The following is a 144,179-nucleotide window of genomic DNA, read 5'->3' as shown; positions in this document are numbered from 1 at the left end:
TATTAATAGAAGGTATAGCTTGTCTGAGCAAAATAGGGTCCTTTTCCCTGACTAGGAGTGAGGGGACCTATGTTTTATTCCTGGTTTTTGCCACAAACTTCCTGCATGATGCTCTTTGAGCCATGTAACCTTTGTGTGGTATAATGGTATACAGTATACAGTGTTGTGTTATACAATGTATACAGTGTATGTGTGTATACAATGGTATACAGTGTTGTGAGGCTTCCTTCATTAATGATGGAGAGTGCCACAAATGCCTTTAAATTCAGTAAATAAACCTCAAGCCATTGGTTCTGACTGTAGAACACATCTGGAATTAGCATGTGCATACCGTATTCATATGTGCACATCTGGAATATGTGCACACCACATTCATCTTCTGGCCCTGAGGTGATATGTGTAAATGACATGTTAGAGTAGCATTTATCTGCAGTAGTAAAAACAAGTGAGTGATAATTGTTCAGAGTTATATTTTGTACTTCATATCAGCGCAGCCTTGATTGAGTACATGGTATAAATGGAATATAAAAGCTGTGTGCAACCTACTCTGGTTTCCCTATCTGTATGTGAGGAAAAATATCACCACAAATGAATATAAAACTAAAGGAACATTTATTGTTAGCAAACATATCGCCAGGAAGGCATTTAGGCCTATATCCTCCAAGTTATTTAGGCCCCTACCTCCCATTTGAAATCAAGGGGAGCTAGATGCGTAAATACATTTGAGGATCTTGGCCTTAGTCAGAACATTTCCTGGATTTAGTTTTTTTCAGATAAGTATATATATAATAATATAGCACTTTGCCCTTATACTTGTGTCTTTCATCCAATGATCACAGGCGTTTTCTTAGCCTCCAGTGCTAAAGGTAGATAAAGATAGTAAATAAGATCAAGGCATCCTTCATCTGCCCTTGTGCATGATTTCAAAGAGATTTCTCTCCGACATGATTTTGAGGTCTCAGGTCCTCCTCCAACATTTTATTTGATTTATAGAAAAAGCACAAATAACAAGGGCATGTCCTGAGTGTTATCAACTCATGAAACCTCACTCTCCATCTGATTGATGTCTCTGCCTCCTAGCCCACTGATGGTTGATATGCAGGGTGGTGGTCAAAACCATGTCATGCTTGGGAATGAGTCAGCTCTGAGGCACTCAGCTACTGTTCTGCATTCACCCCATCCCACAGCAGCAAGGAGTTCAGCTGCTGTCATCTTAGATCTCTGCCAGAGGTCCCTGCATTTTTAACTCAGATCCTCTGCTGCCCCGTATTTACCAACCCACAGCTTGAGTTATACCCACAGTGTGTCTCTCACTACTGAACTCTTTTGGCTGGACTGGGGGCCAAGTAAATCTACCTGGAAGGGAGTAAGATCCTTGATGAGTACCTCAGTCCAGCATATGAGAAATTTGGTCTGATCCCCTCACCTTCTCTGCCCTGTGCCCCTTATCCAGAAGATGCTGTTTGAGGTTATTCTGGTTACTGAGGTAACTCTAAACTTGTCTAAAATCTCCCCAATTTCTATCACTTACCTTCAATCATGCAGATGTCACTCGCATCTATGAATGACAATTTAGCATATGCTAGTAGACCCCTGTTGGCATTGCCATGCATACCTGAGTGGGTGGGAAATCAGCTATAGAAATTTGGGGAAATTCCAGACTCTGTGAATGCTGAGGCCCTGCTTCAGCTCTGGCCAAGCACATAAATCCCTTTTATCAGCCCTGACTTGAGGAGTGCTAGACTGGCTAAGGTAGAGCCTAGTACCATGCCAACAAGCAGAGGGAGTGGCAGAGGGAACACTATCAGTCAGGGGTATAGCAGATTTTAAATTGATTTAAAGACCGGGATTAGAATACACGTTTCAGATGATGCCATTCTGAGTGAACACTGACTTTTTAATGTTGGATTGCCTGTCCCTGTAATACTGGGAATGGGGGAAGGAAGACACAACATTTTCCCTCCTGACAGACATGATTTACACATGAAAGAGTGGAGTCAAAGAAGGATATGTCCTGTGTGTAGTCCCCTTCCCCTAGACACGTCTCTAGGTGGAGTTCTTTTTTACCTTAAATCAGCAGCTTTAAGGTTTCCTTTGGGTCCTTCACAATGCAGTGGGTTGGTATTAATATCACCATTTTACTGATGGGGAAACCGAGGCAAAAGGAGATTAAGGACACCATTTTCAAAAGAGCTCAGCATCTGGAATTGAGGTCAGATTTTCAAAAGAGATTGGTACTTCAGGTGCTGAAGAAGGGAAGCTGAAGACGTTTGAAAATCTGGCCCAAGTGTGGGTACTAAACAATTGCAAATCTGGCCCTCAGTGCTCTTGAAAACCTGGTGGCAAATGCGTTGCCCAATGTCACACAGAAAGTTTGTGTCAGAGCTGGGCCTATAATCCAGGTCTTTTGGCTTCCAGTTCTGTGTGTTATCCACAAAATGAGCCTTTTTCTCTAGCCGAGAGAAGACTGCCATATTCAACAGTAACTGACAGGAGGCATTTGGACAGAGCAGAGCTACCCAAATTACAATTGGGCTAGGATACTGGGTTAAGACACTTATTCTTACAAAATATGCCCTGGGATAGTCAATGATTATAGGGGATCAGGGCTAAAGCTGATCAGAATATTTTTGATGAAATGAAATGTAATAGAAGCCAAAATATATTTGTTTTGTTTATTTATTGACACACATTCTGTGACTCTCTGTAACCTGGTGGTTGAGGCGTGACCTGGGATAGAACAACCCTGCTTTGAATCAGGCAAAGCAGGGACTTGCACATGGGTCTATGACAACCCATTGCAGTGCTCCAGCCACCAGGCTATACACATGCACCTACTTCTTCCAGGATTCAAACACAATTACATTTTCACAAAAACATTTGAGAACATTCCAAGGTTGAACAAAAACCAATGTTGCAATCTTGAAAGTTGCTGCAAAACTGGAATTGTTGGCCTCTGGTCAGCGCTAGCCACGACCTCGATTTTATACATCACCTTCAAAGCAGCGCCAAGCAGAGTGACTGCTAACACTGTGCTATAGTGTTGGTCCGTACTGATTTAGGGCCAAATTCTTCCCACTCTTCACCAAACCAGGTTGGTGGACAGCCCTGGTGCATGGGGAACACATAAGGAGTTGCCTCACTCTGCACATCCTGTACAGTCAGAATTACGGTTAGAGCAGGTCAAAAATTGGGAACATTTTTTGGTGAAAAATTTGTTCCTTGTTTTTGCTGAAAAATGTTGATATCTGAAATATTTTGATCAGCTCTGATTGCACTCCCCATGCTTGGGGGATCCACAGTGACTGCTCCCTCTAGGCACACATGACTATAAATTAGGGAGTGGGGTGGCAGGGCACAGCCCTGCCCCTCCACAAGATCCTGCTGAGGGAGGGTCAGGGCACTGGCCAAATGAATGGTGTATTCTGCACATGAGCAAGCTCATGCAGCAAATCTGCCTTCCTGAAGCACAAATCCTTCCTGGAGCTGCCCTTTCGTTGGTTCTTGGTCCCCAATGTCAGGCTGTGTCTAATGGCACAATTGAACCCTAATATTGTTAAGGCAAGGTCCCATTTTTAGTACAGAATCATTTGGCACCTTTATTTGGTCAGCTTGCAGTCTTCTAAATCTTAGACTGACGGTTTTGTGAGGAGACCAAGCAACACCATTGAACGTAACTGAAAAGTGGAAATGTGCTTTCTTTCTTTCTTTCTTTCTGGAACTGACTATTACAGGGGCTAATTGCATGATTTAACATTCGAAAACTTCACATTCCTCCTATGACTTGGAGAGTAAAAGGGCCTATTATCATTTTCAGGCCAGATGTTTTAGTTTATTGAGCCCGTTTGATCCCTGCACCTGTCTAAGACCAGCAGTTGCTGGATTAGTGTAAAGGGCTGAATTAAAAAATCTGGACAACTGTTACTGAACCAGCGCATGGTGTGAAAATGAGCAGGCTTTTGGTATAAAGGGTTTACTGTTTGTGACATAAGGCAGTACACATCATTTATAGTGCAAAATGAGCATGCAGCATTACCTCTGTAAGGCCATGTGCTGGAATATACATTACCAAGTGACAATTACAGGCACTTCCAATGAGTGGAGGAAAAGGTGGGGGGCATAAGGGAAGGTAGGGACACATTACACCATCCATCTGTGGGACAGCCGTACAGCTACAAGGAATTATATATTATTTCTGGTGGATTATGATGATTATAAAAGGAAGAATTTGGTCCCCATCTCCACAGAGAATTTTGCTGTGTATAGTCAAGGAAGCAATGGCTTTTCACGTACCAATTTCCTGAACAGTGGCTCTTCCCCCTGTCCTGCTGATTATGGAATATATGAAGTATTTTGTCCCTACAGTGCAATACAGTTGTTAAGCCCTTTTTCTCAACCGCAGGCCTGATTCTTAGCAGGGGAGAACTAGCCTAACCAGTGAATGAACTTTCTCTTTCTTCCTTCCTATTTTTCTTTTCACTCTTCCAGCTATGATGTATTGTGTCACATGACTCACTGAATTCCAATAAATTTAATTTCTTGGTCAATATATTCCATCTTTACCGCTTTAAAAACAAAAGAAACAAATTACACAGGGACATTGATTAGCTGCTCCTTGTAATTAGACGTTTATGGGGTAAATTTTCCAAGGTCTGTGACCTAAGCCCTTCTTTGAGGCTATAATCTGTACCTTTAAAATTTGCACGTGCAAAAATTAGTAGCAGCAATAAGTATGTGAGCCTTTAACTTCCTGACTTGTGTCCACTAATAGGTCCAGGCAAAAGTAGTGAGATTTGTACTTGCAGTTCAATTGCAGATGCAGGCACAAATCTTTGTGGTTGCTGTCATTATTTACTGAAGTATATAGCACAACTTAGAGGCCCCAACTGAAGTCAGAGCCCCATTGTGCTTGGGCAGTGAAATGCTGTGAAAGACAGCTTCTGCCCTGAAGAGCTAATTAGCTAATAGACAAGACAGACAAATGATTGGAGAAATTCTATTATCTCCATTTTACAGATGGGGGAACTGAGGGACAGAAAGATTAAGTGACTTGCCCAAGGTCATACCGGAAGTCTATGGAAAAGCCAGGAATTGAAGCCAGATCTCCTGAGGTCCAGTCCACGGACTTAACCACAAAGTCATTTGCACCTTCAAAAAACAAACAAACAAAAAACCTTTTTACAGTAAAATTTTCTAAAGGTTTCTGAGTTCTGTACAAATCCTGCATTTGTGCATGCAAACAGAAATGAGCATGTACCTATCCGATTGTGCAAGCAAATCCTGTGTGGGTCGATGCAAATTCAAGCTTGACACCCATACATATCAGAGGTCCTTTAAATGCCAAAATGGAAGTTTAGGCCAGGTAGCAGCTGGCTCCTCCATGGGTTTGTGTAGGAGGGGGAGGATACAAGGAGTCAGTGCAGGGACAGGCTGCAGGCAGAGTCTCTGTACTCTCCTTCAGGCATGCATAGGATTGCTACTTGCCACCACCTCTGTGGGTGATACTCCAAAGGACCACTGGAGCCACTGCACAGGTAAAGTCTTGAGGAGATTATCTGGATCTGGAATACCCTTTGCATATTTCTAAATTTTGCAAATCATTAAGTACATAAACACAATACGAGAACAAGGATAATGCATCCCGAAATGTACTATGTGAATTTAGTTTGTCAACTGCCATTTAATTTCACCATTTTATATAGTGAATATAGTATAGCTTATAAAAATAACAAAGTCTTAGTAACATTAGATTCCCCTCCTCCCCCAAAAATCTGCTGTTAAATCTTAGCTGGGAGGTGAGGAGACTGGCAATTTTCCATGCAAATTACATAGGGTGCAAAATATGAGTTAGTGAGGTTTTTTGTGTGTGCACATGCACGCATGCACAGACAAATTAGAGCTACTCAGAAAATGGAAAAAGAAATGTGAAAACGTCTGTGAAAACTGTTTTGGTTTTGAAGCATTTTCTATTTTTTTTTCTATTTTCCTGCCAGATTATTTGTATGTACAATGTGTATGTATGTAGACATGTCTTTAAATATATTTACTCATACATGTGTAGAGAATTTTTCATTCTCATTGTCTCCGTTCTCTCCTTCCATGGCTATGGAAAATATCTTTTTCCTTAGCAATGACACTTTTATACCATGTTATTTTTTCATTTTAAAATTAAACCTTTTTAAAATGCTCACACAAAACTTCATTTCATTGATCATGCAAGCCAAGACAGAAGAACCAACTATAGTAAACTGTATTAAAAGGAATCCTTATGCACTAAATTAATGCTTGATGTAACTACATTAAAGCCAGTGAGTCGTAATTACTGATAAAAAGGACATAAATAGAAGTGCAAGCACTCAATTATGGAAATACTTATAAGTACAAGTATGTGGTGGAAATATTATTTATGTATTTAAAAGTGCAAGTATAAGCGCATATACTTTCAGCTCCCTTATTCTGTGCCATTGTTTGGTCAATGTATGGACAATTACCTAAATAACGTAAGCACATACTGAAAGGGAAAGAAAAAGAGGAACAAGTACATTTTATTCTTATACACAAATAAGCATGGACTAACAATTAAAACGCTTATAAATGTAAATGTATAAATTTCATTTCCATTGTATATTTATATGTGTATGCATGCATATATACAAATTACTATATTATGGAATCAAGGAAGTGTAGGACTGGAATGGACCTTAAGAGGTCATCTAATTCAGTGCTCTGCACTCAAGGCAGGACAAAATATTATCTAGACCATCCCTGACAGGTGTTTGTCTAACCTGCTCTTAAAAATCTCCAATGATGGAGATTCCACAACCTTCCCAGGCAATTTATTTCAGGGCTTAACTACCCTGAGAGTTAGGAAGTTTTTCCTAATGTCCAGCCTAAACCTCCCTTGCTGCAATTTAAGCTCATTGCTTCTTGTCTTATCCGACGAGGTTAATGAGAACAATTTTTCTCCTTCCTCCTTGTAACAACCTTTTATGTACTTGAAAACTATTGTTTCCTCTCAGTCTTCTCTTCTCCAGACTAAACAAACCCGATTTTTTTTAATCTTTCCCCATAGGTCATGTTTTTTAGACATTTAATAATTTTTGTTGCTTTCTCCAATTTGTCCATATCTTTCTTAAAATGTGGCATACAGAACTGGACACAAAACTCTAGTTGAGGCCTAATCAGCATGGAGTAGAGCGGAAAAATTACTTCTCATGTCTTGCTTACAACACTCCTGCTAATACATCCCAGAATGATGTTTGCTTTTTTTGCAACAGTATTACAATGTTCACTTATATTTAGCTTGTGATCTGCTATGACCCCCAGATCCCTTTCTGCAGTACTACTTCCTAGGCAGGGAAGATTCCAGATTCTGGAAAAGGGCAAATACTTCCTAGAATACTCAAGTAGCTGACATTTTGTGTGTGCGCAACTGCTCGTTCCTTCCTAAGTGTAGTACTTTGCATTTGTCCTTAATGAATTTCATCCTATTTACTTCAGACCATTTCTCCAGTTTGTCCAGATCATTTTAAATTTTAATCCCATCTCCCAAAGCACTTGCAACCCCTCCCATCTTGGTATCATCCACAAACTTTATAAGTGTATTCTCTGCCACTACCTAAATCCTTGATAAAGATATTGAACAGAATCGGACCCATCCCTGCAGGACCCCATTTAATATGCCCTTCCAGCTTGACGGTGAACCACAAATGACTACTCTCTGGGAATGGTTTTCTAACCAGTTACGCACCCACCTGATAGGTTGTATTTTCCTAGTTTGTTTATGAGAAGGTCTTGCGAGATGGTATCAAAAGCCTTACTAAAGTGAAGATATGCCACATCTACCGCTTCCTCCTATCTGCAAGTCTTGTTACTCTGTCAAAGAAAGGTATTAGGCTGGTTTGACATGATTTGTTCTTGACAAATCCTTGCTGACTGTTACTTATCAATTTATTATCTTCTAGGTGTTTGCAAATTGATTGTTTAATTATTTGCTGGATTATTTTTCCAGGTACTGAAGTTACACTGACTGGTCTGTAGTTCCCCGGGTGGTCCTTATTCCCCTTTTTTATAGCTGGACACTATATTTTCCCTTTTCCAGTCTCTGCAATCTCACCCGTCTTCCATGACTGTTCAAAGATAATTGCTAATGGCTCAGATACCTCCTCTGACAGATACTTGAGTATTCTAGGGTGTATTTCATAAGGCCTGGTGACTTGAAAACATCTAACTTGCTAAGGCTATGTCTACACTAGAACTTTTGTCAGTAAAACCTTTGATAGCCAGGGGTGTGAAAATCCACACCCCTGACCTACATAATTTTCACAGGCAGAAGCACCGATGTGAACAGCGCTATGTTGGTAGAGATGCTTTCCCACCGACATAGCTACTACCACTCGTTGGGATGATTTAATTATGTTGACGAGAGAGTTCTTTCCTGTCAAAATAGAGCGGCTACACAGGAGACCTTACAGGGCACAGCTGCTGTAAGGTCTCTATTGTAGACATATCCTAGTAATTTTTAACTTGTTTTTTCCCTATTTTAGCCTCTGATCCTATCTAATTTTCACTGGCATTCATTAAGTTAGATGCCAAATTGCTACTGAGCTTTTTGGTGAAAACTGAAACAAAAAAAGGCTTTTGGCACTTCTGCCATTTCCACATTTTCTGTTATTGTTTCCCCCACCCCCACCCACTGAGTAACGGGCCTACCCTGTCCTTGGTCTTCCCCTTTCTTCTAAGGTATTTGTAGAATGTTTTCTGGCTACCCTTTATGTCTCTAGCTAGTTTAATCCCGTTTTGTGCCTTGGCCTTTCTAATTTTGTCCCTACGCACTTGTGTTATTTGTTTATATTCATTCTTTGTAATTTGACCTACTTTCCACTTTTTGCAGGACTCTTTTTTGAGTTTCAGGTCATTGAAGATCTCCTGGTTAAGCTAGGGTGGTCTCTTGCCATTCTTCCTATCTTTCCTAAGCAGTGGCATAGTTTGCTCTTGTGCCCTTAATAATGTCTCTTTGAAAAACTGTCAATTCTCTTCAGCTGTTTTTCCCCTTATACTTTCTTCCCATGGGATCTTACCTACCAACTCCCTGAGCTTGCTAAAGTCTACCTTCTTTATATCCACTATCTTTAGTCTGCTGTTTTTCCATCCTACTATTCCTTAGAATCATGATCACTTTCACTCAAGCTGCCTTCTACTTTCAAATTCTCAACCAATTCCACCCTATTTGTCAAAATCAAATCTAGAACAGCCTCTCCCATGGTAGCTTTCTCCACCTTATGAAATAAAAAATTGTCTCCAATATATTCCAAGAACTTGTTGGATAATTTGAGCTCTGCTGTGTTATTTTCCCAACAGATGTCTGGGTGGTTGAAGTCTCCCATCACCAACTCCTGTGATTTGGATGATTTTGTTAGTTGTTTATAAAAAGCATCATCCACTTCTTCCCGGTTAAGTGGTCTGTAGTAGACCCCTACCATGACACCACCCTTGTTTTTTAACCCTGTTATCCTTACCTACAGACTTTCAACAAGTCTGTCTTCTATTTCCAGCTCAACGTCAGTCCAAGTCTATATATTTTTGATATAAGGCAACACCTCCTCCTTTTTCCTTGCCCGTCCTTCCATAGATGTGTTAATTAACTAAAGTCTAGTTCTTCCTGCTAATTCCCCATACTTCTCACAATACTGATTTGATTTCCCCCTGTATTCTCTCTTGTATCTCAACTTATCCCTGCTATAACTTGCCATGCTCCTCGCAGATTCTGACCCTTCTCCCAGATCTCCATGTTTTAAACTTCCCCCTGGGCTTTTGTCTCCTGATCCCATCAAACCTAGCTTAAAGCCCTCCTCATTAGGTTAGCCAGCCTTTATTTATGTTCTTCCCCTTTCTTGATAGGTGGAACCCATCTCAGCTTAGCAGTCCTTCTTCCCAGAACAACATCCCATGGTCAAGGAAGCCAAAGCCCTCCTGGTGATACCATCCTTGCAGCCAGGTATTCACCTCCAGGATACATCTGTCTCTGCCTGGGCCCCTACCCTTGACCAAAAGAATTGAAAAGACCACCACCTACACCCCCAGCTCCTTCACCCTTACTCCCAGAGCCCTATAGTCACTTCTGATCTGCTCAGTGTCATACCTCGCAGTCTCATTAGTGCCCAAATGGATGAGTAGCATGGGGTAGTAGTAAGAGGGGTGGATGATCCTTGAGAATCCCTGTGTAATGTCTCGGATATGGGCCTCTGGCAGGAAGCTACCTCCTGGGATGCCATGTCAGGGTGACAGATGGGTACCTCCGTCCCCCTCAGAAGAGGGCCACCAACTATCACTACTGTACATTTCCTCCTGGGAGTGGTGGCTGCAATCCTCCCAGCCTTGGGGGTACATGGTTTTTCCTTCTTCGTCTTTGGGGGCAATTTCTCATTGCTTGTTGCCAGGGCAGCATAACAGTTCATCACTATGGTGGGTGGGGTTGGAGAGGGGGTGGAGCACTGCTAGCTGCCAGAATTAACCAGCAGCCAGTATCCTCCCTGTGACAGAGCCATATCATCCTCCCCTGGGGGTGTGACATGACAGCAGTCCTCTCTAGTTGGATAGCTTCCTCTGCCTTGGATGTCTCCATATGAATACTCTCAATGAATGCCTCACGGGCATGGATGCTCCTTAGCGTAGTCACCTTCTCCTGTAGATCTCCCACCTGCTTCCTGAGAGATTCCACCAGCAGGCACCTTTCACACTGGCCAGTCCCCCCAGCCTGGCTTTCTGAGAATGGGAAATGCAGACCACAGTCTCTGCAAATCCACACCAGGATCTGGGTAGAGGCCTCCGTGGTCAGGTTCTCGATCTGGATACAGGCGCAGATGGAGGAGACAGGAGCAGTATTGGCATTGGTGATGTAGCATTTCCTAATTGTAGTGATTCTATTACAACTCCCTCTTACAAACTTCCTCTCTAACTCTTACGTACAGACTAGATATCATTCCACAAAATGAGCATTTTCTTCAATAACAGCATAATCTTGAACGTATCCACCTGAAGAGGGGAGTTGACTGTTTCATAAAAAGCATTTTGAAAAAGTACTTGCAGATTAAAACATAGGTACTTATGCTTTAATACCTTTAAAATGTACTTAAATGTAAGGTCTGCATACAGAATATTTAAAGTACTTTTAAATACAAGTAAAGTACTTCGAAATACTTAAGTGTGTACTATAGTACAAATGTACTTCTGTACATGGGAACATTCAGTAAATGGAATTATACGAGGGATGAAACAGGCCCACTGAAATTAATCATTGGTTTGTTCAAACATCTGATTAAAATCTTGTTTGAATTATGCATTGAATAAATCTAGTCTCTTAATTGCCGTGATGGGTTCAGCTCCATGATATCTTTATTTCTTCCCAATAGCAACAGTTGCAGCACAATTGATAATTTATAACATGCAAAGGGAGACTTTCCTGTTTGGTGCCACCAGCAGCATATGCATAGTGTCTGCATTATATGATATATGATGAACACGCCGCTGGTCTTCTACTTCCAAAAGTCCCTTTGATTTCTCAAAATAACTATCAGCAATGGCATCCAGTTCTGGACTCATCTAGGGCATATCACTTCCATGAGAGATGCTTTTGTATTTTGGCACAGCTTGCAAACATGCCATTTAACGATTCACAACTATGAGACCAAGGATAAGTCAATTTAAGTGCTTGGAGTCGACAAAGTAATTTCTAAAGCATCATGTATTTCTATCCTAGCCCCTTAAATTTGATGTGAAAACATTGCAGATATCCTGAAGCTTAAGTAACTGGCACAGGACAGTTTAAAAAAAGACAGAACATATAAACTACCTTTATTGTTGGATCAAACCACTGTGCCCCACCCCAGTTGTACGGTACAAGCTGAATACAGTAAAACTGTTCAAAAAAATCCAGAATAACACATTGGCTATTTGTATTTATTTGTGGCATGTTTCTCAGTGGTGCTGAGCATCTAAGGTGCATTAGCTGAACACCATGGAGAAACAGACTAGTGACATACATTGCCTTACTTCATGGTTACGTCACTGGATGAATGTGCACTTGTGAAAATTGGGATGCAGCACCTCACTGCCATCCCCAGACCGCTCCATCACATGCCCTTGCTCACAAAGGCCTCGTAGTCACTACCAATTTGTATCATGGTAGAATGCACCGATGAAGCATCTACTGTTAGATGACTATGATGCTGTGACATTACCCAGGGTACAATCTGGACCAATGAACAGCTATATCCCCTCAGTTATCCAACCTGGGGTGCCCTTTCCACTGCTTTTCTCTGAGAGCTACCACTCCTGGTCTGCCCACTCACAGCCTCCAGTATTAAGTTACTGCCAATTGTACTGTACAAGTGCTATGGCCAGCCACTCATGAATTACACTGCAGAGCAACACCAGCAAATTTTCAGTTCCAGACCTTCCCCCAGAAATAGGTGTCTTACGCTGCCCAGCTCTCTCCTGGTCAATACAAGCTCATATAAAGCCTGCCATTTTATTAATAGAAAATGATATGCACAAATCTTGTTTATCTCATGTGGAGTTTCCCAAGTACTTCAATCCAAACACACTGGTTTAAATAAAACAGTAAAATAAGTTTATTATCAGCAGAAAGGTACATTTTAAGTGACTACAAGTAATAAGGCATAAAATTCAGAATTGGTTACAAGAAAATAAAAGTAAAATGCAACTAATAGCTAACTGAACAAGCTAAGTAAATTCAAAGCAAAGGTCTCTCTCACCGTAGTCTTACTGGCTCAATCTCTCTCAGTCAGGATCCCGCCCCAGTCCAAGGCTTCTTCCTTTGTTCTTCAGGTGTTGTTGCTGTGGATAGAGCTGCAGGGAGAGAGGAGTTGGGATATCTCCTTCTTTCTTATACTTCCTTCTCTTTTTTGTAAGTCATCTCAAGGTAAGGTTCAGGAGACACAAGATCTGTGTGGATGGGAACCCCAGCAGGTCTCTTTGTCAAAATGTAGATTTTTTTTCACCCACACCCTCTTTTCTGTCTGTCATGGGGTAGGTACACCCTATCATGGGGTGTTGGGTCATGTAGGGTTAGATGTAAGGGCAGAGGCAATTCTGCAGCCAGTCAGGTCCTATGCTGATGACCCTTACTGTAACATAGGGTAGTATTACTTAGTGACCAGAGTCAGTGAGCAACCCTTCCCACCAGGGCAGCATGGCCCAATGGCCAGAGTCAGTGAAGTAGCACTCCTCTGTGAGATTGCAAGACCAGTTGGCTCACTGGGGGAGTTGGCCACCACTCAGGAAGGTGTGGCACCCCGGGTAAGGGGACTCAGGTCCTCCCTGCTCCTCTGAGCCCCCAGCGCTCTGGCGGTGGTAGGGGTGCTCACCAGAGAGTCATCCTGGATCCTGCTGAAACATGTTGACCAATCCCCTGGTTCACTCACCGGCAAAGGGTTTGAGTCCCCAGGCTGCTTCTTACCCTTTCCCCCTCATTGAAACTCCCTGGGTCTCTGGGGTCCTCAAATGGATGGGCTGCCACCGGTGCCATCCTTTTTCTGGGCTTTTCGGGCAGCCTGGAATATCCAGTCAGAAACTCTGTGAGCTGTAGTCCCGTAGTTGGGGTTTGTAGCAACTCCCTGCAGGGAGTTTTCAGCCTGCATCCCTCCCTGTCAGCAGCCTCCCCAGACTGAGCTGGGCTGCTACCTTTTATATACTGCCTCAAGGCTGAGCATGCCCAGCAGGGTCAGAGGGGTGGGGCTTCCTCAGCCGGCAAAGCAGAGTTAAACCTTTTGGGGCTGGTGTGGGGTAGGCACACCCCGTCACACTGCCAAAGAATGGTCACTTAACCAGATAATGGCTGATTTGATCTTGTTGACACCTGGCTGAAGCATTGGCTAGCCTTTTGTCTCTAGAGAACCAGTTGGAGCCCAGATCTGCTCTCCAGATTTGAATATGTCTTAATGGCATCATACAGTAGAATCTTATAACTTTATATACACTGTTGCCACACATTTTACCAGGACAATAAAGATCAGCCAATTCTGAGTTTTCAAATGATACCTCACAAGGCATACTTTGTACAAGATTTATCATAGTCCTATAAAAGAGGTGAACACAGGGTACAGATTATCACAGATGCAAGTTACCACTGTAATATGAGGTAGACCATGACTTTGCAATAGACAAGGATGAATAGTGTTCAGCATTGTGTCAGAGATAGTGTTATGCCCTGGTTCCACTTTCAATTTAGAAATGCAACAGAAAATAAAGTTGTACTGAACAAGGTCCAGTCTCTGGCACGACTGTGGTCATGCACTTTATATGAAAATGGTCATCAGGACTCAGATTCAGGAAAGCTCTTAAACACATGATTAAGTTTAAGCCTGTGACTTAAATGCCTTCTTAGAAAGGGATACTTTCCTGCATCGCATTGGGTGCAGTTGAGCATTTGATGAAACGCTAGAGCAGTGGCTCTTTAACGTGTCTCGTGTGGCTCTTTACAGCACATGATATTAAAACACCATGTGATTTAATTATTAGCCAATCAGGATGTTTCATGGTCAAAGACAAAACTGCAAAATCTAGGACCTGGTCCACCTGCGACTCCAATCTCTTTGAACAACAAAACTGTTTCTGGCTTTTGCTATCTGGGTTCTATATTCACCAGCTCCTCCAATTCTCACATGGAGGTTCTCCATTGGATTGGCATCACAGCATCTGCCATGGGCTGTTTACAACGGATATGGAATCAACTTCATCTTACTATGACAACCAAGTTCAGGATTTATTCGAGCTGTATCCTTCCCATACTGTTGTACGGCTGCGAAACATGGACACTACGCCGCTCAGACTGGACAAAGGTGGAGGCTTTCCACACAAAATGTCAACATCGTATATTGGGCATAAAGTTCAATGACTTCATCTGTAATGCAGATGTTTATAGACACTTGTGTCTACAGACTACTGGGGCCATTGTCTGCAGGTGGCACCTTTCGCTGTTTGGACATGTCGCAAGGATGCCACAAGACGTTCCTGCGAACGCTGTTCTCTGAGTGGCTTGTAACACACGCGATAAAATTCCACCAACTGAGGGGTGGAGGCGGCCCAGAGGCAGACCCCCTGTTACATGGGTTCATCAAGTCTGTTCCAATGTTGGACTCTCAGGCTGTCAAGCCTTTGCGGTTGCGCAGGAGCAGACCAAATGGCGAACGATCGCTATGCCCGGCGGTCTGGCTAAACATTGAAGAAGAACAAGGATGCCTTCACTATGTTATTAACCAATTGTAGCATACTTGGTCATTTTGCTGTGATATATATATATAATGTGTGTATGTCTGTATGTATTATATTATATATTGATTTCATATAGAAAAAAGCTTTAGTGCAGTGTTACTCGAACCTCAGTGGCTCAGGAGCCAAATTAGCGATCAACATTACCCAAAAGAGCCACAATAGTGTGAATTCATTGTTTCATTTACTATATATATATATAAAAATAATGAAGTCACACTACAGTGGCTCTTTTGGGTAATGCTGATCGCTAATTTGGCTCCTGAGCCACTAAGATCTGAGTATCACTGCACTAAAGCTTTTTTCTATATGAAATCATTTTATATGAAACATATTAGCACTCAGTCTTATTCCTGAATCCTCTGTCGTGATTCAATTACACTGTGCCTTTGAAGCTATGGTGGCGTCACTAGGAGACCTCTGTAGACAAAACATGAAATTCACCTGGCTTGTCTTGTTATGCCACCCAGCCCTGCATTAGGCACAGAACCTTAGTGAAAATCCATTGCCTTTGTTACTCTGTGGCTAATCCAGACAGAGGAGGAAGGGGAGTTCAGGAATCGGTATTTCTCTTCTTGGGGATGGATTAAGTTGCCAGTTTTTACAATATATTCTTAAAATTCTTGTGCTCTTTGTAAGAAACCAGAGAATTGTATTGTGTGTGCTGGGGACCAACTAAAACCTGAAAGACTGAGACCCTTTATGTCATTTTACACTTGCAGTTTAAATTCACTCTAATCCTTCCTACATAGAGTTGAGTAAGAAAGAAGTAAACAGGCTGACACTAAAATCCCACTGTTTATAGGATTAATTTAGCGACAAGAAAATGATATAGACCCTTGTGCTGGGGGTGCGAAAACCGACACTGCCCCAGAGTGAGCTCCAGGATATAGCAGAATTCCTCCTAGAGCTCCCCATTGCATTGGGAGGGAAGGGGGGAGGGGGGAGGGGGCATGCCTATAGCTTACACCTCCTTGAGAGAATGTAGCATGCTCCCCTGGGGCACCAGATCCTTTCTGCAAGCTGGTGGGGGGGGTGTAGCAGAAGAGGAGAAGACATGGTTCAACTTCCTCTCAACCCCCTTTGGGCAATGTGCACCCTCGAATTTGGTGTTTTATTGAGGCAAAGAGAGCTTGTATTTAATGCTTACATTGTTTGAACTGAAACTTTATGTAACTTGAAACAACAGCAACCAGAGCTTGGTATTGACTTCAGCCTGCAATCAGTACATTCAAAATGTTCACAAATAAGAAAGTTATCTAAAGTGAAATAAATCTGAGCTGAAATTGAGTTCAATGCTAGAGCATCTGCCTCTTGTACCTACTCACACACAGTTTACTTTCTTTTAAAGTGAATTTAGCATATCAATTGGCAGCACTAGAATGTTGTCTACTCTTGAGAAATTTACCATCGTAAACCATTCTGACCCTCTACTGCACTTGAAAAACATTTTCCGTTCAGGCACAAATGTGTCCCAACTGGTTTACCAGCAGCCTGAGAACCAGTTTACAATGAACAAGTTCTTGGTAATGATACCTTACAAGTATCATTACATATCATTGTATATTCCAGTTACATCATATTCACAGTTATACACTTATTTCCATAAAACATATGTAGTGCAACGTCACAGTCTGTGTTGGGGGGTGGCGTTGAGGCTGAGTGGGCTTGGAAACCAGTCCCCGCCCCCCTTTCATTTCATGGAGAATCCCTGGAAAAGATAAGTGAGCCTCAGCATGGATGGCTCTTCCCTCTCATGCATTCCTGGGGAATCTGCCAAGTTTGGGGATGGATCCTTCAACGTTCTCTGCAGGTTCAAATGCTGCCCTATATGGAATAATGTATGTGTGTCGGGGGATCTCCAGAAGGGGATCCTTATTGAAATATCCCCTCCCTGATTTTGGTTGATCTGGCTCTAAGTGAGGATTTAGTGCAATTATTCAGTCTTAAAGGCTTTAAGAATCTCCCCCACTCCTTGATTTCTGTGTGCAGTACAATGTAGATGACATTGGTGTGAAACGATTCCTCCATATCATCAATAGCTCAATGAAATCACAAGAGAGGAAAACGCTACAGAAAAGCTGCACTTTGATGTGAGGAGATATACCAGAGAAAAAATTCTTACAGCAAGGTAATGGAATCCACAGTGGAATCTAACAAAATCTCTCCATGGGGTGTAACAAGGGCTTACTGGTTACACTGCAGTTGTCTAGAACTTATTAACAGCAGGGCAATAAACTTTCCTAATATATATAAGGAAAAGGGTGTTTACTCCTATTTTATTACAAAATTGACCACAGCAGGTTGGTAATAGTAACTCATAAACATTAACTACGTGTAATTTCCATAAGTCACGTTATATCTTCGTAGCTCCCAGACTGAAGTAACACAGACTACCTGCTGTATTTATCACACACCGCACACCTCGGGAATAATGAAGCCAAATACTTTTTGTAGCCAGAATGTATTTTGAAAATATAAAGGACAACAGTCTCCATCACTTACAAAACAGATGCCATCAACTAAAAAGCATCCTAGAAAGCACTTGGGCATTGGTTTGATAAATGTAATATAACATTTACCCGCTACAAATCATAGGTCAATGTCTTTTCCCTTCTAGTAAACACTGGCTTTGGAGGCATACCAAGGAGCACTGTACACTTGATTTGCTTTGAACAATGCTTCCATTAGCAGAAATATAAATGTTCCTAAGCAGGTTTTCCTCCTGTAGCACATGGTTGCTATGCTTAGTAGTTTTAGGTTTTTCAAAACATAACAATACCCTTTCCAGCTAAGTTACCCAGAATTTAATATGGCATTTTAAACAACTGGAGAATTTGATCTGGTGCCCTTATCACCACTACCAGTGCATAGTCTTTTACCTCCTGCCTGGGGTGGGGGTGAGGGATGAGAACATAATGTTTATGGGGTGCTGACTTCTCCCTGGACAGGGCTGCCACACTCTGACTTACTGGGTTTAAATCAACTTCACCACAGTGGAACTGTTTATGTGTTTTTCTTTCATACAACTTAAAACTGCTCTTCTGAGCCCGTTGCCTCTTATTAAAAGTCATGTCTAAAAGGACATGCATCTGGGTCCATCAGTGCAGCCTTCTTAAAGGCCAGTAGAAGGATCATCCTAGGCTCGGCTGCCAGAACTAGCTGAATTGAGTCAGAGCCCCTGCTCTGGTTGTTGTCCAGACATGGGGAGTCTCCTTGTGGAAAGAAGATTCCTGGGTGGCATCAAGCTGATATAGTGACTCTGCACCACCCTTCCTTGCATCTCAGCATAGGGAAAAGTGGCTGGGGAAAAGAGCCTTTCACACTGACAATTCCTGACTGCTGGAATGGCCCTTTGTAATAACAGCCTTCAGGGTTTTCTAGCTTCTTACAGAGACTATATTGGTCCCTCCCTCACCCGCAATTTGGGGGGAGGGACAAAAAGGTGGCTTATAAACATCTTTGGACTGCTCTCCTTAAACTATGCAAGGTATACCTTGGACAAACACTAAAATCACCTTTGTGATGTTCTCAGAAAGGAGTTGCCTGGACACTTCCCCTGTCCCATTTTGCAATGCCATTGAAATGTATGCAAAGGGAATGTAAAATGCTGCCAAGTCAGAATGTTAGTATGCATGCTGCAAAGGATTATGCATGGTGCAGGGAAATAGGGAATCATATGCCTTGTTTGGGATGTGAATTCATATCTTTCTACTAGCACGGGTGAAGTTTTTTGGACAAACAGTTGGATGAAAAATGCCATTTTGGCTGTCTCTATTCATGAATTGGACATGAATTTCCTGAATAGTTGCAGACAGAAAAGAGAATTTGGACTACATTAATGAAAGAGCCAGAGTGGGAGGAGCCCACCTTGTAACCTTTTTCAGTAGTTAGGGCAGTCACCTGGGATGTGGATGACCCAGGTTTGAATCCCCATTCTACAGCTGGGATTTGGAATCAGGTTTTCTCCCTCCCACACGGGCTCTAACCAGTAGGCTATTATTCTGGGGTAGGGTAAGCTGTAGTTTTTTCTGGGCTATAGAATCATTCTCACTCTTGCTGACTGCCTTAATGACTAGTCTAGTATTTTATACAAAGTGAAACAGCTTCAACAAGACAGGCAACTGAAGAAGGATTACCTTGGAGTATCCTACAGTGTGGTGATTAGGGTATGCACCAGGTGGTGGGGAAAGACCTGGCTTCAAATCTAGAGTGGGGATTTGAACCTAATCTCTTCCTCTCCCAGATGAGTACCTTAATGACTGGGCTAAAAGTTATAAAGTGGGCTCCTCCTCCTCCAGCTGTTTGGTGGATCTAGCCCTTTAAAAATGCCTGGAAATAAAAAAATGCAGGTCAAATGACATTTTCCCTTTGATCTGAAACAGACTTTTTCATTTAGCTGAAATTCTGATAGAATTTTTCAATTTCAAACTGAAATTCATTTTTGATTTCCTTCCCCCTTGCCACTGAACTGCCCAAGAACCAAAAGGTCAGTGATTCACCCAGCTCTACTTAGAATATCAGGGCTGGAAGGGACCTCAGGAGGTCATCTAGTCCAACTTCCTGCTCAAAGCAGGACCAATCTCCAATTTTTGCCCCATATCCTTAAACGGCTCCCTCAAGGATTGAGCTCACAACCCTGGGGTTAGCAGGCTAATGCTCAAACCACTGAACTATCCCTCTTTCCCTCCCATGTTACTTTGTAACATTGAATCAGCTGTCTCCTTTTGATTATAAGACCTTACCTGGTGACCAGACATAAAATTTTATAGAGTTCCATATGGCTTATGTAAAATCAAAATAAGACATGTTTTCTTCTTTTTATTTCCTATTGTTTTGGTAAGATTTGCCACTCCAGTACATGTTTTTGAGTGATTGAACCAGTGGACCATGGAAGGTAAGGTCTCTTTTCTCAATAGCACTTGAATGATGATTCTTAAAGGCAATTATGGCCACTTTCATTCATGTATTTTTAAAGAATCAGTAATTAAGTTCAAATATGAAAGCAAATATTTTTAAAAACCTCTTAAAGCAGATAAATGGCAAATACTTTATTTCAGGGCAAATTCCACATGCTGTGCTGAAGAGTTTGGGTGCACATTTATATCTTTTATGATGTTCATGGAAACCCATCTTCTGTATGATAACGTAAGGTGCATGTTTATGGCAAAGGCATTTACAGCAGAACTTGGAGTGATTCAGAGCCAAGGTAAAGGGGTTTTATGTCAGAAGTGGCTTTATTAGAAGATAGATCTGTACAGTTCTGATTTAATTAATTCTTTCCTTGGAGACAAAATGCTATTCACATTTAGTGTTTTGATACCCACAGCCCCATTTGGAGGTATTCAGCGTTTTGTATGGAAAACCACAGAATAGGATCTACTCAGCTGTTTGTGAATAGAAACTCAATCTCTTGAATATAATAGAGCCATTCGCTGGCTTTGGCCTTGTGTTCTGTTGTTAACATTTAAATATATGTATGTATATATACTTGTGTAGACAACAAATAGTATTATTCTGTCTGTACCCAAAAGGATAGAAATCTAGATTGGGAAAACGTTTCCTAAAGAGATTAAAATGAGACGGTAAAAGAAATGTAGCAAAATGGAGTGTTCTTTTGTGTATGTGTAAAATAATAACACGAGATACAACAACTAGCACAAGGATGCCATTTATCAAAGGTTCTAAGAAATATGCTATATTCCCAGTCTATGCTAGAGAGAAGAACCTCCGCAATCAAACATTTGAAAGGATTTATCTAAATTCAGTTAAGACTTGTAATAAATAATTGCTGCTTTTATGATTTTAAATGGGGTGATTCCTACTTAGCTGCTTTTTTTAGGTCCTGATCCTGCTCCACTCAGGTCAGTGAGAGTTTTACTGTGGATTTCAGTGGAAGCAGGATCATGCAATTTGCCAGCAGGGATTTATCTACACATATTATGGTTAAAAGGCAAATATTTTCTAGCACCTTTTTGGCTTTAATCAGAGTGTTTTTAATTAAAGAAAAATTTTCTTTTAAATAATAAACCCTAGTGTTCCCCTTAAAGAGTAGTACCATGGTAATGGGATTACTCATACGCATCTCAAAACAATTTGAGAAGAGGGTTCAGTGTTTTGAACACAGGGAGAAATTGTGCCCTCCTGTATAAGCGGGGGGAAAACTCCATATTCTTACATCAGGGTTGGAGTTCGCCTTCTTTCCCCCCATCCTCCTCACCCCACAGAAGAAGCTAGAACTTTAATGCCCAGCTCCATTGGTCCCCTGAAAACTCACATGGATCCTAGGGATCTGCTAGAGGCCAGGGCTATTTGTGCCAGTACATTTGCACAAATGATGATTCACCAGCAAGGCATCTTCTGGGGCCTTCTCACCTTTCAAATCATCTTTCTCTGCTAGGGCAGATAGAACCCCAGAGCTGTGCATCCCCTGAACAGGTTCCTCCCATTCCACTCCCCATGCTTAGTGAAATTGTATCACGTACCACTGTGTTCAACTCTGCAGGTTAAATGCCCATAAGCCTAGAAGGGTGGATTATTCTCCACACTGATCAATGAATTCACTGAGAACCCCATGTACACTAGAGGCCAGAATATGGTCCCGTGTGTGTGTTCTGAGTCTTCAACTAGGAGATGAACACAAGTTATTCAGATGGAGAGGCTATTACTTTGGTATTTACTGCTTTTGTATTTACTGACTGGAGCTCATCCTGAAAACACATTATTCACATGAGTAACTTCCCTCATGAATGGTGCCACGGAACTCAATGGGTGGGTCTACTCCTGTCAGCAAAGTTATTCATGTGTATAAATGTTTTCCGGAGGGGGGTCCAGGGATTGTCCTTTATGCAGCGGGGAGGTGCATTAAGGTGGGATCCTTTTGCTCTGGTCCCTGAGCTGCCACAGTGAGTCAGAGATTGAGTATGGTGGCAGTACAGTCAGTGTATAGCTGATGTTTGGCTGCCTCTGGAGTGAGCTGGGCTCCCTTACTTGGGAAGAAAATCAAGAGCTCAGGGCTGGGTGGAAGACAAAAGCCCATCTGAGGGGGAGCAGGGGTGGGGTTCTGGAAGGAAATTCCATTGCAGAGGAAAGCTGGGCTGGGTAGAACAGTCTGTCTGGTGGGATGCGCATGGAACAGAGGCTGGCATGTTGGAGGTCCCAGGCCTATTCAACTGTAAGCTGTTTGCTTAACTCCCATTGAAATCACTAGGAGTTAAGTCACTTCAGTGCTTTTGAAAATCCCACTAAGCACCTCACTGCATCTTTAGGCACCTAAATACCTGTAAAAATCTGGCCCTCAGTGCCTAAATCACTTCTAAAAATGGAATTTTAATTCCTAACTCACTCAAGCACATTTCAAAATTTGACTGCTAGTCTAGAATATTATAGGTTATGAAGTCTAAAGCAAAATTCTCATAAAAGGAATTGCTCTACAAAATGTATGAATGAGATTGCATGTGTTACCTTCTCTCTCTACACTTCTGTAGAGTTATCCTTATTATTTATCTGTATTACCATAGCACCTAGGAGCCCTGGTCATGGACCAGAACCCATTGAGTTAGGTGCTGTACAAACACAAAGCAAAAAGACAGTTCCTGCCCTAAAACATTTACAGTCTAAGGATATTAGGAGTCCTTGTTCGTTAGATTTTCAAAAGCACTGAAGTGTCTTAACTCCTAGGGATTTCAATGGGAGTTAAGCACCTAACCTGCTTAGATGCTTTTTGAAAATCCTGCTTTTAGGCACTTAAGCTTCATTGAGAGTCAATGGCAGTTAGGGTCCTAAATGCCTAAGATTCTTCTGGAAATAGGACTTAGGCTCCTCAGGCACTTTTGAAACATTTACCTTTTCTCTCTCTGTGCTTAGAAAGTTTAACTTTAAAAAACGTGTAAGGGTAAATTATTCAAAGCACTTTGTTTCTTTATTCTAAAGTTTTGAATAATTATATCCCTTCCTCAATCACCATTTTTTCTTCTTTTTTGTACTGTAATATTATAGACCTGGTTAGTTCACTCATTCTTTTCTCACAGTGCAACTTGAGCCATGGTCAGTGTTATGTTACTTCCTTCCTGCATCAAGAAACCTCCATCATGCCCAATTTATGCTCTTTGCTTTCACTACACATTGTGACAGAGTTCTGAGCGGCAGAATGACAGACAAAATGACAGAGAAATCTACCAACAATACTGTCCGAACTAGGGATGAAAACCTTGACTGCAGTTGTTCTAGTTTGAAACCAAACTTACTTGAACTCTGCCCATGTGCAAAGATTTTTTTTTAACACTAATTTTTAGGGTGGAAAACAAACTTCCACCTTAAAGTCGTAGTGTTAAAAATGGTAATCATTTCTTGGGTAAAAAATTCCAAAGCACATAAGTGACTTAGAAGCCTACATTCCATTTTCAAAAGTGATTTAGGAACCTTACTGTCATCAAAAGTCGATGGAATTTAGGCTCCTAAGTTATTTAAACTGTTTTGAAAATTTTATCCTCAACAAAATATGGTCCAATTGACCTGATGATATTGTCCTAAGATTCAGGATGGAGACGGCTGGGGGAAAAAAAAGGCCAAGGTGAGAGTTAGAGAGGAAGATGCGTTAAGATTAACATGCATTGCTACTTGCTGAACGATGTGCTGCATTCCAAATACTTCCAGCACTGGAAAGCATTCATACTATTTTCAGATATGACTTGAGGGTTTTTTATGTCTATTGTAAATGAATTTAGAGGGCTCCTGAAACATTCTGAACCATGTTGGAGATTGCCGTTGTCACTTTGTTACCAATCAGCTATAACAGGGGCAGTGGCAGTACACACAATTGTCTGGCAAGTGTTCTTCAGCATAAAGCCTAGAGGACCACCTGTAGAGATGAGACACCTAGCCTATCATTTCTCGGCCTCTACGTTGAGATTGTCAATAAGTGTACCTAGTAGTGCCAGTTTTGGTAATGTGGATATTTGTCCACTAGAAACGAAGAGCATTTCACAAAGGCTGTAGGAAATTTTTAAACATCTCAAGTAACAGAGCTTCTGCACTTCCTTTAGGAGACCATTCACTGGAATAAAAGACATTTTACCATTCCTGATAGTGAGCCTAAATTTTGCTTTGTTTAGTTTATTCCTAGTTATGTCCCTAGCACAACCCTGCCAGTATTTACACCCTTAAGCTACTTTTAGAGACTTGCTAGCTCTTTGACATATCAAGAGTACTAAACTCAAACAGAAAAAAAAATAGAATTAGGAAAAGAAGTGGAGCCTAGAAGTGATGGCTGGAAAATGAGAAATAACCTAAAATGGATAATCACTGAATAAAATCCTTCCCAGAAACTGAACTCTAACCTTTTCCAAAATGTGTTAGATGTGGTCTTCCCCATCACACCATTTTTATTTCAATTTCTCATCTGCCACCACTAGGTATGATTCCGTGGGTTTGACCCTCTGACTCTTGTCATTTTTCCTTCCTACCGTGTATTTTATTTTGCCACAACCTCTCTTTTTCCCAAAGGTTCCTGACACAGGAAAGCCCTGGCCCAACCACAACAGATATGAATATATCAGTTCACATGTGAAAGATAGCCAGACCTTCTCAGAGCCTGACAACCTATGAAAGGCTTATCAGCAATATTAGGGGAATATTCCCAGAGGGGCTCTGGGAGGAAAGAAAGGATGTAGGGAAAATAAAATAAAAAAGGAATCACTGGATCTAGGCCCAGAAGGATCAGCTGAATATATTCAAAACTGGGAAAGGAGCAGGTTGTTAAGGGACTAGTGGGAGGAAGAGGAGAAGATCTGGTGAAGTTCAGGAAAGGATGCAGCAGGGAGAGGAGAGAGGGTAAAAACCAAAGGATTAAGCTAATTCATATTAACTGACTGGAGATTTTCTGGCTTATCTGAATCAACCCCCACAACCTGTAGAATGTCACCCACCCATCATTATATAAGAACGTAAGAACTGTGGCAAGGCAACTCCTTTGTTTCACCAGACTTAGCACTTCCCCCCTCTGACAATGGCAGGCCTGGGGTAAATCAGCCCCACTCTGGGCAGTGTTTGTGCTCCTTCTGTGCTCCTTTGGCTGTGTTTCCACGGTAAGCCCCAGGGTCAGCCTAAGGAGTGATCCTTCACCAAAGGAAAAAGGAAACAGTTTCATAGATTCATAGATACTAAGGTCAGAAGGGACCATTATGATCCCGAAACAAAAGGGAATGCTTTTCCCTGTCATCCTGTTGTTTGCCTTGGGGTGTCAGTCTTTCCCCTAGAAGGCACTCAGGTTTTGCTGTTCCCCTATGGGGGGAGCACAGCATCTCAGCCTGGAAAAACTTGTTTCCTTGCTGCCACTAGCCTGGCAGTACCTTGTCTCTTGTTCTCCTCTTTTCTGCCTAGAGGAGGAGATTTTAAAGGCCTCAGGCAGCCCTTAATTGGATTCAGGTGTCCCTAATTGACCTGAGGTAACCCCTTCTCAGCTTGTGTGGAAAAGGGCCTTTAACATTCTAGGACTAACATATTGGCCTTCCAAGATCCTCTTGCAGTTGTCTGGCCTGACTTTGTCACAGAACATAAGAACTGCCAAACTGGGTCAAACCAAAGGTCCATCGAGCCCAATATTCTGTCTTCCAACAGTGGCCAATGCCAGGTGCCCCAGAGAGAATGAACAGAACAGGTAATCATCAAGTGATCCAACTCCTGTTGCCCATTCCCAGCTTCTGGCAAACAGAGGCCAGGGACACCATCCCGTCACATCCTGGCTAATAGGCATTGATGGACCTATTCTCCATAAACTTATCTAGTTCTTTTTTGAACCCGGTTACAGTCTTGGCCTTCACAACATCCTCTGGCAAGGAGTTCCAAAGGTTGACTGTGCGTAGTGTGAAAAAATACTTTATTTTGTTTGTTTTAAACCTGCTGCCTATTAATTTCATTGGGTGACCTCTAGTTCTTGTGTTATGAGAAGGAGTAAATAACACTTCCTTATTTACTTTCTCTAAACCAGTCATGATTTTCTAGACCTCTATCATATCCCCCCTTTGTCATCTCTTTTCCAAGCTGAAAAGTCCCAGTCTTATTAATCTCTCCTCATATGGAAGCCGTTCCATATCCCTAATAATTTTTGTTGCCCTTTTCTGAATGTTTTTCAATTCCAACATATCTTTTTTGAGATGGGGCAACCACATCTGCACGGAGTATTCAGATGTGGGCGTACCATGGATTTATAGAGAGGCAATATGATATTTTCTGTCTTATTATCTAATCCTTTCTTAATGATTCCCAACATTCTGTTTGCTCTTTTGACTGCTGCTGCATATTGAGTGGATGAGTATAAGCCGTACAAACTATGAGTATAAGCTTCACCCCATAAAGAGCTTTTCCTCAAACCCAGCTGTCAACACTTGTTATTGTTTTGATGTTTACCACAAGACTTTGCCAAAGAAGATCTGCATTTTAACTTGTTTGCTGCAGCGTTACTACTCCTAAGAAAGCAAACAGACAGGTCAGGCAAATAATCAGCATTTCCTTGAGCTGTGCCTGTAGGTGCCACACAAATTGCACTTCAATTGGTAGGAAGTGTGGAGAGGATGACACCACTTTTTGTGTAGATTGCAGTGCTAGTGGTAGGCTTTAAGCCGGAGTAAGTCTAGCAGGACTTCCTTTTCTGATCAGTAAGTAAGATAAGAGTGAAACTCTACCTAGAGAGTCTCTTCATCTTGGCAGGAAGATTTAATGGATTCTGAATGATCATATGTCTATCCATTGAATTTAGCCTTTCAGGGGGAGGTCAGGGGGAGTGGTGGGACAACTTTAAGAAATACAGCACAGCTTCTAAAACCAGTATGAAGCAAACTAGAGGATATGAATTAATTCATCAGAAGGTCTCTCTTCCTCTCAATGAATGTGCACAGAAAGTAAAAGGAATAGAAAGCAACTCCACTTTTCTGTCTGCTCAGCAAGTATACATGATAAATAATTTGGAAAAGCCCAGCTAATTTAAGGAGAACAATTGGACATGAGTGCAAGTTGGGACTTGTTGATTCTTTCTAACCTTTTTTAGGACAGTAATACCTTGGATGAAGACTTCTAAAAGCCTTATAGTGTTTGGGAGCTCATTTCTTGTCAGAATGTAGAGGGTGGGGCTGTATAATTAGAGTTAGGCCAACGCAGACTAGAGTACTGTGGATACTCTCACATATTGTGGGGTGAGGTGGGGGAGAGTAAGTGTGCCACCAACAGGAGGTTAAGGTAAATGTACACCCGACTATTTACAAAACTAACATTGAAATAAGTTCCTCATTCTCAGGAGAGAGAAAAAGACAGAGGAAGGTGGAAAGAAAAAAAGAGCAAGGATGAGATTCTTCTTGACTTACAAAAGACCAGTTTCCAAGCACTTCACACACTCTTTAAATGCTCATCACTTTTGCTTATGGTGGGTGAGGACCTCAGCACCATTACGTACACTGCCATAGTAGCAGCGCTTCTGCTGGGCCACTTTCTAGTGCCCTCTTACTTTATATCATTTATTTTTATTATTTGTTAAAAGTCTTTTCATTCTTGCACCCTAATCCTACAAGTAAGTAGCCATGTGCTTAACTTATGTGAGTAGTCTCATTGACTTCAATGCATCCTTACTAGTGCAAGTCTATTGTTGTTGTTCTGCAATTAGGTCCAGGTTCAGGAAACAAAGTAAGCTCATCCTTAACTTTAAGCATGTGATTAAGTCCCATTGAGTTCAATAAGACTTAATCATGTGCTTAAAGGTGAGCATGTGCTTAAGTCCTAAATAGGGATGGACATAAACACCTGCTTAAGTGCTTTCCTGAATCGGCCTAAGAAAAGAGAAGCAAAGGGAAAGGGAGAGAAATTGGTAACTAAAATGAACTACCTCTGTTCTTCTATTGGAGAGATCTGCTCAGTCAGTAGAGTACAGCACTTCCACTGGAATGTAATTTACAGGGCTGACATTCCAGATAGTTCAAACTAAACAGAGTGCAACAACTGATACAACTTAAAACAATATTATAGGCTCCTGGGCTTGCACAACAAATCATAGCTCACATTCTAACAAAAGTCAAGTGCTGAGCAAATACTTACTGGAGGTGTTGATCTGTCTCATTCTCTCTCTCTCTCTCTCTCTCTCTCTCTCTCTCTCTCTTTCCTTTCTCATCCCCTCCCACTCTCTCTTTCTATGATTTAAGAAGCTTAAAATCATGATTGCTGTGGTTTTGTCAGTAATTTTTTTTCTATTAGGATCTTTCCTGTCTTATTAACATGGTCTCTAATCTTTCTGTCCTTTACTGAGCACTGCAAGCATGGCCACAGCTGTTATGTATACATTTAATCTATCTAGTTAGATAGATGTGTGGCTGAGAACCTCCAAATGTTTGTGTTCTGCTGAGATGTTATCAGTAAGACATCCTGGCCTTGACCTTTCACATAACTTTGTTGGGCATGAATGGTGGCAATCCCAGACCTTGAGCCACATACATGTCATGCCTGTTACTTCAGCTGCTATAGTGTAGAGGAGTATTTTATCCCCTTTGCTTTCGACATCTGAATCCGGTTATAAGACTTTCCTACAAGGCGTACTATGTATATTTTCCGCTCCCTACATTTGACCATCTACAAATATTAGACACTAGAGAGAGTGCAGCCTGATCACTTTCATCTCTAGAAATGTGACCAAATTAGCCTTTTCCATTTAATACATTTAGTGAATTGCACCTATCCTATCTTCAGTAATTGGGGATACAAAGTAGCAATTTTCCATATTTACTTGTAATTGCATTAGATCGGCTAGTGTATGCATTGGAACAGCTCCTATATATACCATTTATGAATGCTGTTATGCCTGCCTTTTTTGATATGATCTCATTTATTTATATCACATTTTTATAAATCATAGTGAATATCTACATTGTATTCATCTTTTGCTTGCATGTAGCCCCTGTTTCATTCTGGTACTGCAGAGCATTGGCAATGAAATCCTAAGGGATGACACATTTTATGATGAAGGGTTACCTTCTATTTCTTAATCCCTTGTTATGCAGTGCTACATGTATTAGATGGTTTACATATTAGATGTTAATTAAAGGGGAGCAGATGGAATCTGTCAACATCAGAAAGGCTCTGCATTACAGTTTCTGAGCCAGCAGAACGATCTATTAATTTGAATGGAAGACACTGTGCAAAATAAAGTTGTATTAGCACACGGTCAGAACTGCAATTTCGCACGATGCATGGCTGACTAATGCCATGACAATTGTGCTGTTAAGAGTAACAGGGTTCATTGTAGTGTTGCTGCTAGTATCAGACTGTAACTGATTGTAATGTTTTTGATGCCGCGTGTTATGCTGTGCAGAAACCAAACTTTATTTTTTTGTTAGATTTATTGTTAATATTTATATTTATTGAGCTACGGTTGCCAGTAAATTAAAGTTAAACTATTATTTAACTAACAGACAGATATTTCTCTGTTTGTTATCCCATGAATACATTGTAATTTCTGTGTATTTGTTGCATTCCTATACACATCCAAGGCTAGTTTTCCAACATAATAAGGCAATTTGTGGTGTAGAGGGGGCTAAAACGTTTGCTAATTCAGAGGTAGCCTCTGTCGGTAGGCAATGCCTCGGTAGGAAATTTAGACCCTAAATCAGCAAAACACTTACACATGTGCTCAATCTTGAGCATATTGGGTAATCCCATCCCTATTCAGAAAAGTACTTATGCATGTGATTATGTCCCATTGAAGACCACGGAACTGCATCCATTTACACTATGAGCAGCACATTTGGCTCATAAAATGTGATTCACTTCACTGACCTAGTAATCAGAAGGGTTATTTCTTCTCTTTTTTGTTAATGCTTTTAAAGGGCTTTTTGTGTATATCTATTCTACAAGCGCTACAGTAGAACAGCTACAGCGCTGTAGCTATGCCGCTGTAGTATCAACACTTGCTACAGTGATGGGTGGGGGTGAGAGGTTCTCCCATTGCTGTCTTAAATCCACCCCTTGAGATTGCCCCAGGAGTCTGTATTGGGACCAGTGCTATTCAACATATTCATAAAATGATCTGGAAAAAAAGAGGTAAACAATGAAGTGACAAAATTTGCAGATGTTACATAGTTACTCAGTATTGGTAAGTCCAAAGCAGAATGAGAAGAGTTACAAAGGAATCTCACAAAACTTGTTCACTGGGCAACAAAATGGCTGGTGAAATTCAATGTTGATAAATTCAAAGTAATGCACAATGGAAAACATAATCCCAACTACACATACAAAATGATGGGATCTAAATTAGCTGTTACCCGCTCAAGAAAGAGATGTTGAAGTCATTGTGGATAGTTCTCTGAAATCATTTGCTCACTGTGCAGGGGCAGTCAAAAAAGGTAACAGAGTGTTACGAACCACTGGGAAAGGGATAAATAAAAAGATAGAAAATATAATAATGCCACTACATAAATCCATGATATGCCCCCATACTTTGAATACTGCATTCAGTTCTGGTCATCCCAGCTCAAAAAAAGATATATTAGAATTGGAAAAGGTACAGAGAAGGGCAACAAAAATTATTAACAATGAGGAGTCCGGTGGCACCTTAAAGACTAACAGATTTATTTGGGCATAAGCTTTTGTGGGTGAAGAACCCACTTCTTCAGATGCATGGAGTGAAAATTACAGATACAGGCACAAATATACTGGCACATGAAGAGAAGGGAGTTACCCTAGAAGTGAAGAACCAGTGTTGACCAGGCCAATTCAGTCAGGGTGGATGTGATCAAGTTGCAGTGGGGAAGGTTTAGATTGGATATTAGGAAAAACTTTTTCACTAAGAGGGTGGTGAAACACTGGAATGCGTTACCTAGGGAGGTGGTAGAATCTCCTTCCTTAGAGGTTTTTAAGGTCAGGCTTGACAAAGCCCTGGCTGGGATGATTTAACTGGGAATTGGTCCTGCTTTGAGCAGGGGGTTGGACTAGATGACCTTCTGGGGTCCCTTCCAACCCTGATATTCTGTGATTCTATGATTCTATGATCCACTCACAATAATTGATGGGGAGGTGTCAATGCCAAGAGAAGGAAAATTGCTGTTGTAGTGAGCAAGCCACTCCCAGTCCCTATTCAAGCCCAAATTAATGGTGTTAAGTTTGCAAATGAATTTTAGCTCTGCAGTTTCTCTTTGACGTCTGTCTTTGAAGTTTTTTTGTTGAAGGATGGCTACTTTTAAATCTGTTATTGAGTGTCCAGGGAAATTGAAGTGTTCTCCTAATGGCTTTTGTATGTTACCATTCCTGATGTCTGATTTGTGTCCATTTATTCTTTTACGTAGAGACTGCCCAGTTTGGCCAATGTACATGGCAGAGGGGCATTGCTGACACATGATGGCATATATCCCATTAGTAGATGTGCAGGTGAATGATCCCCTGATGGTGTGGTTGATATGGTTGGGTCCTATGATGGTGTTGCTAGAGTAGATATGGGGACAGAGTAGGCAATGGGGTTTGTAACAGGGATTGGTTCCTGGGTTAGTGTTTCTGTGGTGTGATGTGTAGTTACTGGTGAGTATTTGCTTCAGGTTGGGGAGCTGTTTGTAAGCAAGGAGTGGCCTGTCTCCCAAGATCTGTGAGACTGAGGGATTGTTTTCCAGAATAGGTTGTAGATTGTTGATGATGTGCTAGAGAGGTTTTAGCTGCTGGCTGTATGTGATGGCCAGTGGTGTTCTGTTATTTTTCTTGTTGGGCCTGTCCTGTAGTAGGTGACTTCTGGGTACCTGTCTCGCTCTGTTAATCTGTTTCCTCACTTTCCCAGGTGGGTATTGTAGTTTTAAGAATGCTTGATAAAGATCTTGTAGGTGTTTGTCTCTGTCCGAGGGATTGGAGCAAATGCGGTTGTATCTTAGGGCTTGGCTGTAGACAATGGATCGAGTGATGTGTCCTGGATGGAAGCTGGAGGCATGTAGGTAAGTATAGCCATCAGTAGGTTTCCAGTGTAGGGTGGTGTTTATGTGACCATTACTTATTTGCACTGTAGTGTCCAGGAAGTGGATTTCTTGTGTGAACTGGTCCAGGCTGAGGTTGATGGCGGGATGGAAATTGTTGAAATCCAGGTGGAATTCTTCAAGGGCCTACTTCCCGTGGGTCCATATGATGAAGATGTCATCAATGCAGCGCAAGTAGAGGCGGGGCGCTAGGCGACGAGAGCTGAGGAAGCGATGTTCTAAGTCAGCCATAAAAATGTTTGCATACTTTGGGGCCATGTGGGCACCCATAACATGATTAATGGTATGGAACAGCTTTTATATGAGGAGAGATTAATAATACTGGAACTTTTCATCTTGGAAAAGAGACGACTAAAGGGGGATATGATAGAGGTCTATAAAATCATGAATGGTGTGAAGAAAGTGAATAAGGAAGTGTTATTTACCCCCTGCACATAGCACAAGAATCAGGGGTCACCCAATGAAATTATTAGGCAGCAGGTTTAAAACAAACATAAGACAGTACTTCTTCACACAACACACAGTCAACCTGTAGAACACATTGCCAGGAGATGTTCTGAAGCCAAAAACTATAATGACGTTCAAAAAAGAATTAGCTAAGTTCATGAAAGATAGGTCCACAAAGACTATTAGACAAGATGGTCAGGGATGCAGCCCCACACTCTGGGTATCCCTAGCCTCTGACTGCCAGAAGCTGGGAGTGGATTACAGGGGAGGAATTACTCGATGACTGTTTGTTCCCTCTGAAGCACCTGGCATTGGCTGCTGTCGAAAGACAGGATACTGGGCTAGATGGACCTTTGATGACCCACTATAGCCGTTCTTATGTAGGTAGTATCTAGGTCAATGGAAGAATTCTTCCATTGTTCTAGTGATGTCTATACCTGGGCTTAGGTTGGCTTAACTACGCCTTTCAGGGATGTCTACATCTCTAGGTTGACCTACATTTTAGGTGTAGACCAGCCCTTAGTGTGGGTGAAAGTTGCTGTCTTGACAGACCTGTAGGCTTATTAGAGAGACAAGGTGGATGAGTAATATCTTTTATTGGACCAACCTCTATTGGTGAGATATACAAGCTTTTAAGATGCACAGAGTGCTTCTTCAGGTCACTTATGTCTCTTTATCTGAAGAACAGGTACAGCGTGGGCAATGACAGCCCCCACCCAGCCTGAGGGACCATTTGGAGGAGTGAAAGGATAGTCACTTTTTAAAGGATCATTCAGTCTCCGGTGCATGTGCTGAGATGGCTAACAAAAGGGTGTCACTTAATGCCAGCTGGGATTGTGTATATCGGGACATGAACACTTAACCACTAAAAATTAAGTTGAAAATCAACTCCTTTCATGTAGGCCTCCAAGCAGCCTTCAAAGAATTTAGTTTGGAGATGAGATAAGCATCCTTAAGCATGTGCAAATCAAATTAAATAATAAATACACTCCCCCCCAAAAAAACGCAACCTACCACCAACCCCACTGTAAGGGATAATTTTATGTATTTCTGTAAATACGATGCTCCTGATTTTCACTTTCAAACTCTTGTTACTGCTCCTAGCTCTGTTTCTGCTCTCCAATGAACCCAAACTCAAGAGTAGCTCTCCCTACCTAAAAAACTAACTTAGGTGTTATAATGAGATGAAGTAAATCCATCTGCTGCATTAGAGACTGAAAAGAAGACTTAGAACATAGTGTGTTGAATGGGGAACATGGCAAGTTTGTTTCTTTAACATTTAAATCAGTGGCTTTCAGCTTTTTACAGCTTTTCACATTCTTGCAAAGCAGCCTGTTCCCAAAACTGAAACACCATTACTCTCTGGTCCCATGTGAAATGGGGTGTTTGGTAAACAAATGGAAAGAATGGGACAAGCTCTCAACTTCCTGGGCTCTCTTGAATGCATGACTGGACATCACCTGTCAAAAACAGAAGTAGAAACAACAGCATAGTGCCTCACAAAAGCTTAGGAACTGACAGCTATGTCTTAGTTCATGTGTTTGTATTCAGGAGGATAATGCCCGGAAAGAGAGTGTATTGTTCCAAGTGGAGATAATTAACTATGAAAACAAAACAATTGATCTTTTATGTTTGGATCCAATCTTATTCTCATGCCATTCTGGACTTTTCCCTTAATTCTTCTTAACTATTTGAGATTGGTTTGATATGCTAAGCACAAAGGCCAGATTCTGCTTCTTTTGGGAATGCCTAATAAATGAAACTCTGTTTGCTCATTGGCAACTTGGCTATGTTGTCCTTTAAGTGGCTTTCAAGGTCACATGCTATTATTACTATTATATCACATTTTGTGGACAGAGGCAACAAACATAGAGAGGCACAATCCCTGTCCCAAGCATTTTGCACTCTAAATAGACAAGACAGACTAATGGTTGGAGGAGAAACAGAGGCACAGGGAAGTGGAGTGATTTACTTAAAGTCATACAGCAGATTAGTGTCAGGACTGGGAATAGAACCCAGTGCTCTTGCCTCCCAGTCCAGGGCTCTTTTATCTAGTGAGAGGCGCACAATATTCTAGTATATAAAGCCTCTGGAATGGGGTGCTGGAAGATCAAGGCAAGAAAAGGGGGAAAGCATTAGTTAATGGATGCTGGATTAATTGAAGAGGATCCATTTATTTGTTTGTGTGACCAAGGGTCTAATCTAAAACCCAGTGAAGTTAACAAGAGTCTCTTCATTGACTTCAGTAGGCTTTGGATCAGTCCCTAAGAGAAAAGCCCCACTAGTTATTGAAGACATTACAGTAGCTAGATGTTTCTCATTGTTTGAAATGCGTTGCCTTAATTTCTTAACAGGAGCTTCACATTAATTTTCATTTGCTGCACAGAATGCTTAGAAAATGATTTTTTTCTAAAATTTATATATATTCTGAGAACTATATCAGGCATGCTTAAGTCTTCACACTTCAAAGCAACTGACCTTTAAGTCACACTTAGAAAAATAAGCTAAAATTCGTGCTGCATGCTAGTTGCCAAGGTCACTTATAATCATCTTCTTAATTTTCCTTGACAATCTCATCATTAATGATGTCGGCATTAATGAATGATGTAGCACCCTCCCCCCCCCTTATAAAATAAGCCTTGGCTGCACAATAGACATTGTATTCTCCAAGCATTCTTTGCATGGACTGTATCTATAGCAAGGGCCATTCATGTAACAAATGTTGCCTGGCTGACACACAAACATTTGGAGCACTTAGTTCTTTGAGAATTGAGCTGAATGATGTCAGTGTTGATGATGCTATAAAATATGTTCCCAATCCAGTGTTTCTTAAGGGAGCTTTTATGCCTAGTTTAGTATCAGTGTTTAATTGACAGCCTCTTCACTTGGTTAATTACTTGGGCTATTGTGTCAAAGAAAGATGGAAATGGATAAAGGCATTTCTGTTATGAATCGCTTCCACTATAGAAACAAATACGTGAGTGATGTTAAGTCCAACCAAACACACCGAGTCTTATATTAAATCTTCCCTCTGCTTGTAGTATATGATTTGCTTTTATTATTCTCAAAGAGAACCATGAATCACCACCACTACACTGGCAGTTCAAAGATGTAACGTTCTTATATTTTTCATGCCACTATTGAGAAAAACTCCAAGCTGAAGGCTGAAAGTTCAAGCTAGGTATATAAACACAGATGCAGAGAGAAATTACATGTAATTGTTTATTTGCACATGCACACCAAAATTACATGTAGTTTAAAATACAGCCATACTTTCAGAGATAGAAATTATAATCTTCCTATAACGGGCAGACCTATACATTTTTCTTATAGCATGGCACTGACAGCAGAATTATACAATGCTATTTGACATCAAAAGGGCCTTTCATAAGATGTGATGGCAGAACTGTTATGTAATAAGAGTTTTTTATTCATTTTAAAAAGCTCACAGGGTTACAGTTTGCCCCAACATCATCATACACAGAAAGCTGGATGGATGATCTGTGCATGCAAGAGCCATCAGCATTTTCAAAACTGTGGGGGGCAGGGTGCAATTTAGAGCTCACGTTGAGGCTGCTTTTACAAAAATATAGCCAAGGAGTACTGGGGAAATCAAAGTTACCTGGGCTCAATAACTTCTCTCCTGCCCACCACACACACACACTGCTAGAACTGAATAGACTTGCTGTAGACCTCGGGCTCTTAGCTTCCTAGCAACATTTTACTTCCTTCCTGGTGTAAGGCAGAGGGAGGCATCACAAATCTGGTAGGGCTGCCTGGGGGAGAAGGCTGGCAGTAAGCTGTCATGAAGAACTGGCTCCTCCAAATCATGGGAAGAGTAAAGTTTCCTCCTATCCTTCTTATCTACTAGTCCTCACAATTAATCAGCTTGGGGCACCACCAGGATACATGGCCTTCTGCAGTATTCGTGTTCCATTAAGCTCCAGGAAGTGTGTTAGAGCTGGCCCTACAAACATGAAGGGATTGATAGCAGTGATTTTAGAGCCAAATCCTGTTATGGCAGGTGAAGCAATGAGGAGCCACTGCATCCTCTGCTTCAGCTATCCTGCTGGCCAGGGCAGAACTCCTCATGATGGACACGGGGAAAACACTTCAGTGTACACATTGCTAAGCCTCTGGCTAGTTTTTTGTTGCTGACTATAGAATATAGACTGGAAATACACCCTCAGCAGCATACCACACCCCCTTCTCAGGTTAGCCAGCCATTGCTCCTAGCATTATCTTGAGTGCTATGGAGAGATCATGGCTTATGACCTATCTTCCAGCCCTAATCTCATGCACCAGTATAGAAAAGGGTAAGATTTAGCCTAGTGTGAGAACAGGTACTGTGAAACCACATATCTCTGCTAATGAGGCTCAGTCCCAATCTTCAAAAATATGAGGGTGGTATTAAAGTATTGATAATAACAACCACATAGAGCAACATCTGACAGGCTGTTTCTTTGGGAAAGTAACCAGATATAAAAAAAGAGAATCTCTTGGAGATGACTTTTCATCACTAGACGTTTGGTAAACCAAACTTTTCAGAAAATTAAAGCAAAGGTGAATGATGAAGTGTCTAGAATTTGGATACAAATTTTCAAGTCAGCTCTACACTGAAACACTTACCAATGAGTTTAAGCAGGCCTTTTTTGGAGTTGTAAATTCCAAGTTAAGTGGAGGAAAGGATCATCTTCAGAGTGGCCATGCCACTTGTTTATAGTGGAATAATAATGGGCCAATTCCTGTTATTTTTAGCTAGTGACTGCATAGAAATTATGTCAGTCAGCAAGTCTCAACAGAGATGCTGGGTTGAGTGCCACTAAAATGGTGTTACTGAAAGGTGTGTTGGTACATCATCGCAAAATCTTCCATTATCAACATAGAGATACTTTTAACTCTTGTTTCATAGTACAGTGTTAGACAGACATGATGCGACATTACAAGTTAGAACATATTGAGAAGAATAGTGGGTGGGTTTTGGAAGACTACACTGATGGTGAACTAGATGAATAGGGAGAATTTTGATCAGAAGGAGTTTTTGGACAGCAGAAAGCCCTCTAGTTCAACATTCCTGGCATTCTTTGTTTGGGTATCAGGCATCAGAAAAGTTGAGTCATAACTCTACTTTTTTTAAAAAAAATATGGAAACTGCATTGCTTACAAGCAAGTGTTGCCCCTGCCCCTATCACACATGGGGTCTTGATTATTTAACTTTCCTGTGATCCCCACTTCATGCTGAGGAGTACTTTCTGGGGTAGGTGTTGGGTGGAGAGTCTCTGGTTCCATTTGCTGCTGCTGGAGGCCCCAGAATGGATGCAGAGGCATAGTAAGCCCTGTGCCTCCAGTGATCCCCTGCATATATCTCAGGGGATCAGAGCTCCCAGTTTCTTGTTTAGAGGGCAATCCCTTCCTTCCTCTCAGATGGAAGAATTCAGAGTTTCCTAACCCCCTGTGTGACTGTTTCCTCTGATCTTTCCATGACCTGGCTCTGTTACTTTCCTTTTCTAGAGTGCCCTCTTCATCTTTCATTAACGTGTAGCTTCTGCAGAATTTATTTTTAGGAAACATTGTGCATATTCCAGTGCCTGCTGGCTAGTCTACACAGAAAAAGGAAAGTCAAAGTTCGAATATCACACAATCCCTTCTTGGCCCTTTGGAGATGAAATGTGGAAGGAGAGTTTGCTTTTGCTAACTCATTCCTGTTTTTCATAAATGAAAGCTGAATGTGTTGGGGAAAGACTTGAGCTGAGTCAGATGGAATACTGAAGTAATGTGTACCAGAGACAGAATGCAGTGGAGTCTCAAGATGGGTCCATGCCCCAAAATTCATATCTTGAGCCAGACTTTACATGCTCCTAAAGTCTGATTGTGTTTGAATCTGGAGTTTTAATCTGAGCTCATGTCTGTTATAATCTAAAGCAGTGGCTCCACACTCATAATTTGACAGAACTAAATTCCATGTCTAATTATGGTCCCTGAGCTGGGGTATAATTTTTAGACTACATATTGCCCTCAGTCCACATTAGGCTTCTCACTGGGGTTAATCAGAAGTTCGCACCCCACGAATGGGAGGGTCCCTGAGCCAGGGCTCCAGCCCAAGCCCAAATGTCTACACTGCAGTTTTATTACCCTGCAACCCAAGCTCTGCGAGTCCAGGTCAGCTGACACAGGCCAGCTGTGGGAGTTTTATTACAGAGTAGACATACCCTTAGAGTCACAGAGTAACTGGATCAAATTAATAAAAGGCAGAGTTAGGAAAAAACAGGGATAACTTCCTGACAAAGAGATCCATCTGTTAGACTGTGGAGTACTCTCCCAAGGAAGGGGATTGAACCCGCATCAGATGGGACATTTAAAATTGGCCTGGAGCAAGCACTGGTAGGGAACAATCCCACAGGAGGAAGGATAAGTGACCTAGGTCTTTTCCATCTCTAACTGCTGTGATTATGGTATGTTTACACCGCAATTAGACACCTGCGGCTGGCCTGTGCCAGCTGACTGGGCCTCACAGTGCTCTGGCTGTGGGGCTGTTTAATTGCAGTGTAGATGTTCTGGCTTCAGCTGCAGCCTCAGCTCTTGGACCCTCCCACCTCACAGGGTCCTAGAGCCCAGGCTCTGGCCTGAGCCCAGAAGTCTACACTGCAATTAAACAGCCCTGCAGCCCAAGCCCCAGGAGCCTGAGTCAGCTAGCATGGGCCAGCCCCAGGTTTTTAACTGCTGTGTAGACATCAACTCCCAGAGTTAACTGCCCATGAACAACTCTCAGATCTTTTGTTTCCTCTGGGGCTCTCTATCTGCAATCTCAAACAGCAGAGTATGCATTTATATTTGGGAAGTTTTCTTTGCAAACAGAAGGACTGGGCACTTTTCTAAGATGATGGGAGAGAGCTCTCCCATTGGCTTAACGCTCCAGGCCCCGCGAGTGCCAGAAGCTATGGCAGAAGGAGAAGCCCTCCAGCTGACATATCGCTGTGCACAGGGTAATTTATGTCACTCAGGGGGTGATTTATTCCCACATAAATTATGCTGACATAAGGTGTAGGGCAGACATCGCCTCAGACTGAAGACCTAAATTCAAATCCTACTTAGATCAATGGAAATGTGTTTGATGGTCTCATCTTACCCTCAGTTTACACACCTCATAAAACCACTGCTCAGTGTGACACAAGTCAGTACGTGTGGCCGTCTCTGATCAAGGGGTGCCCCGGCTAAAACAAGAAAGATGTTGCAAGATTGATAAGCCATTGGAATTAATTGAACATTAAAATAATCAATGGTTTGAATTGTGGTAGCCCCAATCAGCACTGAAGTCCCAATGTGCTAGGTCCTTTACAAACACAGAAGACATGGTCCCTTCCCTGAGGAGCAGACAAACTAATTTAAGATAAGATGCAACAGTGTGACAGATATTAGAAGGAGCAGGGTGGGAGAATAAGGGCAAGAGCAAGACATTCCCAGAGGGCACAGTTGATAGCTCGTCATTATTACTTCTATGGTTTTATTTGTAGTCCTGTGGTGCCTAGGAGCCCCAGTCATGGCAGAGGATGCCACTTTTGTAGATGCTGTCCAACACAGAACAAAAAGACAGTCCTGATCCCAAAGAGCTTATCGTCTAAGCCAATTATATGTGCACAGCTTGATGGTTTCAAATCATTTAAATGGCCAGTGGGGAAGTGAGGGTGTTAATAAATAAGAGGAAGATTTTCCAAGGCACAAAACGCAGCAAGGTACCCAAGTGTCATTTGTGCCTTTGAAAAATCTCTCTCTAAATAAATATCAGCTAACAAAGCATATCTAGGAGGAAAAAGTATCTGCCGCAAGCCAGTGTTATTAATCCTTCTCTAAAGCAGTACATTGACTTACATATCCGGAAAAAATAAAGAAATCAAGAGTCAAGTGATACATTTTCAGTTCCAGACAAAATATCTTTGCACTGATGAATGCATTACTTTTGACTTCACTGAAGAATCTGAGACTTTAGCAGCTGCCATGTAAAGGGTCCTACAAGTACACAAGACCATCGGTGTCAAATCCTGCAGCGTAGGTTGGGATTTATAGCTAACATAAACCACCAGAGGGGTCCATAGGCCCTCTCTCAAAGGCCAGTCTTTGTGAGATAGGTATGTAAATGGATGTCATCTACACCCAGGCAAGCCAAAAAGCTTGAAGATGAGCCAAGCAAGAACCAGCCAAGAGACATGAGTTGGCTCTGCTATCCAAAATCTTGATCCTGGCTGCTGGAGCTCACTAAAGACATATAGCGAAGGAAATAAATTAAAAGGTTTTTAAAGTAACCCTAACCACCAGGAAGTAATGCCAGACTATTGTCACTGGCTTGGCTCTTCTCTAGTCCTTCCACATTCACGAATGCCAGTAGATGGCTCTCAGCTAGCATTTTTGCTCAGACCTAATTCCTTCCTTGTGTACTGCACTACATGATTCAATGATGGTATGGAGAAGGGTATGATCAAAAACACTTTTCAAAATAGTCAAGCTTTTTGATTAAAACACTCAATTTATTTTGCAAACTGATTAATTGTTTGTTACAATTAAACATGGAAGAAAACACAATATTGGTTGTGCCCTATTAATTTAATTAATTGATTAATTAATATTTTTAAGAACATTTGTCAGTGCAGTTGACTATATGTGAAGACAAGAAAGGCTAGGTCTCAATATTTGCCTTTCGTGAACGACGAGTGATCAACAGCACAGTTTAACAATTCACACCACAAATCTGTTTTAATCACTCAGACAAGCCTAAATCCTATGGACGAGGAGGCATGATCTCTCCTGGATTAGAGCGTGCACGCTGTTAATATGTGGCCTATCCTTTGGAATTCATAGCTGTGGTAATATTTATACAAAAAAATCAAAATGATGCCGCTAATTTGAAACTAATAGCAGTTGAATGTGCCACAATTTATCTCTACATTATAGCTGAACATGAGATTTACTGTGCCAAAAATGCAGTGAGATTTCCCAGATATTTACCACCAATGAGAGAAATGCCTGCAATGCCTGTTGCAGAACTCCACACACAGAATTACAGTGACCTGCTGCTCATTTCAGGTTAAGAGGCATGCACTTGTGGAATTCTATGCCTCTGCGATAGTCAGGGCCCATAAACTGATAGACATATACCCCTCTTTTTGCCAGTGAAGTTTTATTGTAGGGGCTGATCTCATGTTTTTCCAAATGTGTGAGATATAGGAAGAAAAGATAACAGCAAATGAGACTGAGGGCTGGAGGAGCTGGATTAAAGTGTCAGTGACCATCACAAAAAAGAAAAAAAATTCATCGGGCCTTGCGTTTTTTTAAACAATGTGTGAAATACCAGCAAACTGATTTACTGAAAACTAACTTTTCTAGTGATCAAATTAGACCTCCACTTCTGAATCATGTACTGTTTTCCTCCAGTTTCTAATGTATACATGGATCAAAACAAAGAAAAAGTGAGCTATCACAGTGCAGATAATCCCTTGCTTTTTAATGTAAAATGGAAATGTGGTATAAATGGATATGAACATGAAAATTTAGTGTGCATGGTTGGACTATGAACATTGCTATTATTTATAAAAAGAAAAGGAGTACTTGTGGCACCTTAGAGACTAACCAATTTATTTCAGCATAAGCTTTTGTGAGCTACAGCTCACTTTATCGGATGCATCCTCAGTATGCATCCGATAAAGTGAGCTGTAGCTCACGAAAGCTTATGCTGAAATAAATTGGTTAGTCTCTAAGGTGCCACAAGTACTCCTTTTCTTTTTGCGAATACAGACTAACACGGCTATTATTTATGTATATTACATATTATATTATGTAACCAAGATCAGAGCCCCATTGTGTCAGGCACTATACAGACACTTCATAAGAGGGTGTCCTTGCCCCAAGGAACTGGCAGGTTAACGAGACAAGTCAGACAAAGAGTTGGAAGAAAGGAAGTATTCTAATTCTCACTTTATGATGGAGAACTGAGGTACAGAAAAGAGTGAACTAGTTACTTAAGGTCATATGGGAAGACTGGGACAGAGGTGAGAATGGCCCAGATTTCCTGAATCACATTCCAGCGCCTTAACCTCACAATCTTTTTTCTCTTTGGCAGAATGATGGTTAATAAAGAAGTTTAAAAATGTATCACATAAGCACCATATTTCTGCAGTTAACTTGATAGACAAGTAACCTGCAGAACAGTTATATATCATTAGTCAAGATAAAAGATTTGATGCAACACAGCAAAAAAATCTCTACTTGTATAAAAGAGACGGGCATGAAGTACAGAATTTGAAACCCTCTCAATCCAGGGTTCTGGGTTCGATTTAATTCAGTTTAGGGGTAGGGATGCAGGCACAAAATTTAGATCCAGATTTGAGTTTGGATTCCAACCAGCCCCTTTGATCAAGGATTTTAATTTGCATCAGTTTCTGACATAAATATTAGTGATGGACCAAGGAGGTACCATTCAATTCCATAATAGATTAAAGCTAGAGTTTGGGGTTCAGATTTTAGGCCAAATCAGGGCAAAGGCTAGGGCTCATAGATTCATAGAGTTTAAGGCCAGAAGGGACCATTGGATCACCTGACCTTCCTGTATATTTCAGGCTATTAAATTTTACCCAGTTACTCCTGAATTGAGCCCAATAACTTGTGAGATGGCACCAAAATTGCATGAGACTTCAGCCCAAAATGGTGGAAATATTGCAAGAAAATTTGATCTGGCTTTGATTTCCACCGGATTCCTGTTGCATCTAGAAAACAAGACTCCTGCTTCAGTCATCTTGGGAATTGCAGAGTTTGCAGTATACTGTAAGAAGCCACACTCTGAACAATTTGGGTAACATTAAATATTTAAAAAGCTGCCTCATTCACAGATCATAGTCAAATCTATACTTAATGAAGGAGGAGTCCTGTGGGAAAAATAGGATATGATCATGTAATAAAAGACCGCATCATAAATACACACACACAAAAGTGGGCAGGTGTTAAGATTGCTCCAGCAACCTTAATTTTTGAGTGCTTCACATTATAACTTTTACATGGAGCCACTGGGGTTACTCCGGATTTACACTGGTATAACTCAGAGACAATCTGGAGCAGAAGTTTAAGTTATAAGAAAAAAAAGGGTTTGTGAACTGCACCTGCTTTTGTGAATCCAGAAATAGTTTGAAAGGCGCATGAACCCTTGAACTCCATGAGACTCCCCAGTTCCATTATTTATTATATTTTGTCCATGGAAGGACTGTCTTAAAAGAGATCAGGATGCCTTAAGGAAACATTTATTGACACAGTTCAATTACACTATCCTTTTTCAAATCCTTCATGCTAGCATTATATATCTAATAGGAGCAACCTTTTTCTCCAGTTCTGAGACCAGAGAAAACTTTCCCTAGCTTGTTATTGAAGAATGCCCTTTGATGCTCTGTGTCTTGAGCAGGTAACAGAGTTATCTGGTAAGTGACAACTAGGCCCAGCTGTCAAAACATTTTGAGGACAGATTGTAATAAGGAACTGGTTGTGTGATGTGATGATACTCTGATCAACAGTCCACATATAGTGTTGCTGTTCTTTCCTGTCTTTTGAGAACTGCTTCAATGACCACAACATGGGTTGAATCCTGGTGAAGGACTGAGTGCTTTTATTTCCCACAGCCTTCACTTTGCTGGAACAGGAACACTGGAAGATGGAAATCCACTTGTGGATGTACCTTGAGGCACCCAAAATTAAAGGCCACTTTTGAAAATCTGGCCCCAAGTAACCTGCTGTGGTCACAGAGCAAGTCAGAGGCAAAGTGGGGAACAGAAACCCAGGTTCTCTGATTCCCAGGCCCTTACTCCAAAGGATTCCACATGTCTCTTGTGTATTCTAGTCAGCAATATCCCTTATTTTGATGGCTAACACCCAGCAATCCATTTTATAGGGAACTGGAGAATTTGAAAACCATCACCCTAAGCAGAATAGTTAGGGATATTGGCAACTGCCGTATACATGGCTGCTTCTCTGCAAGGTTTTCAGACATCTACTTCAGTCATGTATGAAATAAAAGGAATGTTAGTTCCCAAATCTTCCTACATTTAACTGTATTGACTATTACTAGAAAAGAAAGAATCATGGAAAATTGGATATAAATTTAGATCAGAAGCTCTATGAGGCAGGTACTTTGACTAAAAGTCCTAAAAATGTATTGGTATTCAATTAGATACAGGAACATTTTACTATTGCTCCATAAATGCCATATGAACACTATCTATCTATCTATCTATCCTTTAGAATAATTATAATTATAATTAATTATAAATTACAAATAGTGAAATGCAAAAGCTTCCATATTTAGATTGCCATACTATGCTTAATTCTCCCCGTTATGCAAAGGAAACTTTAATTGAAGATTGATTTACTATTGTGATGACTGCATGTCTGACCTTTAATTTTGATTTAGTGCAGTTATATCCAATGGCTTTACTTCACAATGTGTTTCAGTGGGATATGTTAAGCAGCTGAGAGTATTAGGGATATTTTGTGAAGAGGGTTGTACAGATTCATGGATAGCATGTCCTTTGCTCTTGCCATTATCACTTGCTTGATAATAAGTGTGTGTGTGTGTCTGCTGCAGGGGAGCAGTGATAGCAGATAGAGATCAAGAAAGGGATGTATTTAATTCATTTTGGTTCCTGTGATAAGTTAAATTTTGTTGCACTGTTTATTAAGGTATTGCTATACAAAAAAGATGTTTTTTATATATCATCAGAAATAATAAAATGTTTTATGTATCCTTGGGATATAAATAAGCTGTGGTTATAATGTGGAAAATCTGAAAGCACTGGTGTTTGAATCACTGCAAAGTTCTAAAATTATTTACTATCAAATGATATAAGATATTGTCTGGATCTTCCATTTTTTTCTTCTCTGCACATTGCCTTTTACAAGAAAACTAGCATTATTACTTAAAGAGGTGATTTTCATTATCCTTTCATTCCTGGGGACTGTGTATGAAACTCTACCTGTTTTCTTCCTGCCAGAATCAAGGTGTAATCCATTAGTGTGAGTAGAATTTTTTTTTAAATGTTGACTTTCCCCCCGAGAAACTTTAATGAAAAAACCAGGAATAATAAAATGTTATGCAAATATTCATGAAAAATGTTCCCCATTTTTTCACCAGCTCCTGTTGTTTTTCTGCTGCCCGTCAATTTAGTTTCTGAGCACTTCAACAGGAAGTAAGGATAGAGAAACATAAATAGATAATGCCGGAGTAAAGAAACTGAACTCTGCTCACTTCAGTTAACAAAATGGGACACAAGATTGGGGGTGGTACTGGGTGATACTTTAGAGATCTGATTTAAGAGACTGGAGTTACTTGAGCTCTATAATTTGGTGTGATACAAAATGATATTAGAATATGATATTTGAACACTTTTCAGGGAGTTCATTTTAGGGCAAGATATCAATATTGGGAAAAGCACTAGACTTTATGTTGGCATTTAATAGTATTTTAAAAAGAAAAAAACTTAAAGAATAAAACTAAGTGATATCAGGACAACTGGGCATGTTGCTTGCAACTTAAGCGTTAGCATAAATGGAAGAAGCATCAAGGTAAGCTTTAGAAACACATTCCTGTTTTACATTTGGCCTGGAGGCGATCCAGACAGGGACCGCAAAGAAAAGGATCAGAAAGCAAAATTCAAGCTTTCTGAATTTTCTTTGAGCTTGATGGTGCATCCCATGATAGTAAATAATTTGTTCTTTGAATTATATCTGAGCCACCACACAGCCCCTGTGAGATAGTTATGTCCGCCATTCCATTAACCCTTTCCCATTACTTCTGTGGGCATTATAACTCACCATAAAAATTAACTCAAGACTGAAACCTGTCATAACAAGATCAATTGTCAAAGACACATGACTGTGCTCAATGCAATCAAACACCTCACTGAATGCAGCTTTGCATGTCTTTTAGAATTTCCGACAGGTAGTGGTTAACCTTTAGTATGCTGGCTAATCCGGAAGGGTCTGATACTTGGGAACTAATTCCTAGGTTTTCCTGTAGAAATAATATGACAGATATTAGAGAGGGATTCCAGCAGAGATGATGCAGGGCAAATGGAGACACCTGACTGAAGTGTGTCCTGACCATTGCCTACTCAAAATTTCCATTGAGGCACAGCATAGGACTCCTGAAGTGATCTGCTACCATGATAGTAGTTCCCAATCCGATCCATGGGCTAGGAGTCAGCAGGGGGAGGCCAGCTGACTGACAGCAACCATCCGGGAGAGTTGGGCAGGCAACTGTCACGGATGTAGACCAAGCAATGCTGGAGAGGTAATCTGGCAGCAGAATGGAGGCAGGCTGGAGATAATCAATGTGGTTCAGGGTTGGGTTATGATTAGAGCTGGATGGGAAATTTTCAACAAAATATTTTTGCTGGCAAATGCCAATTCATTTTAACCAAAACCTTTTGAGGAAATGTACTGGCTTCAACAAATATTTCATCAGGAAGGTTTCTCAGGTCCTCGATGGAATTTCTGATCAAAGTGAGAGAGAAAAGTCTGCTTGAGTCAGAGTAGGGACTTGAACCTGGGTTTCCTACATTCTAGATAACTGCCCTAGACACTGGGCTAGAGGGGGGGGGTCTTTCTCTCCCTCACCGCCCTTTTTTTTCCCATGAAACATTTCATATGTGGAAACCTCAGTGGAATTCTTGCTTTCTGGCTGTGATGCTCTGCAGAGGTTCAGGAAGTCTTAGGTATGTCTATACGGCAATCAGAGGTGTGATTGCAGCTCTGGTAAACATACCTGTCCCTTTAATGTAACTAGTGTGGCTAAGAATAGCAATGAAGATGCGATGGCACAAACCCTGGCATAGGTTATACAAGGCTGCCTGGAACCCGGGCTATGTACTTACATTGCTAACTTGGGCCAGGGTCCTTGGTGCCACATTTTCAGTGCTATTCTTAGCCATACTGGCTAAATGAAATCTAGTGTGGGTATGCCTAAGTAAACTGCAATCAGACCTCCTACTGAAGTGTAGATTTATCCACAGGAGAGACCTTGGAAGGTGAGAGGAGTGTCTTTCAGCTGAGAGAATTGGAGAGGGAATAGCAACTGAGAGGGCTATGGGGTTCTTCGTAGGTGGAGAGGAAAGGAGGAGAAACTGAAAACAAATATGTACTCCTCCAGTTCTCTAAAGGCTAAAGCTGTTAAACTTTAAATCCACACTACATGCAGGAAATAGTTGAAGCTCGCATTCCATCTTGCAGCCCACAGTTAGCGGCACGTTTACCCTTATGTTTATTTTGGATTCTACAGCTGGCGTATGTGCCTATCTACCACCAGTCAGCCAGGTCTCCTGGCCCAGTCAAATTTGCTCAGAAGATTATTTTGAGGTAACATGTGAAAAGCTTCTTTTTTCTATCTGCTACTGAAGTTTAAATTATGCAAGTTAGATTTCTGTTCCTGATTTGTGTCGTGTACTCACAAGAAGAGACGTGAGAATCGATCACATTTGCTTTGTGCTTATTTCAGTGTGATGCAAATTTTTATGCATCTGACCAATGACATATTGTCCCCATTTCCACTAGCAAATGCAGCTTTTCATTCTAAGCATAAGAACATATATAAGAACATAAGAATGGACCTACTGGGTCAGACCAAAGGTCCATCTAGCCCAGTATCCTGTCTTCTGACAGTGGCCAGTGCCAGGTGCCCCAGAGGGAATGAACAGAACAGGTAATCATCAAATGGTCCATCACCAGTCACCCATTCCCAGCTTCTGGCATCCCTCCCATCCTGGCTAATAGCTATTGATGGACCTATCCTCCATGAATTTATCTAGTTCTTTTTTGACTCTGTTATGGTCTTGGCCTTCACAACATCCTCTGGCAAGGAGTTCCATGGGTTGACTGTGCGTTGTGTGAAGAAATACTTCCTTTTGTTTGTTTTAAACCTGCTGCCTATTCAACAACTATTCCAGCATGGTGGAATTTCACCACAGGCATTTGTTTCAGGATTTTAGATTTAAAGTTCCCGTGGCAACTTTTACTCCGCCCTTTGGTATATACCAAAAAGAAACAAAAAATGTTTAAAAAATCAGCTAAGGTTACTCAGTGACAATTATGTATTTACCTGGCACGCCTTTCACAAAATCAAATACTTAAAAGCAGTTTTTTGGGGAAATTACATGTGTATGTGTACCTGCATTTGAGATTGATCAATATTTGCCACTAATATGCAAATATATAATTTTTCTCTTTATTTTTCACAGGGTTTACTTCTTTTAGCATTACTGATTTAAGAATACATACGTGGCAGCAACTTGTGACCAACCCCCCACACACCCTGTTTGAATTTGCATAAATCTAAATATGTTAATATAAATTTACATAAAATGTTGCCTGTTGATAGCAGGACTTCCAGCTCCTCTCCAAAACAGAAACATCAATTAATTCATTTTGCATCCCCAGCCCTGCCCCTGCCCCTGCCCATCCTCACATTGATTAATTCTGCATTTCTTTCACCCCAACCTCACCTCCGCTTCTGTACCCCAGACCCACATCTGTTCTGCACTCTTCCAAGCACCACATTTCCTCCTACCACCCAACACACCCAGCTCCTCCTGCAGCTTCGGAGGTGGTTCTTCACTTTCCCCTCCCCCTAGTCTGGGGAGGGGGCAGCTTGAGAGGTTCAGGAGAAACCAGAGAGAGCTTGGATCTGCAGAGTCTGCAGGGAACATCTGCTCCCCATCTGGCCCTGAGCATGCTAGGGATGAATGCTTCAGTAGCACTCCAATCCTCGGTGTACATGTGGGGATGGTAGAAGCATGCTGTGGTGTTGAGGGAGGAAGCAGCCTCTCAGCATGTGCAGCTGCACTGATTGGCCCTCCCCGAGAAGGAGGGGTAATGGGGAAGGGATAACCAATGAAAGGTTTCACATCTGCTACAAGTCTGGGGTGGGGTGGGGTGTGGAATCAACCAAAGGGGAAATCTCCTGCTGATGGCTTTTCCACACAGGCACAGCAGTGGGGCTGGTGCTTCTTACTCCCTTTAGGCACTTCTGAAAATTGAATCCTATATGTATGGTAAACTCTGAAATGCATTCAAATAGTGATAGGACCACCATTCCCAATCCTATGTGGTGTTTATAGAAAACTAATAGAGATGAGTCCCATAGGATTTCTTTCATTAGATACATAGTGAAAAAATGAAGATACACTGGCAATGTACCAATATTAAAATATGGATTAGTGTTAGCATACCCTTTGAATTTAGAATAATAGAAGTAAAACCAGATAAGTTTTGTTTGGCATCTATTGTATGTCCTTGTGAAAGTGGCATACCACTATCTGAGCAGGCACAATGCCATCCTAACAGATGGCCATGAGTGGAGGCAGCCAAGAGACCATGTATGAACATCAAATGTGTTTGCTAAGGGCAGGAATCCAGGCTGTGAATGTTGAAATTGTTTTCCAGCCCAAGCTTCCGCGCCTATGGCTAAGAGGGCTGTTCAATCACTACTCTAGTTCCGAGACAGATGAACAGCAAAAATGACAGAATCACTTCCGCAGCCATATAAAGTAGGACTCTGTGTCTGGTGGGTCAGGATTAACATCCTGGGGAGGGAATATGGTAAAAGGTAGTAACTCCCTGTTTGGCTCTTTGGCAAAGGCCTTCACAACATTATCTTAAAAAGTAGCTCAGATGGATTGCTCAGTTTTAGATGAAAAGGGCAAGGAACCCTTTTCCATGACTTTCTCAAGGCCTGTGTGTGAGTAAGAGAAATTGCCTACAAAATGCAGTCATATCCTTGTGACAGACCATGGGGGTACAACCTGGACCGTGCAACCACCGTGTCTCCTTTTACTCTCTGGCTCAGGGTACCTCTCACACTGCTCTGATGAACTGTACTCAGGGAGACACCAGCAAATCCCCCCAGCTCCAGCCTTGCACGCCAGAAATGGACCATCTTACACTGCTCAGGACCTTCCTTTGAACAATGCAAGCTCATTAATTAATTCACCACTTCATCAAAGGACAGTGGACATGCACCAGCCTTTGTAATCTGAGTAGATTCCCCAAACACTTATTTTAGACAAACTCACTGGTAAAGATAAAACATTAAAATAAGTTTGTTAAGAAAGACAGATTTTTAAGTGATTAAGTGGTATTGGCATAGAGCAGTGTTTCCCAAACTTGGGATGCCGCTTGTTCAGGGAAAGCCCCTGGCAGGCCAGGCCAGTTTGTTTACCTGCCGCGTCGGCAGGTTCGGCCAATCGCAGCTCCCAGTGGCCGTGGTTCGCCGCTCCAGGCCAATGGGGGCTGCGGGAAGCAGCGGTCAGTACGTCCCTCAGCCTGCGCCACTTCCCGCAGCCCCCATTGGACAGGCACAGTGAACCGCGACCAGTGGGAGCCATGATAAGCTGAACCTGTGGACACAGCAGGTAAACAATCTGGCCCGGCCCGCCAGGGGCTTTCCCTGAGCAAGCGGTGTCCCAAGTTTGGGAAACATTGGCATAGAATATCAGAGTGGGTTATGTAAGAAATAAAAAGTAAAATTGCAGTCTAAATCCTCAACTTTATCAGACTAAGCAAGATTTTGGGGTGCATAGCAGAGTAGAAGCAGTGCCCCTGTCAGCCCACGAGATTTCAGGCAGACATTCTTGCAGGAACTTTGACACTGCCTACAGCATTAACTCCCACTCAGTTGCACACCATGTGTGCAGAGACAGAAAAGGTAGCCAAAGACAGCATGGCTCCTAAGGGTATGTCTACATCACAATGTAAGCACAGGGTTAATAGAAACTCAAGTTAGTAGGCCCTGGGTTTGTAAACCTAGGGCTTGTATGTCTAGACTCATTTGTAACCCCAGGTTAGGAATTTTTGAACCCTGGGGCTCCAACATCTACACTGCATTATGCAGGCCTGAGTCCAGCTACCCATATGTCAGACTTCCTAGCAGTGTGGGAAAACTTGATTGTCCACCAAACTTGGCTGTCCAGAGGACAAAGAAATTTGGCCTGTGGGATTGTGGGATACTTTTGGTGGATTCCCAGAGCATGAGCCTAGTAGGACTGCATCTTCACTGCAGAGCGATAGGGCTTGAACCCTGGGTCTTGGCTTGCCTCAGGCTTGGACACTCCACCCCTGGGTCCTGGGATTTTGGGTCTGATCCATGGCTTAGCGCAATTTGTGTGTTGATGGAAGGGGGTTGGGCTTGAGCCTGAGTTCAAACACTGGTCTTAGACTGCAGTGTAGACATACCCTAAGTGAGCAGTGGTGATGGTGGGGTGGGTAGGCCAGAGATTAACGTGGAGGATGGAGTGCTCAGAGTCCTGGCACCTGATTTCTCAGTGGATCCTCAGGATCCACAGCATTAGATGGCTGCACCTTCTACTTTCTCTGTGTAGCTACAAGACACTTCTGAGGAAGGATCTTGATCACTTCTTCATCCTCTGCAGGTCTTTCTGCCACAGGGCAGCATTTGAATTTGAAAAATATTTTAAAAGATTCGTTGGCGTTCACTCCTCTGAGTGTCAGCCTTTAGTGATCCATGAAGCAAGTAATGCTGATAAGTTCATCGTCTACATTTATACAGCACCTTTCATCAAGAAGGATGCTAAAAGTTTAGCAGCTGTATATGTATGTGTGTGGAATAACTCTCATCACTGAAATGCAATCTTCAACAATGCACAACTGCATTACACAACAGTTTCAGACTGGAAGTGAAGAACAGCACATGCAATTGAAATCTCGAGAGGTAGGTCTGAACACCGCACAAGGCAGAGCAGGTTAAGTGAGGTCAATTAATCTGATAAATTGCACCTGGGGAGGAGCCAGGGCTCGAAAGGCTGACTGAAGATGGAGTCCAGCTGAGAAGGAATAGGTAGGGCTGGTATAAAGCCAGGAACGTGACAGCAAAGAGGGGCTTCAAAGTAAGTAGTTTGCAGTCACTCCATAGGAGAAGTAAGGTGTGTTTGGGGCTACAAAGTTAGGCAGTCTGCAGTCACTCCCTGAGATCGCCTTCCAAGGGGAATAATGGGAGGAAAAAACCTAACTAGATTCAAGACTGAGCTTAATAAGTGTATGGCAGGGATGGTATGATGAGACTGCCTACATGGCATGTAGCCAATCTGTGACTGCTAGCAGCAAATATCCCCAACAGTCAGTGATAGGACACTCGATGGGGAGGGCTCTGAGTTACTATAGAGAATCCATTTCCAGGTGTCTGATTGCTGGGTCTTGCCAATATGCTCAGGGTCTGATTGCCTTAGTTGGGGTCAGGAGGGAATTTTCCCCTGGTCAGATTGGCAGAGACTCTGGTTTTGGTTGTTTTTTTTTTCTTTGCCTTCCTCTGCAGCATGGGGCACGGGTCACTTGCAGGTTTAAACTAGTGTAAATGGTGGAGTCTCTGTAACTTGAAGTCTTTAAATCATCATTTGAGGACTTCAGTAACTCAGCCAGAGGTTAGGGGTCTATTACAGGAGTGTGTGGGTGAGGTTTTGTGGCCTGCAATGTGCAGGAGGTCAGAGAAGGGCCCATCATGATCATGATCATCTAAAGCAGGGGTCGGCAACCTTTCAGAAGTGGTGTGTCAAGTCTTCATTTATTCACTCTAATTTAAGGTTTCGCGTGCCAGTAATACATTTTTAAGGTTTTTAGAAGGTCTCTTTCTATAAGTCTATAATATATAACTAAACTATTATTGTATGTAAAGTAAATAAGGTTTTAAAGGAAGCTTCATTTAAAACTAAATTAAAACGCAGAGCCCCCTGGACCGGTGGCAAGGACCCGGGCAGTGTGAGTGCCACTGAAAATCAGCTTGTGTGCCGCTTTTGGCACCTATCCCTGGTCTAAAGTCTACGAGGAGGCAGTTTGTGCTGATAAATCCACTGAGGGGGCGGAGGAGGACAGAAGGTAGAGCAGAGAAGTAAAAAGGAGTATCACGGTCTGGGTGCAAGCAGACCACAGTTGCTGGACATAGGGTCTCTGGACTGGAACCCAGAGTAGAGGGGGGACCTGGGTTCCCCTACTAGTCACTGTGGAAGTGGCATAGAGGGGGCAGTGGAGCTGAAGACTGCTTGGGACAAACATGCAATGGGACATTGATATTCCAGAAGGGGAAGACTATAGTGACCTTGTGCTGGAGGGCTGAGTCCAAAGAAGGATTACCCTGAGTCTGAGAGACAGGAGCCATGGTGTGAGGAAAGGGGCATTGGAACTGGCAGGAGCTACTGCCCTAAGCAGCCAGGAGTGAGTGAACTCCAATGAAGTAGACTAAATATAATCATCCCAAATGGAATAATCTCCTGAGCAAATATTTATTGAATACGGAGACTTTGGTTTGACTATATTTGAACCCTTTAGTGTGCATGAAGCTTTGAAAATGGCCTGCAGGATTCAACGTCAAGTACATATGTTAGATCACAGCTACAGCTATTCTGCCTACTAATACTCGGAGGACCAATTTCACAGCTCCAATACCGCCAATGGATATTACTCAACAGAACCTCAGTTTGTTATAGTTTGTTATTTAGTTTGTTATAGTCTTCAAGTACTTTTGAATACCCAGTAAATCAGCAAACAATGGGATTGATCTATGAATGGTTTGTGGAGCCCCCCACTTCTTCCACTCCTACCCCCAAAAGATTTACTAAATTTTATGTTAAATTAATAGCATTCAAACAGCTCTCGTATCTGGCCACGGCACTGGGGATAAGCACCACCTACTCTTCTGATAGCATCTCCACTGCTGACAGTCTAAGTTTGGGTAAAGTACAGAAAATCTCACCCTCAGCAGCACGCTCCAATAGGTTAGCCACATCTAGTGAATTACAAACACCTCCTCCTGCAGCACTTGCCATTTCCTTGGAATTTCTCATTCCAGCATTGACCAGGCCCAGTGTTTATGACAGCTGACAAAATCACAATCCAAGATGGTCTGGCTTAAAGGCCAGTACTCCTTACTGCTGTCCTCAATCGGACAAGGAACACCACAGAAGCATCACCTCACCAGTGCTGAGTTTGGATGTGTACATGTTTGAGATTTAGGCTACAACTTCTTGCTTGCTTCAGGGATAATTTTATTATGTTTTCTACTTAAAAAAATAAAGCAGCATCTTTCTTAGTTTTTAGCAGTTAACTGGCCTGCAGAGAGCAACCTACAATAGAGTCTATGAAAGTCTTATTTAAAACTCCACTAGGTGCATGTGGCTGATTGCTAATGAGAGCCAAAACACGTAACTCCTTTATCCATTTAAATTAAAAGCCCTGAAAACTAGAGAAGGCCATTTTTACATTTGTATTGATGTATCTTAGGCTTTTATACTGCTGACCATCGCTGTAGTAGCTGATCGCCTGCCACATAAAATCGATAGCAATAGCAAAGGCCTTCCTGGCATCTCTGGCACTTCTCTTTGTGGGGTTAAAAACTCTGAGTGGGGAGGTGTTTGGGCTTTAATTATATTAGATTTTATTTATTTCATTTTTACTTTTTAGTTGGTTGGGATATTTTGGGTAGAAGGGGATGTCCATGTTATGAGCGTCATTTTTTATGGATTCTTATTAGATAGAGCAATAGCTAACTCCACTCTCTAGACGTGGAATGCCTATAATCAAATCCAAAAAATTATTGGACACATGCATGCATTTTACCTGTCAGATTATTCGTCCAGTAAATGAAATGGTTGGTTTGTTTCTGCGAGATTGTGTGACTAAAAAGCAATGAGGGAGCATGCATAGTAAAGTGTGCTGCGTTCCAAGGGTAGTGCTGCCATCTACTGGGGATCTGACAGTGGTTTATATGCACGCATTATGTGAGATATTAATATTATTATGGGGCAAAAAGTGTTCATACTTCCTTGTGTGTCCACTTTTACAGGGGTTCATCAGACAAGAGCTGGATTCCTCCTAACGGGCCAGGAATTGCACAGCTGAACACTTTGTTGTCCTGCTGAACAGGACCAAACTGCACCCCTACCTGCGGTCATTTACTTGCTGCTGCTAACTGCATTTGCACTAGTCAGCTAAGGAACTACACACATTCCACACACTATAGACTCTAATTCCACTTGGAGATATGGTGCATAGGTTGGCATATTAGGAGCATTGGGAGCATCTCCTGACAACACTCAAGAGAGTGCTAGCAAAGAGTGCATCCTGTGAGCACTAGTGTACACACACACACACACACACACCTTGAGTATCAGTACAACAGAGAGCAGAATTTAGCTCTTAGCCATTGTAAACTGAATGAGGGGCTCATTGGCTTTGGAGAAAAACAAACAGCTTGCTCAGTGTCCAACAGCACTGTCACTCCAGAGAGCAGTGGTGGGAGGTGCTCACAGTTGACACTTGGCTAAATTTTACATGTATTCTTTTTTTATGCTCCAAGTCTTGCAGATTCTGTGCAGCTCATACAGTATGGATATGTAGCACTCTGAAAAAGAAGGATGTTTATGAGGAATAAAACAGGATTTCAGTTACTGTCTATATGCATCTGCTTTTTTGCGTCCCCACAATTTTGATAGATGCTATGGCCACTTCAGATACATTCACTGTCAAGGCTCATCTCTTTTACAGATTGACAGGTTTCAGAGTAACAGCCGTGTTAGTCTGTATTTGCAAAAAGAAGAGGAGTACTTGTGGCACCTTAGAGACTAACCAATTTATTTGAGCATAAGCTTTCGTGAGCTACAGCTCACTTCATCGGATGCATACTGTGGAAAGTGTAGAAGATCTTTTTATATACACACAAAGCATGAAAAAATACCTCCTCCCACCCCACTCTCCTGCTGGTAATAGCTTATCTAAAGTGATCACTCTCCTTACAATGTGTATGATAATCAAGGTGGGCCATTTCCAGCACAAATCCAGGGTTTAACAAGAACGTCTGAGGAGGTGGGGGGGGTAGGAAAAAACAAGGGGAAATAGGTTACCTTGCATAATGACTTAGCCACTCCCAGTCTCTATTCAAGCCTATTTCCCCTTGTTTTTTCCTACCTCCCCCCCCCCCCAGACGTTCTTGTTAAACCCTGGATTTGTGCTGGAAATGGCCCACCTTGATTATCATACACATTGTAATGAGAGTGATCACTTTAGATAAGCAATTTACTTTAGAAAGTATTAATGGTGATCCTGCCAGACAGAAGCTACAGCTCTCCCAAACGAAGAGACTTGTGCTACACAGCTAGGTTTTACCTTTACCTCTAAAGCACTTTGCCACTTTAGCCAGGGGTGAAAGTAACTTAAAGGACTTACCGGTATGCTGGAGTCCTGAGCAGGGGGCGTGGCCTCAACTGAAAGAGGCGTGGCCTTTAACTACTCAGGCCCTTTAAATCAAGATTTAAAGGCCCCGGGGCTCTGGCTGTGGTAGCAGTGGCTGGGAGCCCGGGCCCTTTAAATCACTCCCAGAGCTACCAGCTGCAGAAGCAGCTGGGAGCCCCGGGGCTCAAGGGTGATTTAACGGGCCAGGGGCTCCTGTCTGCCACTACCGCAGTGGATCCCCAGGCTCTTTAAATAGCCAACAGAGCCCCGGGTCCTCCCAGCTGCCACCGCTAACCCCAGGGCTTGGACGGAGATTTAAAGGGCCCGGGGCTCCGCTGTGGTAGTGGCGGCCAGGAGCTCCATGCCCTTTAAATCACCACCGGAGCCCTGCCACCACTACCCCAGGGCTCCAGGCGCAGGGCTTGGGCAGCGATTTAAAGGGCCCCATGCTTGGCTGCTGCAGGGAGCCCTGGGCCCTTTAAATCGCCGGCCTTGGGAAGCCTAGGAACGGCATACCGGCTCTTGCCAGTACATCGTACTGGACTGGACCAGCTTACTTTCATCTTTGACTTTAGCCCTGCTTAGGGATAATAAAGGCCAGGTTAGGATAAAAGATTTTAAAAGAGTACAAATAATTACAACTCAGTTTAACAGAATATTAAACATATTTCTAAGAGACTAGTATAACTTTAACTCCAAATCATATTCTCACCAGGGCTGAGAATATAAGATCAGTTTCTTTGGGTGCTTCACAGGCATAAATATTGCTTTTGCCAATATTCAGACATTGTACAACATAATTATTTAATTATATGTAGACTAGCATCACAAAATTCATTGTACAGGTGCGTTGAAAGCCATTTTATAGAACACAATTTTATAATGCTATTTTACTGTGTGACAGATGCATTTTTGACAAACAAGATCTATCGCTGTACATTAACTGAGTAACAAGAGAGTTCATTTCTAAATGATACAAGTATACTTCAGACAGTACTATTAAGTAGAGAGGCTGAAGTTCAGGTGACAATCTAAAGGGTTTGATTCTTCACTGCTTTGCCCCTGATGTAGTAATTTACACCAGGAGCATGCATAGTGAGTGTCAGATGCTATCATTGTGCTGTGAAAGAGTTTTGCATCCCACCTTGCATTCACTTTGCACAGGTGTAAATGGCTGTGAATAATTGGGTCAGAGAAATCTAACCATCCTTCAAGAAACTCTGGGAATAGTGTAACTTAGTTCAGTGCTGAATCACAGAGCCAGCAGAGGGAGCACAAAGTATTGTTTTGTGGACTCCACGAGGAGCGATTGCTTTTTTGTTTTCCTGGTTTCTTACTGGCAGATCTGTAGATCTGCAATACCATCAGGGCAGACAGGCTGAAATCCAATTTTCCTTCTACTTTCAAAAATTAGTTTCCTTTCTTTTACATTCTCTTCCCTCTGCCTTGTTGGCGATGGATTTAAGAGCCTAATCGGATCTTCCTTTTTCTAGACCAACAATAATGGAAACAGGACTACATTAGTTTGGTACTAAACCAAATGTCTGTGTCACCTCACAGTGAAGATGCTGATTATATTTATCATGCACTCTGCTTCTCAATTGTCTCAAAACTGCAATGCAGAACTCCCACTTTCTCCAGCAAACATCTCTCCGGTTCACAAAAATCTCCTATGATAACAGGTCTTGGTATTTAAAAAAAACCACACAACAACATAAACACCATGGAATCCAGGACTCCTGTGACAGCTGTGACCTAGGTCCAGCTTTATGTATCCTAAGACCTGGAATGGAAAAAGACAAATCCCTATAGGAAATTAAAGTGAAATTCTTCTGGTTCCAGAATTTTGTTTTTATCAGCTGTGAATTCTACAACATTCTTTCACTCATTTTCAAAAATACCACTAATCAGGGACACTTATCATTATTTCCCCTAAGCAGGAGAAGGTTGATAGGCATTTGAAATGTGTGCCCAGGACTAGTGCGGGAGTCCCGGTTTGTCCCTCCACAAGGCTATAGAAGTGTTTGCTTTCAGCCTCATGCAAGGAAGGGAAGTGAGCTGTGGTACTATGAGACTTCAGTGTGTTTAGAGTGCTAAAGGGCAAAATGATTTTGCTGAATTTTGAGCCCACTTGATTTTGGGGTTTAAAAGTTTGACTCTAACATTATTGGGTTTAGAGAATGCAGGGGGCAAAGAAGTAGGGAAAAGAAGGAAACATCTAAGGAAAAAATAAATATGTAGAGTTTTCCTATCCCTAATACATAACACAGGCTGCCCTCTGGTTAAAAAACACATGGGCCACTTCATCTCTGCCTTTAAATTCCTACAGAATATGTTGGTTCCTACTCTTTTAATTGGCCAGTTAAGTTTTGGAACAGAACAATGGATCTATTATTGGTCTACAACTTTCTGAGGCTATTGGTCCTGCAAAGAGATCACTAAATCCAGATGGAGATTGGGACAAATTTTGAGGGGTCCTGAACCAATGTCAGCTCCTGTTCTTCCTATACCCTTGATCATTCCCCATGGTCCAGGTCTCATCTTAAGTTTGTTGACTTGGGAGGCCTTGACCTGGGCTTTCCCCTCCTGAAACAGTCCAGCTGCCTCTTGTGACAATTAGAGGAATTCATTCAAACCCTGTCCATCATCTTTGATAACCCCAATTATGAGCGGACCGCCGAGGTAACCCTTCTGGCTTCACAGCGTGGATGCTGACCCATTAGCAAGTACTCTGCTGAATTTCATCATTTGGCTTCTGACATCGGATAGAATGAGGTGACACAGTGCAACCATTTCTGCCTAAGGTTAAACAAAGATATAAAGGACGAGCTTGCTCTGGTGGCGCCTCCGACCATTTTGAACAATCTGATTGACTTGTGCATCAGAATCAGTGATTGCCTACTAGAGCGGCTCGCGAGCGTACCTTGATTCTCCAGAGGCCACCAGCCACCCATGACACCTCAACCACACAGATCTTCCCTGGCATCAGCGCTCTTGCAAGCCAACAGCTTGGTCCACACATTGCTAACATGGAAAAGTGCCAATGCCAGGCTTTGGCTTGTGCTTATATTGTGGGGAACCTGGCCATCTTGACTTGATGTGTTCTGCAAAGACTCAGGTGGAATCGGGACCAGGAAACATCAGGTCCCCAGTCCTAAAGGAGTTGATTTGGGCAGAGCTGGTCTTCTCCTCACTCTGGCAGTTCCCAGCAGCCATAGACCACAGTAGGCACAGCAAGACCCCTGAGTCAGTTTTTGATGCAACTTCGAATACCTCTATTGATTGGACTACCAGTAAGAGGCCCTAGTCAACACAGGGGGTCTCAGATAATTTTATGGACTTGAACTTTGTTAAGGCCCATGCTGTTCCCACTATACGCAAGGATTCTCCAGATCAGGTCAAGACTGCTGATGGGTCTTTTCTCTCCTTGGGACCAGTAACCCACCATATCTTGCCAATAATGGTTATCACCCTCTGGGGGCATCAGGAAACCCTCCAAATGGGTTAATCTGGGCTCTCCAGGCTCCTGCCATTTTAGGCAATCCCTGGCTTAACACACATGACTACCACACTGATTGGCAGAAGAGGGACTCTACACTTTAACTCCTGGCATTGCCAGCTATCTTGCCTCCCAGGATCTGAGAACCAGACTGGTATCTGAGAACAGACTGCAATTCACATCACCTGCTGGAGTACCCCAACCCTCAGGCAGCAAGATCACCAGGATCCTTAGCTCCACCTGTCCTGGCCAAGATTCCTCAAAAATACCGTGACTTTGCCAGTGTTTTTGACAAGGGGAAGGAAGACATCTTGTGCCTGCATTGGACTTATGATTGCCCAATTGATCTCTAGCCCCAAGCTTAGATCTCATTTGGTCAGATATATGCCCTCTTTGAACATGAATTTTGGGATCTCCAAATGTATTTGCAGGAGAACCTTCAGAAGAGTTTTGTCTGCTCATCCATATCCCTGGAAGACACTCCAATTTCTTTTTCTCAAGAAGAAAGCAGCCGTGTATTCACTACTGGGCCCTGAACAAGGTGACTGTACAAAACCATTACCCATTCACCTTATTAATGAGCTCTTAAACCGGTTATTAATGGCCTGTATTTTCACTACATTAGATCTACATGGGCCCTATAACCTGGTGTGTGTACATGAGGGAAATGAATGAAAAACCGCCTTTCGTACTTGATAGGAGCACTATGAATGTCTAGTCATGCTATTCAGCTGATGCAATGCTCCAACAACCTTATGAATCATATATTCTGAAATAGGGTGGACCATTTTGACTATAACTGCCTTGATGACATTCTGATATTTGACAAAGTTCTTCATGACCAGTGTATGTATAGCATTCTTGAAAGACCATACCAGAACTATCTATATGCTAAACCGGAGAAATGCAAGTCTTACCAGGACTCCCTGGAATTTTTTTGATATATCATCTCACTGAAGGGACTGGCAATGGAACCCTCTGCAAGGTGATGGCTGTCATAGATTGGGTGGCACTGAAGAATGTCCACGGAATCCAGAGCTTCTTAGGTTTTGCTAATTTTTATAGAGTTACCCTCGGATTCTCTGATTTGGCCTGCCATCTCATAGCTTTGCTGTGAAAGAGAGTCCAGTTTTTATGGTCTCCAGAAGCAAAGCTTCCATCTTGATACCCCAATCCTGCCAGACCATTTACAGAGGAGGAGGATGCTTCAAACTTCATGCTAGGGGCAGTTCTTTCCCAACCTCCATGGTCTCGATGATTGGCTTCACCTGTGTGCTTTTTACTAGTGAAAACTCACTCCCACTGACATGAATGATGACATCCTGGACAAGGAACTACTGGCTATAAAAGCAGCCTTTGAAGAATGGTGTCGTCATCTTCTGGAGGGGGCTGGGTTCCCAGTCCAAGTTCTAATGGATCATAAAAACTTGCAATACCTACAGATGGCCAGGTATCTAAACCAGCTGCAGGCACGCTGATCCCTTTTGCACAATTTGAGTTTGTTGTCACCTACCAGCCTGGGACAAGGAACAGGAAGGCAGATGTTTTGTCATGAAAGCATGAGTACTGCAATCTGGTGAGAAGACTATGGACCTGTCTACATTTAAAAAACGACAGCGGCACAATTGCAGCTGCACTGCTGTCCTGCTTTAGTGTAGGCATTACTTATGCCAACAGGAGAGATTCTCCCATCCATGTAAGTAATCCACCTCCCTGAGAAATGGTAGCTAGGTCAACAGAAGAATTTATCTGTGCTACTGTCTACATGGGGATTTAGGTCGGCTTAACTACACCAATCTGGGGTGTGGATTTTTCACACCCCTGAGTGCCCTAGTTATGTTGAATTCATTTTCTAGTGTAGATCAGACCTATGTTCATGATTCTCAAGCGTTATAACATCATTTTTTCACCATAGCCTCAAACTTGTTACCCTCCATCTTCTCTCAGTTACCTAGCAATCCATTTGCCATCCAAACCCATCAAGCCATGGACCAGGACCAGACTGCCACAGTCTTTGCATTCCAGGACAGAATCCTATACGATGAAGCGCGTATCTATGTGCCCAAAGGGGCCTCTCATCTTCAAGTCCTACATCTCTACCATAACACTCCCTTAGTAGGCCACTTCCACTGTTCCAAGGCCTGGTTTCTGGGAAATTTGCATGCACCGCTATTGCATCCTATGTAGATTCCTGTGAACTTTGCACCTGGACCAAGACACACACACCCCTATTCAAGACTGCTGGGTCCCCTCCAGCTCTGCCTCAGCCTTGAACCATCATTTCCGTGGACTTCATCATGAATTACCACCCTCCGAAGCCCACACTACCATTCTAGTGGTGGTTGATAATTTAACCTAGCTGGTACATTTGTTCCATGCTGGGTGCATCCCTCTGCTGAAGAGACAGCCTGCCTGTTTGTGAGCAACAACTTTCATCTCCATCATTTGCCTACAGGCATGGTATCTGGCTGGGGTAGAGCCCAGTTTATGTGCTGCTTTTGGCAAGAATTTCTACGATGTCTGAATATTGATTTCCTAACATCACCAGCCTGTCACCCAACCACCAAAAGGCAGGCTGGGTAAGTCAATCAGTACCTACATTGTTTCCTAAACTATCATCAAGATTGGCTGTCCTTGGTCCCTCAGGCCAGGTTTGCTTACAACAATGCCACAAGTGCCTCCACCAAGCAGACTCCTTTCTTTGCTAACTCTGATTTCCATCTTCATGCTCATCCAGAGATCCTCTCTGAACCATCCATGCCCACTGTTACTGAACTCACAGCCCCACATCCAGCAGGTACCTATAAATCCAGAGGCAGTTAGAAGTCACCAAAGCAACCTACATATGGTATGCCAATAAGTCCCACCAGCCAATACTTGGATTCAGGGTAGGGGGTAATGTGTGGTTGTCCACCCAGAATCTATGATTGACTTGCCTTCTGTGAAGCTGGACCATAAGTACCTGGGGACTTTCCAGGTCACAAAACAGATTAACGCAGTTACATTCAAATTACAGCTACTACATTCCCTCAAGACTCACCTAGTCTTCCATGTATTTCTTTTAAATTAATTAGTAAAGAATCCCTTCCCACTCCATACTAGTCCCCTTCCTCTGCCTATAACCGTTCAGGGACAAGAAGAATATGTGGGCTGGCAGATTCAAAACTCTCCGAGTCTGAAGAAAACTACAGTATCTGATTGGGACAGGAATGGCCCAGATGAATGGTCATGGGAACCTGCAAAACAAATCCATGCTCCGGATCTCCTGCACTTCTTCCACCACGCTTGCCCTGGAATCTGAAGATGGCACCCTTGGACTCGGGGGGCAGGTACTGTTGGGAACTGGGGCCTGCAGCACAGCTAATCTCCAAGCAGCCTCATCAGTACAGCTGGCCGCCTGATTGGTCACATCACCTGATTGGCTGGAGGAGGCAACAGGCCAGTTCTTAAGCCAGCAGCAGCTCACTGGCAACTCAATGCTCATGTCCACCTCTCTGCCTGCTCCTGTGTTACCTTGTTCCTGCTGCTTCTGCTTTGCATCCAGCCTTGCCTCAGTCCCATTCTTGCCATGAACCCTTCCTTGCTTGATACCCTGCTTACCCCAATTCCTGCCTTCTGGCTTGACCTGTGGCTTTGGCTTCTGACTATGGACTCTGGTTTGACCCTCAGCTCTGGTATCTAATTCTTTGGCTCCAGCTTCTGACTACTGACTCTGGCTCTGACTCTAGTCCTTGGTTCCTGATGCCTGCTTTGACCACTAGGTCTGATGCCTGCTCTGACCAGGAAGCTAGTCCACCTTCATCCCAGTCAACTGACAAATTAGTTATTCAGATCTCACCATATTTTACTTGCATAATGTGCCAGCAATGCCCCTCTGCCATGTACATTGGTCAAACTGGACAGTCTCTACGTAAAAGAATAAATGGACACAAATCAGATGTCAAGAATTATAACATTCATAAACCAGTTGGAGAACACTTCAATCTCTCTGGTCACGCAATCACAGACATGAAGGTCGCTATCTTAAAACAAAAAAACTTCAAATCCAGACTCCAGCGAGAAACTGCTGAATTGGAATTCATTTGCAAATTGGATACTATTAATTTAGGCTTAAATAGAGACTGGGAGTGGCTAAGCCATTATGCAAGGTGGCCTATTTCCCCTTGTTCTTTTCTAACCCCCCCGCCCCCCCGACGTTCTGGTTAAACTTGGATTTATGCTGGAAATGGCCCACCTTGATTATCATGCACATTGTAAGGAGAGTGGTCAGTTTGGATGAGCTATTGCCAGCAGGAGAGTGAGTTTGTGGCGGCGGGGGGTGTGTGTGTGAGAAAACCTGTATTTGTGCTGGACATGGCCCACCTTGATTATCATGCACATTGTAGGGAGAGTGGTCGCTTTGGATGAGCCATTACCAGCAGGAGAGTGAGTTTGTGTGTGTGGTTTTTGGAGGGGGGTGGGGGGGTGAGAAAACCTGGATTTGTGCTGGAAATGGCCCAACTTGATGATCACTTTAGATAAGCTATTACCATCAGGAGAGTGGGGTGGGAGGAGGTATTGTTTCATGGTCTCTGTGTATATATAATGTCTTCTGCAGTTTCCACAGTATGCATACGATGAAGTGAGCTGTAGATCACGAAAGCTCATGCTCAAATAAATTGGTTTGTCTCTAAGGTGCCACAAGTACTCCTTTTCTTTTTGCATATTTTACTGTAGACCCTAGTGTTTTGTAAAGCTGTAAATGTATTTGAAAGTATTTCTAGAGGACCCAGAGGAGGTTCCTGGAACTCACTCATTAGTATGAGAGGAACAAGCAAAGAGTTAATTGCCACAACTTACATTTACAATGGCAAGCTCTTCCTCTTAAACATTCAATGACACTAAGTGACATTTAGTCCTTGGCAACTTTCTTAGTGAGGTTTTTTTTTCACAATAAGCAAGCCCTTAATGGAAAGTCCTTTTAGCAATAAGGCATGTATATGCTCATAAGTTCTTTCTAATATAGTAGTAAAGATTTAATGGGGTTTGACACCTCTCTTGCAGTATGTTTTCAGCTATTAAAGTAATAGCAAGTGGTATAAGGGACAGGTGGCAGTATCTACAAACTGGGCTAATGGCCCATCAACATATGTTTAGTGTATTCCAAACTATACTTCACATCCTCCTGTTGCTAGTACATTTCCTCTGGCCCCTCTTCTCAACAAAGAAATTTGGAGAGGAAAGGAAACATTAATAAACCCAAAGTGTTTAATTTAACAACAGATATAAATTTTAATACTGCTGAGAAGAAGGCTTATTTGACAAGAGAACAGCTCATTGCCGACTTCAATAATTTTGTTGCCAACATCAGTGAAAAGCTTTGACAAAACAAAGACTTTTTTAAAAATAGAATTATGGCTTTTCCACAGCATTTGTTATTTGATCATGTCGTGCTACAGTATCACTTTTTAATAGGTTACAAAAGCGGAAATGTCATAGGGCAATTTTGTATAAATGTTTGTGAGAAAAAGGCAATGGCTGGAACCATGGCTTTTTCACCAAAATTATCCGCTTTCCTGAATGTGTCCTTTGGGCAAAATTTCCTCTTTGCATTTTAAGAGGCAGTATATTCTAATGGACAGGGCAGCAGAATGAGATTCAGGACCCCAGAGTTCTTTTCTTGGTTCTGCTGTTTGACCTTGAGCAAAAGTCTGTGCCTTAGTTTCCTCTCCCAAACCTTGTCTGTTTGCACTGTAAGTTCTGTGGGGCAGGAAATCTCCCTTATTATATGTTTGTACAGCCTCTAGCACAATGGGGTCCCATTCTCAGGCAGCACCTTTAGATACTTTCATAATACAACTAATAATGACAGTGATCCTGGTGATACACTTATATACAGTAAGTGCAGTCCTGCAGGAGTACGTATTAATCAAATCAATTAATAGTACGTATTAATCAAAAACAAATTAATCAGTTCATGGAGCTATTAGCTAAGATGGTCAGCAATGCAACCCTGTGCTCTGGGTGTCCCTAAACCTCTGACTGCCAGAAGCTGGGACTCGACAACAGGGGACAGGTCACTCAGTAAATTGCCCTGTTCTGTTCATTGCCTCTGACGCATCTGGTGCTGGCCACTGTCAGAAAACAGGATACTGGGTTAGATGGACCATTGGTCTGACCTAGTATGGCCGTTCTTATGTTCTTAGGTGAATTCAGGGGTCTTCAATTGTCTAACAGGTGCAGAGTTCTCTCTAAGAGTTGTTAATGCATTGGTACGCCAGGGCATAAACACAAAGGATGAGGGCCCAATTCTGCCTGATATAATCCTTGTGCAATCCCCACTGAAGTCAAAGTATTGTACAGTAAACAAAGGTAGAATCTGGATGGTTCATTTTATAGATGGATCAAAGAAGGTGTTTTGATTGTGCTTGGTGTCTGGCATTCTCTCTAAATGTTCACTGGCAATCTGACTTAGAAGCTGTTTTGTACATGATTCTCAGAAGTACTGTACTTCTGGGAATAACATCACAGCCACACCTGACAGTGTATTAACACGACTGGAACTTTTGGGGTACACATACAGTAATGATGATGACATTCCAAATTAAAGTACCCATTGGGTTGGAGGCAGATCAGAAAGGCAAAATAGCCAAGCTAGCTGCAGAATCTGAAACATGCCTCTGTTTAGAAACAGCAATTCTGAGCTGAAATCACTAGACCCACTTTTTCCAAAGTATTTCATCTTTTTCATGGTGCTTTTAACTTGTTGAAGAGACAACACTCTTACCAGATGGGAAGCACCCTTAATCACAGTGGGAAAGGATGCAGCAGAGCCTCTCTTGCTGTCAAATAGGCTGTAAGTTACTAAACAAGTGTTTAGGGTTGAGAAAGGAGACAGGACTGGGAATTGAAGGACTGAGGTTGAAGTGTTCTCCGACTGGTTTTTGAATATTATCTTTCTTGAGGTCTGATTTATGTCCATTTATTCTTTTGCTTAGAGCAGCGGTATCAAACACTCGGAGTTATTTGCTGAGGCCCGCCAAGCTCCCCCCACCCGCTGCCTCCCTTCCTACCCAGCGCGCCACGTCCCCACTCCTCTGCCTACCTCCAGGCACTGCCTGCCACCAAACAGCTGTTTGGCACTGCTTAGTGCTTTCCAGGACGGAGGTGGGAGGAGTGGGACGCCGCGCACTCAGGGGAGGAGGTGGAGAAGAGGTGGGGCTAGGGCGGGGATTTGGGGAAGGGGTGGAATAGGGCCAGGGAGGGGGCAGAGTTGGGGTGGGGACTTTGGGGAAGGGGTTGGAATGGAGGTCGGGAAGGGGTGGGAAGAGGTGGGGCGGGGCAGGGCTTCATGGAAGGGATGGAGTGGGGATGGGGCCGGGGGTGGAGGCTTTTGTACCTTTATATGAAAAGGTGTCAGTGATGTGGCCCTCAGGCCAATGTACTAGTACTCATGTGGTCCTCGTGGTGATTTGAGTTTGAGATCCCTGGCGTAGAGACTGTCTGGTTTGGCCAGTATACATGGCAGAGGGGCATTGCTTGCACATGATGGCATATATCACATTGGCAGATGTGCAGGTGAACCAGCCCCTGATGGTATGGCTGATGTGGTTAGGTCCTATGATGATGTCCCTTGAATAGATATGTGGACGGAGTTGGCAACGGGCTTTGTTGCAAGGATAGGTTCCTGGGTTAGTGTTTTTGTTCTGTTGTGTGTAGTTGCTGGTGAGTATTTGCTTCAGGTTGGGGCGGGGCTGTCTGTAAGCGAGGACTGGCCTGTCTCCCAAGGTCTGTGAGAGTGAGTAATCGTCCTTCAGGATAAATTGTAGATCCTTGCTGATGCGCTGGAGAGGTTTTAGTTGGGGGCTGAAGGTGACAGCTAGTGGCGTTCTGTTACTTTCTTTGTTGGGCCTGTCCTGTAGTAGGTGACTTCTGGGCACCCTTTTGACTCTGTCAATCTGTTTCTTCATTTCAGCAGGTACGTATTATAGTTTTAAGAATGCTTGATAGAGATCCTGTAAATGTTTGTCTCTGTCTGGGGGATTGGAGCAAATGTGGTTGTATCTTAGAGCTTGGCTGTAGACAATGGATCATGTGATGTGGTCTGGATGGAAGCTGGAGGCATGTAGGTAAGTAGAGCGGTCAGTAGGTTTCGGTATAGGGTAGTGTTTATGTGACCATCGCTTATTTGCACTTTAGTGTCCAGGAAGTGGATCTCTTGTGTGGACTGGTCCAGGCTGAGGTTGATGGGGGGGTGGTGGAAATCGTTGAAATCCTGGTGGAATTCCTCAAGGGCCTCTTTCCCATGGGTCCAGATGTAACTCGGATTCACCCAGGCTCTAGGATAAGGATAAGATGAAAATCTCACTTGGAGATCCTTTTTGTTTGAAATTGGTGGAGTGGGTCAGCGTGTCCAGCAGCTTGTACATATGCAAGCTGCAGGACTAAATCTGCAAATATTTGATTTAGAGTTAGAGCTAGTAAGAATAACCCCAAGTAAATAACAAACAGCCCTCTTGTATTCATCTCCTATGGAAACTTACAAATTTCTGTTTCTGTTAAAAATATTAATCCAATATACCTTTGTGTTGGCAGTGCTTTGCCATTGACTCTGTTGCCAATAGATCACCAGTATAAATTTTGTCTGTGTTAGAATTAGAACCAATTCTCTGTACTCTGCGGTCCCTCAAAGCACTTAAGCAGCTGCTTAACTTCAATTTGAAGTCAGTGGGATTACTCAGATAAGTAAGGTTAAGCATGTATAGAAGTATTTGGCTGGAATGGGTCAGCATGTGCAGCATCTTGCAAGATCGAGCCCTAAGGATGTTTTCCCCTTCCACCCAAAGGACTAATGAACATTTTCCCTTGGAGTCATGAGGAAGACTCCTCCCACAAAGTCTTAGCCAATCAGCACCAAGAAAGGCTCCTTTGTCCAATAACTAGAAGAGTTTTCAAAAGTTATCCTTGATAACATCTATTAAGATCATAAAGGTAACAGATAAATTATCAAATGTTTATTCTGCTTAGCAAATATGTCCTCCGTCACCTGAATCCACTGTCTTCTACTCACTATACAAATTTAACAGGAAGGGGCAAAAGGGAATGAGGAAAGGAAAATTCACACATCAAGGGCCTGATTCCCATTTCATCTTCATCATTGTAGATCAGGAGTAACTCTATTAAGTCAATGGAGTTAGCCCAGTATAAAAATCTGTGTTAGCAAGAAGAGTATCAAGCCCTATTTTGCCTTCTCATTTTGGAGCCCATTTCTGTGTTACTGATACTGACAAACATCATACTCCATGAAAAGTCCCACCTAAGTCAATGGGGAGAAATAGCATCAGAACTGGGCCCACAATTGGCAGCATGTTCTTTGAATGGCATGAATTTGATTCCCTTTTCACCAAACAGTTATCTATATTATCTATATTTATCACTCTCACATGGTCTTAGAGCAGTACCTCATGGAGTGTGTGTAATGTGAATGTAAATGTCCTATGATACGACACGCCAGGTGCAGATACAACAAGATTGTGACATGAAGCAATTCTTCGCAGTACTGGCAACTTCTGCCTATTCTGGCTTCTTATACAAGGCTATAGTAATAATAAATAAGCTGGATGCCTCTATGTGTATAATGTCCTCTGCAGTTGTTAAGGAAGATGTATGGTATGTATATTTGATAGTAAAGAACAAGACTATGGGTTCTTAGCTGTTGAATTTAGCTCTATCGTATCTGGACTCAACTCCTCTAGAATGTGGTGGTCAGGGTCCCTCTATACTGCTTTTTCCGGGGGAATGAAATAAGATTCCTGCCATTTAAAATCATTCCAATTTTTTCCCCTCTCTTTCTTCCTATATCTCTAATTTTTTCATCAGAATCCCTAGTATGAAATAAATCAGAACTTTCTTAATAGTCATTTTAATTCAAAATATCATGTTATGATTTCTTTAATATAGCTAGAGCTTTATCATACAATGAGTCTTAAAATACTTGCTTATTTCTCCTTCGTTAATAATTCCCAATTCCATTTGGGCCCTAATTATTATCTGGATGTCAAACCATGCCTAAATTATATGTCCATAGTACTGGAAGATGGAGCCCATTTTTTAGAAACTGGGCCTTAGCCTTTCTTTAAAATTACCATCTGGCTATTGCACCTCATGTTTCAGTAAAGTCTTTCCATTTCTCTGATTGGTTTGTTCCCCTTTAGCTGCCATGCCTTGATACTAAAGCAGAGATGGTTAACAAATATAAACTGGGAAAAATCAGTTGATCGTCAGTTTACTAAAGGCCTGATGGAGAGCTATAGCCGCAGTAGCTAATGCAAAGTTCTGGTTAAACATTGTCCTACCGTTTGCACTCTGCCGTCTGTTGTTTTTACACAAGAGCCTTAGCAGAGGTTGGAGGCAGTATTGACTTTGTAATTAAACTATTTTAACTTCAGGATTTTGTAATCGCCACATTTAAACCATCTGTTGTAGTACAAGGGTGATTTCCCCCACCCCCATCCCTTTTAAAGTACAAAAACTCCATAACGTTTTTAATTGCAATGTAGATTTCACAACCTCTTGTTTCGTGGAGCTAGTGTGCCATCATCAATAGGGAAAATGAGGATAATTTCCTCTCTCTAGGACAACAAGCAAAAGTGCACACACTGTATCAGGAGACTTACAGCGGAGTTGAAGAAAATGCTTTTGGCTGGATTATGATTATAACCATAAATCCTGGTCCCTGCTGCCCCCTAGGTTAAGGGCAGAAATAAACTGTGCCAGCCCTTTTGTTGGCATGGGTTACTTCCCCCATCACATTGGTTCAGTTGCGCTGGCCAGCACACTGAGGGTGGGGGTGGAACCTTAGCCCCACCCACTCCTATGCTTCCCCCTTGGCGCTGGCATGGTGTCTGGCAATGGGGATAGCCCACACAGAGAAGTAAAGGACTCCTTATGCTTGGTAAAAGAATAGAGAAATTTAACCTAGGGTAAGAATGACAATAACAATAAGAGTGTGCATATCTATCTGTCTGTCCAGCCAACCAGCCCCATCACTCTAAGTAGTCTGTATACTATATTTCATCTGAGGCTCTCAACACTTCACAAACATTAACACCCCTGTGATTTCCTTGGACAAGTCATTTAGGGCTTGTCTACACACAAAAGTTGTGCTACATCAGTATAATTAAAGCAATACAACCCCCTATTGTAGACACATTTATTGTGTATAAAAGAGCTTGGCTGGTATCCCTTATTCCCATACTGGAAAGGAAATAAACTACTTTTATAAGCACTTTTATACCAATATAACTGTGTTCACATTAGGGTTTTATACCTATGTAACTACTTCAGCAAAAAATCACACGCCTAACCAACTGGTATACTGGTATAACTTTTAATTGTAGACCAGAGATTAAGATCTCTCTGAGCCTCTGTGAAATGGGTGTAGAAGTCTTTTCTTTCTCCCATCCTTTGACTTGTTTGTTTAGATTGTACCCTCTTCAGGTCATGGGCTGCCTCTTATTGAGTGTATGTTCTGAAATAAAGCTATAAGTAATAATAATAACTAAAGGCAGGTAATATGTATTTCCCCCTTCCTCCCCTGATCTTACAGATGAGAAGATATCAATAGAAGGCTGGATCCTGATTCCCAGTCCCCTGCTCTGACCACTTATCACTACTGCCAGACCACACCATTAAATGTAAAATAAATATTTTATATTCTTGCTTATAAATATTTGTCTTTATTATTTATTCATTCAAACAACTTTTTGGAGCCCTCCTTAGAAATTCTCTTTAGCCCTATTTTACTGTCCCTCATTTCAAACCGCAGGTCTTGAGTTTTACCAACCATCTTTCCACTGCCAGGAAGTTGGAGGGAGCTCCTTCAGCCCAGATCCTGGCTACTCTGTCACCTCTCAATCATTAATAAAACAAAAAATGTATTTTATAACTCAGTACAAAGTTCAAAAGGAATTATCTCGGAGTTCCATGCCCTCTGCTATACAGGAGGCCAAACTAGATGATCACAGTGGTTCCCTCTGGCCTTGGAATCTATCAGGTGCAAATGGCCTGTGGTTTATAAAAATGGCAGAGTATCTTTAAAGTTGTACTTTAACAGTGCTCACTTTGTGCTGTCGTTCTACATTGTCTGGTACAGAAGCAGTTGCTATCAGCACAGATAAAAATGGTGACATCAGATATGTCACATGGTGTATGTACCTGAATATCAGGTATCCAATTGTTCTTCTATATGACGTGCTGATCACACATGATGCACAGGCCTAAGCTTTGATCTCAGCCCAGGTTTGTTTGGCATTTTTGTCTCAGGAGCTCTTCTTGAGGACAGCAGATAAAGTGGTGCTTAACAGAGACAGGTTTTTTACTGTTAAACAATGCAACCATGCTAGAAGTTGTAAGTTTGTATTTGTGCTTGTGGAGACATAGAGCTGGTCAATCTCTTGTCTATCTTAAGTTGCCTGGTCATAGATTCACTTCGCAGAATTGCTCACCAAAAGTGGAAATGTCTCCACAATTCTTGGAGGCTGATGAAAAGTTGAACAGCGTGACTTGAATGCAAATATGTGAGAAATTCCATCTAAATTAATTTTTAAAAAGCCCCCAAGCCCCACATAATTAGTTCCTTATGAGCCAGTTTTTTCAGCTCACATTTAATATACTATGTGTGTGACCTATTTAATGATACTGGGATTAAAATGCTGATACTGGGCTTTAATAGTCCTTACTGCTTTTTAAATCAATGGCAGTTTTCTGACTGACTGACTTTCACTGGGAGAAGGACTAAACCCAATGTGTTGGGGATGGTGGTATTATTGTCATGATGAAAATCAAACTAAAGTGTTTTAACAATGATTATTATGAGAAAATGGTAAATAATATGTGCGCAAATGAACATGTCCTGGCAATTATAAGGAAAATAACTGTTGTTTGTTTTGTTTATGGTCCGTGTAGCCCTTCAGCATTTACTACTTCATAGAGTCATTTGAGTAATGGCAGTCAGGAAGGAACGCTGGGTGCACTTTAGAAAATCAGGTCACTTATGTAGGAAGTTAAATAGAGAATTGTCAATTATCAATTAACTGAATGAAGGGAACCCTTTTCAAGTGTTGAGCCCAGATTTTTAAAGATATTTTTAGTTGTTGTTCTGCTCAGAGTTGTAAATCCTCAATTACTTAGCCGGCTAAGTCCTATTTTCAAAAGATACACAGGCACTTAGGAGCCCGAGTCCATGAGTCTTAGGCTGCTAAGTGCCTTAATCACTGTTGAAAATTGAACTTAGCTGTCTAAATCACTTAGGCTTTGCAACTCTGAGCAGAGCAGTGCCAAAATACCTTTAAAAATCTAGGCTTTGGTACCTAGAGTTAAGCACCTAAATTCCTATTTGCCCACAGAAATATATGATTTTCAGCGATGCTAAATGCCAGCATCTCCACTGACTTCATGGAAGTTGAGGGTGCTCAGCGCCTCTGAAAGTCAAACCACTTATCTAATAGACTCACAGATTATAAAGTCAGAAGGGTCATTAGATCATCTAGTCTGACCTCCTGCAGAACACAGGCCAGAGAATGTCACCCAGTTACTCCTGTATTCTGCCCAGTAACTTGTGTTTCACTAAAGCCTCTCTTCCAGAAAAGCATCCAGTCTTGACCTGAAGACTTCAAGAGAGAGAGAATCCTTCACTTCCTTGATAGTTCGTTCCAATGATTAATCACCCTGACTGTTAAAAAAATTGTGCCTCATTTCCTAACTGAATGTGTTTGCCTTCACTTTGCAGCCACTAGTTCTTGTTACACCTTTTGCTGCTAGAGTGAAGAACTCTTTGGTATGTGGTGTCTTCTCCGTGTGAAGGTACTTAAGTGCCTAAATCCAGATTTACAGTACATGAGTAAGTTAAGTCACCAAAGTTCGAACATTTGGCTAAATCCTCTAAATTCCTTTTGATATTAATCGTTGTTTAGCAATATATTATGCATTTAGGGTGGAAATTCACCTTTCAGATTAGGACTTTAGAGGGAGTTAAATGCTGAGGTTCTGCGTAGAGGTGAATGTTCTGGAAAAATCATGGAAACATGATATAGCTTTGTTCACTGTGTCAAACACTAAGAGTTGTCTCTAACAGTGTTAAAAAAACCCACAGAGAGTCTTCTAATAGAAATTGAAGACAATTAACGTGGGCTTTAACAGGACTCCAAATATAAAAACTTAAACATATTGACAACTTCAAAAATAGATATGAAATAGAGCTATAATGGCAATGACACCCAAAGGAACGCCATGTGAGCAACTTTTCAGGAGCATGAGGTCTGTACCTGTGGCGACCAGGGTGGGTGTTGGACCAGCTCACTTCTAGAGCTAAAAGCATGAATATGAACTCAAGATTTAGATCCCGTAGCTGAGGGCTAGGGGATACCCTCTGTAGGTTGGCCATAGTGGGGGCCATGTTCCACACACTAACCAGTGAGCTACATAGCTACTCTATATCAAAAGAGCAGATTCAATATAAAGATGCCACTAAAGGATGCTAAAAGTCTCAGCTAATCTCTGAGACCTGCTCCTTCTCTAGTAAAAATGAGAGCAGATAGAGACGGTATTAGAGAGAACTACATTCCAGATTAGAGAACTACAAGCGCTGCATTTGGGTGGCAAGGGCTGTGATTTGTCCACTTCTCTCTTATAGTTACAAGCAATTTTAATTGGCGTGTAGGTTGTCTAAAAGATGAAACTTTATACATGTAACTTTATAGATGTAGATGTAATTATTTTTCTCTGTCAGTTGATTCAAGGAGGTGACTGTCTTGTAGAATAAACCTTCCACACGAAGGTGAATGTTAGGATGGGAGAAATACGCTATTAATTTACCATTATGAATGTACAGTACAAGAAAAAAACATAGAATATCAATCTCTTTTTAAATGCAGAATTTCCCTGTATGTCTCTTTTTACTGTAGCAACCAGGGCATAAGGGCAATGTGAACATGTGGCCCTTTATTTGATCAAGGATAATAATCAACTAAGCCAAGAGAAAGGGAAGTAGATTTTCCTATTTCAATCGCTTAATATAATCTTTTATGCGTTTCCAAATGGGTGTCTATCTGTGCTCCCATTATAAGAGGGGAAAAACCAGCACGTAACAAGAATCTGAACAGGATAGACATGGAGGCTTTTAAACATATGAATATTACTGAGCTCATTCGATAGCATTGCTTATTCTGCCTTTGGAAATGCACAATATGGGCCTGAATTTCTGCCTCCTATCACCCTCATTCCCAGACCTGCTCCTCACCCAGAAGCGAAAGGTGGGTGGAAGGTCCCACTTTTGATGATTCAATCCCTTTGGAGAAACTGAACCTCACAGATGCCCTGTTACCATGGAGAGCGGCAGTGGGATTTGTGGGCAGGATCTCCCACCTGGATAAGCAGCTTCCCTGCCTCTGGGAAGCTGCATTCACCAGTTCCATTTCCATTACCATCATTATTTCAATAATGTTGAGCTTTGAGCAGTTTTTCCTGTTGTGTGCCAAGCTGTTAGAAGTGATCTGCCCTAGCTTGCAGACGCTTAGCCACCTGGGACATCATGCTGATCCCAAGTGCGGACAAAGCCTCTATTTCCCATTGAGATCTAGCCTGTCCAGGCGTATATGGTACTAATGACCATTCAGACAGCGACCAGTTGCCCCCTTCGCCAATTCAAAGTCAATAATCAGCATAAGGGTATCTTATGTACTGCTGCTTTGTGCACGGAACCGTCTCGTCATTCTCCAATTGCATCATCTGCTGATCATGCGCTGTGCTATTTTGAAAGCATGCAAAGATTTTATTTATCTGGGATTCTAAAGTTACTGATCTTTGCAGTAGGACAGAGATGTCTTTCGCAACTCACAAGAGCATGGAGGCTTTTTTATATAACGCATCAGAGGTGCCGGAGTCCCAGTGGTCTCCTCAGAACTACATTCATTTGAATTTTGATTTTCTTTATGTCCATAGCTGATGTCCATCTTGGAAATTATGACATTTTTTGAGCAGCAGTCTTCTCGCTGATAAGTTTTCCTAGAAAGTGTCTGTCATCCACGAGTAGGCCAGAAATTTTAGGCTCAAGACCTGTTTGGATTTTTTTTCCCCCACAGAAAATTTCCACTTTTCTTTGGAAAACCAAAACCCCTAACCCCAACATTTTGGGGGTTTCAAACAATAAAAAATAAGTTTTTGGAAGTTTGTAGCCAAAATTGTTTGTCAGAAAACTGCCAAAAATAGAAATTTTTATGTCTGGGGGTTTTATAAAGAAAAGGACATGGGAGGGGGGATGAAAGGAGGGTGATTCCTCATTTTCTGGCCAGCTCTAGAATTTATATTTCTGGCTGACTCCAGGATGGCAATAATGATATTTGAAGCCTTATCCAGGTTTAGATGCCATATTCTTCTGTCCCCATAGTTTGGGGGTATTTGAACCCAGGTTTTGGTCACATCCCTGTACTTTTCCTTTTTGTGATGGTGATGCTTTGTGGGCTCGACGGGGCTCTATTCTTCTCAGGATAATTCAGCATAAGAAAAAAAGCCTGCTTGGAAATCCAGGAGGAATGTATCTGCCTGTACTATCTTGATGTATAATCAGGATGGTGCACAATCAGAAAGGATATGACTTTTCTGAGGGGCAGGGTAGTTTGATGGAAAAGGGACCAACCAGGAAGTGACTTGTAGGTGTGCTTTTTCTAGTGCTTATGTTCTTCTGCTAGTTGGTATGCAGAGTATTTCTTCATGTGAATGGTGAAGCAATAGGAAATATTGCTTCTCATTTCCATGTGTGTTAACACCACGGAGGTAACAGGGAATCTAGTGTCTCTGTGTTCTGTTTTTGGCCTGCCCAGTCCTGTCAGCTCCCAGTTCCTGATGGTCCTCTACTCCAGTCTGTCACTTTATTAACTGTATCCCATGCATTCCTTTATTTCCCATCCATTCATCAATGTTTTTGTATGTTTGCAGTCCTTATCACCCCTGTTTTGTTACAATGGAAGATCATGAGACTTGATATCTATGAGTTGAATATTTATACTTTCTGTCTGTGTCCTCTGTAACTGTCGCCCTCTCCATGCTAGTTGCTGCTGTCTGCATACATTGGTGGAGTGAAGGGGCTGTCTGGCTTGGCTTTCTTTGGCCTGCTCCCCAGCCATAACTGTTTTCTGGCTCTCTGTATTCTTCTTTGAACTGGGACCATTTGTGTTGGCAATTGGTTGGCAGTGGCACTAGTTACACCCCTTGTGAGGTTTCCCCATCTGGTGATAATGTCTACCATTCTATGTCCCAGGGCTATGCCAATGGTGACCTGAGTTCATGACTTTCTTTTTTCTGCCAGGTTCTTGCATTTCTCTGCCCCATCTTTAATTCTTTTCCTAACAGATTGTTATTAGTGGTGCCAAATAGCTGTGACACCGAGAGGAGTTGGCTCTGCTGTACCTCCACCTTTCCGTGAGGGACTCTGACAGTGGTCTTGGCTTGTGCATTTGCAATTAGTCCAGCTTTGGAGATGGATCAGTTTCTCCACAAGCCCCTAGCCCACAAAACCATGAACACGGGCCCATTTCCTTGCAGCTCCACCGTCTTTTGTAGTTTCCCTTTACTTTCCACAGTGCATTTGTAGTGAGGGGCAGACTCTGTTCACTGGTACTGACAGTGGAGCAAAATCCCACAGTCAACTTATTTTCAGATGACAAGTAGTACACCTCTGTATCAGTTCTGGAGATACATTCTTTCCAGGCCTCCCATAATTAAGGACAGCATCAGGGCCCATATCTATGAACTCTCAGCTACTTCTCTGGTATTAATATTGCTGCTTGTGTCTCAGTCACTTGCATTTTTTATCTGTTTTATTGTTGAACAGAGAGCAGAGTAGAGGAATTCATTCATCCACCCACTCATATACTGCACAGTCCAAGCTCACTGTCAGTTCTCATCTCCCTTTTTTGAGGAGTGGCTCTCAGATTTTGGTTTTTGGAATATTCTTATTTGCTAGTGAATAATGTCACATGCAATCTATACCTGCAAGTTTTTATCACGTTGAATTGACTTTCTGGAATATACATACTAGAAATGACACATGAATTTGTATACAACATATGCTCAAACTATTTAGACAGTATTTCCAAATGATCACTCTCCACTGAGTCTATTATTTACTTCTTTAATGATGGTACAATGCCAAAAATAAGAATCTTAAAAAGTTCTTAAATGATCTGAATTCACATAAGCAAGCTTTAGATTGATCTTAGAAGGAAATTCACATTACGTAGTGTAGCATTAAATATACCAAACCACACTTTTGACTAGACTATAAGGCCATAAAGGCACCGATTGCTCATTTGAATTGCTAGGATATCAAATCCCATGCTATTTGCCCTGTTTTTAATTAAATAACAAACTCTGAGTCTTCTGACCATGTAAAGGGCCTCTTGATTGGTTGACCCATTTAGATGATTATTTAAATATTAGATGCTTGGTTTTTTTTACGGCTCCTGCTGTCGGTAATGAATTACATCTTATAGTAGTTTAATATTTTAGCTGGCCTGCATCCAGTGTCCATTATAATGTTAATCTGCTAATATTTACTGATGGGTATTGAGATATTGGGTCTTGTCTTATCCAAAGATGAAGGGTTTAAATGAAGCACTTTATGACAAAACCTTTAATTAGCTACACAGATCCTTTTTCTGGATAACAATTCCCCCTTTGGTTATATCTAGTCCCTAGATATTGCAGCAAGTGGGTAGAGCCACTCTCTCTCCTATTTGGCCAATCCCCATTGTGGTGCAGCCTTGTGAGACTTTTACCTTTGTGGCACAGTATATTGAGTTTGAAATCTGTATTTAAGTACTTCCCCTTAACTGCTCACTGCTTCCTGTATGAAAGGGAAGACCTAATATAAAATGCCAATTTATAAACTATAGTAAATCAGCACAATGATGGGGGGATAACATAGATGAGATTGCAGCTCTACTTTCTTTGTTACATGTTCATAATCTCATAGATTTTATGGCCGGAAAGGACCATTATAGCCATCTAATCTGATCTGCTGTCTAACACAGGTCAGAGAATTTCACCCAGTAATTCCATAGCTTCTGGCTGAGCTAGATCATATATTGTAGCAAGACATCCAAACTTGAGTTAAGTTTTTTGGCATAGTGTGACATCATTTCAAGTCTCTCATTTGTCTTACAACATTTGTATAGTGAAACGGTTCTCAACCTATTTATCATTGTGGGGTGTTACCTGGGCCATCGGTTGAGAACCACAGCGCCCCCCCCCCAATTGTCCCTGACAGATCCCTATGCCCAGCACCCTAGCCCCCGCCCAGAGACCCCTCCCCAGAGTGGGGCCAGGAGCGGATCCCACTGTGGGGCTGGGCAGCAGGACAGCCCTGGGCCCCGCGGCATGGCAAGGCAGGGCAGCCCTGGACCCGGCCACATGGGGCAGGGCAGCCCTGGTGGACCCAGACCCTGCTGCGCTGGCGGGGCAGCCTGGCATCCTGGACCCTGCCACGCAGGCCTGGCAGCCTTTAACACACAGCTGGGCTGCAGCTGTGTGCTAATTGGGCTGCATGCAGCCCGCGGGTTGAGAACCACTGGTATAGTGAGACTAGCATTGCTACCATTAGCAGAGATGACTTAAAGACATATCACAATATTTTTCTTGTTTTCTCTATTGCAGCCAATACATGTATAATCCTGTCTCAGCTTGTCTAGATCAGTTGCCATTATGGAAAACGGTGTTGGAGGGGTGTGTGCTAAGCAGTACTACGGCTTGTTCCAGAGGCTGATATTTTATACACTTCTTTATCACAATGTTTAAAATGAGAGGGGATTGTTACTTTGCTCCATGATAGTTAAATTGATGTTTTTCAAAAGGGTTATTTTCTATGCTGTGAAACCATAGCAGATAAATGTGCACTCACACTGACTGTATTATTGCCTTTCTGCTGCAATCAGGCTTCCATGACAGAAGATACGGTAAAAAAAAAAAAGGAAAATTAAGTTATGCAGGAGATGGAACTAAACTGAATACTGCATCATAAACCCATTTCCCCCCCACCATAAAAACCCAGTGGCTCCAACACATGGGGAAGTTCTAATCCTCATCTGAGTTGTGTATAATGGACTGAACTGGACCAATAAAACTAAACAGCCCCTTAAATTTGGGAAATTTGCATTTACATCCAAATCTGAATGCTGTGGCTTGAGACCATTTCTGTAGGATACTGTCTAGGGTTGCCAACCTTCCAGGATTGTCCTGGAGTCTCCAGGAATTAAAGGTTAGTCTTTAATTAAAGATTATATCTTGTAATGAACCCTCGCAGAATACATCCAACCAAAACTGGTGACTGTAATACTGTCTCCTCTTAAATGCATATGATGACAGGTTAGCGTTATGTGTTTATTCCCATCAGGGCCAGCTGTAGACCTAATGGTGCCACAGGAGGGGAGCAACTTTGGCACCTCCCTTCCATTTGTTAAACATTTGAATACCTTATTTTTCACTGCATTTGTAGCCCATTTCAGGACCGATGCGTGGTTTGCATGCTTCTGCATCTGTTCTTTGCTCTGTTCATGTGTAGGAACACATGTTCCAATAAATCCCTTCCTCCGCTCACCGTTGCAGCCCCTTTCTATAGAATTCTAGAAAATGCTGTATATAGAGGCTCATGGGCAGGGCCAGCCCTAGACCAAATAGTGCCCCCCAAGCCTGGCATCCCAGGTTGTCTGCCCCTAAATCCGGCTCTGCTGCCTGCCCCCTCCACAAACACTCCTACAGAATCATGACCCTTTTAAAGGGAAATTTATTAAAGCATAACTGGAGTTTTGCCATATGTTTTGATCATCTCCACTCCATTCGTGCTGGGTACACAGAGCCCTAGCCAAAGGCCCACTGAAGACAATGACAGTCATTCCATTGACTTCAGTCAGCACTGGATTGGACCCATACAGCACAAATATTTTCAGAATTCCAGGAGATTTTGTGGCAGTTTCCATTTAATTTCAGTTATCTGGCAACAATATCAGGCAGTGGTATGAAATATTTAGAGGATAATGTTTGCAGTCTCTAAAGGTAGGATTTAAATAAGAAAGGTGTTTAAATTTTTATTATTACTATTTTAAAAGAAACAAACTGCCCTAAAACATGGTTAATTCTTGTGGACTCTGACTTTAACATAAGTAGGAGCATAAGGCACTAAGCATTCAAAATTGACATTTTAATGCACAACAGTAGAAAACTTAAGAATTTTGATTTAGATTGATTTGAAGCCATAAAAAATTGACCTTGTAAACATTTCCATAGGAGGTAGAACACATACATTTGACTATTTGTCAAACAAGAGAAAGTAAACAGTGACTCTGCAATCCTAATAAATAACAAGCATCACAGGCATTAAATAAACAATTTTTATACAAAAAAGGTTTACGTGAAAGACTGAAACAGTGTATTTAATAAATTAAAAATGGGGAAAATCATCTCTTCACAGCCAAGTCATGTCTGCAAGAATCGTTGGTTCTTTCTGCTCAGCCTGAAGTTATGACTTCAGAACGGCATTGATGCTGACAATTTCTGAGCAACTCATGGGCAGGGCACAATCTGACTATAGCTTGTTTTCTGTGTGGGTGTTAATATCTTCATGCTGGGTTCCTTAAGACCAGTTTTTAATACTTTTTCATCCCAGTCATTGATGGGCTTTGACAACTAACAAAACCACCAGAGGCTAGAACTGGAAAATAAGTGTAAAAAAATAAAATGCCTCTCCTAATTCAGGTGTCTCCAGCAGCCGCTCCCATGAAGACCGTGGTGATTGGTGGTAAAGATGGCACCATCTCTCTGTTGGGCTGCCCATGGGAGTCCAGCGTTTCCTGAGAGGGATACTGGTTAGATGTTCCGTACATGCACTGGGAGGAGGATGCAGCTATTGCAGTTTGCATATTAGAAGCTGTGAAAAGAAAGGTAACTATCACTGCACGTTGTCTGTTCGATTCTCTCTATCTTAATCTACAGTTTACTTTAATTAGGTACAGGCCTGTATTCAGACATGCCATCTCCCTAAACACAGGTAATGGGGAGGGCAGGGGGGCTGAAATCTGAACCCATTCTGGATTCAGATATGAATTTCCCAAATGGCTCCTCTCTTTCTAAAGGAATAATCTAAAATCCCAGATCTGAAGGAACATCTCTGAATTTTTAGGATGTTACAAATCCAGCTGAACTTCACAGCAGGAGGCCATCTCTAACACAAGGTGTGCAAAATGAAGCAGGTTTGCTATTCCTCCTCCTCCCCCATCAAGCATCAGTCATTCCAGTATTGATTCTTAAGGCTTGTCTACACTTACAGCCCTGCACCAGTGCAGGTACGTTGCTGTAACGCTTAGTGAAGACGCTAACTGCACCAATGGGAAAGGTTCTCCTGTCAGGGTGGGTACTCCACCTCCCTGAAAGGTGGTAGCTAAGTTAACTGGAGAAGTCTTCCCGTCAACATAGTGTGTCTACACCAGGAGTTTGGCACCAATGGGAAAGGTTCTCCTGTCAGGGTAGGTACTCCACCTCCCTGAAAGGTGGTAGCTAAGTTAACCGGAGAAGTCTTCCCGTCAACATAGTGTGTCTACACCAGGAATTTGGTCAATACAACTGCAACGTGGCAAAGTCACACCCCTTAGCAACGTAGTTATACCAACATATGTTAATAGTGTTGACCAAACCTCAGACTGCACCACTGCCTCTAGGTGTAAAAAATCAAGCCTTCCACCTGGCAAATATCATCCCAGGACACAAAAGGCTCTTGATGAGGACAATCCCTAGAGTGTTTTTTCGCTGCTGAAGTTTCTCTTAAAGAAGCCAGCCAGCCAGCCAGCAGTGGCTATTTGGAAGTCTCCAGAATAACCATAGTTAAACACTGTTTGGGGATTTCTTTATGACTGGCACAGGTGAATACAGCTCTTTAAGACGTTATTGCAAGGAAAAGAACAAGGGCACAGTTAAGTGGCAGGATGAGTGGGCAGCTGTCCATTCGTAGATTTGGGGAATCATTTTTAGTCTGACTGTCTTGCCCAAATTGTTGCTCACACTTATTAGCATGATTGTTCTCACAATCAGGAGACTGTATGTGCCAATAGCAGATTAAATGTTTTCAGATTTGCCAACAGGGATACCTAACTGGCATGTGCAGCCACAGAATTAGTGTACAGTTCCACAAAATTTTTTGCATATTTCAAGAGTGTGGCCCTTTTAGTCAAAACTAGTTTAACTAGAAGACAGATGCAAATCTCTTGGAGAAAGTGGGCAAGGAGGAGCCAGAAAGAGAGCTGGGGCGATCATATTCAACCACATGTGGAGGATAGCCCTGAGCATTTCAACATTGCTAAGTCTTGAAAATTGCTAACCATTAACCGTTAAAAAAAGGGAACATCACCAGTAGCAAGTTATCAAGACTCAGGCTTCAGTGGTTTGGAAACTCCAAGAAAAGGCATGATCTAGTAGAGTGCAAGTGAGATGTGATTCAGGCTGAGCTGAAAACAAATGCCCTGTTCTGTGAGCATTTTTGAGATTCTGAAAAAAATTCCCATCCTGAATCGTGACAAAAAATCAAAATCGCAGAAATTTTCCAAGAACTGGCAGAAATATTTTACAGTTTGGGTGAATGAAAACATTTCATCGTGATAACGTCAAAATATTTTGTCTGAATGTCAGTCTTCCCCCGCCCACCTTTAAAACCTTTTTTAAAGTCTAAATAACCAACATTTCTAAATGAAAAGTTATTTCGACTCAGAAACCTCAAACTTTTTGTTTCAAATGTCAAAACTGGATATTTTGGCAATTTAAAAACTCTCCTCCCCCCCAGTGTTTGTGTTATTGTCATGTGAATTCATAAATTCATAGATTCCAAGGCCAGAAGGGACTACTATGATAATTTAATCTGACCTCCTGTACAACGCAGGCCATAGAACTTCCCCAGAATAATTCCCAATGCACAGTTTTCAGAAAAACATCCAATCTTGATTTAAACATTGTCGGTGAGAATCCATCACAACCCTGGGTAAATTGTTCCAGTGGTTAATGACTCTCAGCATTAAAAATTTACCCTTTATTTCCAGTCTGAATTTGTCTAGATTCAACTTCCAGCTGTTGAATTGTGTTATATATATCTTTCTCTACTAAATTGAAGAGTCCATTATTAAGTATTTATTCCCCATGTAGATACTTATAGACTGTAATCAAGTCACTCCTTAACCTTCTCTTTTTGAGTTGGGAGATTCATTGAAGCTTGAACAGTTTCAGTTTCTCCCAGCTGGCATTTTTGGACCAAAAAAAGTTTTGTTGAAAAATTCCTGACCAGCTCTACACATGAGCTGTCTAAAATAGAAGACATTATTCTTGCCTCTTTTGCCTGTTTATTGCACAAGATAAGCAGAAAAGTGGGGAAAAGAAATCAAATAGCTGAGGTCTAGAAGCAAATACATATTATGTATATAGAGCCTAATTATGCTGTGATTTACATCTTCCTTGCAGTTCTTCTGACCCCATTAATAATATTGAATCAAAATAAGGGTCTAGTATAATGCAGCTGACTTCCATGGAGTTAAAGAGGGATGAACTAGTCCTTTATTCTTAATATTTACCTTTCCAACCACCTTGGGATCACACAGTTCTCACTCTGGTAAAACTCACTGACATCAGTGAATATTTTGCCTTAAGTAAGGACTACAAGATTTGGCAAAGGTGTTTAGACTACACTGTATTAAGGTGTTACCAGGTTCATAGTGCTTGCTTGATCATCAGAGGTACTTACTTATGGGGGTCCGACAGACTATTGAAGATGAGGAATCTGTATAGTATGAGCCTTCCTGTTTTCTTCCATTGTCATCTAAGATGTTGAGTGGGTCATGAATGTCATTGTATGGCGGCAGTGGTCGAATGCTGCTTACACTACTGATTACAGAAACATGCTGATCCACCATTGAGCCAAGTCTGTGGGATTCTGGGTAGTTTATGTTGTTTCCATAGTATCCTATTGACAGGAGAAAAAACAAAAAAGTAAATAAAATAACTACATAAAAAAGAAAGGTTTCAGAGTAACAGCCGTGTTAGTCTGTATTCGCAAAAAGAAAAGGAGTACTTGTGGCACCTTAGAGACTAACCAATTTATTTGAGCATGAGCTTTCATGAGCTACAGCTCACTTCATCGGATGCATACCGTGGAAACTGCAGCAGACTTTATATACACACAGAGAATATGAAACAATACCTCCTCCCACCCCACTGTCCTGCTGGTAATAGCTTATCTAAAGTGATCATCAGGTTGGGCCATTTCCAGCACAAATCCAGGTTTTCTCACCCTCCACCCCCGCCCACACACACACAAATTCTCTCTCCTGCTGGTAATAGCCCATTCAAAGTGACAACTCTCTACACAATCACAGGGCCTAATAACATCAGCCACACTATCAGAGGCTCGTTCACCTGCACATCCACCAATGTGATATATGCCATCATGTGCCAGCAATGCCCCTCTGCCATTTACATTGGTCAAACTGGACAGTCTCTACGTAAAAGAATAAATGGACACAAATCAGATGTCAAGAATTATAACATTCATAAACCAGTCGGAGAACACTTCAATCTCTCTGGTCACGCAATCACAGACATGAAGGTCGCTATCTTAAAACAAAAAAACTTCAAATCCAGACTCCAGCGAGAAACTGCTGAATTGGAATTCATTTGCAAATTGGATACTATTAATTTAGGCTTAAATAGAGACTGGGAGTGGCTAAGTCATTATGCAAGGTAGCCTATTTCCCCTTGTTTTTTCCTACCCCCCCCCCCAGACGTTCTGGTTTAACTTGGATTTAAACTTGGAGAGTGGTCAGTTTGGATGAGCTATTGCCAGCAGGAGAGTGAGTTTGTGTGTGTGTGTGTGTGTCCCTGGAAAAAAAAAAGGGGGGGGGGTGAGAAAGCCTGGATTTGTGCTGGACATGGCCCACCTTGATTACCATGCACATTGTAGGGAGAATGGTCACTTTGGATGAGCTATTACCAGCAGGAGAGTGAGTTTGTGTGTGTATGGGGGTGGGGGGTGAGAACCTGAATTTGTGCTGGAAATGGCGCACATTGTAGGGAGAGTGGTCACTTTGGATGAGCTATTACCAGCAGGAGAGTGAGTTTGTGTGTGTGGTTTTTGGAGGGGGGTGAGGGGGTGAGAGAACCTGGATTTGTGCAGGAAATGGCCCAATTTGATTATCATGCACATTGTGTAGAGAGGTGTCACTTTGGATGGGCTATCACCAGCAGGAGAGTGAATTTGTGTGGGGGGGTGGAGGGTGAGAAGACCTGGATTTGTGCTGGAAATGGCCCACCTGATGATCACTTTAGATAAGCTATTACCAGCAGGACAGTGGGGTGGGAGGAGGTATTGTTTCATATTCTCTGTGTATATATAAAGTCTGCTGCAGTTTCCACGGTATGCATCCAATGAAGTGAGCTGTAGCTCACGAAAGCTTATGCTCAAATAAATTGGTTAGTCTCTAAGGTGCCACAAGTCCTCCTTTTCTTTTTATGAAAAAGAAAGGTTGCTCTAGTGGCTTAACTGCATGACCGGGAGTCAGAAGATCTGGGTTCTACAGCCATCTCTGTTAGTGCCTAGCAGCGCGACCATGGGAAATCCATTACCCCTCTGTGCCTCTGTTTCCCCATCTGTCAAATGGAGGGAATAATACTTCCCAGGGGCGCTGTGAGATTTCAATTAATTAATGCTAGTAAAGTGCTTTGAGAACTGCTGACAGATCATGCTCTTGAAGAGCAAAAATGATTATCATCAGAGATGGGTCAAAACCAAACGCTTGCAGCTGAACCCACTGGATTTTAGGTAGTCTAGGATTAGCATCTCTAAGTTGAAATTCATTGTTCCAGGTCAGCTCCAAAACCAGAAGGGGCCAATTTTCTGGGTTCCTGTCATGCTGGAGAGAAAACCTAACTAGAACAGCCACTCTTACAAGAATTTGGTACAGTGGAATGCAAAGCAAAACACTAACTTTTATATGGCCTTCAATTCAAACTTCAAACCCTAGCTCAAATATCTGGATCTAGTTCCAAACACGACTTCTTCATTTTCTATTTATCCTTGTTGTGTTCTCTTGAATATGTATAGGAAAAACTAAACAAGGATTATTTATAGAACTAATATAAATTAGCTACAAGTCACTGGTTGTAGTGATTATGCTACAATAAATCCAATATGTAAAATCCACTTCTTTTAAGTTTTCCCTAACTAGCTACAGTATGTAGTTCTTAGTGAATTCCTTGGCACACAGCTTATTAAACACTAAGGCATTATCTATGTGCAATGAAGAGGGAAGAGAATCTAAAAACTTGCCCAAGATTTTGGCACAGAGTGAATCTTTCAATGTAAAGTCAGAGTCAAACCTATCTCAGCCACAATCAAGTAGTCAGAGGAGCATCTACTCAGCTTCATATCCCTAATTCAATTCTGTGCTTTTGAAAATTTGACCCATAATAGTAAACAGATTTTGAAATGGATGGCCAAGAAAAAAATACAAGAGAAGAAAATTCTAATTATAATGGTATTGCATATGTACTGTGCCTTTCATCCTGAAGGACCCGAAAGCACTTCATAAACTGATCTACAAGTCACAGTCCCAATAGGAATCATTTCACCGACCACATCTCTGGGGTGGGACATGGCCACTGTTTTAAGTTCACAGCAATCCACACTAGGACCAAAATCCTGAATTGCAACCAAGCTGTGCTTTAAGCCACTTTTGTTTTGCTACCCTCGCCTAGGGGCAAGCTGGCCATGGAACTTGTCCTGGTATTAAGAAGAGCAACTTGAGGGTTGCTCCATTTGATACCAGCTGCCGAAGGGGCTCTTCCAGCAATGGAGATTGCTGAAGCACAGAGACATGGGTCTTTTACTCCCTTTATGCTCGACAGGCCAACTCTGCTAGAGGGAGGTTAGCACAGGAGCTGCTAAGGCACTCTGTGCCACCCGGGTATCCCCCAGGGCAGTAGGAATAGGGAAATCAATCCTCAAGTAGCTAGTTACACTGGCTTTACAGTTGCTTTGTGTCATCAAAGCAGTGGCAACCAGCCAGGGTGCACAGGAGGATTGAAGTTGTGGACAGGAATTGAAGAACACCTTATGTGCAAAAGACAAAGAGCAAGTATTGCCTCTGGGTATGAATAGATAATCCGAGAGAAAAGAAGATGATTATAAAGATTAATACCATTGGAAGCATTAGGGGGATATGTTGCTCCTGGACAGGCAGCAGACACTGAATTGCCCAGGAAATTGAAGCTCCCAGTGTTCAAAAACTGCATATTGTGTGTGTCCTGTGTAGTCGAGGAGGGACCGTAGTTGGAGGGAGACCTGGGATTGTATGGAGACACAGCACAACTGCTACTGAAGTAGTCTCTGGAGAACTGCTGCTCACTCAAGGCTGCGAATCGACTGTGCTCTGCCCTGTGGTGATAAACTCCTGAAGGGGTAGGGGTCTGGGGCCTGAACATGGCCTGGTAATTGGAATTGCTTCCATAATAGCTCTGATTGGTTTGTGACAAAGTCTGGTAAAGGGGCTCTGAATAGGAAGAGCAGTGTGAATGTGTGGATAACACTGGGCCTACACTTGGCGGTCTCCCAGCCATTGGGCCCTGGTTGATAACACTTCCTCGATTGGCCATGGCTGGGGAAATGGGTGGAGTCATCAGATGACCAGTGCTTTGAGAGAGCTCCAGCTGACCTGAAAGAAACAAACATTAGTGTTTGGTAGAGTTCATGCTGTGATATTCTCAGATGCTGACTAGAGTGGGTTTTTCTAAAACTGTAAATATAATACAGTGGTGAGTGTGTAGAGGATCTGTGGGCCCTCAGTTCAATCTCTGGTGTGCTGGCCAACATGGCAGCCACCACATTCAATGGAGATGGGGGGCACCTCTGGTATTCAAACTGCTGTGGACCTCAAATGTTTGAAGCAATGATGCTTCTATCCACTGCTCAAAGGAAGTTCCTCCTGAGCATCTGAGGTCCACAAATCTACAGATGTGCTTCCACTTAATGTGACAGCCACCCTCTACTGGCTAACATACCAGGACTGAACTGGGGAACTCTAGAGCTAAAAGCATGAGCAGCTCCAGCTCCAGCTCCAGGGCAAATGCTCTGCAGCTAGTGACTGTAACAACTCATATCCTCTTTGAATTGGCTTAGGGGGGACCCATAACACAATCACCAGTTGATTACATAAAGTTTACACACTGTTATTCCCCCTTTAGTAACTATAGACTAAAAGAGCAATTATATCAGTAAAGAGAAGATACTGATGCATAGAATCACAGAAACGGAGGGCTGGAAGGGCCCTTGAGAGGTCATCTAACCCAGCACCCAGAGCTGAAGCAGGACCAAGTGTACAAGACAATCCCTCACAGGCGTGTGTCTAACCTGCTTTTAAAAACCTCCAATAAAAATCTCCACAACCTCCCTTGGAAGCCTATTCCAACGTTTACCTATCCTTATAGTTAGAAAGTTTTTCCTAATATCTAATCTAAATGTCCCTTGCTGCAGGCAGATTGAGCCAATTACTTTTTATCTTTCCTTCAGTGGACATGGAAAACAATTGACCCCTGTCCTCTTTATAACAGCCCTTCACAATTTTGAAGACTGTTCTCAGGTCAATCCTTAGTTTACTTTTTTTTCAAGACTAAAACATGCCTGTCTTTTTTAACCTTTCCTCAAAATTCAGGTTTTCTAAACCTTTTATCATTTTGTAGCTTTCCTCTGGATTCTCACCAATTTGTCCACCTCTTTCCTGAAGTGTGGTGCTCAGAACTGGACACATTACTCCAGCTGAGGCCTCACCAGTACAGAATAGAGCAGAGCAATTACCTCCTGTGTCTTATATATGACACGCCAGTCAATACAGAGTTGACTCATATTGAGTTTGTGATCCATTATAACCCTAGATAATTTAGAGCTATTAGAGTTATTCCCCGTTTTGAAGTTGTGTGATTGATATTTTTTCTTTCTGTGTGAAGTACTTTGCACTTGTCTTTATGAATTTCACATTGATGAAGTCAGACCAATTCGTAATCCTGTCTTCCAAAATGCTAGCAACCCCTCCCTGCTAGCTGTAATTCACAAATTTTATAAGCGTACTATCCACTTCATTGTCCAAGTCATTAATGAAAATATTGAATAGCACTGGATCCAGGAAAGACCCTTGCAGGACCCCACTTGATAAGTCCTCTGAGTCTGACAGTAAACCACTGATAACTACTCTTTGAGCAAAAGTGCTGACTCTGTGGGTGCTCTGGGGCTCAAGCACATGCGGGAAAAAATAGTGGATGCTCAGCACCAACCAGCCATTGTGGTTCTGTGGCCCTAGGGCTGGCCATCAATCAGCTGTTCGGTGGGCCCCAGGGCTGGCTGTCAATCGGGGAGGGGCTGGTGGGAGGCACTTGTGGGAGAGGGTCAAGATGAGCGAACTGTGGGCAGGGGGACATCGGGGGAGGGGGTGGAGTCGTCAGGGGAAGGGGTGGAGTGGGGGAGGGAAGAGGCGGAGCGAGGGCGGCACCTCAAGGGAAGAGGCCCAGCAGGACCAGGTCCTTGGGGGAAAGTAGGGGTGGAGCACCCAGCGGGAAAAACAAAAGTCAGCACCTGTGTCTTTGAGTATGGTCTTTCAACCAGCTCATAGTAATTTCATATAGACCACATGCGGTTATGAGAATGTCACATGGAATGTGTCAAAAGCCTTACTAAAATCAAGATATATAATGGCTACAGATTTCCTCTTATCTAATAACCCTGTCAAAGCAAATAACCCTGTCAAAGAAGGAAATTAGGTTGGTTTGCCATGATTTGTTCTTGACAAATCCATGTTGGCTATTCCTTATTACCTATTATTTTCTATATGCTTAAAAACCGATTAATACCTGTTAGCTGCATATTTTCACTGTCCCCAGTGGAGAAGGGGTTCAAACCAGAATATAAACTGCTGTGCTGGTTGGCTGACAATGACACATACGTTTGCTCTGCAAGGCACTCATTTTTGACTGAAGTGTCACTAGGAAGGGTAGCAGCTTTGTTGCGGTTTGCGAGGAAGCAAGAGCTTGGTGATGCGGTAAAGGCAGCTTTACTTGCATCTGGAAAAGTATAAGAAAATTCTTTTCAGAGTAGCAGCCGTGTTAGTCTGTATCCACAAAAAGAACAGGAGGACTTGTGGCACCTTAGAGACTAACCAATTTATCTGAGCATAAGCTTTCGTGAGCTATAGCTCACTTCATGGGATGCATTCTTGATTGTGGTTGTATGCATATATAGCATGTAAACTCACTGTCCGTATACATCAGCATGTGAACCGGCTGATGAGAATACAAGGGGCCTGTTAGTGATTCATTAACATTGTTTGATCACTTATTTTAAAACAAAAATCCTACAAAGCCTCCAAATTTGACTTAGTCAACATATGCAACTTTATTAGTGTCACTCTAGTCTTCCCCTTCCCTGCTCAAACGCCTTCCATTGTGTTCTATGTCCATAGACCTAGATCATAACAGAAGAACTGCTCATAAATGAAGCAATACCGGTAATCATTTGGGTCAAATGTATCCCTCTGGAAATGTCATTAAAGTAAGTGGAAACACTCCAGCCATGAAGTCAATTGAGTTACACCAGGAATGAATTAGGCTTATAACATTTAATCCTTAATCATATGAAGGGTGGAGGAGGGGAGCTCAAAAGCCCATAAAACTCATACATTTTACAGTGTTGCCTGGCAAAACGTACTTGTTCTTTTCAGTACTTCTCAAGTTCATTGCTCACCCTGGGTGAAAACCTGGCGCCAGTGAAGTCAATGGGAGTTTTGCCATTGTCTTCAATGAAGCCAGGATTTCACTTCAGGTCCTCAAGTCCCACCCGAGTCCCCAAGTTGAATGCAAATTTTTCATAGCACAAAACTCTGTAAAGCTGAATAATAATAATAATAATAATTAATAATAAAAGGCCAATTTCCCCCTCAGATTAAATCAATGGGAACTGCTTGTATTAAAGAGCAGAATTTGACCATTAAGAAACGAAAAGCTGAAGACTGATTTCATTTAGACTGGTGTAAATCCAAAGCAACTCCATTGAGCCCAGGTCTCTGGATTTATATGGTGTAAATGAGACTTGAATTTGGTCCAAATACAATTTCTTGAGCTTTAACTGAGCTTTATTCACCTCACAGCAAAGTGCCTGGAGTATGATAAAAGTGTCAAGGTTAAAGTAGAATGATAGCTGGAAATGCTTAAAATGCTCTTTTAAAATTCCTGTTGTGCCTTTGCTCATATTAATACTTCACCAAGGATACATTTACACTGGAATAAAAGACCTGCAACATGGCCGCAGCTGGCGTGGGTCAGCTGACTCAGGCTTGTGTGGTTCGGGATGTGGAGCTAAAAATTGCTGAATAGATATTTTAGGCTTGGGCTGGAGCCTGGGTTCTGGCACCCTCCCCCTTTGCGGGGTCCTAGAGTTTGGGCTCCAGTCTGAGCCCAAACGTCTACATAGCAATTTTCCAGCGCTACAGTCGGAGCCCTGCAAGCCAAAGTCAGCTGACCCGGGCCAGCTGTGGGTGTTTAATTGCTGTGTACATGTACCCTAAAGGTGAAATACGGCTCCAGTCCTGTAAAGACCTTAACTTTAAGCATATGGGTAGTCCAACTGGAGTCAGCGAGACTACTCATGTACTTAAAAGTTAAGTATGTGCATACGTCTTTTCACGGTCTGGGCTTAAATAAATAAATAAAAACAAAAGGAATCAAATGTAACAATCAAGTTACCCAAATTCTTCATATACTTGTCCAATAGATTCTGGAGTTCTTGTTCTTTGTCATTGTTGAACTGGGTCTCCATGGCTAGCAGGATGTACTCATCTAGTAGCATACGGATCAAATGAAAAGAACCTTGGTGGGGGTGGAGGGAGAGAAGAGAGAGTGTAACGAGAAATTATCTTTGTGACCATCTCTCAACACTTTACAAGAAGCAAGTGAAACAAACAAATAATTGTTGGACTTTAAATGACCTGCCAAGACCAACAAGGAATAGTGCCTAACTTCTCGCTCTAATCTCTGTTTGCACTGGCCCACCTAGCTCAATATGTTTACTATCCTGTAGGCTATTTGGCCACTAATTACATCAAAGAAAAATACTGATGAAAGTGAGACATGCTTTATACATGAAGAGGGCACACACTGGAGGTAGATAAGGCTGCACTCCGCTAGAATGAGCCTGACTCTGCTCTATTTCTGTTTGTCTTGTACTAAATAACCAGACAATGGTCCACAGAGTCCTGGAGTTGATTTCAAGGAAACAACACATTCAAACCAGATCTCCCACTACAGCCTTTTCAAATATCATTTGAATGAAAAATAAAAATGTAACTTCCAATACAGAGATCAGTTGAGAAATGATGTGCTAACTGTAATTTGTGCTGAAAAAATTTCTAATTTACAAATATCAGTTTCTAAAGGACGTTTCTAAAGTGTCTAAAGGACACTAAAATGTTAAAAGCTTCAAAGTATATGAAGTGTGAACTTGAAATCTTAAAACAAATAGGAGCAGGATGGTGTGTGTGATGTCCATTATCCCAGAGCTAAACCATAAAGATATTTTGTTAAATTCCTGGTAAAACGGCTTGATGTGAAAAACAATTATTTTTGCCAAACTGATTCAGATGTATTATTCTTATTTAAAATCACTTATCTGGACCTCTTTTCTTGGGAAATATGATTGTGTATTTTATTGCCAAGTTAAATAATCATAATATTACCTTGTTCTTACATAGCACATTTAATCATTATTATTTGTGGTATTATTATTGTTATTTAGATCTCAGTACTTTACAAAGGCCAGTATCATTCTCCCCATTTTATATGTTGGGAAATTAACTCCTAGCACTAACTCAAAAATGACAAAGAAATATCAAACCTTTAAAAATTGACATTAATCCTAGGGTACCAACTAATTACTGCTAAGAATGTTCTTTAAAAATGCAGTTGGCAATGTATATAGAATAATTGTTTGGGCTCTGGTCAGAGAAACATTCGCCAGAAGACAATTCCATATGTTTGGGAAGTCTGGATAGAGTTCCAAGCAGGTAGTTCATAAAGGAGGGGTTTTATAAAGCCAAGGGTACCAAAACTTGATGCGTTGTTTAGGGTGAGATTATGCATCACTCGGGCACCAAAAAAGCTCCATTTGAGAAGGAAATCTTGAGCTCTCTTCTTCAGTGACCTCCCATTTTGTTTGCTTGCCTAAAAGAGAAAGGAAGAAAGAGGAATCTATAAGTAAATTATGTTGACTCCTACTTGTCGGGAATCTTATTCAGCCTGTGCACGTGGCCACACAACACAGCAGGGGAGACAGGAGAGTGGTGTCTGCTTGGCAGTTTACAGGATATCTTGGGCAGTCTGGCAGGACAGTTTGGCTGCATGACACACGCTCTGCAGTGCACATACTTGGTACTTCAGAAAGGATTAGTGCGCGCTCTCGCTAGTGCAAGCAGGCTGGGGACCCAGCCAGGCCTCCAATGAGGCAGGATGCTTTCCCTTTTGGCTGTGAGCTGGATGGTTTTTCTGCTGGGCTCCTGTCCTAGTACTCAAGATAGTAATACCGCTCTACACATGTATAGGTAGAGAGGAAAAAACTCTTTGCACTGTATTATGCCACCTACAAACAAAGAGCTGGAACTGATGATCCCTGTGCTTAAACTTCATATGTATACTATTCAGTGGGCCATCTCGCTTGTCAAACAACAAAATGGGAAATCTAGTATCCTAACACTGGGGCTTTTAATACTAGCGGCTCATTGTTGTCACTTCACCCTGACAGGGCTTTGCTTCATGTGCTAACATTATAACCTGTCACTTTTGCAAACAGAAAGAAGCGGTGTTGTGAATTTGACAGTGACTGCACTTTAACATGAACAGAAGGTAGAGGGCAATGGGAGGATTACATGTTCTGTAAATGATTAGCTCTGACTCAACTAATCTCGACTCCTATGGGGGACTATTGGTTGGGTTTGTTTTTAACTAACCCTGGGAAAACAACCCTGGAAGACATACCTGCTTGCCTTTGTATCGTATTACATAATAGATGCTAAAGGGGGATGATCTCCTATCTTTTCTGCCTGCTTTGTTTATCACTGATTGTCTAAAAGAATATCCCACATCACATTTTAGATTGTAACAGTCAAATTCTGCCTTCAGAGTTCTGAAACCTCACTTAAATCAGTGGGAGTTGTGCATTTGTGTATGTAAGACAGTAAATATCATAATGCTGCTTTATAAATCCATGATACGCCCACACCTTGATTACTTTATGTAGTTCTGGTCGCCCTGTCTCAAAAAAGATATATTAGAATTGGAAAAGGCACAGAGAAGGGCAACAAAAACAATTAAGAGTATGGAACAGCATAAGGAAGTGTTATTTACCCCTTCACATAACACAAGAATCTGGGGTCACTCAATGACATTAATAAGCAGCAGGATTAAAACAAACAAAAGGAAGTACTTCTTCACACAACACACAGTCAACCTGTGGAGATCTTTGCCAGGGGATGTTGTGAAGGTAAAAACTATAACTGAGTTCAAAAAAGAATTAGCTAAGTTCATGGAGATAAATCCATCAATGGCTATTAGCCAAGATGGTCAAGGATCAACAATTATGACGAGATAACTGGCTCTGTGGATGAGGGGAAAGCAGTGGATGTGTTGTTCCTTGACTTTAGCAAAGCTTTTGACACAGTCTCCCACAGTATTCTTGCCAGCAAGTTAAAGAAGTATGGGCTGAATGAATGGACTATAAGGTGGATAGAAAGCTGACTAGATTGTCGGGCTCAACGGGTAGTGATCAATGGATCCACGTCTAGTTGGCAGCCGGTATCAAGTGGAATGCCCCAAGGGTCGGTCCTCGGGCCAGTTTTGTTCAATATCTTCATTAATGATCTGGAGGATGGCATGGATTGCACCCTCATCAAGTTTGCAGATGACACCAAACTGGGAGGAGAGGTAGATACGCTGGAGGGTAGGGATAGGATACAGAGGGACCTAGACAAATTAGAGGATTGGGCCAAAGGAAATCTGATGAGGTTCAACAAGGACAAGTGCAGAGTCCTGCACTTAGGATGGAAGAATCCCATGGACCGCTACAGACTAGGGACCGTATGGCTAGGCAGCAGTTCTGCAGAAAAGGACCTAGGGGTGACAGTGGATGAGAAGCTGGTATGAGTCAACAGTGTGCCCTTGTTGCCAAGAAGGCCAATGGCATTTTGGGCTGTATAAGCAGGGGCATTGCCAGCAGATCGAGGGACGTGATCATTCCCCTCTATTCGACTTTGGTGAGGCCTCATCTGGAGTACTGTGTCCAGTTTTGGGCCCCACACTACAAGAAGGATGTGGAAAAATTGGAAAGCGTCCAGCGGAGGGCAACAAAAATGATTAGGGGACTGGAACACATGACTTATGAGGAGAGGCTGAGGGAACTGGGATTGTTTAGTCTGCGGAAGAGACGAATGAGGGGGGATTTGATAGCTGCTTTCAACTACCTGAAAGGGGGTTCCAAAGAGGATGGATCTAGACTGTTCTCAGTGGTAGCAGATGACAGAACGAGGAGTAATGGTCTCAAGTTGCAATGGGGGAGGTTTAGGTTGGCTATTAGGAAAAACTTTTTCACTAGGAGGGTGTGAAGCACTGGAATGCCTTACCTAGGGAGGTGGTGGAATCTCCTTCCTTTGAAGTTTTTAAGGTCAGGCTTGACAAAACCCTGGCCGGGATGATTTAGTTGGGGATTGGTCCTGCTTTGAGCAGGGGGTTGGACTAGATGACCTCCTGAGGTCCCTTCCAACTCTGATATTCTATGATTCTATGATTCTAAGGATGCAGTCCCACGCTCTGAGTGTCCCTAAGCCTCTGACTGACAGAAGCTGGGAGCAGACAACAAGGGGTGGATCATTCAATAATTGCCTTGTCCTGTTCGTTCCCTCTGAAGCATCTGGCACTGGTGAATATCAGAAGACAGAATAGTGGGCTAGAGGGACAATTGTTCAGACCCAGTATGGCTGTTGTTATATTATATGAGGGCTGAATTAATCTCTAAGGGCTATTCAGCATTGTACTTAATAATAACAATGCCTATTTCTTATATAATGCTTTTTATCAGTAGATCTCAAAGTGCTTTACAAAGGAGGTCAGTATCATTATTCCCATTTTACAGATGGGGAAACTGAGGCACAGAGAAGGGAAATGACTTGCCAAAGGTCAACCCACAGGTCCACGGCAGAGTCAGGAATAGACCTCAGGTCTCCTGAGTCCAAGTCCAGTGCACTAGCTACTAGATTACACTGCCTTCCCTTAATGTACTCGCTTACATTAAGGAGCTCAGTAAGATGATATAAGACGTTAGCATTACAAACCATTATATTTTCAAACAAAAATAATTGAAAAAAAGTTCCTCTCTCACTGGAAAGGCTTGATTCAGGATTTGGTATTTGACTTGAGATCACTGATCTCACTATCAGCTGAAGCACTGAATTTTCCTCATCTCTTTGTTCTTCTAGATGCTTACGAATCACAAGCTGGGATGTCATTTATTATTCCAGATATAACCTGGAACTCTGAATGCAGGTCTTAACAGGCAAGGAAGACCCAAATTTAAACTATTTTGTTTTGAAAATATATGTGTGGTTGGTCACAGACAAGCATAACAATCTTAATTTAACTGTACACAAACCTTCACTCTTATGATTTTAAATTTGCTTTACAAAAGATTTTCAATTCACAATTCATTATTTTATAAAAATAATTCCCACCAAAATCTTGAGTAATACCAGTGCACTCAGCCTAAAATCACAGCGAGGCACTTTCCATGCGGTTATTCTTTTCATACAAGAAATCCTTCTGCAGATTAGCCAGTCCTGATTCCATCCACCACTTTTTCTTACACCACACTTAATGTCACACAAATATCATTTCGAAAAAAACAAAGATCTCCGTCTCTGAGGACCAAATCTTGCTCACACTCATTTGAGCAGTGCCACTGATGTCAGCTATACAAAGGTAAGGTGTGAGTCTTTTATTTATTTTTACATCGTTTTGGAAGTGCTGATTTCAATGTCATAGTCATATAGAATTGAGGTTTTCATATATAAAACACTTGCGGTGAGATTTTCAGAAGAAGTGAGCACTGGCTTAACTCTGACCTTATTGGAGCAGATCCTCAGCTGGAGTGAATTATCATAGCTCCATTGACTTCCATGGACTGATGACAATTTACAGCCACTGAGGATCTGTCTCATTGAAAAATCATTGTCTTCAGGGAGAAGAGAGTTTGCCCAAAGCTGAGTACTTTTGAAAATCCCATCCTTGAAGTCAGTGGGACTTCACTTACATGATTAAGGGGAGCAGGATTTGGCCCTGAATCAGACAGAGCAGTTGAAAGGTACCTTGATAACCCTTTGCTCAACCACAGTATCCAACCATTCAATAAATGATTCCACAGTGGCATTCTTCTTTAGCAGGTCCTTCAGTTCTTGGAACACTGTAATAGAGTCATCTACCATGTAAAAAGGAAAACACATCGTTGCTCGCTCCTCTGAGTATGAGAGAAAGCCACTCACCAGTCACTGACAATTTTGTAGCATGGAAAGGAAAGGAAAGAATTAGAGCATTGAAAGAATGGAAAATTCACCAAGGAAGCAAGCATTCTTGTTTGTTAGCTTTTTGTTTTTGTTTGTTTGTTTTGTTTTAAAAAGCTCTTCCACATTGCAAATTATGGGAGACTTTAAGAAAATGGAGAATTTTCCCATAAAATAAAATTACACACTAAGATACTGACATTTTTCATTAGTTCCAGGATCTGTTCTTGGAATCATGTCTAACTCTAATTTTAATAGGACAAAGAACTGCTTTACCATACTGTAATATGGATGATCGAAACAATAGATGACTCTCAGAGTGTCTTAGGTTTCTCTGACTTCTTAGGTTCTTACAACATACAGCAAAACTAAGCTTCTAACCCTTCCAAGATTCTCCTTTTCTATAAAATGTCTCATTACCTGTCCAGTGCATTCCCAGCTAATCTCTCTTTTCTCTCATGCTAGGAGAGCAAGAACAGAAAGGAAAATAGTTTAAAAGAAAGAAAGAAAGAAAGAAAGAAAGAAAGAAAGAAAGAAAGAAAGAGCAACTAAAATGAAAATGTGACTAGATTGTGAGGCATTTTTAAGAAAAGAAAGCACAACATATACTTTGTTCAACCTTCCATGATCAAAGTAACAAAATGTAGAAGAACACAGATGCTGCTGCTCTCAATTCTGCCAGTTTTTGTCCAAAATGTTCCTTAAGTGATTAAAAAGTATCTTTTGTCACCACTTAGTATATTCAGGCACTGAGGAGAAGGTGGCTAAATCCCTTTATTCTGAGCCAATAGCTATAAGAACTGGTAAAAAAAAAAATAGAAAAATGATTGTGTGAAAAAAAAATTTTGTAGCTGTTTCCATTATCTAGTTTTTGTGACATTGTCTAGGATATATTTACTGACATTTTTCATTTTAGAAAAAAGGCCATTTTCAACAACAACAAAAAAGTTTTTATGCAAGCAACGTAATCCAGCTCTAGTAGCTATTAAATAAAGCTACAATTAAGTATTAAACATGCTTTTAGATCTGTTTCTTAAAACCCGTAAACCCCATTTTCACTATTAAATGACTGTTAAAGAGACATTTTTCAGAAACTAATCAGCTGTGTTGACCTGTGCAGATGGTGGCTAACTTTTAAAAAGAGTTCTCATGACAATTATCAGATAACACAGATATTTTCTCAACAACCATTTTAAAAATGCCCAGCTGGGATGCCAATAACTGACACAACTGTAAAAAGAAAAGGAGTACTTGTGGCACCTTAGAGACTAACCAATTTATTTGAGCATAAGCTTTCGTGAGCTACAGCTCACTTCATCGGATGCATTCAGTGGAAAATACAGTGGGGAGATTTATATACGTAGAGAACATGAAACAATGTTTTCAAGACTGATATTTGCATGCAGAATTTGGTAAAAGCTTCCCTTTTTGTTGGACACATTGGGGCCATTTAATGGCTTTTTTAAAATTCTGGAGGTGAATCCTGAATTAGCATAGGGCACTCAAAACCTGTAAGTGCAAAGACACTTTCTTCAGTCCATCTTCACACAAACTAATTAAGCATAAAATGCAATTTTTTTTATTTTACAAAATATCTTACCACAGACTTACATTCAGTGTAGACTTCCCCATCAGATTCCATGCTGCCTGAGACTGTGAGAAGAGCTTGAGACCCAATGCTATTCAAATCTACCTTCTCAATATCAGCCACCATGGAATTCACCACATGCTGATCAAAGAGGGCTGGTCGAGCAATCTGCAAAAGACCAAAGAGTTAAATGCTAAAATCTGCACCTGTGGAAAGAACTGAATAATTTGTGGAAGAGGAAGGACCGTGTGCTCTTTCCTTCCTTTTTTCAAGGCTGAGGATTGATGTGACTTTTTCACCGATTAGATACCACCACAAGAATACAATTATTTCAACACTGACCAAATTGAACTGCCATGACTGAGTGAGAATTGATTCAAGCTCCATATTAACTAACTCTTAGCGTCCCCTTGCTTAGTTACATATACATTATAATACCTTGTTCTACTAAAGTGCCTTCCATCAGAGGCTCTCAGAGTATATTTTCAACCCCACTGTGATGTTTCTGTTCTCTTCATTTTACATATGGGAAAACTGGGGCACAGAGAAATTATATGACGTGTCCAAGGTTACACAGGAAGTCTATGGCAGAGGCAGGAATAGCCTCCTGTGTCTTAACCACAGGACAGTGTTTCCTCTGATATGGTACACCATTTAATAAGACGATGTTATTTCATAATTGTGACTGACTGCATGTTACTGGTGCAGAGCTAGCACCACTTACAAGGGTAAATCACAAGTTAATCCAAAAGGTGATGAACTCACTAACCACTGCACTGAGGAAGTCATCACTGGGAGAAAGATCATTTGACATTTTCCACTTTGGGAATAAACAAATACCCTTTTATCCCACTTCATAATTTGCTTGCCAAAGCATGGAAAGATTTTCAAAGAAGACTCCTGTGGGGATTACAGTGTTGTCACCTGAAATGGTAGCAGACTCGTGGGTCCAATGACTATAGCTGGTCAAAATATGGGAAAGTTTTCCATGAACCTTTCACTGTACAGTGTTTTGTAGTGATTCAAATTCTCATTCTGGTCTCCAAAGCTTACCTGAGCTAGGTGTAAGAATGATGTCTGTCGTTTCAGAGAGGAAACAAATCTTCGTGCAATAGGCAGTTTCTTATCTGCCAGGTCTTCTGGTAGATTTTCTAGAGATGAAACAACCCACTGTTCCCAGTTTTTAGCAAAAGTCCTTATATCTGCCAATAAACTACAATAAAAACAATATATTTAAAAAAGGCCAACATTATGGTAAAATATTGCATTGCATCAGTTTAAGGGGAAGAGTTTGAAAAGCCAAGGCCATTGGAGATAGCAGCAGCACAAAGACCTAGACAGACAAATAATCTGCAACAATTTTTCCCCGGGGAAAAGAACAGAGAGGCTCTACAGATAACAGATAATAGTCACATTCTTAAGGCATTGTTGGCAGGTACTTAGATATTATGATGATGGGTGTGATGCAAGAACCATAATAGTATTCTGAAAATAGTGGAAATTAAGCTTTCGTCTCACATAACAAGCATGGTCTAGTCCCCTTTGTCTTCAAAGAACCTTCATTCAACCTATCTGCCTCTCCAGCTGCTGCCCCATCTACCTTCATCCCCTTCCCTTCCCCTTCAGATTCTCTTCCCCAAACTGGCTACTTTGTGCCACCCAAGTAATACGAAGGAGCTGGAATCTGGCCTTAGCTGGCCAGCTGAGAGCTCCCCTTTCAGCTAGATGGTTTAGCTAACTGTTGGGATATATGCCATGGCACGAGAATGGCAGAGATGTACAAACGGCTACCTTTAATGCATTAACTCTAGCAGAGCTAGCAGGAGTCTGTCTACCCATGCTGTGAATCACACCTCCCAGATGTAGTGCAGACATACCTGGGGGGACTATAGTCATCTGGTATAAATTAGAGCAGGCCCGAGGCTGCCATAATTAAGGCCCCGGCATTGGAGGTGGTAGAAATTGGCACCTAGAATAAGGGCCGTAACTGGCTCCTTGACATCTCTCTCCTTACCACTCTCCTAAGAGCCTGGTGCAGGAGAAGATCTGTTCCACGGTGTCAATAGTGATTATGGGCCTAATCCTGAAACCCTCAGTCATGTGAGTAGTCCCACTAAAAGCTTATGCTCAAATAAATTTGTTAGTCTCTAAGGTGCCACAAGTCCTCCTTTTCTGATTTCATAGGGCCACTCACACAAATAAGGGTTTCCATCATTGGAAATTTTAAAATGGCATCATCATTCAGTCTACTTTGATTACAGCTGTAATGTGAAAAACAGCAGCAGGAACAGAGAGCAACATACCAGTAGAGTCAGATTTTAAAATATTTTGGAAAAAATACACGCAGGTCTACATCTATACATTCCATCAGTTCAGACTGTAGCTTGCCCTGTACTGCACCATTTTAGAAAGGTACTTAAAATTTATGTTGTGACTGAGTAAAAATCTTCTAAGCTTAGAATTCTATCATCACATCGGTTGTTTAATCCATCTCTCTTTGGAGCATTTGATTGCATAACCATTACCCAGAATATAGCATTATAGTAACTGCCAAGTACCCACCTTTCTGGCATTTCTTGCATTGTTGCAGGGATGAGTACATCTGTGAGGACCTTGAAAAAAGTAATAGAAAATTGTTTTACACCTCCATTGTCAACACATTCATACAAAGAAATTTAACTTCTGGGAAATTTAATTCCCATTGTAAGTTCCTGGAGGACTCTTCCATTTACACCTCTTTGAATCTTTCCTCAGGCCTCTTAAGGAAAAAAAATCCAGGTAACGAGAAAAGAACTGGACATTAAAATAGGGGTCTCTTTGCTTTGTTTGTTTTGGATATATTAATGTAACAGTTGAAGCTCACAGCATTGTCATGTTTTCTTATCTGCTGCCTTTATTCTGATCAAGGGAGTCACACCAAGTTAGTTATAATAATGCATTTCATAGAGGTCTGCTCCAGAAATGTCTCCAAAATTCCCCTGTTTTTGTCACACCTGAGATTATTGTTATGGAACCAGCTGGTAGTGTTAAATTCAGCAATAATGACACTATGGATAGGAAGGGTGGCTTGGGGGTTACAGCGTTAGATTGGGACTCAGGAGAGCTGGGTTCAATTTCTGGCTGACACAGACTCTCTCCATAGCCTGGGGCAAGTCAGTGTGCCTCAGTGAAATGGGGCCACCGATACTTCCTTTTCCCACCCTTTGCCTCTCTTGGCTATTTAGATTCTTTGGGGGCAGGGATTCTCTCTCACAATTTGTCTGTAGAGCACAGAGCCATGCTCCTATCTTAGAAATACCTTAGGTATTGTATATGACCCCCATCACCGCAGTATCTGAGATAGCTCTGTAGACACTATGACTCAGGCTGGACCTCAGGTTCTGAAGCCGAGGGAGGGGCGCTGGCTCAGAGACTTGCTGTGTAGAAGTACTCTAAATCACTTGCCTACAGTCACACAGGAAGACTGTGCTGGGGAAAAGAATTGAACTCAAGTCTCCCAAATCCTAGGCTAGTGCCCCTAAGCATTAGACCATCCTTCCTCTTGTATGGGTGGAGCCCAGAGGATTTTCAGGGTCTGGTGCAGGTCCCGGGACTCAACCTCAAGTAGGGGCTTGGTGCAGGGTGGGATTCTAGTCCCTTGGTGGAGCAATTAGGGTGAAATAGCAGTGAATATTATCCTCTCTGATGGGTTTTATTTATCTGGCACAACACAGGGTTTCTTATACGTCATATAATAAACTGAAATTTGTTTCTATGAATAATGTTAATGGTATAATAATACAATAGAATGCTAGTTTATGTTTGACAATTGTTATGCCAAGAACACCTTTAATGCTTGAAAGTGAGAATTAGGGAAAATGACATAGAAGAAATAGCAAATTCTTTAATGTGATGACGTTTTGGGGAATTCCACTATTCCAGATATTGAATTCTGCACTGTATTTTTTCCCTTTTAGCTCAATCTTAGCTTAATTTGTAACAAATACTTATGGAGATACTGTGTTTTTAAGCAGAAAATCCATGATAAACTCAAGGCACAACATGTCCTGTATCCGGAACTGATGTTAAGTGGCACAGTCCAAGAGCAGTAATTCATATCTTTATACTAATCTCCTACACTTTTTATTGATTTTCATAATCAATTGACATGAATCTAAAATTTGCTGCTCTATTTGCTGCTTGATATGCTTCTATGAAATCCTTTCCCTGCATTTTGTAGATTTTTTTTCATACTTTTATCCAGTCAAGAAATGAAAATAAATTACAATAAAAGACTCAATGCTAACTAGGCCCAAAGCTCTCCATTTGCCACAAACACTACTTTTGATAGGTTTCAGAGTAGCAGCCATGTTAGTCTGTATTTGCAAAAAGAAAAGGAGTACTTGTGGCACCTTAGAGACCAACAAATGTATTTGAGCATAAGCTTTCGTGAGCTGAATGCATCCGATGAAGTGAGCTGTAGCTCACGAAAGCTTATGCTCAAATAAATTTGTTAGTCTCTAAGGTGCCACAAGTCCTCCTTTTCTTTTTACTACTTTTGATGTTTTCTGATTTGCAGTAGCCACTTCATTTAATCCACATGCAACTGTGAAACCTATCAGGAAGATAATGATAATCCTTTGTACTTATGTGATGTCTCTTATCTGAGGATTTCAAAGATCTTTACAGCTATTAATTAAATAAGGGCCACATTTTCAAAAGATCTCAGCACCCAACAGCTCCCAAATAGGTGTTTGAAAGAGGCTATTTCCATTTTATGAGTGCTAAAAAATTGAATCAGGGAGAGATCAAATGCCAAATGTTAAGGGCCTCCCTCAGGCCTGGTCTACACAAAGTTTTTAGACTGATTTAACTATTTTGGTTAGGGGAGTGATTTTTTTTTTTTTGGCCAAAAAAGTAAAATCAATACAATTCCTAATATGGATATCAAAATACAGGTATAAAGGTTTTTATCCATGTCCTACTCAGCCAATGAAGTTACTGTGTATTTCCTTGAGTAAAACCTGAGTAAGAACCTCAGGATTCGGTCCTACGTGACCTACTCAAGAGCACACAGCAAGTAGGTGGCAGAGGAGAGAATAAAGTCAGTACAAATTCTGCTCGGACACCAACTTTATGCTAATGATTATAGTGAAGTTGCTGCTGATATACAGAGGTGTGAGGGAGAGGAGTCAGGCCTCAGGAATCTTGTTCTAACTTCTGCACTGTATTTTTACTCAATAACCTCCTGTTAAATAGCTGTAGATTGACCCCGATTATCCACAAAACTGAATGCTTAACTCACCTTGTAGAGTACTGAGTCGCAAACACAGAAGATGTCAATGATAACAGGATTTTCGAGCAGGGGAAGAAGGTGGTCAGGCATTCCTTGCCAAAAATGTAATAAGAAATGCTGGATCTGGGGAGGGGAAACAAAACACAGAGACAAATAATGTCTTTTCTGCTACCTATGCATATATAACCAAGAATGCGTATTCAAACAGCCTCACCTCTTCAAAGTTCCCATTAATTGCATTGTCAAGGACACACTGACAGTGTGTTTTGTACATCATGATAAGGGTATCTACCTGTTTTGGAAGAGAGAAAGATTAAATAGGATCTCTTACCACTCTCCATTAGTGCTGTGATGAAGTAGGTTTCGGCTGTCTTTTGCTAGCATTGAAGTACAGTATATCAACCTTCTAGCATAAAAGGAGTGAAAGTGCATGACCTTCAGAAAACAGTAGGTACAGCTTTAGAATGGGTAACAATGAAAGAGGCACCCATCTCTAGTTCTGCATCAACGCTTTTAAGGTCCAATCCTGTTTCAGACCTGCAGAATATATTTTGAAAGTTTACATAGGCAGTGGCCAGTTTATCCAAGTTAGGTGGTGAAGTATACCCACATATTTGAAAGTAGGATTAATTCCCAAGAGTAGTACAAGTTAATCATTAGGCTACTATAGGCGTCTATGAGTGTTTTGAAACATCATTGGGTGGACAAATGGGGAAAAAAGCTGTCAGTCACTGGGTCAAAGTTTAATCATCACCTTTCAAGAGCAAAGCTTTAAAGAGCAGAATTTTTCTTTCATCTCATGCAGCTGATTCATCTCTAGTGCATTGCTCCTTGATTTTAATGGGATTGCAGAGGTGTGACTGACAAAGGAATTTGTCCCAGTGTCTGAAAAATGGGTAATATTCCTAACTAGAGTTGTGCAAAACATTTCCAAAGAAGCCTCACATTAGACAAAACTTACCTGATCATCCAGATTCAGAGAAAGTTTGCTATGGTTTGTGAAACTTTCCAACATACCAAGGCCCAAATTAAACTCAGGTTTGCATGGTTTCTGCTAGGGCTCTCAATTAATTGCAGTTAACTCATGTGATTAATTAAAAAAATTAATCGCAATTAAAAAAATTAATTGTGATTAATCACGCTGTTAAACAATAGAATACCAATTAAAATGTATTAAATATTTTGGATGTTTTTCTACATTTTCAACTATATCGATTTCAATTACAACACACAATTAAGATGAGCTATTATCAGCAGGAAAAAAAACCTTTTGTAGTGATAATCAGGATGGCCCATTTCCAACAGTTGACAAGAAGGTGTGAGTAACAGTGGGGGGGAGGGGGGAAATAGTTTTACTTTGTGTAATGACCCATCCACTCCCAGTCTTCATTCAAGCCTAATTTAATGGTGTCCAGTTTGCAAATTAATTCCAATTCAGCAGTCTCTCCTTGGAGTCTGTTTTTGAAGTTTTTTTGTTGTAATATTGTGACTTTTAGGTCTGTAATCAAGTGACCAGGGAGATTGAAGTGTTCTCCGACTGGTTTTTGAATGTTATAATTCTTGACATCTGATTTGTATCCATTTATTCTTTTACGTAGAGACTGTCCAGTTTGTAAGTTGCACATCATGTGCCAACAATGCCCCTCTGCCATGTACATTGAAGTGGGTTTTAGCCCACAAAAGCTTATGCTCAAATAAATTTGTTAGTCTCTAAGGTGCCACAAGTACTCCTTCTTTTTACAGAATACAAAGTGTACAGTGCTCACTTTATGTTATTTTTTATTATAAATATTTCCACTGTAAAAATGATAAACAAAAGAAACAGTATTTTTCAATTCACCTCATACAAGTATTGTAGTGCAATCTCTTTATCGTGAAAGTGCAACTTACAAATGTAGGGTTTTTTTGTTACATAACTGCACTCAAAAACAAAACAATGTAAAATTTTAGAGCCTACAAGTCCACTCAGTCCTACTTCTTGTTCAGCCAATCGCTAAACGAAACAAGTTTGTTTACATTTACGGGAGATAATGCTGCCCACTTCTTATTTACAATGTCACCTGAAAGTGAGGACACGCTTCCATGCTGATGATGCTCGTTAAAAAAAAATGCGCTAATTAAATTTGTGACTGAACTCTTTGGGGGAGAATTGTAAGTTTCCTGCTCCGTTTTACCCTCATTCCGCCATATATTTCATGTTATAGCAGTCTCAGATGATGACCCAGCATATGTTGTTTGATTTAAAAAAACTTTCACAGCAGATTTGACAAAACGCAACGAAGGAACCAATGTGAGATTTCTAAAGATAGCTACAGCACCTGACCCAAGCTTTAAGAATCTAAAGTATCATCCAAAATCTGAGAGGGATGGGGTGTGGAGCATGCTTTCAGAAGTCTTAAAAGGGCAACATTTTGATGCAGAAACTACAGAACCCAAATCACCTAAAAAGAAAATCAACCTTCTGCTGGTGGCATCTGACTCAGATGATGAAAATGAACATGCATTGGTCTGTCCTGCTTTGGATTGTTACCGAGCAGCACCCGTCATCAGCATGGATGCATGTCCTCTGGAATGGTGGTTGAAGCATGAAGGGACATAGAATCTTTAGTGCATCTGGCACGTAAATATCTTGCAACGCCAGTTACAAGAGTGCCATGCAAAAGCCTGTTTTCACTTTCAGGTGATATTGTAAACAAGAAGCAGACATTATCTCCTACAAATGTAACCAAACTTGTTTGTCTGCGCGATTGGCTGAAGTAGGACTGAGTGGACTTGTGGGCTCTAAAGTTTTACATTGTTTTATTTTTGAATGCTGGTTTTTTTGTACATAATTCTACATTTGTAAGTTCAACTTTCATGATAAAGAGATTGTACTACAGTACTTATATTAGGTGAATTAAAATATACTATTTCTTTTGTGTTTTACAGTGCAAATATTTGTAATAAAAAATAAATATAAAGTGAGAACTTTACACTTTGCATTCTGTGTTGTAATTGAAATAAATATATTTGAAAATGTAGAAAACATCCAAAATATTTAAATAAATAATATTCTATTATTGTTTAACAGTGTGATTAATCATGATTAATTTTTCCTATCACGTAATTAATCATGATTAATTTTTTTAATCACTTGAGAGCCCTAGTTTCTGCATGTTTTTGGTGTAGGGAAAAGAGGGGAATGTGCCAAGAGAAACAAAAATAAAAGATGTGTACAGATCACGGTGTGAAATGAACCTGCTGATTTTCACACAGCTACAATAATGACTACAACTGTGTGGAAAATGGAGGATGAAAGGGAGAGTCAACAATGTATTCATGGAACTTTTGGTAGAAATTTATAATTTTGATAATTTTTCATCAAAAAAATCAACTTTGGAAAATTTCAACTCACTTTAGTTGTAACATCTAATTCCAGCTTCTACACTTTCAGAACCTCCATTCACTTAAGTTTCTTAGAATTTTAACTATCTATCTGTGTAGGTTTTTCTAGCAGCTCCCATCACCATGGTATCTGAGGTGCTTCTGGGCATTTCCTAGAAAGGACGATCCTATTCTATCCTTTTCAGATACTATTTGAGCTCTGTTCTGGACCTGTAAACGTTTTCATAGATTTCCAGCTGTTTTGGATGCAATATTTGTTCCCTCCCTGTCTCCAAGAGTCAGACTATGGTGCAGCAGTCAGGAAGTTTCTGTCAATACAGCCAAAACAGGGCCCATGGCTTCAGCACAGGTTTTGATGTGGTTATTACCTGGCTAGCTCCATCTGCAGAGGCTGAACTATCCTGTATTACAGCTCATTTTAACCACAACTGAGAGCCTGTCTACATAAGAAGTTTTATTTGGTTTAACTTAAATTGATTTAAATTCTCAATACCTTGGGTGGCGGGTATCATAGGCTGGGGGAGGCTGTGCCTCCCCAAACAGCCAGGCATAGCCCCACCCATGCTCCGCCCCCAGTCCCCCTCCTGTTTGTCGCTCTGCGAGGTGGCTCTTCCCATGTGCTGCGCGGCTGGTGCTGGGGCCACGCCACTTCCGGTGCTCCGGGGGCTGGGTGCACTAGCCTGGGGTGGGGGCCAGCGGCTGCGGGTGCAGGCTCTGGGCTCCTGCGGGGGGAGGGGTGTGGAATGGGTGGAGTTGGGGGCTAGCCTCCCCAGGCCAGCAGTTCACATGCTGCCCATGCTCAATACAACTTCCCAACTGTAGCAAATATATTTTTCTTTAGCCACAAAAGCAGCATGGAAGCTTCTGTTTTGTTGTTGCCCTGAAGGGAGTCAAAGTGGGGCAGCAACAGCAGGTCAGAAGGAGCAGGCCAGTTGAGTATGCCAGGCACCCCCTGCTGCCCTCAGACACTGCTGTTACAGGAGTGGTCTATAAATGAGAGACGTCTATCCATATGTAGATAGTTAGCTAATGGATTATATGCTAGTAGGTGATGCTCAACAATATATAGCATGGATTTTGTAGAGGACCAATGAAACTTGTTGTGCACTGCAAATGGCTTCTTACATGTAGCTCTTCATAACAGAGGCACAAGGGCTTCCAAGGCCTTCACTCCTTTCACTCTTTCAGAACAAGTAGACATGAGCCCACCAGCTCCTCCCCTGATGGGATGGCTCAGGAGGGGGACGGGCAGCACTGGAACACCTGGTCAGTGGCCATTAGGGACTCAGAAAGCCTTCAGAGACCTCTAATCTTAGTACAGCAGCCACCAACTTGGCCAACACTGGGGACTGAAGCAGCAAATTTCAGAGTTTACAGCTTGCGCTAAAGATCTAAGCTATGCAGTTCAGGGCCCTTTTAATGGATTCATATCCTACATGGATCAGACACATAACACATGTACTAACCTCTGGGTTATGTAAGCAGAACTGTTTATTGGATGGTTAAAGTGCAAGCGGGAATGGAGTAATATTGTGTATTTACTTATAATATTCACAATTTATAATGTACACTGTGTTGTTCAGTTACATACATCATCCATACAGCAACAATACCATCGGACTTATGTAACTGAGCAACGCAGCACAGACTTCCCATGCTACAGTCAAATACGCAATTCAAACAATATTGTGACCAAGAATTATTTGCTACAAAATTCATGAATAATTTCAAATAATCAGCACACATGGTATTTTGTGATTTGTTCATAGACAGTTGATGAAGAGGGGAGGTGGGGAAAAGTAAATTTCATCTAATTATTTGTTGTGAATTATTTGCTCCAATCTAATCAGTAAAAACTGACTTTAAAATCCAAAGGCATTTGGAATGAATACAGCTCCCAACTATTTGTTTGTTTTGCCCTCCCCTTGTTACATACCATCAGTTCGTAAAATACTAAGTCAGTTAATAGGTAAATAATTCAACCACCTTGCCAATGGTGAACCAGTTAATCGACATTAGTAAAGGTTTGCCCCTTCTATAAATCAGTCAACTCTGTTTGATTGTGGACATTTCTGGCTCTTTCATGTCAATATTGTGATCCTCAAAGGCTGAGTGAGATATGGAGAAAAGTTCTCTGACAGTTTTTGGTCTGCAAGTCAAGAAAGAAGCATCTCCCATTTTACCTTTTCTTTAGAAATGCACCCTTGAAGAACAAGGTGTTGAGCACTGGGGAACTCTGGAAGAAGTGTTCCAGTTTTGGAACTAAGAGAGTATTTCCTAGTGAAGCCACCCTGAAATGTGTAAAAATACAGTAAAATTAGAAATATTTAATACTGCCAATACCACCACCAATTAGTATTTAACTTATGTTATATCTTATGAGACTCCCAAAGGTTCCAAAACTTTGGTTAAATTCAATAATACTTGGATAATACTTCCAAAATCTGAAGGTTTCAAAACTTAGGTCACTATTCAGTAAGATACTTAAGCATGTGCCTAAATTTAAGCACCATCGACATTTGCTTTCACAGTCGTACAAACCTGGAATCACTCCACTGACTTCATGGAATTCTATTGGCTTCAAAGAATTGATTCCCGATTTATAAGTGAAAGCAGACTATAATCTCTTGTGTTTAAATGGACATACATAAAACATATACAAAGCTTTGTAAAACCAGGTGATCACATTGGGCCAAATTCATCTTTGGTGCAACTCCATGACTTTAACTGAGTTATATCAGAGATTAATTAGACACATTTTTTTCTGGAAGGGACCCTTTAGAGAGTATGGGCCCAATCCAGTGCTTAATTTGTTCCATGGCTTGCCAGGGGGGAGCCCTGGCACCTCTAGGTTTGGCAGTTCGTAGCCCCAGCACTTTTGAGCTTGCTGCATCAGTTTGAATGCAAAAAAATTGCTTGATCCCCGGCACCTCTTCCATTACAAATTAAGCACTGGCCCAATCCTATTCCATTGAAACAAGTGGGAGTTTTCACAGTGAGACTCAAATTGCCTCCTGAAACACTAATAAGACTGTAAACACCACGCCCTTTTCTTCTGTGCACACTGGCTGGATAAGTGAAAGAGCACCTCTGCTGGTTGCTTATTTTGGAGGTAAGCTCCCATTCATTTATAAAGGTTCCCAGAACAGTCTAAGCCCTGGTCCACACTAGGACTTTAGGTCGAATTTAGCAGCGTTAAATCGATGTAAACCTGCACCTGTCCACACGAGGAAGCCCTTTATTTCGACTTAAAGGGCTCTTAAAATCGATTTCCTTACTCCACCCCTGACAAGTGGATTAGCGCTTAAATCGGCCTTGCCGGGTCGAATTTGGGGTACTGTGGACACAATTCGATGGTATTGGCCTCCGGGAGCTATCCCAGAGTGCTCCATTGTGACCGCTCTGGACAGCACTCTCAACTCAGATGCACGATTGTTTGCCGTTGGTCTGACGCAGGGAGGGGCGACTGACGACACGGCTTGCAGGGTTGGCTTCAGGGAGCTAAAATCAACAAAGGGGGTGGCTTTACATCAAGGAGTATTTCAGGCAGGACTTCACGGAGGGTTCCAATAAGAAATGGTGCACCTAAGTTATGGTTCTTGTTGGAACAAGGAGGTTAGTCTGGCCTCTGATTGATACATGGCTAGATTTACCTCACTGCACCTTCTCTGTGAGTGACTACAGTGTGACCTAGAGGAATGAGTCCCCTAGACAGGGGAGAGGGGGAAGCAAATGAGTACAAAACAAATCTGGTCTATTTCTCGTTTTGATCCACTCCATCTAACTTTTACATCTTTGGCTGGCAGCAGACGGTGCAGAAGGACTGCATGCCATCCACATCTCATGGCTGCTAGGCAGAAGATGGTACAATACGACTGCTAGCCATCCTCATCTCTTGCCTGCCCGGCAGAAGATGGTACAATACGACTGCTAGCCATCCTCATCTCTTGCCTGCCCGGCAGAAGATGGTACAGTACGACTGCTAGCAATCCGTATCGCCTGCCTGCTCACCATAAGACGGTTCAATAGGACTGACTGCAGGACTAAAGAGAATGACCTGGTCAAGTCACTCCAAATTTAGTCCCTGCGCCCATGTCTGCCCAGGCGCTCCTGGCTGACGTGGCCAGGAGCACCTCGGACATGACGATGACGGCTACCAGTCATATTGCACCGTCTGCTGCCACAAGGCAATGTGTTGCTGCTACTGTGTAGCAATGCCGTACCGCGTCTGCCAGCACCCAGGAGACATAGGGTGACGGTTACCTGAGCGGGCTCCATGATTGCCGTGGTATGGCGTCTGCACAGGTAACTCAGGAAAAAAGACGCGAAACGATTGTCTGCCCTTGCTTTCACGGAGGGAGGGAGGGAACGGGGGCCTGACGATATGTACCCAGAACCACCCGCGACAATGTTTTAGCCCCATCAGGCATTGGGATCTCAACCCAGAATTCCAATGGGCAGCGGAGATTGCGGGAACTGTGGCATAGCCACCCACAGTGCAACGCTCCGGAAGTCGATGCTTGCCTCGGTACTGTGGAAGCACTCTGCCGAGTTAATGCACTTAATGCACTTAGAGCATTTTCTGTGGGGACACACTCACTCGAATGTATAAAACCGATTTCTAAAAAAACGACTTCTATAAATTCGACCTAATTCCGTAGTGTAGACATACCCTAACCTTCATACACGTGATTCCCATTCATTCACTCTCAGGAGCTGAACTAAGCTCTGTGCCTTGTTGCTTTCTCACACCTAAAGGAGTTGTCCCTCATTCAAATGGCAGTGGCCTGTGATTTTGGCTCAATCCCTGCTGAAGATAGTGATGCCTGGAGGGGTGTGTAACCACAGTTCATTACAAATGTACAGCAATACTATGCAACAATTCCAGAGCCCAGCACTGAAGTCCCTAGTTTTGCCTGACTGAGATCTCCCGGACTGTGCGTAAGGGCAGGAAGTGAAAAATAAAATCATGCCAGGGATAGTACGGAGAGGCAAAACACACTTAACCAAGCTGCAATTTGGCCAGGACACTAAGGTCAACTCTCTCTTACCAAAAAAAAGAAATGCTGTGGGATTGTTGATAAGCACAAGTGGTCGTGATGTCAGGCTTACATCTCCTTGGAAGATAGTGTTCTGAGAAGCACCAGGCCGCCAATTACCCTGGGGGCACACTGGTTCAGTACTAACTCAGAGGGAAAAATGCCTCCCTTCTGGGCCAACAGTACCACTTTCTGCAGTTCCTAGATGTTCCCTACAGAGCTCCCATTCAACCGGGGCCCAAATTAATCTTGTAAGCCCCTGGCAGGATCACAGCCAAAGGTAACACAGGTGCTGGCTATACCTCGAGAGGAAAACTTTCAGGGCTAGAACTGTGGCCCCAAACACTGATGCTAGCCTTTCCTTTTCAGAGCAACGGCAGGTGCAGATGATGAAACAATGACAAGCCTGCATGTTCAGATACTAACTGAATGATAAAACGACAAATCAACGCTTCACTAGTTTGCTGACTTTATAATTCCCACAAAAACCTGGCTGCCTCAGCCCACTTCTCAGCAAAGACTGAACAGTAGCACCCTGTATAATGTGAGGTATGACGTTACTAAGACTTCCTAAGCTTTACAACATATACCACAGTGCACTATGAAATATCGTGAGGAAAATGAAATGATAGTGGTCAAGATAAATGGACAGAGTACATTCTGTGATGCTCTCCTGCCTTGTTGAATTGTGTTTGCTCACACAGGATTACATTTACCCTAGGCAGGCTGCCTGCACAAGTCCCTGTGTTCCATCTCTGCCTCACTTAGTCCTCAGTGCACAGAGCCTTGCACCGGCCTTCTGCAATGACAGGAATTTCACCTTTATGAATCCACTCATTCTGAATGGGTTTCCTCAGTTACTACTGGGTTGGATTCAGCCCGGGTACTGGGCCAGCCACATTTAAACCCTGATTTGAGAATGTAAGTGGTACTTAAATTGGCCTTGTTCTAGCCCTCTGCATATGGGTGAGTTTCACTCTAGCGTGAATTACCAAGTTTAATGCGTGTACATCAACATAGTGCAAAGAAATACAGTAAAGTGTGTAATTCTGTGGCCACTGAAGCAGATGTAAGGATTTCAACAATCTGAGTCAGCCTCAAATTAAATGAATTCAGAATACCAAGAACTGAAGCTAGGTGTTGTCCACCATTTATTTGCCCTATTTTTCAATCTTTTGACTTACATTCTTACACTGATCTGTTTCGTCTGAGGCTGTGTATTTGCATTTGGAATACCTTAAATTCAAATTTGAATGAACACTTCAGACTTCCAAACAGTCTTTACTTTATCATTAAAAAAACCAAAACAGAAAGCAAGGAATGACAGACATGTGCTATTTGAACAGCACCTTTCCTGTCCCATCGACCTATTCAAACACAGGAAAAGAGCTCAATGAAAGAAATGACAGAAGTTTAAATTCTGTATTGTCTTAAACATTAGACAGTTAAAACACTGTTTTTAGTCAATATTTCTGCAGTTCTTCAATTGCCTATCAGCATCCAGAGTTGTTTTTTTTTAATCGATAACAGGAGCAATCTGGGTGCCTTTATTACGCAATTACCCATTAAATGTATTAAAGGCTTTGATTAAAAGAAATTAGTGCATAAACGTTTTTTTAAAGAAAAAACATTTGCACCATTTCATTGTGCTAATGGACTTATATGACTGTATCCCACTTCTAGGTTTGATATTTTAACCCATTGCCACCTGCCCTTTCCATTCTAATGCCATCTGTTTCTAATGGCTATTTAACATTAAGATAATGACAGCAATATTATCAGCCTAATTAACCATGCAGACTCTAATGGCACACTAACTGGTTTAGATAAAAGAGTTTCTGATATCCCCTCATACAGAAAAAATACTAAAAAATGTGATAAAACATACCAGAGGTAAACAATGTGCCTGGCATTCAATGTTCATCCAAGTTTCATTTAGTCTGTACCTATAAGATTTTAAAATCTTTTCAATGTTTCTGTGTTGCTGGTGAGAGTGACATCTCATGCAATCGTAAATCCTTTCTGCGAAAACTAATTGGACAAATTGCCTAGGGAGGCTGTAGAGTCTCCATCACTGGAGATTTTTAAGAACAGGTTAGACAAACACCTGCCAGGGATGGTCTAGTACTTAGTCCTGCCTCAGTACAGGGGACTGGACTAGACGACCTCTCGAGGTCCCTTCTAGTCCTACATTTCTATGATTCTATGGTATATTCAAGGCAGTGAGTAGGTATATAGTTTAATGTAAGGAGAGTTTAAAAATGTTCACTAAATCCTGTCTGGTCACATTCATTTTAGTTTTGTTTTGAAACTTGACTGCATTGTCTCAGACACACAGGGCTAGACTATACAACCCTTATATTGAGAACCCTTACTCACAAGTGTAATCTCATTAACTTCATTGGGATTACTCTTGGGAGCACATTCTTAGCAGCCTGGCTAAAGGTTGCACAATCTACCCTATAACGTACTGTTTCAATTTTCAAGCAAACTGGGGGTTGGGGGAACCACTCCCTATTCAATAGTACTACTATGAATAATGGGACTACAAGTAAGAGAAAAAAGGGCACAGTGCTTACCTCATTCTTCAGCTTGCTTCCAGAAAACCTTTGAAAACAAATAGATTGTATTAGTACATCAAAATTGAGCATTGTGGTTATTTTAATTAAACATCCACAACAACAGCTTCTCCCCCACACACTGCACTGGATGGGAAAATGATCCTGGTAAGCCTGAAAAATAAACATATCTGGGCAATTAGCTCTATTCCACAACTTCTACTGGCCTCCAAGCTCCTGAGAACATCATTAAAGCCATGAGGGACCGTCTTTTAAAAGTGACGACTTTAGGGCAGTGACCAAACAGAAAATTCTAAGACCCAGGTTCCATTCAGACTTCAAACCTGTGTCAGAACCTCACAAAAGTCTGTAAATCAGGGAAGCATTGGACCCCAAATCTAGAATATTTTAGAACTGCCCTAGCAGAGAATAAGACTAATAAAAAATAAATGAAAGACAAAAGAGTTTAGACTTTCCCCTTTGAGAAGAAACAGCATAAAATAGTGTTTGCCAGAAACTTTCCTAGAACTCAGAATAGTTTCAATCCAAGAGGGATGTATCTCGGATGGAAAAAAATCATTAATAACTGTCAGGAATATAAAACAGTATAGACAGCATTCTGTGTACTATGGGCCTGGTCCAATGGCCACAGAAGTCAGTGGAAAGACTCCCATTGGCTTCATTGGATGTCAAAGCAAGCCCTAGGTGCAGTTACTAGAAAACTCAAGTTGAATCAGATCTACTACGTTAGGTAATCGCGGGTGGCAAGGTTCTACAAGGATCTGCACAATGATGAAAACAAGTCAGTTGTGGTTTGTTTAATTAATAGAATTCTCCCTTATTTTAGCTGCAAGGTGATAAGATTACAACGACAACATGAAGTTTTATAGTGACATGGGGCGATATTGTGGTTTCAAGCCATTGAGATGTGTTGGGGACAGGGCGTGGAGCTGACATGGCCAGAGGTGACCCAAGGCATTCTGCCTGCACAGGCCAGACACAGGGAAAATGGCTCAGGGGAATGCCAGTTACTGTCTTGGAAAGGGGAAATGTGTGTTCCTTCCAAACCTCATGTCTCCTTCCAAACCTCATGCCGATACCAGAAGGCAAGCAGAGAGGGCAGGTGGGTAGAAGAACTCCATTGCCTACAGAGATGGAGCTAGGGGCCTCACAGCTAGATGTGTATTGTGGACAGAACTGCAAGGGGAGATCACCAATTCAGCATATAACTTGGGCAGCTTTTGCTGGGTGTGTTCCTCCAAAGCCTCAGTCACAAGCTAAAGCTGTTCTTCCCACAGTACTATTGGTAGGAGTGTGCTACGCTTCCTCCTTTGAAGGACAGGGGTGGGGGAGGCAGATTTTTAAAAGTATTTAAGCACCTAAAGATGCAGAAAGGTGCTTAGCGGGGTTTTCAAAAGTGCCGAGGCACTTCAGTCTCATGAAATCAATAGTTGTTAAATACCTGGGAGTGCTGGAAAATCTCACTAGACACCTATCTGCACCGTTAGGCACCTAACTCCTTTGAAAATCTGGCCCTAGGTACTTTTGCATTAACTCCACTTTCTTTCACTCAGCAGCACTGGAGCTTGTAAGGCCACAGGCTTGAACCTAATGGTGCATGGCTCTGGCTGAGATACTGCCCAGGGCCATTAGTGATATGGTCCCCTTTGTGCCTCTCACTCAATTAAATGAGCAATTTGTTCAAGATAATTCTGCATTACAAAATAATCTCATCTACAAATGTGCCAAAAACACCCCCGCAACCCTTGATAAATACTGGCTAAGGAAATGGCAGGTTCAGATTATTATACCCAGCAACTGCAGGATCCCCCCTTTCTTTAGATGACCAATGCCAACATTAGCCTCATGTTTTCTGTTGTGCCCCATTTCTTATGCCAGGGACCATGGGCGATAACCTGAAGCGGCCAGCAGCTGAATTTTCTATATATGCCTATGAACTCATTTATCCTTTTCCTTTAACACAGTCCCACTCATGGCTGTATTGTCATCGACAATGAAAGCCTTCATTCAAGCCATATGTGAACAGAGACATTTGTTTTATGAACTATTAATCTTTGTTTGGTAAACCAACATGCAGCTATCATAATTTATTGATCTTGCTAGCTGTCCCTTAAATAAATATAATTAGAGCTTCTGGTTTAGGTTTCAGCTTGATATTTGCCAGTAAAAGAATCAGTAAATATTAATCTACACTGAAACCAGCCCTCCTGCCCACAGGTGCCAACTTCACACCATTCCCTGGCAGTTTCACAATGGTGAGCTGCATTGGGTGGCAAATGGAGAAGACTGCCACACAAATACATATGAGCAAAATGCTCTGAAAATTGAGCCTCACTACTCTAAATTTAGTGGGCTAGTGTAAATGGCATAGCTCCCTTGACTTCAGTGGAGGTAAGCTGAATTACACCAGCTGGCCCATTGTGTCCAAAAATTTAACTCTGGATTTTTGGGAGTAAATTACTGCCCCAAACTAGGAGCATTAAAACCATGAGAGAACAATATTACTGGTGCCTCTATACTACAGTGATAGGTGTCCTGTGACTACCTTACATAGATAGATGAGATTAAAATTAGATCATCGCTGAACATCATTCCAAAATACAGTGGCAGAGACTTAGTCTCAGTAGTCATGTTACTGTACCTTGTCAACCCTTTTCCAGAATACACAGAGTGGTAATACGCGCTGCTTTCTTTAATGCCAATTCCATAGTAATGATACCTATGAAAAAGAAAAGGGACACACATAAAGATCTACAGGGAACTAAACTGGTGCTTAATTCAACTTTTCCTTAGACTCTATTTTAATTAAAGTAATGTTTCAAGTCACTGGGACAGATCCTGGTCCCACTGAAGGCAATGGGAATATTGGCTGGATGCTCCTCTTAGGCCTTGTCCACCCACAGTGCGTGCATTGATTCACTAGTTAAATCAGTGCAACTCCCTTCACATGGACACTCTTGACATAACACATAGTTGCACTGGTTTAAGTAATTTGGTTTAGAATCACAACTTTTAGTTAAACTGGTCAACTTTGTGTGTAGACCAGGCCTAAATTGCATTGGCATAACCCCTCCAAACTCAGTGGAGTTGCATCAGCTTAACTGAGGGGAAAATTTAGATTAAGTCCCCTTTGTATATTTCAAACATAAACAATAAAAGTAGTAATGTGTTTAAAAATGACTCATTAGTGTCACATTAGTATCACTTACATCAACATCATTTCCTCATCTATAAAAGCTAATAGCTTACTTTTTTATAGCACTGTTCATCCAGAAGGATGCCAAAGTTATAACCTGGTTTATAAACTCTCTATATTAACCCCTTCATCCCTGATATTTTAAAAAGTGTTCAGTAAGGAAGGAGATACCTAGAGGGAGGGAGAATTAGGTGGAGAAATTCTTAAGGGCTAGAGGTGGGCAATTGCAAGATCCCTGATGGACAGAAGAAGTGAGGTGGAGAGAAGAAGAATAACCACCTCAGGGTGATTTGTCGCATCACATGGCACATTGATAACTAGATTGGAAAAACTCTAGTAAATGTATGAGATGAAACAATCCTGCACTGGCAGGAAGGCTAGATGGTCACAGATGTCTAGATTCAATAGTCCTGATTCTGGGTGGGGGTATAAAATGGGGTTGTGTCTTCTGATTCTCCAATGTCCCTATGCTCTGGTAGAATCTGGAGAGTCACTGGGTAAGTGGTGGTGAGAAAGGGTTGGGGCAGGAGGCCAGCCCCCACTTTTCCCTATATATTGTCTTGCTGGTCTTCCTGTAGTTTAGCTCAATCTGAAGGGCTTAGCTCAGCCTGAGACCACATAGGCTCCTGGAAACTTCTACTTCTACTTTTCAAAGTACGAAAGTCACTTTTAAAGTAAGAAGTAAAAGCACCATAAAGTATCATATGGAGGAGAAGAGGAAGAGGACCGGTCCTGGGGCCGGTTTTGTTCAATATCTTCATAAATGATCTGGAGGATGGTGTGGATTGCACTCTCAGCAAATTTGCGGATGATACTAAACTGGGAGGAGTGGTAGATACGCTGGAGGGGAGGGATAGGATACAGAAGGACCTAGACAAATTGGAGGATTGGGCCAAAAGAAATCTGATGAGGTTCAATAAGGATAAGTGCAGGGTCCTGCACTTAGGACGGAAGAACCCAATGCACAGCTACAGACTAGGGACCGAATGGCTAGGCAGCAGTTCTGCGGAAAAGGACCTAGGGGTGACAGTGGACGAGAAGCTGGATATGAGTCAGCAGTGTGCCCTTGTTGCCAAGAAGGCCAATGGCATTTTGGGATGTATAAGTAGGGGCATAGCAAGCAGATCGAGGGACATGATTGTTCCCCTCTATTTGACATTGGTGAGGCCTCATCTGGAGTACTGTGTCCAGTTTTGGGCCCCACACTTCAAGAAGGATGTGGATAAATTGGAGAGAGTCCAGCAAAGGGCAACAAAAATGATTAGGGGACTGGAACACATGAGTTATGAGGAGAGGCTGAGGGAGCTGGGATTGTTTAGCCTGCAGAAGAGAAGAATGAGGGGGGATTTGATAGCTGCTTTCAACTACCTGAAAGGGGGTTCCAAAGAGGATGGCTCTAGACTGTTCTCAATGGTAGCAGATGACAGAACGAGGAGTAATGGTCTCAAGTTGCAGTGGGGGAGGTTTAGATTGGATATTAGGAAAAACTTTTTCACTAAGAGGGTGGTGAAACACTGGAATGCGTTACCTAGGGAGGTGGTTGAATCTCCTTCCTTAGAGGTTTTTAAGGTCAGGCTTGACAAAGCCCTGGCTGGGATGATTTAACTGGGAATTGGTCCTGCTTCGAGCAGAGGGTTGGACTAGATGACCTTCTGGGGTCCCTTCCAACCCTGATATTCTATGATTCTATGATTCTATGTGCTTTGGAAGTGATCCAGCATTGCATTATTAGTCTTGGAAGGTGAAAGAGACCTTAATTTTATGGCATCAAAGAGGTTTTAAATGAAACCTTTTCAAGAAAAGCATTGACTTTTCAGTCTGTGCATCAGAGCTAGATCATCATTTCCCAGTGTAACAAAAGAACTCAGTGTAAACAATTATCATGGTGAAAATCATTGTTGAACCTGTTGCTACCAATATAAGCCTCAATGTGTTGGAATAGATACAATTACTAATGAAATACTTGCTCCCTATGATGCTACGGGTGATCCTAATCTACCAATGGACAGTATATCTATATCAAATTGCTGTGCTCTGCAACCAAATTTGGGCCCTGATCTAGTATGATACTTAAGTGCATGCTTATTTTAAGCACATGACTAGTCCTGCTGACTTCAATGAGACAAGTGTTTTGTAGAAGAGCTATCTCCACAAAGTGGTATTTCTTTGATGATGTCTCTGAACAAGTTGATAAGCAATCCCAACTCAGCACTGTTGTTCCTTTTAGTATAACATTGTATCCTCACTGTTTTCTCTCCTGAGGGAGAAGGAAGGAATGGTAAAAGATGAAGGGTTTTATATTTTCAAAGCTGACATGGGGATTTAGATACAACTCCCATGAAAAGCAATTTTGATGAGAGTTATGTGTCTAAATTATCTGGTTGGCTTTGCAGATCCCAACTGAAGTACTACTTCTGCTGATGGCCGGCTTTGCTGTCAGCAGTCAAGGTTTTATAGCTAAGGAAATGTGATGCTAAGTGGTCATTGCTAAACACAGTACTGCTTTCATTGTTTACCTGAAATTTATGAGTAAAGGTAACTCCACCAAAACACCGTGATACCCATTGACCCTTGAGAAGAGCAAGATTTTGTCACCTACATTTTCATCATGTCCCTTGGTTCTTTGCCATGAGTATATTAGTTTGAGGATCGGTGACGTGACTAAGTACACATGAGCAGGCCAATTTTAAAGATGCATTAACATAGCTCCGAACTATGTCCACCTGCTTGAATCATTCCATTATTTGTGACCAATAGTTGCTCTGTAAAATCATATCAACAGGTGGCTTAGGCCCTAAATAACACCAATCAATGTCATAATGCTAAAGGATCTTACCTCCATAGCATAAACTTCTGTATCTGATCTCTCTTATGGATAGAAGTCATGAAGTTTCTTTCAGCCATTGTATTCCATATATTCTATATTAAAGAGTTGGGCTTGAACCAAACTTCTGGATCTGAACATTCCTGACATTTGGCAAAGTTCAGATGCAAACTTTTCACTCTGAGCTCATGGACATTTTTCTCCCATTGCATTGAAACTATTTTAGATGAGATTTAAGAGTGTTTGATATGAAATGTGTGAGAATATGTTCTAAAAAAATCAAACTTTTATCATTTAACAATTAAATATCAAGAGTTGTACATTAGATTAGAGAAAATATTATACAGAGCTATCACCCGTATTTAAAAAATGTTAAGTGCATTATAATATATGCACCATTGATTTGCTCATTTGCACTCTGTCACTAAAGCAACTTCTCAGATCTTATTCTAATATCTGAAATCTCTCAGCAGCTTCAAACACTTGCCATTTTTCAAACTAACCTCCTACAAAATAGTTCTTCTTTCCCAACAAATGTAGAATTCTAATTCATTATATAAAATATACAACTACATAGCTATATATTTACTATATTGTATATGATTATTAGGAATAAAATAAGATCCATGATCGTGAAGGATTTATTTCTTGATTTTCTCAACAGAACTATAAAAAGAAACAGACTAAACTGCTTTCCTTTTTTATTTCATTGGTCTGCTGTAACATATGTTCCTGTGCAACTAGTAGCCCTGATTTTAGCTTACACTGACACAAATGATGGCTGATAAGGAAATGATAGGATTAAGCTGTTCAGGGACTTGCAATAACTTGTTATCACGAGGCCAGCTGCCATATCAGTTTTATTAACCCACTAAATCACTCCTAATAAATAAGATAATAGTTTTCAGACATGATGGATAAAAGCTAAGATTTAACCGATCAAAGTCTACAAAGAAATTAAAATGTAACTTGAGCTCAAACACAATCTCCTGTGTGTCTACTCTACCCAGTATGTACATTTTCCTGAGTAGCTGTCACAGGTAATTCACAGATCATGGTGATTATTGTTTATTATTTCTATTCTGGGAGCGGCCACATTATGCTTGGCATTGTCCAAACACACAAGAGGACACAGTCCCTGCCCCAAAGAGTTTACAGACTATTATATACTAATCTGAGACAGTGTTTACAGCCTTTTCTATAGTGGGTCTCCTCCCATCTAGCTGGGATCTAGCCAGGATCCCCATCCCTTCAGCAATATGGGAAATACAGGGTAGTCATGACGAGAGCTGATTGAAGCCTGCTCTACAGTGAAACATGCTCTTTCATCTAAGCCAAAAAGTTCTGGTTTCAACAAAGATTTCATCAAAATGGGATTTGGGATCCAGAAAGAGAAAGAAAGATTCTTACACCCTAAAGGGCAGTAGGGGCACTGTCCTGGGATATGAGTGAGACAGGTTAAAGGCTCTATGCTGCCTAAATCAGAGGGATCTGGGGTGAAAAACTCTGCTTTCAATCAGTCAGAGCAGGGACTTGGAGCTGTGTGCCCTACCTACCATGACACCCGCACACATCTCTGCCTCTCTGCCAACACAATTCTGTTGTCACAAAAACCTTCCAGTGCAAAATAAAAACAAATGTTGGGACCTCAAAAGCTGCTGAGAAATGGAATTGTCATTCTCTGGTCAGCTCTGGTTGTGGCTGTGCTCTATCACTATCCTGACATATACGAGGTGAGAAGTACATTGTGAGATAATTTATTCATGGAAAGAGCAGGGGGGGGGTTCCTTTGAAATATTAGATTGTAAGCTCTCTGGGGCAGGGACTGTCTTTTGGTTCTATATCTGTACAGCACCCAGCACAATGGCATCTTCACTGGAGTTTCTAGATGCTACAGTAATACAATTAAAAATACTAAACAAGAATCTAAACCTTAGAACTGAAATAACTCCATTGTGTTACATTCTTTAAAAGAAAGAGTCTGAGTGCGAGGAAATGACTATGTCCAGCCGAAAGAACCCAGCTTTGCTCCTTATTGACATGTCTGTATTATAATGTGTACCTAGTAGTACCTAACCTCACTCAACCCCAGGTTCTGACCTGCTTATTTTCATTAGTGAGCAGTTAGGCTATGTCTACACTACAAGCCCTACAGCATTAATGGAAAGGTTCCTACATTAATGGAAGGGTTTTTTCCATCAGTGTAGGTAATCCACCTCTCTGAAAGGTGATAGTTAAGTTGATGGAAGAATTCATCCACTGACCTAGCTGTGTCTGCAGTGGGGGTTAGGTCAACCTAACTATGGCACTCAGGGCATGAAATTTTTCACATCAATCTAGATAATCCACCTCTCCGAGAGGTGTAGCTAGGTTAATGGAGAAATTCTTAATAACCTAGCCACATCTAGAACAGGACTGAACTATGGTGCTCAGGAAGTGAAATTTTTCACAGCCCTGAGCAACATAAGTAGGTCGATCTAATTTTTAAGTAAAAAGAAAAGGAGGACTTGTGGCACCTTAGAGACTAACTAATTTATCTGAGCATAAGTGAAGTGAGCTGTAGCTCATGAAAGCTTATGCTCAAATAAATTTGTGAGTCTCTAAGGTGCCACAAGTCCTCCTTTTCTTTTTGCGGATACAGACTAACACGGCTGCTTTACTCTGAAATCTAATTTGTAATTGTAGACCAGGTCGTCTCAGTGTAAATGAAAATCAGGCCCATGATGTTTTCAGAAAAAAAAACAGATAAAAAAAGAAGATCCCAATGCAAGATGTTTGAGCGAAACCTCTTGGTGCCTTACCCATTCGAAGAAAGTGTTCAAGAGCAGATAATCCATATGAAAACATCACTCATTAATACTGTCAAGGTCAGTGAGCCTGTGCAATCTGCTGAGTAAATGCCGGATGAGCTGTATTTCTGTACTAATATTGTACCATGTCTTCAAAAAGAGATGTGGGCAGTGACACTCATCTCTACACAATTAATGCTGGAGCTAGATCCCCATTTATAAATACATATTTATAAATTGTGCTATTACCTCTCTTTTAAACACCCCCCTCAACTTCACAGAAATCAATCCACCTGACATTTCACAGATGTATGATATTTACTGAAGGTAGAATTGCTTTTTTGAAGGTTTGGGGCAAAATCTGGTAACCTGCTTATTGATATGACAGGTCCAAAAAACTGAGGTGCATTTTGGGGACTTTTTTCTGGTATTTTCTGGTTTATAATAGCAATAGAATGGCTGAACCTAAGGTCCAGATTCATTGGGCTATGTGGGCTTTAGAAGAACTTGACTAGTCTGGAGAATTTGTGAGCTAGTTAGTTTTTTATGCATACAATGCCAACACCATAACGTTTAGAAGTCTGTATGAGATCAGTTACAAACCAAAGTTCTGGGACAATACATCAGTCCACACTTACATTAGGATGCCTGTAGCCATGACTGAGCTACTACAATAAGAGATTTCACTAAAGCAGACAATGCATGATCACCCTTCCACACCCCCACGCCCATCGGACTTTTAACCAACACAAGCTTCTTTCCAATAACAACTTTACTCCAAAAACTTCCTTTCAGCATTTAAAGGTGACCTGCAAGGGGGGAAAAACGAATTTGCGTTCCATTTGTTATTTTTCTTTGTGATATTCATAGCAACTGTGAAAAAACGGGATGGGGGTGGGAGTAATAGGCACCTATATAAGAAAAAGTCCCCAAAAAGGGGACTGTCCCTATAAAAATGGGCCATCTGGTCACCCTAGATATGTAAATAAAGCCTGAAAGATAGTTGGGCTTCCTTCCTCAACTATGCGCCCCCCATCTTGTCACTTTACAATCGAAATTTAGGTCTTGTCCCCTATTTTTCCTGGAAAACTCTATGGACCATTGGGAAACTGGTAGGATTTATGACATGAGAGAAATGAGGCAAGTGGAATAGAGTTGATAGAGATGGGAAGGGATTTTTATTCCAAATATTTAAAACATTTTGGTTCATTTTGTTTTTGTTAATACAATGCCTGAGAAACACTCGAGAAGGAAAAAATATGTTGCTATTAACAATTTGAAATTGTTAATTTTTAATCAAAGAAGGATTTGATTAAATCCTAAAGCTAAATTCCATATATGACATCTCCAGTGAGCTCACCAAAAAGCCAGGGAACCAACTTGCCGTTCCTGATATTTCTAAGATAAAGTCCAAAGTAAAAAAATAAGCAGCAGGGGGAAAAAAACTTTAAAAAACAGTCAACCAAACATCCTTCAGGCCATATAGTATAAATAATTCAAGAAGAACACAACCGTATGTTTTCCTTTTGCAGACCAGCTTTATTTTCTGTACTTTGTTTCACAGGTAAGAATTTTTCACACAGAGTCTTTTCCCAAGAGTTTTCTTATTACTCTTATTGTTATGGTTTTCCATCTTTGTTTGTTTATTTTATTCCTTGTTACTTGTCTCTGTTTTTCAGTCTTGCCTCAATAAACCATCACTCTATTGTGATCTCTTCTTTGAGTCAAGTCTATTTTCCTATACCCTGATTCAGGAAGGCACTTAAACACATGCCTAACTTTAAGCATGAGAGCTATCCTGGGACTACGCCTGTATTTGAAGGCACATGCATACTTAAGCACTTCTTGAATAAGGTCTAGAATAACTATGGACTAGTGCAGATAGATATATTCACAGAAACATGGATACCATTTATATCCCTTAACTTTCCTCATAGCAACATGGGCATTCTTAAGAAAAACTTCTTCTGAAACCAATAGAAATTCACAGATAAGAACTTGACTAAATTGGACTCAAGGTTGAGGACTGCTAACTTTTTTGAAAAATGCCTTCTAAAACAATAAAGTTTAACCAGACCCCCACTCCCCGGGAAAGTGTCCCCCTCACTTTTGAAATCCCCAGAATTCTAATTTCAGTATAAACTTTACAAAACCCAGCTAAGTATGGAAATTAGCTTTTAAGGTCACTCTAACAATCTTAAGTCTTCCCTGGTAGCACAGCCTCATAGACAGTCAACTTCAAACAACACAGAATGTTGCATCATTAACTTCCCACTGTTGTACAGCCTATACTCTATGTGGATGCATGGATAACGGTGCCTTACTTTGAATGGAAGAGAGTTTACTGAAATACCTGATTCCTAATTATTCACTGATTGTGCATCAAGGAATCATTTAGAACACCCTGCCTCTGTCCAATTTTGGTTTTCATCATATATGGTGTATTGGTGCATCAATACAGTACATTGCTCCTTACGTCCTTAAGAACATACACAATCCATGGAAAGACACACTTTTTATATTCTTGAACCAAAATCAAAATCACATTGGGGAAACTCAATCACACTTCCTCAGAGCTCTTGGGGTATTCAGAAAGAAAAGGTGTTGTCATACGATGAGATTCACAATAACATTACACCTGCTCTGCCTAGAGCTAAAAATGTAAGTCCAGGATGAACACCGACATCATTTACACACTAGGCATCATGCTTACTTATCATAAACACACATGTAAAAAATCATCATGCTGTATTCCTAAAGCACAACACTCCACAGACCAGCTATACAAATCAGCAGGTGCATCTGATGAAGTGGGTTATAGCCCACGAAAGCTAATGCCCAAATAAATGTGTTAGTCTCTAAGGTGCCACAAGGACTCCTCGTTGTTTTTGCTAATACAAACTAACAAGGTGACACCTCTGAAACAAATCAACTGGTTGATTAGACGGAAGAAGTCTGCAGCTAAAATTATGAACTCTCAAAGTCCTTCTAAAACTATCCTTAACAAAGATCATTTGTATATTTTCTTCTAGGTTTAGCACTAAATGCCTGTCTCTAATAGTTTCAGCTGAAGATTTACTGTAATTTGGAAATGGGAGTGAAAAGCTGCCAGGTTTGCAAACCAGAATAATAACAATCATAATTCAATGATGCAATTTTCCCAGCAAAAATGAGCAAGTATAACAAATATCTGACAAAAGTTTGGAAACACCACAAAGGATCCATGACATTATAAAGATAATGGAAAATCTGGGAAAAAGCCATTACATTTAAAATCATGCATGCAATAATTTTTCTAAAATTCAGACTGTTTGTCAGTTCCATCTCTCTCTCTCTCGCACACACACACACACAAAATGTCATCTGTAGCTCTAGTTATTTGAATGCAGATTTTGTGGCTTAATGCATAAAATACGGACACAGAAGTATTGCATGTTGTACTGTCTATACTCTATGTGGATACATGGATAATTGTGCCTTACTTTGAATGGCCTCTTGTCCCAAGCCGCCGTGTGGTAAGCAGGGGGAATTTCTGACGAATGGTCTAATGAAAAAGTCAGGCATATTAGTTTCTAGCAAGGGCATGTTTCCTTTGTCAGCAGCTCTGAAAAGTTTGTCTTGAAAAAGCAAATGTTGAACAGTGGATAAATACTTATTCCTGAACATATTAAAAATAAAGCGTAGACTTGTAGTATAAGAGGAGACTGCAGAGACCGAAAACTGTTACATTTGTGATTCATGAATAAGTGTTATTTCAATGCTATCAAGATCCACAAACAACTAAACAAATTATTTATGCTTTCTAGAGCCCAGAGTAGAGGTGACTTGAAAGATTAGGGCATTTCATACCCTCAGTCACCCCACTTTGTAACTCCAGATCTCCCCATAAGTGTGTACGTGCACACACACACACACACCACAAGATCTCCTTCCCAGTCTCGCTCTTACTTGTCACCACAAAGACTAGTTGTCTTCAGGAGAAACCCATTCAATGGGTTGCACTTAAGCAGCACTGGATTCTTTGCCCCAGCCTCTAGGGAGGCCGTCAGGTGGAACAAAAGGACCGGTAGCAGGGATTCTACTCTGGCAGGTACTGCGTGGTGTGTCTGGGCTCTAGGGGAGAAAGGAAGGCACCAGGCCTGGAAGGTGTTTAGGCCCTGGGGAAGAAAGGTAGGTACCAGGTGTCAGCACTGGAAATGGAAAGAGGAGATGCCGGGCCAGGCAGTGTGCCAGGGGGCTGAAAGTACTTGAGAGTGCTTCTGGAGGAGGAGGAGAAGCAGCAGTACTGGGGAGTGGGTCAAGGCTGTGTAGAGGTGATGACAGAACTGGGGACCATGGGGAACAGGGAAGGGGCAAATGACTCCTTGTGATGGCTCCTCTCACTCCCCCCACCCTGAACCAAGCTGCAATACTGCAAAGGCTGGAGAAAGCCAGCTCAGGGAGAGCTCCCCCACCGCAGTGCAGCAGCAGGCCAGGATTCTAAAATCATGTCTGTCCCACTTGAGCAGTTCAGGGTGGGAGGAAACTGCTGGGGTGATCTAATAACACCCACATGAGAAATGACATCACACTGTGCTAAAATGTTCAGCAGATGGGTTTGCTTTTAACACCCACTCCTAGCCCTACTGCACCTGCTGGGGCCTCGGACTCAGATCTAGAGACTGACTCATGCCAGCAGGACAGCTCTGCTGCATGAGAGGAGGAAGCAGTGGGCACTCCCTTCCCTGGCAGGCCAGCTTTGCTGGCTGGTATATATGGGGGAGAAACGGGAGAGAAGAGATATGTCCTCACCCTCACCTACTTCCTTTCAGACAGATAGTGCCAAATGGGGGAGCAGGACCTATGCTTCCCAATGGGATTGTGGCCAGGCTATGGGAGTGGGGTGCTCCTTACTGGTTGTAATCTCTGCCTGAATAAAATACAGTGACAGAAGGATTTACATTGACAGTAGGATACAATGACTGAATGCTTCCCATCCCTCTGACAGGGCATCACAGATCCACAGGGTGTGCTATGCCAGCCCTCGACAGGTGAATATTTGAATTTTGATAGAACCTAGGATCTCAAAGCACATTGTAAACACTGCTTGGTTTAGTTTTTCACTCCGTGGGAAGTAGTTTTATTACAAATCTGAGGCACAGAAGGGTAAGTAATTTTTCTAAGCTTGCACAGAGAGTCAGAGACAAAGCTAGAGATAAGATTCAGGTGGCCTGGTTCCAATTCCCTTTTCACTGATGACTCAGACACAATCACTCTGGATTCATCTTGATGCATATTAAACAATACTAATGGAAACCTGGAAAAAAAATGACCCAAACAAAACTGCCATTAATCCTAAGTAAGGATGGCAGGATTTGGCCCTTAGATATTTTGTTTTGTAATGGATTGATTTTTCATCTTAAATGTGCAATCTGGAGGCTAAGACATACAAATTTCTCTCTCTCTCTCTCTCATACTTATATGACCCCCCGCTATTGCCCTAGTATCAGAGTGCCTCACACTTTTAATGTATTTATGATTATCCCCATTTTATAGATCAGGAATTGAGGCACAGAGGGACTAAATGGCTTGCCCAAGGTCACACAGGAAGTCTGTGGCAGAGCAGGGACTTACACCCATGTCTCCCAAATCCTAGGCTAGTGCCCTAATCATCTTTCCACACCAATAATTGTTTCAATGAGGCTTAAGGCAGTAGATGTACCAAATGAAAAGTCCTTTATCCCATAAGCAGAGGAAATAAAATTCACAATAAAAATACTGTTTAAGTGGAAATTTGTTGTTTCTCCCAATAATACTGAAGTCATTTAAGCAACGTGAGATGGGAACTCCCCAAATACATCCAATGCAGGTAACAAAATATGAGGAGTGAACGTTTTATGATCTGGAGTTGATTTCCATTACCGTTATTTCGTTAGACTAACAAATGCATTTCTGTAAGCAAACTGAATGGATCAGTGGTGTTTTACAAAATTGATCTGTGATGCCTTCTTGGTTTTCCGTTTCACTAACTGTATGTATGGGATTTAATTTGGAAAGTCCATATCTCTCACTCTGGTTAAATGATTTTAGGACTAATTGGGTGGGAGAGGTTGAAGGGGGAGGCGGGTTCAACAGTTTCCCACTTAGAAACTCATTCTGCTCTGAACTCTTCTTCTTCTCCTACTGTACCTCACAACATTTCTCTCTGTAATTGCACTAAAGACTGCCAAGTATAAAGCTGAGTGTTCTGTCCCAGATCCCTCAGGCTGCACCTTTTATATGAAGAATCACATTCCTCTCATTGCAAAGCAAAGGCTGCGAGAGAGAATGTCTCTTCCAGATTTCACAGTGCAAATCAAGAGGAATCTTAATTTCATTTCTTTGAGGTTGTTGTCTTAGCCCTGGTCTACACTAGGACTTTAGGTCGAATTTAGCAGCGGTAAATCAATGTAAACCTGCACCCGTCCACACGATGAAGCCCTTTTTTTCGACTTAAAGGTGACCGCTCTGGACAGCACTCTCAACTCAGATGCACTGGCCAGGTAGACAGGAAAAGAACCGTGAACTTTTGAATCTCATTTCCTGTTTGGCCAGCATGGCAAGCTGCAGGTGACCATGCAGAGCTCATCAGCAGAGGTGACCAGGCAGAGGTCATCAGCAGAGGGAACGGGGGCCTGACGATATGTACCCAGAACCACCCGCGACAATGTTTTAGCCCCATCAGGCATTGGGATCTCAACCCAGAATTCCAATGGGCAGCGGAGACTGCGGGAACTGTGGGATAGCTACCCACAGTGCAACGCTCCGGAAGTCGATGCTTGCCTCGGTACTGTGGAAGCACTCCGCCGAGTTAACGCACTTAATGCACTTAGAGCATTTTCTGTGGGGACACACACACTCAAATATATAAAACCGATTTCTAAAAAACCGACTTCTCTAAATTCAACCTAATTTCATAGTGGAGCCATACCGTAAGACTCTGTTCAGAGGGAGCAATGCAGGTTTAGTTGGACCCCATTTAATTCAAAGACGCAGGGGCTCTAGAAAGCAGAAGGATTTGTTCATTTCTGAGAGTCGTGATAACAGGGGAGGAGTTAAACATGGTTCTGTGGAAGAATTAGTCTGACAAGCAATGGACCGCCAGATGTTTGCTCCTTTACCTTCCCAAACGTCGCAGCACAGGCAGGTTCTAGCTTCTCTTTCCTGCAGAAGTCTAAATAATGTGCATAAAGGATGCACCTTGGTAAACAAACTCCCTCACACACGATGTAGTTTTCTTCCAGCCTGCAGAGTAAAAACAATAACCAGAATGAAAAGCCATCCCGTGGGTTCCCCCATTTTGTTGTCCCTCCCTTCTTTTCCACTGCCCTGTCTGCAACATTTACTGAGAGCTCTCACTACAGCTTACTAGTCAGCAACTTACTGTACAGCACCTTGGGCAAGATGGAGGAGTGGAACGGCTTATGCTGGTCTGCTGTGCTTTATGTGTGACAACCAGCACGGTAGCTTTCTTCTCCAGCAAGAGGGAGAACAAAATCACCACCACCAAATAAGGGGAAGGATTCCTCCCTGGTGTTACTCCCTGAAACGCAACTGATTTACCTGCAAGGATCATTTTAACCCTATCACTTTTGACTGATCCAGAGCCTAAATCTAGATCCTGATTCAGTGCCTGGACTAATTCAATATGCAACTTCTGTCTAAAAACCCAGAGAAACTGGAAATGCTTATTTAGAGAGGGGCTGAACTGGAATTGAGGCACAACCTCATCTAGAGGTTATTTTTGTTTCCCAGACTCCTGTCTGAACGGGTGTGAGCCTGCATCTCTTAATATCTTGCCACTTCATTTAAAAGTGACACAGAGGCTAGCAGTGACGGACACTAAGTTGGTACTTCCAGGAATGAAACGAAGCCTGGTCCTTTCATCTTGTATTCGGTGAATATGGCGAGTGGGGATACCTGTGAGCTCTCAGTCTTGGAGCTATTTCACCCCTGGCCCATTTCTACCCCTCACTATTATCAATGCCATTCCCACATAACAGCTTCCTCTTCGCTCAAATTGCATACATGCATAAAAGGACTTGCTGTAGAAACCTCTATTGAATCGGTTTACGGCCCACTCCCCAGGTTAAACTAGCCTGAGAAATCTGGGGTAGCAATGCAGTCCTGTGTTTACTTTATATGGATTTCACTGTTAGAGGAAGTAATCTAGGGCTAAATCTGAAGTTTGTAACAAAGATCTCGCTGACTTCAGTGGGAGATTTCCCTGACTTCAACCATGCTCCGAAGGGAATATTTCCCAAATAAGGGCTGTTCTTGGGTGTTTTCTTTGCTGGAATAAAATACAGTAACATCAGGGTTTCCAGTCTGGGAACAATGACCAGCTGCATTACAATTCAGTAAAACTACCAAAGGCATGACAATTAACTGCTCCTTTCACAAATGTATGTCTTAATTAATCACTCATCTTCACGTTTTTCCAGGATATGGCTATTTATTTTTAGAGGCAGGGGTAACAGTACCGCATTGAAATAAACTGGTGCTAGGCAGCTATAAATCAGATGCTGGTTAATATTGAATTATTGGGTAACCAGAAGAGAATATTTCTGTTGGGATCTTTATGCTTTCAATTGATTTCTATTTCGGAGATTTGGCTTAGATTGTATGTTGAGCTGCGATAAATCAGTAGCAGTGAAAGTATTCGTAAACAGGTTTACACTTCCAGAGACAGGGCCTTAAAATAAGTCCCACTGTGTTTTACTACAGTCTGCATTAAAGCTAGTAAAAGCCACCCATATACTCCCTAGCAAATCTACTTCGGATATCTTGTGAGCTATGTTTTTAGATCGTTTTTTTCCCCTCCAAAACAGCACCAGATTAAATGGCAAATATTGTGAAAATGGGCTACAGAGACCAATTTCATGATTGGATAAACAAATACTTAAATTCCCTTTGTGGTCCGAAATCTTAATTTTTGATTCATTTGACCAATATACAGCAATAGACGCATTTTCTGCAAGTAGTAAAGTAACTTCCTTTGGGAAAGCTTTCCTTACACAGATTTTACCACCCTAATGCACTCAGACTTTGTAAATAATTATTAGCTTTCCTCCCACGAAAGAAAGAAAGAAAGAAAGAAAGAAAGAAAGAAAGAAAGAAAGAAAGAAAGAAAGAAAGAAAGAAAGAAAGAAAGAAAGAAAGAAAGAAAGAAAGAAAGAAAGAACTCCTTGTAGTACAGGTGTGCTCTGTGTGTAGATGGGCAAGAGCCTTACCACTGTAGGGTGAGCTGGGTCTGTTTCTTTTTGTCCTTCATAATCTGCGTGATGGTTTTCTTCGGAGACAGGTTTTTGTCGAAGGATTTTATTTTACTGTCATGAATATCTGTATCCTCCTCTTCTGAGGAAAGGGCTTCACTGTTAAAATGTATTTCTGAGTGTCAGGGGGAAAAGAAAATAAATCCAAGTGCATCGTTACATTTGTTTATCACATTTCCATTTGAAAGAGTATTTTCGATTTCCCTGATTCAATCCTAAATTCCCTTCCTTTGATTTTATATCTCTGTGTGTACGTTGATCTAGATATCCGCAGGCGGGTGTATTACACAGATACTTATTACATGTCCCTACACTCTGCGATGAACTAGGTTAGACAGATAGATCTATCGAGTTCATCTAATGTATCTATGCAATCGCCAAGTACGAGCGATATCTGTGTAATGTGACCGGTTGTGTATGCCAGGGATGGTCTAGCACCGGCATTACACTCCTGGCTTTGAGATGACATAGACAGCCTCAGATCCAGGCTACACCTATCTACCTAAGACTCCTGGGGCGCAGGGAACCCGCCGTTCGCACCCCGCCCTATGGACACACTGAAATAGACCCGCTGCCTGCAGGTGGGAGCGGAAAGCGGGGAGATAGAGGCACGATCCGATGCTCTTTAGAGGGCAGTTACACAGCAGTTCCCCCGCGGGGGTAGCGCTCTTACCTGACTTGATCCCAATGGGCAGGCCAGGCTCCGGATCGCCCTGCTCTTGGCTGTCCAGCGAACTGGCTTGCTGCAGCGCCGGGGCGCATAGCCCCTGCTCCGGGTAGGAGAGCAAGGCCTTCCCCAGCAGGCCCTCATAGCAATCCTCCTGGAGCCCGGGGGACCCCTTCTGCGAGGGCTGCAGGAAGGAGTCGTCTTCTCCCTCCGGCGCCTTAGCCATGCTCTTCATTGGCACATTCCCCCAGCAGCGTCCATGCGAGCAGCAGCCCCCTCCCGGGGGCAGGCAGGCGTCTCACGCCTTCAGCAGGGCTGGGGGCGCAGGGGGCACCGACAAGGACATCAGCCCCTGGGCGAGCCCCGCTTCTCCCCCTCCCCCTCCAAGCAGCCTGGTGCCCTGGAGGAGTCTGACTCTGGGTGCCACTCTTGCAGATCAGCCACCCCAGCCACGGACACTGGCAGGATGCCTGCAGCAGGAGAGGGACGTCGGGGGCAGGTTTGGCTTAACCTCTAGTCCCAGGGGGCTGCATGGCTCCTCCGTCCCAATGAGATCGGGCCCCGTTCACAGTGCCTCGCGCGCGCCACACGCCCAGCTGCCTGCACGCCCTTTATGCTGGCCGGCAGCCCCAGGAGCGCTGCTCGTCCCCCATCCCTCCCTGCAGAGGGGCAGGTCCCAGCGAAGAGCCCCCGTCCGCGGGAGCCGCCGTGTGAACTACACGGGCTCCGACGTCACTGACGGGACTGAAAGCGGTTTAGTCCTGGCCCCGGGGGAGTGTGTGGGGGGACCCGGCGCAGAGCCGAGCTGGAGCAGGGTTAATGGTTAACCCCGCAGAACAAGCATTTCTGATTGTGTTTCTAGCCCGCCTTTCATATCTCCAGCGGGGCGGGGGGGGGGGGGGGGGGCTGTGGTCCCCGCAGCACCCAGGGGCTTGAGAAGAAGCAGCGGTGCCCACGGTCACGCAGGTGGAGGCAGAGAAACTTACAACCAGGCTGGCAAACAAGTGGCGCCGGCGCGCAGCCAGGTCAGGGCAGCCTGCCCAGCTGTCCCGGGTCAGATCCTTCCTCCTCGAGGGAAGAAGAGGGGCCAGCTGAGGGGGGGAGGGGAGGAGGGGCTCTGCAGGGACCAGGGAAAGAACACAGGGACTTACATACATACCATTCCCCAAAGGTCGGGCTCTGGCCCCACCCTGCTCTGACCGTCGCATTCACTGTGGGTCTTTGAAAGGACTTGCGTTTGCATTGCTCTTTAAGGGAGAGCACAGAGCTGGGTGGGCATTTTGCGTGGGGCGGGTTTGCCAGCTGGCCCAAAGGGACACGTTGTGGAGAGATGTGTGGATGAGGGGCCGGGGGCGGGAAGCATTCTGATACAATGGACACCTTCCCCTGGCCTGGTTTTGGAACTCAGCCTTTCCACTTTTCATTTTCAAAATGGCTTTTTGTTTTGAGGTTTCTTTTCTTTTAAATTCTAATTTAAAAAAAAATCAAATGGTCAAAATGGGAATGAAATATTTTGATTTTATTGAAATGAAACATTTCCATCAATCCAAAATTATTTTAGTCATTTGTTGCTGAGAATTTCGTTTGACAGGAAATTTCTGATTTTTGTGTGTGTGTTCAGGTTCCATTTCAGAATGGGACAAATGTTGAAATCATGGAATTTCCTGTGCAATGGGAAATCCAGTTCCTGCCCACCTCTGGAGAGCAGCGCTCTTACAGGCATGCAAACTTAACATGAGCTGAGCACTAGATAGTTTCCTAGCTCTGGGCTGATGTGCCAGAAAGGGAAGAGGGACAAAGAGTTTTGCTTTGCCTAGGCCTTGTTCCTGCACCAGCTAAAACTTTGCTCATCTTACTTCTGGTGTACAAAGATTAAGGCACTCTAGCATTGACAGTGGTAAGGACAAGGAAGGGGGAGTGTGAGGGCGGAGCTAGGGCCCACCCCCTTCACTGGCACCAGCTTGCAGTGTTGGACCATCACTGGGTATGTGATTCATGAAGCAGCTGCTCCAGTGCGCACTCTCCCAGTCTCCATTGCTTTGCACTTCATGGCATCATTCATGCCTGTAACAAGAGGCAGAACACTACCATTCTAACTTCAGTGGTTTCTACCCACTCTACCCAAAGGTGTCAGATGACACAAGGTGTCCAGTGAAGTTGATGTTCAGCCTTTCCTCATGACCACAGCATCAGCCCAACACAGGTGGCATTGCCAAGAAAGCCTTGTCTGCGCTTATATATGCCAAAAGGATCAGAGCTACAGTGTGAATATGAATGACAGAATTTAGAAATGGAAAAGACCTATGAGGTCATCCCAGTCATTCCTCTGCCAGGGCAGGATTGTTCCTACTAGTAAATTTCTTAGTGATTCGTTCATTCTACTTCTAAGTGTCCCAAGTGAGGGTGTTTTCCCCTTTTCCCTTTGGATATTATTCCATGGCCTAATAGATCTCACCGTCAGGAAATCATATTCAGCCAAAATCTTCCCTTATTTACTTTCATCTTGTTAACTCTTTCTGTGACCCTCTAAAATTTCTCTCCCCCCAGGAGGAGAGGGACGTCGGAGACAGGTTTGGCTTAACCTATAGTCCCGGGGGCTGGAGGGCTCCTCCATCCCAATGAGATTGGCCCCCGTTCACAGTGCCTCGCGCATGCCACATGCCCAGCTGCCTGCATGCCCTTTATGCTGGCCGGCAGCCCCAGGAGTGCTGCTCTTCCCCGATCCCTCCCTGCAGAGGGGCAGGTCCCAGCGAAGAGTTACACCATTACACAGTTTGTACATCTGTAAACTACTACCATGTCCCTTTCCCCTCAGTCTTTACTAAGTAGTTATCACTCAGCATTCAAACAACACACACAAGACCAAATCCTGACTCAGTTTATACTTCAATTCTTACTCAGTCAAAGCGTTCATCAGACCAAATTCAACCCCGAGTTTCACTGATGCAACTGCATTGCCTGGTGTAACTGAGAATTGAATGTGGCTCTTTGACTTCACTGAGAGTTCACATCACTGAGACAGTACTTTGAGAGTTGGTCCACAGTAATTAGCTCTTTCAACATTTCCTCTAAAGTAAATCCTTCCAGTCCCTAATTATTTGTATCCATCTTCTCTGAGCACACTCTAGTGTGTTGTGTCTTTCTGGTAATGAGGTGCCCAAAATTGAATGTACTATTTCTTGCCAAGGAACCTGATTCTATGGCCTTGGGAGTAACTCCACTGAAATCAACAGGATTATGACAATGTAAAAATGGATCGAGACAGTGGTGAATCAGGTCTAGGGGCCAGCTGGCTCCCATCCTTGGTGGAGTCAGACAGTTATGACTGCCTCCTGTACAGAGTGCCCCCTTCCTTTAACACACCTGCTCTGGTTCAGTCATGATTTGGCCTATTGAGAGAGAGAGAGCATGCTGAAAAGAGCCACTGCTTCAATTAACTTTACTGAAAGTCTGCAATGACTTTTAAGAGCTACTTAAGCAAATCTAAATGCTCAATGAATTTAACAACCTTTGTCGAGCTCATATAAACAGTCATCTACTTGTCCTTTCAAAGCCAGTGAAAGATTGTCCTGTGGTGTTGCCAGCTTAATATAAAACTAAGCATATGTTTGCAATAGTAAAGAAAGAAAATAGGATAGACTAGAGCACCTAAGCAAACACACACCGAGTGTATGAGAACTAGTATCTCATCCAGTGCCACATTACGTGAGCAAACATGTCTATTCTATAATTAATAGAAATAAAATAAGTAACAGTTTTTATAAATACAGGTAATAGTTAACTGTCAGTTATTCTTTGCTGATGTTGGGTAGACAGTGCACTTTAATAAGCCTAAAATAGTTCCAACAGGTTTTATTTGAAAAATATATGTTGATATACTAATCTATGGAAGGAAAAATTATCCTAGGGGTATTGAGTTACAGTGTGTAGAAATAGCTTGCTTGAAAGCAGAAAAAGCAAAAATGCATTTGGCATTTATAATTTCATCAAAATCCAATCCCCCCACCTTATTCCTGGGGCTAAAACCCCTGTTCTTGCCTTGGTCTCCATCTTTCCCTTTGACTACTCCAGCCTGAACTGCCTTGTCTCAGGCCAGACTGCTTCCTTCCAGTCTAGCCAGGGTCCTGAAGCAAAAATTGTTACTTTCTCATTGCTTAAACTGTGTTGCTCCCATATTATTGTTATTTGCCCTCAGTATTACATCATGGGGATTTCTTTTTAAAAAATAGCCTTCAAAACTTACAAGATCTTTATGCATAAAAAGGGGAAACCTACTGTCTAAAATTTGTTCCCATGAGTCACCAATAGCGCCTGACCTCAAATCAACCCCTTAGATTTGGGTAGTTAGGAGTGTTATTAAACCCTATGCAGAATTCCTGCATTTTAGGTGCTCAAATGCACTCATAGTCCTTGACTTTTCTTAAGGTTCTCACAATGTCTAACAGGGCTGTCTTCTGGAGGACACTGATCATGATGTCTTGTACTCTTAACATGTCCTTGAGCTGCTCCTCATACCTTTTGGGATTGCTGTAAGTGCTCCAACAATCACAGGGATCATCTATGTTCTAGTTTTCTGCAATGGATCCATTTTGTGGAAGCGTTCTTCATTCCTCACTGTCTCCTCTTGTTTCTTTTTTATGCTTCTATCTGCTGGCACATCACTATCAATTAACATGGGCTTTCTTGTCTTCTTTTCTACAACCACTATGTCCAGCCTGTGACACCTGCACCGTTTGGTCTGAGACAATTACCAGATCCTACAAAATCTTAGCCACTTTGTTCTTTAGAGCACTTTCAATCTGGTGGTCGTAGTTCTGCATGGCTCATTTGAATCTGTACTTGCCACAGAAGCTCCAGTGCGGGCACTCGTTTAACCTCGTTGTACCTGTTCATGTACTCTCTCCCAGCCAGGTTCCTGCAGGCATTCAGTGTGCAAGCACTCCTTTTCGGAACACATTCTGCAGTTCGGGGATCAGTTCTGTTGATCAATTTTGTTGTGAATGTAATTAAGTCTTAATGACTGCTCATGTGCACTCATAATAACTCTCTGTCTCTCTTTTGAGGTTTGCAGTGTATTCTGGAGCGCTGTTGGTTTCAGGATATTAGAGAGACAAGGTGGGTGAGGTAATATCTTGTATTTGACTGGGCCTGAAGAAGAGCTCTGTGTTGGCTCAAAAGTTTGTCTCTTTCACCAACAGTAGTTGGTTCAATAAAAGATATTACCTCACCCACCTTGTGTCTCTTTTGAGGTATCCTTCTACAAGCCATGAATTTGTTAATCTTGGTTAATCGCTGAAGTGTTCAATCTCTCTCCACCACTTTCCATGCACTGATTTCTGTGTAAATCTTTCAAGTCTGTCTCTGACAATTTGTTTTCTACTTTTTTTTATTGGGCTTTCTTGGGCTGGGATACACAGACAGCCATTGCTTGTTATTGCCATCAGATAATCTTCTACTCTGGTTGACTCCATATATATTTTGATGTTGCATTCTTCATTGTCAATTGCTTCCTCCACAGATAGCAGACCTTTTCCTCCATTGCAAGATCAGATGTAAATCCTGTCCGTATCTTTTCTTCTCCTCTTGATTTTGCTTGATCACCCCAGCAGTGTATGCTACAACTGGTATCACTCACATATGAATGGCTGCAGTCAAATTCTTCAAGTTGAGTTTTGTCCTTATACCAGTTCTTATTCATCTGTAATAATCTTTTCTCACTTCTCCTTTGACTTCCTTATGTTGTAATTCCAACAGTTCCCTAATTCCAAGGCATTATTATTATTGCTAGTATTATTGTAGTGCCTAGTGTTCTAGTCATGGACCAGGACCAGGTTGTGCTAGCTCTGTACAAACACAGAACTAAACAATGGTCCTTGCCCCACTCATAAGAACATAAGAACCGCCATACTGGGTCAGACCAGAGTATCCTGTCTAGCCCAGTATCCTGTCTTCTGACAGTGGCCAATGTCAGGTGCCCCAGGGGGAATGAAGAGAACAGGTAACCATCAAGTGATCCTTCCCATCGCCTATTCCCAGCTTCTGGCAAACAGAGGCCAGGGACACCATCTCTGCCCATCCTGGCTAATACCCATTGATGGGACTTATCCTCCATGAATTTATCTAGTTCTTTTTTGAACCCTGTTATAGTCTTGGCCTTCACAACATCCTCTGGCAAAGAGTTCCACAGGTTGACTATGCATTGTGTGAAGAAATACTTCCTTTTGTTTGTTTTAAACCTGATGCCTATTAATTTCATTGGGTGACCCCTAATTCTTGTCTTATGAGGAGTAAATAACACTTCCTTACTTACTTTCTCCACACCAGTCATGATTTTATAGACCTCAATCATATCCCCCCTTAGTCATCTCTTTTCCAAGCTGAAAAGTCCCAGTTTTATTAATCTCTCCGCATACAGAAGCTGTTCCATACCCCTAATCATTTTTGTTGCTCTTTTCTGAACCTTTCCAATTCCAATATATCTTTTTGGAGATGGGGTGACCACATCTGCACACAGTAATCAAGATGTGGGCGTACCAAGTATATATAGAGAGGCAATATCATATTTTCTGTCTTATTATCTATCCCTTTCTTGACGATTTCCAACATTCTGTTTGCTTTTTTTGACTGTCACTGCACATTGAGTTGACATTTTCAGAGAACTATCCACAATGACTCCAAGATCTCTTTCTTGAGTGGTAACAGCTAATTTAGACCCCATCATTATATATGTACAGTTGTGATTATGTTTTCCTATGTGCATTACTTTGCATTTACAATCTACATATAAAACAAGATACAACATATGGGGACAGACAGATGGGGGAGTACAAGGAAACAGTGAGATGATATTGGTCAGTATGATAGGCAGTGGTCTCATCACACCAACAGCCTAAACCACTGGCAAGATAATTTGTGGGCATCATAGCAAAGGAGAGTTCTGAGGGGGGATTTCAAGGTGGATAATTGAATAGCTTTGTGGATATTCCCAGGGAGCACCTCCTAAGTGTGAGAGGCAGTATGGGAAAAGGTGCTTGTTTGAATATTTACCAAGTTGGCTACAGAAGGCCCATGCCCTTCCCTAGCATATCTGAGCTAGCAGCCCTTTACTTCAAGGCTCTAGACAACTCTGCTTCCACCTATATTTGTACTCACTTCCGCCTACTCACTTCCCTCCACTTGAGCCTCCAACCTAAACACTCCTCTTTGTAGTATTATGTCAACATAGGCAAGGTGTTATGATTCTGTTTTCCACATGCTGCACCTTAAATGTAACAAGCCTCCTTGCCTGTCTGTTGAGGAATGGTGCTGTGAGGCAATTGAAAAGAGGTCTTACAAAGTGAGTAATGCACTGTGTGCTCTCTCTCTCTTTCTCTCTCTCTCTCTCTCTCTCTGTGTCTCTTGGAAATTTATATTTGTTCTTTGTTGTTTGACACAATCTCAAAAGCAGTCAACCACACGGAAAGGGCATGTTTTTGTCTTTGGTTATTTGTGTGTTTGTGTACAGAAAACATATTATCTTCACCATGTCTTACCACTATTATCTTTGGGCATTCTTCCAAAATTTCTTTCAAGTCTGGAAAAGCCTCCTGTTTCTTTTTCACTAAATAACTCTGTTTCTTAGAAAATCTCACTCTTTCCATGAAGCCTTTCAAGATTGATTTATGCTAGACACAAATTCACATCTGCATCATCATTAGTCTGTGGCCTTTATTTGGCTAAAAATGCAAACTCTATGCTTGTCTAAGACCCTTGGAGCAAAGACTGTGTCTTCCTCTGCATACTACACAGATTTGAGCACACTAGTATTCAATTAAGTAATACAGTAGGCATGGATGAACTCTCTTGTTACATTATGGTGCATTCCCTTGTGCCAGATGTTGGAATAGTGTTTTAGAAGTTCATGAGACTAACCTAGTAGTATTTCTAGAACACAGTATTTCATGTTTTACATAATAGGGTTTTAAAGCCAGTAATGCAATAAGGTTGATTTCACTTCTTTCCCCAAACGCTGACTCAGATTGCCTTCACTATATTGCAAACATCTTTTCTCCAGGGAGAGAGGAGTACATTTTTAGAGTAGGTGGGTATGCTCAGCTCCCACTGGCTTCAGCTTGAGGCTTGAATGTTCATCACATCTGAAAATTGCATTCACTAGATCAAGCAGGATACCAGCTTCAGTCAACACTGCATTGGATGAAGTCTAGATGACACTGGGAGTCAAAATCTATCTTCTTCGCAGCCTGTATGCACAGAACCCCTTTATTTGTTCTTTTCCCATTCAAAGTCACGGTCATGGTTTCTGTGCCTACACTTCTAGTGGTGGTTTCTGGTGAAACTCCTGGACGTGAAACCACCAAAATTCAACAGATTTTGGATAC

The 144,179-nt window shown here is 41.9% G+C and overlaps 1 protein-coding gene across 1 annotated transcript; it reads right to left on the bottom strand.

Annotated features, from left to right (window-relative positions):
* Nucleotides 1-81,919: 81,919 nt before the first annotated feature.
* Nucleotides 81,920-136,027, bottom strand: RFX6 (regulatory factor X6). The gene is made up of 19 exons (XM_073335176.1): nt 135,808-136,027; nt 135,093-135,249; nt 132,981-133,104; nt 129,324-129,385; nt 119,674-119,751; nt 117,033-117,060; nt 111,598-111,705; nt 106,245-106,322; nt 106,040-106,153; nt 103,318-103,367; nt 101,809-101,968; nt 100,779-100,923; nt 98,976-99,085; nt 94,671-94,788; nt 93,316-93,438; nt 91,429-91,638; nt 88,731-89,243; nt 85,280-85,498; nt 81,920-82,447 (listed from the first exon to the last, which is right to left on the bottom strand). Exons 1-19 carry the CDS (start codon nt 136,025-136,027, stop codon nt 82,254-82,256), a joined length of 2,811 nt encoding a protein of 936 aa, XP_073191277.1. The 3' UTR covers nt 81,920-82,253.
* Between the last annotated feature and the right edge of the window lie 8,152 nt (nt 136,028-144,179).

The sequence above is a fragment of the Lepidochelys kempii genome, chromosome 3 (genome assembly GCF_965140285.1).
Source record: "Lepidochelys kempii isolate rLepKem1 chromosome 3, rLepKem1.hap1, whole genome shotgun sequence".
Taxonomy (NCBI): Eukaryota; Metazoa; Chordata; order Testudines; family Cheloniidae; genus Lepidochelys; species Lepidochelys kempii.
The sequence above is the reverse complement of the archived record's forward strand: the minus strand, read 5'-3'. Positions and strand labels throughout refer to the sequence as shown.

What these genes read in the sequence shown, in the direction of transcription:
- RFX6 (XM_073335176.1), bottom strand. Translation starts at nt 136,027, where the DNA reads ATGGCTAAGGCGCCGGAGGGAGAAGACGACTCCTTCCTGCAGCCCTCG. An exon ending in ATGCAAGAAATGCCAGAAAG is followed by an intron (nt 101,969 to 103,317) that starts GTGGGTACTTGG and finishes TTTTTATTGTAG; the next exon opens with TTTATTGGCAGATATAAGGA. An exon ending in AGTCTGTCGGACCCCCATAA is followed by an intron (nt 82,448 to 85,279) that starts GTAAGTACCTCT and finishes GTGCAGTGATAG; the next exon opens with TTACCTTTCTTTTCACAGCT.